Source organism: Mytilus trossulus, chromosome 5 (genome assembly GCF_036588685.1).
Source record: "Mytilus trossulus isolate FHL-02 chromosome 5, PNRI_Mtr1.1.1.hap1, whole genome shotgun sequence".
NCBI classification, from domain to species: domain Eukaryota; kingdom Metazoa; phylum Mollusca; class Bivalvia; order Mytilida; family Mytilidae; genus Mytilus; species Mytilus trossulus.
In genome coordinates, this window is record NC_086377.1 from 33340231 (window position 1) to 33484409 (window position 144179).

General features: G+C 33.4%; 6 protein-coding genes and 1 long non-coding RNA gene across 12 annotated transcripts; 5 read left to right on the plus strand and 2 right to left on the minus strand.

Moving 5' to 3' along the window:
• Window positions 1–507: 507 nt before the first annotated feature.
• Window positions 508–2916, plus strand: LOC134717878 (uncharacterized protein DKFZp434B061-like). Its single transcript, XM_063580376.1, has one exon. It carries the CDS (start codon window positions 508–510, stop codon window positions 2914–2916), a length of 2409 nt encoding a protein of 802 aa, XP_063436446.1.
• A 25448-nt stretch (window positions 2917–28364) lies between these two features.
• On the minus strand, window positions 28365–47428 carry LOC134718776 (sulfotransferase 1C4-like). Of its 2 annotated transcripts, none has more exons than XM_063581498.1 (6): window positions 47292–47428; window positions 33066–33226; window positions 30965–31288; window positions 30216–30319; window positions 29407–29575; window positions 28365–28639 (listed from the first exon to the last, which is right to left on the minus strand). In XM_063581498.1, the coding sequence occupies exons 1-6, from the start codon at window positions 47333–47335 to the stop codon at window positions 28515–28517; spliced, it is 927 nt and encodes a 308-aa protein (XP_063437568.1). In that variant the 5' UTR covers window positions 47336–47428; the 3' UTR covers window positions 28365–28514. The 2 variants fall into 2 exon arrangements, with proteins under 2 accessions (XP_063437568.1, XP_063437569.1); XM_063581499.1 differs by lacking the exon at window positions 47292–47428 and adding an exon at window positions 35180–35412.
• Window positions 44091–46354, plus strand: LOC134718777 (uncharacterized). Its single transcript, XR_010107436.1, has 2 exons — window positions 44091–44832; window positions 45788–46354. It is a non-coding gene; the product is annotated as an uncharacterized LOC134718777 (long non-coding RNA).
• LOC134718775 (chitobiase-like) lies at window positions 47230–61680 on the plus strand. The gene is made up of 11 exons (XM_063581497.1): window positions 47230–47366; window positions 49469–49635; window positions 50715–50743; window positions 51758–52453; window positions 52885–53327; window positions 53915–54522; window positions 55259–55328; window positions 55995–56169; window positions 58037–58277; window positions 59118–59261; window positions 59927–61680. The coding sequence occupies exons 2-11, from the start codon at window positions 49505–49507 to the stop codon at window positions 59973–59975; spliced, it is 2586 nt and encodes an 861-aa protein (XP_063437567.1). The 5' UTR covers window positions 47230–47366; window positions 49469–49504; the 3' UTR covers window positions 59976–61680.
• Window positions 61681–64073: 2393 nt separating this feature from the next.
• On the plus strand, window positions 64074–94460 carry LOC134718774 (beta-hexosaminidase-like). 5 transcript variants are annotated; one of them, XM_063581493.1, is made up of 13 exons: window positions 64074–65378; window positions 66186–66408; window positions 68300–68449; window positions 69445–69474; window positions 72281–72357; window positions 73206–73868; window positions 76097–76539; window positions 80906–81525; window positions 81948–82017; window positions 87828–88002; window positions 90426–90666; window positions 91162–91305; window positions 92939–94460. In XM_063581493.1, exons 3-13 carry the CDS (start codon window positions 68346–68348, stop codon window positions 92994–92996), a joined length of 2625 nt encoding a protein of 874 aa, XP_063437563.1. In that variant the 5' UTR covers window positions 64074–65378; window positions 66186–66408; window positions 68300–68345; the 3' UTR covers window positions 92997–94460. The 5 variants fall into 5 exon arrangements, with proteins under 5 accessions (XP_063437563.1, XP_063437564.1, XP_063437562.1 ...); XM_063581494.1 differs by having other exon boundaries at window positions 66296–66408; XM_063581492.1 differs by having other exon boundaries at window positions 64074–65221; window positions 65935–66408.
• A 4069-nt stretch (window positions 94461–98529) lies between these two features.
• LOC134718778 (uncharacterized) lies at window positions 98530–119855 on the minus strand. The gene is made up of 3 exons (XM_063581500.1): window positions 119566–119855; window positions 102655–103123; window positions 98530–100065 (listed from the first exon to the last, which is right to left on the minus strand). Exons 2-3 carry the CDS (start codon window positions 103112–103114, stop codon window positions 99341–99343), a joined length of 1185 nt encoding a protein of 394 aa, XP_063437570.1. The 5' UTR covers window positions 103115–103123; window positions 119566–119855; the 3' UTR covers window positions 98530–99340.
• An 11506-nt stretch (window positions 119856–131361) lies between these two features.
• Window positions 131362–134042, plus strand: LOC134719595 (uncharacterized). Its single transcript, XM_063582586.1, has 3 exons — window positions 131362–131647; window positions 132038–132154; window positions 133481–134042. The coding sequence occupies exons 1-3, from the start codon at window positions 131440–131442 to the stop codon at window positions 133864–133866; spliced, it is 711 nt and encodes a 236-aa protein (XP_063438656.1). The 5' UTR covers window positions 131362–131439; the 3' UTR covers window positions 133867–134042.
• Window positions 134043–144179: the final 10137 nt, after the last annotated feature.

Consider the following 144179-nt stretch of genomic DNA (forward strand, 5'->3'; position numbering starts at 1 on the left):
CCAATACGATTACAAGAACAACAATAACCAATACGATTACAAGAACAGAAATAACCAATATGATTACAAGAACAACAATGACCAAAACGATTACAAGAACAACAATGAGCAATACGATTACAAGAACAGCAATGCCCAATACGATTACAAGAACAGCAATGACCAATACGATTACAAGAACAGGAATGACCAAAACGATTACAAGAACACCAATGACCAATACGATTACAAGAACTTCAATGACCAATACGATTACAAGAACAGCAATGACCAATACGATAACAAGAACAGCAATGACCAATACGATTACAAGAACACCAATGACTAATACGATTACAAGAACAGCAATAACCAATACGATTACAAGAACAGCAATGACCGATACGAGTACAAGAACAGCAATGACCGATACGATTACAAGAACAGCAATAACCAATACGATTAAAAACAGCAAGGCCCAATACGATTACAAGAACAGCAATAACCAATACGATTACAAGAACAACAATGACCAATACGATTACAATATCAGCACTGACCAATACGATTACAAGAACAGCAATAACCAATACGATTACAAGAACACCAATGCCCAATACGATTACAAGAACAGCAATGAACACTACGATTACAAGAACAGCAATGACCAATACGATTACAAGAACAGCAATAACCAATACGATTACAAGAACAGCAATGACCAATACGATTACAATAACAGCAATAACCAATACGATTACAAGAATAGCAATGACCAATACGATTACAAGAACAGCAATGACCAATACGATTACAAGAACAGCAATGACCAATACGATTACAAGAACAGCAATGACCAATACGATTACAATAACAGCAATAACCAATACGATTACAAGAATAGCAATGACCAATACGATTACAAGAACAGCAATGACCAATACGATTACAAGAACAGCAATGACCAATACGATTACAAGAACAGCAATGACCAATACGATTACAAGAACAGCAATGACCAATACGATTACAAGAACAGCAATAACCAATACGATTACAAGAACAGCAATAACCAATACGATTACAAGAACAGCAATAACCAATACGATTACAAGAATAGCAATGACCAATACGATTACAAGAACAGCAATGACCAATACGATTACAAGAACAGCAATGACCAATACGATTACAAGAACAGCAATGACTAATACGATTACAAGAACAGCAATGACCGATACGATTACAAGAACAGCAATGACCAATACGATGAAAAGAACAACAATGACCAATACGATTACAAGAACAGCAATGACTAATACGATTACAAGAACAACAATGACTAATACGATTACAAGAACAGCAATGACCAATACGATTACAAGAACAGCAATAACCAATACGATTACAAGAACAGCAATGACTAATACGATTACAAGAACAGCAATGACCAATACGATTACAAGAACAGAAATAACCAATATGATTACAAGAACAACAATGACTAATACGATTACAAGAACAGCAATGACTAATACGATTACAAGAACAGCAATGACCAATACGATTACAAGAACAACAATTCCCGATACGATTACAAGAACAGCAATGACCAATACGATTACAAGAACAGCAATGACCAAAACGATTTCAAGAACACCAATGTCCAATACGATTACAAGAACAGAAATAACCAATATGATTACAAGAACAACAATGACCAAAACGATTACAAGAACAACAATGACCAATACGATTACAAGAACAACAATGAGCAATACGATTACAAGAACAGCAATGCCCAATACGATTACAAGAACAGCAATGACCAATACGATTACAAGAACAGGAATGACCAAAACGATTACAAGATCACCAATTACCAATACGATTACAAGAACTTCAATGACCAATACGATTACAAGAACAGCAATGACCAATACGATAACAAGAACAGCAATGACCAATACGATTACAAGAACAGCAATGACTAATACGATTACAAGAACAGCAATAACCAATACGATTACAAGAACAGCAATGACCGATACGAGTACAAGAACAGCAATGACCGATACGATTACAAGAACAGCAATAACCAATACGATTAAAAACAGCAAGGCCCAATACGATTACAAGAACAGCAATAACCAATACGATTACAAGAACAACAATGACCAATACGATTACAATATCAGCAATGACCAATACGATTACAAGAACAGCAATAACCAATACGATTACAAGAACACCAATGCCCAATACGATTACAAGAACAGCAATGAACACTACGATTACAAGAACAGCAATGACCAATACGATTACAAGAACAGCAATAACCAATACGATTACAAGAACAGCAATGACCAATACGATTACAATAACAGCAATGACCAATACGATTACAAGAATAGCAATGACCAATACGATTACAAGAACAGCAATGACCAATACGATTACAAGAACAGCAATGACCAATACGATTACAAGAACAGCAATGACCAATACGATTACAAGAACAGCAATGACCAATACGATTACAAGAACAGCAATGACCAATACGATTACAAGAACAGCAATAACCAATACGATTACAAGAACAGCAATAACCAATACGATTACAAGAACAGCAATAACCAATACGATTACAAGAATAGCAATGACCAATACGATTACAAGAACAGCAATGACCAATACGATTACAAGAACAGCAATGACCAATACGATTACAAGAACAACAATGACCAATACGATTACAAGAACAACAATGAGCAATACGATTTCAAGAACAGCAATGCCCAATACGATTACAAGAACAGCAATGACCAATACGATTACAAGAACAGGAATGACCAAAACGATTACAAGAACACCAATGACCAATACGATTACAAGAACAGGAATGACCAAAACGATTACAAGAACAGCAATGACTAATACGATTACAAGAACAGCAATAACCAATACGATTACAAGAACAGCAATAACCAATACGATTACAAGAATAGCAATGACCAATACGATTACAAGAACACCAATGTCCAATACGATAACAAGAACAGCAATAACCAATACGATTACAAGAACAGCAATGACCAATACGATTACAAGAACAGCAATGACCAATACGATTACAAGAACAGCAATGACCAATACGATTACAAGAACAGCAATGACCATTACGATTACAAGAACAGCAATGACCAATACGATTACAAGAACAGCAATGACCAATACGATTACAAGAACAGCAATATTTCCTCTACTAACCAATTGCTTGTATTTCCTATCATGTTTTTCTTGATAGAGGGTTGCTGCTCACAAGGAAGGTATTAAACCAAGAGTTTCAAATGGTGAAGTTGAAATCATCACTTCGTAAATTTTACGGACCCCATCACGAGTTGGTTGACCGTTATGGAATAACCGTTTCACAAATGATATCGGATATGTTCCTTACGTCGTAACTACAATCCCCTTCCCTTTCATGAATGTGACCTACCGAATTAGACTATTTACCGGATTTTATATCACATAAGCAACACGACGGATGTCACATGTGGAGTAGGATCTGCTTACCCTTCCGGATCACCTGAGATCACCCCTAGTTTTTTGTGGGGTTCGTATAGTTTATTCTTTGGTTTTCTATGTTGTGTCATGTGTACTATTGTTTGTCTGTTTGTCTTTTTCATTTTTAGCCATGGCGATGTCAGTTTGTTTTAGATTTATGAGTTTGACTGTGCCTTTGGTATCTTTCGTCCCTCTTTTACTAAAGAAATATGCTGTACACCACACTCCCATACAGATAGTCGAGTCTCCACTAGGGTAATATATGCTGTACACCAAACTCCAATACAGATAGTTGAGTCTCCACTAGGGTAATATATGCTGTACACCAAACTCAAATACAAATAGTTGAGTCCCCACTAGGGTAAAGATTCACATGTCATCGATCACTGGACACCTCAACACTATTAGATATACTCACTATCAAGAGTATGTCGGACTATGCATGCAAACAGCTCAAACTAGACGATGACTTTTTACATTTTATCTCCAATAAGGGGATTTTCTAACCAATTGGTGGACTTGATCAGGTTAGTGTCCTTTGGTTGGGTTGTTATCCCCTTATACATTCTCAATTTTATTGTTGAAGACAGCTGTCAAGAAAATACATATTGCATATAACAAAGACTTGGATTATTAGTGCAAATAACATTCTTTTCATTGATTACAATCTTGAGGGTTGAACCTAATTTAGTTTTTTTTCCACTCAGTGCAAAATGGAATTCATTAATGTATCATTTACATTTTAATCCTGCTTGTGCATTATAATAACGCATTAATTATATGTCCTGTAAAATTATAATAAATGTTTCAGTATTTAGTTTCTAATGTTGTGTTTGTATGCTCATTGCTGTTGCTTGTCTTTTGGTTATTCTTTTTTGTCATTGCAGTTTTCTTTCAATCCTTTATGGATGTATTTTACATAGATAAATTGAAATTGTATTATAAAAAAAGCAATGAATGAGGTCGTTGAATTTGATGCATGCGTTTCTGTGCTTCTTTGTTATATTAAATTTTGTTCTGTTTTATAGTGGCTAAGATTATAACACAATGTTGACAGTTGTACCCCTATGTTTGACATTTTTACCTATTGTTTCTGTTGTTTTTATCATGCATCATTGTCAATTTATAGAAATTTGATGCGACTTTCAAACAAGTGAGCAGTTTAGCAAGCTATAAAATCAGGTTCAATCCACCAACCTCTACATAAGAAAATGCATGTACCAAGTCAGGAAAATGACAGTTTTTATTCATTCGTTTGATGCATTTAAGCTTTTGATTTTGCCATTTGATTAGGGACTTTACTTGAATATTTCTAGGGAGTTCAGTATTTTTTGTGATTTCTCTTTTTACCTTGTGTATATTTTCATTGCATCATGTAAATAGTTCAAATGCTTATTGAGTACTGTAAATTCAGAAATTATTGCGTGCACTTATTATTGCGATTTTGTCATTTTAGACTCAAATGCGATTTAAATCTTTGCGATATTGAGAAAAATCCTTTCTTATTCATATAAAATATTTCAAAAGGCGAGTTAAAATTATTGCGATTATAACCGTCGCATTTATCGCAATAATAAAAACATCGCAATAATTTCTGAATTTACAGTATACAATTATGAGGCACATAAACATAAAGACAATTCAAAACAAATCTTCTTCAATATATTTTGTATACACATGATAAATGCTGTGACAATATGAATGAGACTAAATAACATCTTTATACCGAATGATACATGCATCATCATAACATTGTCAAGTATACAAGATGCACACAGATATTTTTGTTATGTTTCCCACTAGACATTCAGTCATAACATGAGGTGACAATATTTTGGTTCTCACATCAACATAAAAATCATCCAAAGTTAGAATGTGTGCACTTGCATTAATATAGAAATGAGAGGGGAATTATATGGTGAATAACTCTATTTCTTGTCCCAGTTTGGTGTGGGTTCAACATTTCTTATTAAACATCTAACTCTTCTTGTTCATCTAATTCTTGTTATTCTTAGATATCAACTCAGCCTGGAAACCAATCTAAATTGAGGAACACAAGTTATAAATTTAATGTCAATAAAAAAGTAATCTATGTTTCAGAGCAAAAATTGCGAATAACAACTCAACTGACACTTGGACAGTGAAGTATAGTTGTAACAAGCAATCTTAAGAATGAAGAATATATTGGCTGTTAAAAAAAAATCTAATTGGCAATCAAGCCGTATGCACTTATTTTATAATACTACATTATATATATGCCTTCAGATGTTCTTTTGTATTCCAAATAAAACGATTTTATAAAAAAAAGAAGTCTTAGGATGGAGAGTTGTCTCATTGGCACTCACACCACATCTTCCTATATCTAATTAGCATTGTAATTTTAAATGATTTTAATGCTGTAGGAATGTAATGTTAAAGAATAGAGAATATATACCGTTGTCTGAACAGGTTCATATATTTCTGACTGAGTGAAAGTCCTTCATTTAAGTATATATATGTGTATTATTTAAATTGACTTTAATGTTGACAATATCCACAAAGGACAAAGTCCAAGTAGTCACCTCCTCAAAAGTCCATTTATAATTGATAAGTATTTCATCATGTTCATCTAACTTTTAAACAATCAAGGTTAAATTACATTAGTTATAAGATCCAGCTTACATGTTTAACCTTTGCCACATTCTGAATGTATGTGCCTGTCGCAAGTCAGGAGCCTGTAATGCAGTGGTTGTCGTTTAGTTAAGCCGTTAGTTTTCTTGTTTGAATTGTTTTACATTTGTTATTTCAGGGCCTTTTATAGCTGACTATGCCGTATGAGCTTTGCTCAATATTGAACACTGTACAGTGACCTATAGTTGTTAATTTGTGTGTCATTTTGGTCTCTTGTGGAGAGTTGTCTCATTGGCAATCTTACCACATCTTCTTTTTTATATATACAATATCATGATTTATCTTACCTATGTTTCTATTCATAAGACTAAGCTTAAACAATGTCTCAAGTAATATATCCCTATCTTCCTTGACCATTAGATCTAATGGTTTCCCGTAATAAATTGTTGCTTTGTCTTCATCTGGCACAAGATCCCAACAATTCTTAAGTCTATTACCACGATCTTGTGTTATATGAAGTAGCGTCATAACAACCTACAAAATATCAGGAAATAAGATCAAATTAGTAACACAATAGTTATGCACCAAACAATAAAGACACAAGCATGTGTCAATGAGACAACTCTCCACAACTCCCCACCTGCACTATCATTTTCAATGTTCCCTGGACCCATGAAAATTTGGTTCTTAACTCTAATTTGGCATTAAAATTAAAAAGATCATATTAAAGGAATCATGTGTACTCAGTTTCAAGTTGATGGACTTTTAACTTCATCGAACTACCACATGTACCATGACCAAAAACTTTAACCTGAAAGACGAAAGAACAGACAAACAAATGAACAAAACATATACTGTATAGCAAAATACAAATTCTGAACATAAGGTGGTACCTAACACTACAGGCATGACAGGGAGATAACTCTGAAAAATCATCTAAACTTTTTAAATATGTTGTGTTGTTAAGGGAATATTAAGCTTCTCAATGATCAAAATTAGTGTTTGTCAAACTACAATATAACCAGTGTAATTTTTTTGATAAGTTGTTTTTTTTCAATTTTTTTCAAATTTTTATACTAGCTGTCAAATTTATGGTCATCAATTTGACTCAAAATTTCATATTTTATTTATTACAATATAAAACATTCATCCAAACAATCAAAAGTGTGAAATAAACAGTTTACAGAGCATCTATAGGGTCAATTATAAGTAGTCTAGACTCCATCTAATTAAATATCGAGTTGACCTCAGATGACCATATAAGCAATGTAAACATAAATATACTAATGATAAGATATAAATAGATTAAACCAAAACATGCATTTGAATTTTTATAGGTCTGTTTAATTTTATTTTAAGATTAAAAATATATGTTTCTCTTCAGATTTACATGTAGAAGAAAGATTTTTGAAGGATTGAATCAGTCATCAAATGACTTTGTTTCACTTTCAGTGTTGACATTCCTTTCCTTTGAATAAACAGTACATCTACAAAGCATGCGTTGTCCATCTCTAGTTAAGGGGTTAAATTGAAGTTCACATGAATACTGATTTAAGGAGGTCGACTTATTCACTTGCAAGTGAATTAGTCACAATCAATAATATTTAGCTTAAATTAACAAAATTGAACCATTTTGGCTGCTATAAGCGAATTATTATTTCATTATTTCACTTTTATTATTGATTGAACAAAAACAAATCATACTTTAAAATTTTATGCATCTCGTAGCTAGTGCCACATTTAAAGGGTCAAAGAAAATACTTGATCAAAATTTTATGAAAAATAAACACGCCAAATTAATTTTAGTGAAGGTGATGGGTACATATATCTTTCTAGTCAATTAATGTCAAATAACAAAAAATGGGATTTAAAATGGTACATATAGTTATAAGGTGATGTGGTTTGAGTGTCAACTCTCCATCCAAATCACAATTTGTAAAAGTAAACCATTATCACGATTATAGGTCAAAGTAGTACCGAAATTATTTCTGGAAAAAAATAAAATTTGTCCAAATCCAAATCTGTCTTTTACATTTTTAGAACATATTGATATCAGATTTGGTCATGTCTGGCTAATTAGACCATTTCAGACCCTTGTAAAGTACAGTCTTCAACACCGAGCCTGGTGTAAAGGGCCCCAAAAATGACTCGTGTAAAACCATTTAAATGAAAAAAAAAACCCAGTCTAATCTATATAAAAAACAACAAACGAGAAACACTTATGAACCACATCAACAAACAACACAAATTACCATGATGAATATTAACAATGATTAAGTGAACCATGAAATCAAACCAGAATCATAGCTAGGCCTCTATTTTAAAAGATAGACTTACGATTCATGGGTGTACTTAGTTTTAAGTTGATGTGACAACAAGTGCATGGTTTAAACTCACTTGAGGAAAAAAATTTAACTTGATAATGTACTGGTGAATATATTTTTTTGTATTTATTTATTTTTCATGTTTTAAGCACTGCTGTTAGGCTATTTCTGGGCCGCCTGTTTTTATTGGTGGAGGAAGACGGAGTGTCCAGAGAAAACCACAGAACTTCAATAGGAAAAATGACAATCATAGTCAATAAGAATTTGAGTGGAGTGCACCGGCACGAGCAGGGTTCACAACCACAACCTCAGTGTTGACTGGCTAGTGATTGCAGAAGTACCTACATAGACAACTTGTCCACCAAGGCCCTATCTATCACATTTAAATGTTCAATGAATCAAGATATATAATTATTATGATGTGAAAGAAAGAATCATAATCTTACTTTTGTTCCAGAGACAATCATCCCTGGCATGTATGGGTTAAAACAGGAATCTTGCCACTCTAAAAGTAGTTCCCCTGCATGCTGTCCTAAGGCTGCGAAATCTAGGAAGGACAGTTGATGAATGGCAACATCTTCATTTGTATCTGAGCATACAATATCAGATATTGTCTTATGTTTATATACTGGTTCCTTACTGTCAGAATTGTGTTTAAGCTGAAAGATTTGAAAAGTATGTCTGTCATGTTTGCATATATGTAAATGTCTTCCTACTTAGGTACCATGCGCGTAGCTACGTTTACGTCAAAACGCACGGGCGTACACTTGAATTGGGTAAACAAAATATTTTCATCTAAATAAAAATGAAAGAATTGGGTAACAGTAAATCAATCTTCTGAGTCTTTCTTCCATGGCTGTGATTGCAAATAACAGTGACGAAAATTAGTATCATATTATATATTTGTTTATTTCATTATGTGCTAAGATTCGATATGTGGTTTGCATTATTTGTCAAGCTATTGACATTTGTGTTGCGAAAGCGAGACATTTCGGTCCTAAATTTTGGCGGCAGTGTCAATAATATAACTGTATGTACATGTAGGTTCATTACGTGGTTAAAGTTTGAAGATACCAATAACTTTGTCAAACCTTCGTAAAATTTTACGGTAGTTTTAATCCAGACAAAAACTGTTTATGGTCAAACGAGTATTGAGAGCAAAATGACGAAATCATATATGATGAGTTCTGTATTTTATGAATAAAAAGAATTTCTTTTTGCATCAGTTTACAATCTTGGGTGAAAATTTGTTACATATCAATTATTTTTTTTAAACCTTCGTCGAATATAATTTACCTTTCTAGAAGTGTTTTTTTTTCATGGTTAATTTCTGTATCAAATTTGTTTTCGTTCATTTTTTCAGTTTTATACTGACAGGCGGTCTTATCTCTGTGCAATTTAAATCAGACTGTCCTGTTCACCGTTTAATAACACATTGCACAGGGAGGCAAGCTTTCAAATACTTTCGTTCATTGAAATGAGATTACAACTTCGGCTGAGAGGGCATGGTATATATTGTCCATTACATAAATTAACAAAATTTTGTATACAAATAACATATTCTTTTTGAAGACAAAACCAGTTAAATATATTTGCAAATGTCACAGTGAAATGGAGGGTCTGGATTGGGGACAACAGGGAGTTTGGGGGGGGGGGGCATCATTTCTATATTTCTTTGTTCTGTCATTCTTTTGGTCATTCTTATCTTATTCAGTAAGAAATATACTTATTATTTCAGTTATGTGTCCCTTTTGAATTTGCCATTGTACTACACAAATGAAACCATTTATCAATTTTGATCAATATCTGATTGAAACAAAACACGGAAAAATATATATATTTGGTATAATGGTATAATGGATAACAACCAAATAGATCAGCTGAAATTAGTTATGTCGTCCTGACGGATGTCGGATGACATATTGTTATTGTACGATTCTTTCTTCATTCAGGCCCCTCATCGAGGTTCGGGCGTACAACTAAAAATGACCTAGCTACGCCTCTGGGTACAAAATGATACTGGCGTGTTGAAGATGTTAAAAAGTCTATACATATAGAATAATAGGTAGTTTCGTTTTTGATACTGACTATATCATGTGGAATATCTAGACGAGCCGTAACTACCTATTATTCTGTTTATTTGTAATTATGACGTCACACAATGTATTGCCTAATATTTTCAGTGATACAACCAGTACGTTGATACTCAAAAATATTAGGCAGTAAATTCAAAGGGAAAATATACGAACAAGTGAAACTGCCAGCTACTGCTCACTGATGATTCCCCCGCCGCAAGTGGATAATATTAATAGTGTAAAAAAATGCAAGTGTTCGGTAAACAGGAAGTTGTTGAGTGATGAATCTGAAAACGCATCACACGGTATAGCTGACTTATATAAATCCTGAAACCAAATTTCAGAAATCCTTGTATTGTAGTTTCTGAGAAAAATGTAACAATTTTTTCAACTTGGCTATCATGTGTAAACTCATACAAGTGTTCGGTAAACAGGAAGTTGTCAAGTGATCAATCTGATAACACATCATACTGTATAGCTGACTTAAATAAACCCTGAAACCAAATTTCAGAAATCCTTGAATTGGAGTTCCTGAGAAAAATGCGACAAAAATATTCATGGGACGGACGGACTGACTGATGGACTGACGGAAGGACAGACAGAGGTAAAAGAGTATACCCCCCCTTTTTTAAAGCCGGGGTATAATTACCCATAAAAGAGTATATTGTTAGATAGCCTAAATATAAAAATGAAGATGTAGTATGATTGCCAATGAGACAGCTATCCACAAAAGACCAAAATGACACAAACATTAACAACTATATGTCACTGTACGTCTTCAACAATGAGCAAAGCCCATACCGCATGGTCAGCTATAAAAGGCCCCGATAAGACAATGTAAAACAATTCAAATAACCACTACTTTATTTTTTATTACTTCTAAATGGCTATTCATACTGTGGGTTCATTTTTACTTGTTGGATACTAATTTTTCACGGAAACAGGTGAACCACTAAATTAAATGTTTAACACGTTCATAAAATAACAAAGGAGAAGGTTCACAAAGGGTTAAAATGGGCCCTAATTTTTTTTATTTTTTTTAAATTGGGCAAAATGATAACACATTTCAAATATAAAAAATTTATGACAGGTATGATAAGACTAAAATATACTTTTTCTGCACCTTCCTTTAAAATTTATTAAGCTATGAATATACATTTATGAATATATATTATTTGTATTTTGGGTCATTTTTGGTCAATTTTGTCAAAATGTTTAACTGTTTTTGCTTAATTTATTGTCTATTCTTCATAGTCAGTGCATGTGATGTCTAATTGACAGTCAAAGGAATTACAGAATTGGTGACCAATACTTTTTAAATTTTTTAAAAACCATAACAAGCATATTATTTAAAAAATCTATGCATTTGAAATTAAACCCCCTACTACCTAAATCAATAAATTTTTGGAAGACTGTTTGTTAATTTTGTTTAGTGACAAGAAGGCTATCTAATAGAAGGTATAGAGTGGACATGATCTTTTCAATAGGGGTTGTCAACTGAGTTTTTTTAACATGACTGTTAACCTAAGAAGTTGTACATACATAATGTCCCACCGTCTGGTGATGCTTAATATGCATGTCAAGTATAAACTTTGAAATCATAGTGGCTTTCTAGATATAGTGGTGAAACAGTTTGTTATGGGTAGACTGTTGGGTGAGCTCAGGGGCCCTAATTATCTTCCTTGTATAAGCCAATCAAAATATGGCATTTTAACATGAAGTATAAGAAATATAGTTATTTACCTCAATAACAGATACGACTAAATGGGATATCTGTTGTGATAAATCCTCTTCGTCAGTATTAAGTAATGTTCCTTTTAGTCATAGGTCTGGACTTGATATTACATCAACATTATTAATGCGCATCTCACTTACATAAACACTTCCTAACCTTAAAAAAATAATCATCATGATCAAACATCGTAATAATATGAAGTCATCTTAAACATGTTAAAAAAAAATCAATATACAGAAATTCATAAAAAAAATATATTCAAAATAATAAAAAGTATGATGTTTAATCTAGATTTACATGTACATTATTTTATCGTATGTTTTTATATGTTGTGATGTTATGCTATTGTTTCAGAAAAAGGGAGAAGGTTTGGGCCCATTAAAACGTTTAATCCCGCTGCAAATGTTTGCACCTGTCCTAAGTCAGGAATCTGATGTACAGTAGTTGTCGTTTGTTTATGTAATATATACGTGTTTCTCGTTTCTCGTTTTGTTTATATAGATTAGACCGTTGGTTTTCCCGTTTGAATGGTTTTACACTAGTAATTTTGGGGCCCTTTATAGCTTGTTGTTCGGTGTGAGCCAAGGCTCCGTGTTGAAGGCCGTACTTTAACCTATAATGGTTTAATTTTTAAATTGTTATTTGGATGGAGAGTTGTCTCATTGGCACTCACACCACATCTTCCTATATATATATACAGTATGTACAATCATGTACATTGCTATACCACATCTACTTATTTTATATCTAATTTTGTGAAAAGTAATATAAATGCATGACATGAATGAACCAGAATAAAACACAATTGTATATAGACTTATGTAACCAAAATCAGCTCTAGATCTATAGGCATTAAATGAATTGAGGCAGGACAAGAGAAAAGTTTCATGAAATTGTCATGTCAAGGGGCCAAGGTTCTGCCATAATTCTGTTTACCAGAGCATATCACAAACTGAGATTTGTACAAGTCATATTCTGTTGAGTGCAAGAAGGGAGACAATACATGCATCAAATTATATCTGATCTATGGAAGTCATTTTATTCTGACTTGTTTATTTCAGAGCTCTAACTGTTTACTCAAGCATATCACAAACTGATATCTGTAAGTCACTATTGTACACTCAAGCAGTAAAAAAAACATGTATGCAACTATATCATTGTATATCACTACAATGATTGATTTAAAACACTACATTTTTATATTTTATGGTCTTATGTTAGATATGTAAATAAATTTTGTGTGGTGTGAGCCATGGCTCCTGGTTGAAGGCCATATAATGGTTTTTACTTTTACAAATTGTGATTTGGATGGAAAGTTGTCTCATTGGCACTCATACCACATCATGACTTTTTATTTATTTTTAAAATTGATAAAGGAAATGGGGAATGTGTTAAAGAGACAACAACCCGACCATAGAAAAAACAACAGCAGAAAGTCACCAACAGGTCTTCAATGTAACGAGAAACTCTCGCACCCGGAGGCGTCCCTCAGCTGGCCCCTAAACAAATATATACTAGTCCAGTGACAATGAATTCTTTATATGTTATGGTCTTTTGTTAAACATGTAAATAAGTTTTGTTTGGTGTGAGCCATGGCTCCTTGTTGAAGGCCATATAATGGTTTTTACTTTTACAAATTGTGACTTGGATGGAAAGTTGTCTCATTGGCACTCATACCACATAATGACTTTTTATTTATTTTAACATGTATATATAGTATGAACAAAGCTTATAACAGATAGTCAGACAACACTAGAATAATTTTCTCCTAGTCTGGTTTTAAATTTACTAACTATATATGTAGCGGAAGCTATCTGGGACCCTGTTTAAACAATGCACCATGCATGATTCTTTTTCAATGAGACTTGTTTAAACCATAGTAAATCATGTAAATACTTCTAATAGTGTTTTTTTACTATAATTAGAGTTTCAAAAAAGTGGATCATAATCTATAAAACATTTTAAGTGCTTTCTTTCTAATTTTTGTCTCCCCTCAGCTTGTTACTGATGACCTTTGCTTTTTTGCCCGTTGACCCAAACAGAAGGTTGTCTAAACATGCTAATGACTGTCTATTTAAGGAATGACTGTTATATTTTTTCTGTCTACTCGAAATAACATAAAAAATTTGGTGCACACTTAATAACGAGCGTAGCAGGTTATGTAACAGTGTGCACCTTATTTTTTATGTTTATATTTCGAATAGACAGAAAAAATATTACAGTCATTTCTTATAATTTAATTCTAAATTCCATTTTAAACCCTAGAAAATCCTGAAAAAACGTTGATGACGTCACGGTCACATTTCTAAATTATGTCTATGGGCTCATAACAAAATAACGTCAGCCAATCAAAAAAGGTATTACATCCAAAATTAAATTATTCCCTTTTGGACAAAATAGCGATAAGGTGTATTGTACATGTGCTACTTACTCGTCCTGTAAATAACACATTCTTGCCAATGCTCCAATCATCCCAGTATATAAGTGCTTTGATGTTGGTTTCTTTCTGTACAGTCTTTCTAACATAAACGCCACACGCTGAGTGAAATCAACTGCATAACTCAAAGATATATTCCTGAAATTGGATAAATACAAATTTTGAAAATCTTTCAAATAAAAGATAAGAGATCTAGATTAATTGACATTTCAGTCGTACTGATTTATGTGTATGTCTTACTTTCATGACTTTGCTGAATGTTTTTGTCATGTTTCTATAAAAATAGGGAAATTAGATATGATTGCCAACGAGACAACTCATGAGTCCAAATGACACAAAAAAATTACAACGATAGGGCGTCTACAATCTTCACCAAAGCCAAAACTGCATCCAAATTAAAAACCATTAGAAACTAGCAAGTGAGAAAAGTCATACAGAACAAATGTATTCCCAATTCATTATATTTTTATTCTTTTAATGTACATTTAATTTCTATTTTTCTATCATGTTTTCTTTTACAGGGACTGTACAGTTTTTTATATAGTGTACACATCTAATTTGCAATTTTGATTACTGGTATGTCATGTATGTATTTTTAAACTAATAAATTAAATACAAATTTAAAAAGTATCATATTTGCCATATACAGATATATATTCTATTTGTAATTCTAATATGTCGTGCTTCTTTCGCTTTGTGAATAAACCCATGCTCTGAATTCAAAAAAATTGTTAGTACATGTGTTTATTGACTACAGTCTACATGGTCTACAGCAGAATAATAAATTTTATCAAATTGGTATGCATTCACATTATTTTATTAACTTAAAAAACACTTCCATACTCTCAAATGATGCACATGTTGTTACTAATTCATTTATTAAGTCTGTCATGTGCAGTAATTCAAAATTGATATATTTTGACCTAGAAACGACAACAGTTCATGCTGGCTGTTCAAAACTCATCCCTCTCAGTCTGAAAAATCACATTGCCAGTTGTTTGTTTTTTGTTTTTTTTCAAACAAAAAAGGGAGGTTCATGGAAGAGCCTTACACAATTGCTCTATACTTATACATGTTATACATGTACATATCTGACATAGAAATTACCTTAAGTGTCCTAATCAGAAGAGAAATAATTGATGCAAGCTATACTTTATTGTAGTTTTATCATGGGTAGGCATTTTATTCCTGGTTTTATAACTAGCCCTCACTATGGCTTGGGCAAAAATAATCACGAATAAAATGCCTACCTACATGTATCATGCCTATGTTAAAACTTTGATAAAGTATAGCTTGTATCAATTATTTCTTAATTCACCAATAATTTTCGTGTATATTTCATGTTTCATTTCCTATCCTTTGACAGTTTATTATAAAATCAGATGCAGGTACAAAATGTACGCATAGCCTACATTTTTTTGTACATAGGTCATTTTTGCTATGCATTACTTCATTCAATAATGCACAGACAATGCCTATTCTATGACATCTAATTATCAAACGCAAAGCAGGTACTTTGTACATGTAGTGCACAAAAACACATTTGCTAACTTTTCCACACATACTGACTTCCGCAATACACCTTATCGCTAATCCCGGCTGACCCGGTCGCTTGAACTTTTAACGCATATATAACAATCACTTTTCCATTGTGGCGTCAGATATTTTGTTTTTTGACGTCAAAATTTCACCAGAACCTGTGTGATATCCAGTAATGGCAGACAAATAGCGATAAGATGTATTAGTTTCAGTTGACAGAAGTACATAATTTTATTTCTTCTTGTGGTAATAGTTGTGGATTGTCACCAATGCTTTTTGAGAGGGGATAGGAGGGGTCCTGATCCCGAAATCCTGGACTTAAAAAACGAAATCACGAGGTCCTGAGTTTATATATAAAGTATATCCCAAAATCCAAAAAAAAAAGGATTCCCAGATCACGAAAGGGTCATTCCTGAAATCCCCATCTCAAAAACAGCCGATTCCGGAGTCCCGATAAAGGTCCTATCCCCCCTCTTTTTTATAAATACTTACAACATATTGTCAGTTGTTGACACTGACTGTCTCAACAAATCCATGTTCTTGTATAACTTGTTGATGAGAGAGGTAGCGTAACTCATTGACTACCTTGAAAGTTCACTTAAAGCAATAAAGGAGGAAAATCAAAAGTCAGTTTGCTTTTTAATTCATCTAGAGTTTGCTGCACCAGTGGGTTTGCTTCAAAAGGCAGTTCACTTTTGGCTAAAACGTCAAACATACAAGACGTGTCATCTACACATGTTTTGTTGTAGTGTATGCCTAAAGGATCCAAATCAGAAATTTGCCACCTACTACTCTCGTGGGGAATTCCCTCATCTCCAGAGGAGAAGTCTGAATCATAGTCCAAATGCTTCCTCTTCCTACTACCCATAGATGTTGTGTTTATCTCGCTATTCGACCTTTTCTCTGAGCTAGAAAAGCCACCTGAGCTCTGGGGAACAGCAGTCATTGAAATGTTGTCACTTTATCTTCTTTCTGTGTATTTCACAGGACACTATATAGTTTAATGGGGGTTGGACTTTATGGCGAAAATGGATTAGATCCACAAACTTCAATGTCAATAATGAATACTTATATTATACCGATAATGTTTTATGGATTGGAAATAGTAATCCCTAGAGGAAGATGTTTAGAAACTTTAAATATCCAATTTAAGAAGTTCTTGAAACAATTGTTATCTTTACCAAAAACAGTAGCAGATCCTGCTATATATATGATTTCTGGGATGTTACCTGTAGAAGCTCAAATAGATGTAAAAATTTTAACTTTTTATGAAAATATTACTAGACAAGGAAAAAATTCTATTGAATGGCAACTAGCGGAAAGGCAATTAAATGTTAAATCTATTAATAGTAATAGTTGGTTTAGTTTACTGAGGAAAATATTTTTGAAATATGAACTTAATGATCCTGCACAATACTTAGTTAATCCAATTAGTAAATACCATTGGAAAAGGGAAATAACTTCCAAAGTTCAAAAATTCTGGATTGAGAAGATACTGAATCAAGCAAAACTTTATACCAGTTTAAGATACTTATCGTTGATATATAAACCAGGACAATGTCATCCTATTGCAAATACAAATACTATGAATTCAAGGGAAATTATTAGAATTCCTACAAAATTGAAAATAGCTACTGGGAGTTACATTCTGCAAACAGTTAGAGCCAAGTTTAAAAGTAATACAGAACTGTCTATATGCAAACTGTGTAATGAAACAGAAGAAACTTTACCACATTTTTTATTAACGTGTAAAAGTTTAGAAGATATCAGAAAACCAATTTTGGAAGATTTAATTAATTCCTGTAGTGAAGAACTAGCTGCTTTTAATATGAAAGGTGAACATTTTGACATTTTACAACTGATCATAGATCCCTTTAATTACATGACAATGTTAAGAAATGAAAAAGTTTTTAAAGTGATACAGAACATTATAGATCCAAAATGTAGGCGATTATGTTACAATCTCCATTGTGAAAGATATAGACTGTTGCAATTAGATGATATAAAGAAAAAGAAAAGAAAGTAACATTTTATGAATCCTAAGTGTCAATTGGTTGTCTACTCTTAAACAGTGATATCTTTAGATAAATATTTTAGATTTTAAAATATTTAAATATTTGATGATATTGACATTAAGTCCAATTTTATTGTCAAGAATATGATGAACAATGTAAATAGTGTATAGTGATATTGGTGGAAGATATTTTTATTCATGATGTGAAAAACCAATACTCGGAAGAGGTGTGCCTACATTGGCAGAATATATATTACAGATTACAGATTACTCCAGTAGGTAGGAGCACCAATACACGGAGTTTTACTAAAAACATATAAAACTAGGGGGAATGTACTTGGCATGGTGTATGAATTTGAAAGAAATAATCTGTTTGCACTTATATCTTATATAACAAAAAATATTAAAATGGAATGGGTATAAATGTTTTTAAAATAGGAAATAAAAAAGGGGGAGTGTCTTTTCAACTAAATCTATATATACTCCACCCCAAACTTGTTGTAATTACCCACGCGATTTAGTAAGGATGATAATGGCCCAAAAACCTGTAATTTGTAATTAATTTATTCTTTTGAAAATAAATCGATGAGGCGCCCTTAAATGAGTCTTTGAAAAGACTTTTAAATACTTTGAATCTCGAAGTTTTTTCAATTTGCAACAAACAAATAACATCTTTGAAATATTACAGTGATCATATGCAGTGAAGTTTAGCATTTGATAGTTCATTGATAACATTCTGGCGTATCGTAAACAAACAACTTATAACGTCTCATTTCATTGGCCGAAAGATTTAAGGTGGTATGGGAGTCTAAAATAAAAATGATAGAATTTGTTCATACTTTGTCAAAATGTAGTATCTATTGATACATGATCAAAAATATTATAAAAATGATAGGTCACCGTGCATTTTCTCATGCTACAGGTTGTGACAAAATGACAAATTTTGTATGGATTATACAGGAAAAAAACACCATTTTGTGAATAAAAACTAAACAAAATGATAGAATTGTAAAATAAATTAGGAAAAGATTGCTTTCAGACAATGCTTTGAGAATATCAAAAGAAAAGATAGGGTCACCGTACGTTTTTTCCATCTAAAAGACAAAATAGGAAAATTTCATGTAGAGTCCTTCAAAAAATGCACTGTTATAGAGTTACCTCCCCTGAAAATGCCAATTTGAAAAATATTCAAAAACAACCAAAATTAATCTACACTTGTAAAATTATTAATATTTCTAAGTTATATTCTTATAAAGTGGTTCTTTTAGATGAAAATTCACATTAAATTCTGCATTCCTGCATCAAATTTTGCTAACTTGATAGAAAATATTGACCTTAGATTCTCGTTTTTTTACAATCCAAGATGGCGAAAGACACCCATACCACCTTAAATACAACAGCAATGTAGTCAGTGTGCACGTGAATTAACACAGGTGACCGACAATGGAATTTACTATGTTACTACGAACGTAAAAACAATGATTTGTATAGTTTACAAACCTTTGGCCAAAAGATTTAAATAAATGTTTTGTTAACTTCAAATAGTGGGGTCGAAATAGTATGCTGATATTCTAAGTTCTTTATGCATGCAGCATCTCAATTATCTTGTACCCGGCATGATAAGAAATATAAGGATAAAATAAAATACATGTGCGCTTTTATACGGATGAATAACTGAACCACTTTTAATTTCTTTCATACCTACGATAGGTTATAATCCTTCAAGTTACAATGCCGTATTCACTTATTAAGTATTTCATAATACTGATCCCGCTTTACAATAATTAATGATGAGTTGGCACAATATATAATTTACGTTCGTTTTTCAACCGAGAATAGCAAAGCCTCATGAATTCGTTTGTATAAACTTCATTTAATTATCCGCTGTGCCATGATTGGCCATCTCCATTGTTTCTTAACAAAGCGTGTTACATGTTATGAATTTACTTACAATTTCGGGATTTATTTTTTCTTCTTCAAGTTAATGGAATCAGAAAAAAAATCACTATTCTATGAAGAATACCTAAAACTTGGCAAATAATATGAAAAGTGTTTGTAGTAAAGTATACAGTTAACATTTTTCAAGTACAACGTTAATTCATCGAGTCCATTGAGTAAAATACAAGGCAAGATAAGCAACTTGGGTGTGTCAATGAAAAAAAATATGTGAATTGAGTTTTTTTTTAACCTACATTAAACTTTTGATGTCGTCCCTTGATTTAGAGGAGATATTTTAATTGAATATTTTAACTGTTAAGATTTTAAAGTTTAAACTTTACTGCCAATTAATTGCAGAAAATTATAACACAAATGAATTTCACATGCACATTTATAAAGCTAGAATTGTGATTAGAATCATGTATGCGAATACGACGATAGAAGCTTTAGACGACCTTGACCAACTACGTGAATATTAATCAGTCCATTCAACGTTAAAGTACGTGTGTTCTATTTTAGCAGGTGTGAGGTCGAAGGTTTGAATTGACCAATGAAAACGATCGTTCCTCAGAGAAATAATCTAATAAAGTTTGTTTGTCTGATTATGTCGCACGACCTTTTGCGAAGCTTGGCCGCAGTTGGGTATAATGTATGGAGTTGACTGTCAGATATATGCATTTGAATGTATATTTCACTCAGTGAAATTAAACAAAATAAAAAAGTTTCTTCGTGGTCTCATTTAATTTTAATAATTTAAGGAATACTATTAATTAACAACCCGTATATCTTTATCTGGATCATGGAGATTTTTTCTATATACAGTTTAATAAAATCAGAAACATATCTCAGATGAGGCAGGAAAAAGAGAAAAAAAAGTTCAGATACATGTATACAAACGGAGTTATTCCTCTTTCTACAGAATTTCTCTCTCAGGCTTTAATCCTTCTTCTTTAAAATCCATGCATCATGTATTTGTTCTTAATCATTTTTATTATATTTTATGTTAGAGTGCATGTGTTGTGCATATGAGTATTGTATGATTTTCGTGATTTGTGTTGACATAAATGCGATATTTATAGATTATCGTTGATCATCTCAACGAGATTGATTTTCTCGCTTGAGCTGGTACAGCGGAAGTGAGAAAAGTAATCGAGTTGAGATGACCAATGATAATCTGTTTATCGCTATTTTACCTATGACGACGTTGTCAATTTCATGTCAATTTCGTTAGCAACGCCACGTGGCCTCCTTAGTTTCTTAGCGATAATTTTTCCATCTCAAGAGAGACGCAAGTTATGAAAATTATCACAAAAAAAGATCAAAGAAAATGCACAAAATAGCGATAAATCCTTTTATTAAGGAAAAAACCATTTTGAGTTTATTTGATTTAATGACAGCTGCATAATTATGACCTACATAAAAAAACAAAACGAGACAGTGTCAATAATGGAGCCGCTCCGATTTGTGACCGGACAGCGCTAAAATGAAAAGAGAAAAAAAGAGGATAATTAGTATCCTCTCCCTGGTATCAAGACAACTAATATCTGGAATGTCCTGTCAATATGGAACGCCATGACTGCCTTATGTTAATGATCAGCATTATATGCAGTGCTCACACCATTATATTAAGTGCTCACAACATTATATTAAGTGCTCACAACATTATATTAAGTGCTCACACCATTATATGCAGTGCTCACACCATTATATTAAGTGCTCACAACATTATATTAAGTGCTAACAACATTATATGCAGTGCTCACACCATTATATTAAGTGATCACAACATTATATTAAGGGCTCACAACCTTATATTAAGTGCTCACACCTTTATATGCAGTGCTCACATCATTATATTAAGTGCTCACAACATTATATTAAGTGCTCACAACATTATATTATGTGCTCACAACATTATATTAAGTGCTCCCAACATTATATGCAGTGGTCAAAGCATTATATGAAGTGGTCAAAACATTATATGCAGTGGTCACAACATTATATGAAGTGATCACAACATTATATGAAGTGATCACAACATTATATGAAGTGCTCACAACATTATATGAAGTGCTCACAACATTATACGTTTTTTGTTGTATGATAAGATTGTTGTATGATGAGATTGATGTATGATGAGATCATTCGGTAAACATCGTTTTTTTAGCGGAAATTACCGAATCCATAATTTGTAAATTACGGTAATGCCCAGCAAACAAATTTAAACAGTTATTAAAGTCATGTGATCATAAGGCAGTATACAATATTTAAAACTGATTAAATTAAGTAAGGAAAAGATGAAACTAAGAAGTGAATGATTAAAGTAGTTCTGTTCGTCGTAAGAAATACATATGGCAAAATGTAAGTGAAATAATAAAAAGTTTATTTAATGAAATATCGAAGGGAAATTTGTATGACATATTCCTCGAGTTCATTTCCTACTGAAGAACTTAAGCAAGGTGCCACTTTATAGTCCGTACTCAGTTTAAAAAAAAGCTTAATTACCTTTTGAATAAAACAGTCAGCTTTCTATAACACATAAGCGTCATATTACGCTAGCTTATATATGACATGATTGAGTCATTTTTGGCATCCATTTTCAGAATTTGTCATTTCACATGAATAAGTATCTAACAGATATGGAAAATGCAGTTTAAAGCATTTCATTGTAGGTGTTTAACATAACTTTAGGCAGCAAACATTTAATCTTATTTTTTTTTGGGGGGGGGGGGGGCTATTGATTTTGATTTTTTTCGCGATAAGTCGAAAATAATTTTTTTAATTCAATTTTAGCATTACATATATTGGCAGCTAGGGTGTGAATCAACCAAATTTTTTTTCTCAGAATCAAAAACAAATTATTTTTTTCTCCAAAAACTGGAAACACAAAAAAATCTATAAATTTTACCCTTTCAAGACCCAGTTTAACATTATTTTCGTTTAAAGTTATCATCTCTTATGAAAACTGAGTTTGTGGGGATGTAAAACGTTTACTACGTTTGTTCGTCATTTTGCACGGTTAATATATATAAAAAAGTGGTATGCTTGATAATGAAACAACTTTCCACAAGAGACAAAACGACATCACAGAAATTAACAACTAAACGGCCACAGTACGGCCTTCAACAATGAGCAAAGCCCATACTGCATAGACATGCAGCTAAAGAAGGCCCCGAAATGATAAACGTAAAACATTCCTAATTTATGTACAAACAAACGATCGAAAAACTAACATGTATATAACACATTAACAAACGACAACCACTGAAATAAAGGAACCTCCTGACTTGGGACAGCCACATATACAGAATGTGCGGCGGGTTTTAACATGTTAGCGGGATACCAACCCTCCCTCTAACCTGGGACAGTGGCGTAACAGAACAACATAAGAACGAACTATGAAAATCAGTTGTAAAAGACTTAACTCATCAGATGGGTACAAATATAAATCCATCGACCAGAAAATAGAGTAGACGTGGGCGGGTACTTCTATATCCCAACAACAAAAAGACACTATAAGTACTGATCTGAGAGTATTCGCAATTACTGACAGCTAGTTCAAAGCCACTAACAACTAATAAAAAAAACATGCATCTAAGTTTTGCATTTAGGTAAAGATTGAAACAAACTGTGATTAAAATAGAATGATTTACTATTATTGGATAGTAACGATTGTCCATGAAAAAGGAGTCATTTTCAATGCTCTTCAACTTTGTACTTGTTTGGATGTATAAATATTTTGAAATGAGCGTCACTGATGAGTCTTATGTAGACGAAACAAGCATTTGGCGTACTAAATTAAAATCCTGGTACCTTTGATAACTACTTGACCTAAATTAATTCTGGTTAAGGTACATTAAGATACAAAATATAATCAACTACAAGTCATAGAAGAATAATATCTTTTAGATCGCACTTCTTTGATTACAATGGACTTCGAAAAAAGATTCAAATTTGTGTTAAGTCATTGACAAGATGATAGAAACAACACATAAAAGAGGAATGCTATTTGTTGCTGAGCACTTCTTTGATTTTATTTAAAGTCCACACAATTTATTTTGTAACGGAAGCACAAAAAAAAAGATACTCATTATTATGTCAATATATAATTGTAATATAATTATATTAATGGAGAACTTCTAGTATTGTTTTACTGTGAATTCTTCTCGTTGTTGTGATTGGCGTTCTAGTTCTTCTCACATACAAGCTTGTCTATAGTCTGAGGATTTCTGTTATTTTTGCTACCAATTGTTTTCCATATCCCATGTTAGGATCAATCTAAAAGGTTGAAAATTTCATATCTGAACATTTTTTTCGTTATCTGGAAAGTTACTTTTGACGGCGGATCTTGATTGTTTCTGTGGGGCTTCTTTCTCATGGATAGGGATCACTCACGGAGAAAAATGGAAAATTTTCGAAACTAATTTGACTTTTATGTATAGCATAAAATCGAGAATGGAAATGGGGAATGTATCAAAGAGACAACAAACCGACTCCATAGAAAAAACAACGGCAGAAGGTCACCAACAGTTCTTCAATGTAACGAGAAATTCCCGAACCCGGAGGCGTCCTTCAACTGGCCCATAAACGAATATATATTAGTTCAGTGATAATGAACGCCATACTAATTTCCAAATTGTACACAAGAAACTAAAATTAAAATACTATAAGAAAAACAAAGACCAGAGGCTCCTGACTTGGGACAGGAGCAAAAATGCGGCGTAGTCCGAATTATATTCTTAAAAGAATTTAAATTCACAAACTAGTTATTTTGCACCAAACATTAATAACTGTTTAAATTTGTTTGCTGGGCATTACCGTAATTTACAAATTATGGATTCGGTAATTTCCGCTAAAAACGATGTTTACCGAATGATCTCATCATACATCAATCTCATCATACAACAATCTCATCATACAACAAAAAACGTATAATGTTGTGAGCACTTCATATAATGGTGTGAGCACTTAATATAATGTTGTGAGCCCTTAATATAATGGCGTGAGCACTGCATATAATGTTGTGAGCACTTAATATAATGTTGTGAGCACTTAATATAATGGTGTGAGCACTGCATATAATGGTGTGAGCACTTAATATAATGTTGTGAGCACTTAATATACTGTTGTGAGCATTAAATATAATGTTGTGAGCACTGCATATAATGCTGATCATTAACATAAGGCAGTCATGGCGTTCCATAGGTCAATGTCAGAACGCAGTCGTACACCTTCGTAATAGATTCCTAAGGAATGGGAATAGTCAGGAGAGGTCGGTCAATACCCCGACAGCTAGATATATGGTGACAATTTTCTTACGGATATTTTCCGAAATCGTCAGTTCTTGTCTAGTCACAGAGTGATCTCTGTCGGCTCAGATTTGGTAGTTTCATGACGCTGTCGGAACATATACGTTTTTTTCATGCAAAAAAAAGAAGATCGGAATAGAATCGGATTGGGAATGGGATAAATTCGGCCGGAAACGGCTGAATTTGGAGCTTCGTGAACAATATCTGATTGTTGTCGTTATCAAATAGATGTTTCTACAGTTTCTAAAAGTTTGGGTTTTTCGCCATGATTTGTAGGTTCTTGATCAGACTATTGCGTTGTTATTATCGCCAATGGTACTGTCTATGATGACAGTAAACAACTGTGAATGTGTGATCCAGACTTTGCACATTTTAGTTAGTTTAGTTTAAACATAGTTTATTTGTGTAAATGTGCAAAAGGGATGAGACACAAGTTAATCAAACTTATAAAGTCTTCTCCCATAACAATTTATAACAATAGAATATTTACAAAGCATGCATACAAACAATACATTATGCATATATATATATATATTAATTATTTGAACTCTGAAAAGGTGGTGTGTGATGATGTGAGTGGTAATACACAATACTAGTATATATTTGTTTAGGGAACAGCTAAACGACGCCTCCGGTTGAGGGAATTTTTTTTATTTGGTCGGGTTGTTGTCTCTTTGATACATTCCCCATTTCCATTCTCAATGTTACAATATGCATGTATTACACTTTATAATGTGCTCTGTAACTTCAATCCTCTTACCATTGAAAGTGAAATTCATTTCTGGAGTTTCAATGTATGAAAACAACATTATATCTGTTTTTGCTGGGTTAAAGGACATCAGCCAATTTAGTTACTACGATATGCGTCTAATTACACCTCACAACAACGCATGTACGATCTCTATACGCTTCTACAATGATCGAAACAGTGTTTTCACTACGTTGCCATAGCGATCTAGAAAATAGTTTCATCAAATGAGTTCTCAATCCAAATGCGTTGTCATCCAAAATAAGTATGGAATGTAAAGGTTGTCATTAGCTAAATGCTCTGACTTTGGAAATACAAACGTATATTCCTTTTTTTCTTATTGATATATCATTTTCTACTGAGGAAGGATTAAAGAAACTGCAGATATAACTTCTTCTGCCTAATTTGTGGACATTTTACTCGGATTTGACTACAGCAGAAATATCAGTACCAGAATTTATGTCAAACGAGATGGTTTCAATTTTAAAATAACTTATTTAAACTTTCCTCACTTACAGCAGCAATGTTTCAATGTCAACCGCGTTTTGCTTGTTAATCGTTAACTCACACGGCATTGAAGATCCAATACATGTAGCTGCTGTTTCCATGACTGTTAATGCTTTCTGTTAAAAAGAAAAAAATGTTTGACCTAAGGATATACTAAAGAACGTCTCATCATTTATCGACGTTCTTAAAATGTACCAAAACCTAAAAAGATAAGTATTCCATGTCTACCTCACAAATTTACAAGGTGGTCTAGAATTATAGAATCTAGATCATAAGTTTCCTACGAAGGGGGAGGGAGATATAAGAAATACAGTCAAACTCATAAATCAAAAATAAAATGACAACGCCATGGTTAAACATTAAAAAAAGACAAACAGACAGGAAATTATAGTACGCATGACACAACATACAAAACTAAAGAATAAGCAACACAAAACCCACCAAAACCTAGGGTTGATCTCAGGTGCTCCGGAAGGGTAAGCAAATCCTGCTTTACATGTGGCACCCGTCGTATTGCTCATGTTATAACAAATTCGGTAAATAGTCTAATTCGGTAGGTCACATTCATTAAAAGGGAAGGGGATTGTAGGTACGACGTAAGGAATATATCCGATATCATCTTTGACACGGTTATTCCATGACGGTCAACCAACTCCTGATGGCATTATTCCTAACTGTTTATTTAGTAAATGAGTTACAGTTTTCCCTAAATTTGTCAGTTTGCAATTGTGTTACTTTTGGTTGTAAAGAAGACTTTTTTGTTAATAGACTGTGACATTTTCCTTCGTAATACTGGTTATTTCAAGTATTCCTGTCAAGCTTTGTCATGATCAGTACAATAGTTTAGGAAATATAGCATTATAAGACGACATCCACAGCGATTTGAGTAAAATTTCTTCGAAAAAACCCAACCAAGCCGCATCATGGAGGAACACAGTGTGGACCAATTAATGATCCAATTAATGATCCAATATTTATCTCATCTGCCTACAAACATTTGAATAAGATACACAAGATTACTTCATGAGGGATAAACACCACTTATGGACCTCTTTGTATTCATTATAAAGTCACTTTTGTTTCGAAAATATTCTATAGAAACCCCAAATAAAAATGATAATTGTGCTTTGAAATACCATAGATATATGTTTATGACCCAGAAATGTTGTACTGCATAACATGTAGTATTAATTAAATTCAAGGGAATATATTTTTCGACCTATTCTCGTATGCATCAGGATGTGACGTACCATGATTTGGTGGTAAAAAATATATTACACCTAAATGGCTCTTGAAGTAAATCGGTATTTTTGCATCCAGTTATCGGTTGTTTTGCTTCGCGCAATTGTGTAATCAGTATCAACTACATGTCTTTTATGCTGGCGCCATTTGAATTTACGCTTCAAAACAGAACACACACTAACTAAAATAAGTTTTAACAATGAAGTTTCAATGTTACTTCAGTGCTCTTTGATCGGGTTTCCGTCTCTTTGACATGCCTATTTAATGGTTCAATTCTCAATTTTATTTTCTATGTACAACTTAAATATTCAAATCAAGAAAAAAAAACAGTATTGCTATACCTATAAGATTTATTATAACGACACGGATTCTTGGGATAAACTTCCCGCAGTATACATATGATGTTACTATTTAAGGAATGACTGTAGTATTTTTTCTGTCTATGAAGAAATAACATAAAAAATGTGGTGCACACTGAATAACACGCGTATCAAATTTGACCAGATGGTTCAAAAACAAAGTTAACATCGACGTTCTTCATTTCTTTTCTGTATAATGCATCAAACTGTTCATTCTGCGAGACCGTAAACCAGTTTTTCCAATCTCCGAGTTTTCCTGAAAAAAGATGTAATAACACTGACAATAAACCATGAAAATAAGGCCAAGGTCAGATGATAACGACCAGACAAATATAAATCCTTTACAATCATTCCACTATTAAACAAATATAGTTCACTTATTCCGTATAATATCTAAAAAAAAACCCCAGACCAAACACTAATCAAATAACATGGTCAATTGACTAGGAATATCAAATAAAGGCCAGATTAATATAAACTCAGGTAAACTATATTGGCATCAGTAATGCTACCGGTAGAAGTCTACAAAGCTTCAAATACAATACAATTATCTTGTAATTCATCTCATTCGAAACGACTCAATTCAATTATAATAAGTTGGTTGAACATACCGCAAAAATGGAGTAAACGAATTATGATAAACTTCAATGACATATGGACACATATACAATGATAATGCGAACAATTGGTCTGTATTTTGATCCGATTGTAATTAAGCTAAGACATGTCAAATGTCTGGATTTAAAAAAGAAAATTTCTTACTTATACAAAATGTTTTTACTTGATAGAACACACAGTTTTAAAAACACCGCAGCATTGTAGAAAGTAAAATCACAAATAAACTGAACTTCAAGGAAAATTCAGAACGGTAATTTCTTATCAAATGGCAAATTCAAAAACGCATACAAATTAAGCGAATGGACAACTGTCTCATTCTTGACTTGGTACAGACATTTAGTTCAGTCGATAAAGGTGGTTTAAACCTAGTTTTATAGCTAGCTTTACATTCTACTTTAATTTAACCTTTTCGAAACAATGTAGACTTCCCCTCTGGATGTATGGTAACTGTTATGTCGATTTTCTTGTTCTTCAATTCATGAAATGAACATTTCTTTACCACTTCTTTTATAAACTTATCGTCATATGGAACCTCTAGAAAATCTGCCAGTCTAGTGGTATGTTTTATTGGATCCTGGAATACATACAATGTACATTACAAATTACGTTATATATTTAAGCCTCGAAGAATCGTAGGGGTATTACCCAGCAGTGTTCGCAATTGATCATGAACGTCCCACTATCTCTACGGTCACTTAATGATAATTGCGCATAGTTAAGATTTACTTCAAGTGTTTTGTTACACATTTTCTCTATTTCGTTTAAGTTTTGACAGAAGGAAAAAGGATGAGTATCGACAGGTCATTGCCAATACGAAACGAATAAATACTCTAAAGGTTCTGTGTTGCTTATTTTGATCTTTGTTAATAATAAAAAATAACCACTCACGAATATTCTAAACAAACATGTTATTTGTGACCTTATATATAGCTTTAACAGTTTCTATCCATCTATCTGTCCGAGAAGACGTTACTAATATAAGTTGAAAACTTGTGTCTAGTCCATTTGTCAGGTTTGAACAATAACATATTTCTTTAAGCAATCATGCTACAATGCCATGAATGTACTTAATGATAACCCAATTTCTGTACAATATAATATTTTGTAAGTATTGTGTTAAAGCAAAACACACTAGTGTACTAAATAAGCACGCGTGTTTACTTGTATTGTGTATATCAAGCTAAGATCTTCCACAGAATAAAAGAAATACGTACCAGCCACATATCCTCATAAAGAACTTGACATATGTTTGCTTTTTTATGTTCAATTGCATCTATATATTGCTTAGCATGGTTAAACCAACCTCCATATATATCATCTGGAAAACAAGATTAAATAAAGGCAACAGTAGTATACCGCTGTTCAAAACTCATAAATCCATGGACAAAAAACAAAATCGTGGTAACAAACTAAAACCGAGGAAACGCATTAAATATAAGAGGAGAACAACGACATAACACCGAAACAGACCAAGCATCAGACAAAACACCACGAGAATAACAAATATAACAAGAAAACCAAATACATGATTTCGGATAGACAAGTACCGTGCCACGTCTTATCTCAATATCTCAAAAATAAACATACTGCAATGAACAGTACAACATGGGCTACTAGTTTAGCTAGAAACGTTTGAAAGAAGGAATTTATACAATGTAGTTACTTTTCTAAAGTTCTTCGATTTAGGACATTTCTAACATTGTGACCTTTATTCCAGTTATTTTATTTGACTGTTTTCATATATCCAAAGTAATGAAAACGGATGGATATGTGTTTTATCTTATTGTTTTCATCTTGCATGACAGTTTTATATATTACCGTCGACATATGCAAACTGATATTTTTTTCCCATTGAATCTCTTACTTGTTATAGTTTGGCTGCTAGACAACAATCAGTGATATCAAAACAGACATATAATGTGTGTTTAAAATTTTAAAGAATTAGAAATTTTAAAACATATACCATTTAAAACAAATTTCTCGAAGTATTCATTCCATGTCATGTCAGGCCATCCTATTTTTCCATGTAGAAAATTGTACATGGACACATCTCTGTCTTTTGGGTTTCGACTCACGTAAATAATTTTGGCGCCTTTTTTAATATGTGCTGTTGGCAGACATTCAAATGGTAGATGAGACTGTAAAAGTCTTTGTTCCGACATAGCTTCGGTGAATTTGTAATCTTCTGGCCATTCTAACTGTAGATGGAGAGATGTCCAGTGCTTTGTGTTGTACTCTGTGGTCTGATTTAAAAGCATCGAAGTTATTTCATGTACCCAATGTGTTCCTGCAAACAAATGTGTTACACTTATGAATACTACAATAATTATAACCCTTGTTTTGATAACTATTTACACCACTGGGTCGATGCCACTGCTGGTGGACGTTGCGTCCCTGAGGGTATCACCAGCCTAGTAGTCAACATTTCGGTGTTGACATGAATATCAATATTGTGGTAATTTTTATAAATTTCCTGTTTACAAAACATTGAATTTTACGAAAAACGAAGGATTTTCTTATCCCAGGTATAGATTACATTAGTCGTATTTGGCACAACTGTTTGGAATTTTGGATCCTCAATGCTCTTTAACTTCGTACTTTATTTGGCCCTTTAAATATTTTTCGATTCGAGTGTCACTGATGAGTCGTTTTGAGACGAAACGCGCGTCTGGCTTTATTATAAAATTTTAATCCTGGTATCTATGATGAGTTTATTTACACTTATAAATACTACAATAACCCATGTTAACAGTTTTCAAATCACAGGGTTAATAACTTCTAAGCATCATTCCACAATTTTATAATTTTGTTTCATAGCAGCATTTCATAATATCAAAATTGTGGTCATTTTTATAATTTTTCCTGTTTATTAAACCTTGAATATTTAGAAAAACTAAGGATTGTTTTGTCTCGGGAATAGGCACAACTATTTGAAATTTCGGATTATCAATGCTCTTCAACTTTGTACGTGTTTAGCTTTAGAACTATTTTGATATGAGCGTCATTGGTGAGTATGTAGACGAAACGCGCGTCTGGCGTACTAAATTATAATCCTAGTACTTTTGATCACAAAGTTCGTGCGACAAAAAGTTAGAAAAAAATCATTTCAATAATTGTCTGACCAATATTTGGTATGCAAATACGAACTGTCATACAGAAAACAGCCTATATTACAGACATTTCATAATCTTGATGTTCATTTAAACCCGATGTGTATTTTAATCCTCAGCTATCCAAAAATGAATTTTATTGCACACTAGCTCTCATATGTGAAAAACCACAAGGGCCAAAATGCGAAAATACACACCTAACTGTGGAGTGCTACCAAAAGTTGACGTATCCATTGACAGGATTCAATACTCGGTTCAGGCACAGGGTAAGGTTAAGCTATTACGTTAGACTGAATACCCATTGGTGGACTTCGGCTGTTGTCTGCTCTATGGTCGGGTTGTTTTCGCTTTGACAAATTTCCCATTTCCATTCTCAAATTGACAGACGTACAGGTGTTATGATATTGTAATGCATGACTCATGTAAACTCATAAATCGGAAATAAATTGACAACGCCATGGCTTAAAATGAAAAAGAAAAACAGACAAACAAACGTACACATGGCACAACATAGAAAACTTAAGAATAAACCCCACGAACCCGACCCAAAAAACTAGGTAATGACATGTACACGTCTCCACAATAAAATGCATAGGTATTTTAAAGAAAAACTTGATAGTAATCGTGTTTCATGATCATAGCGAAAAAAGGTAATGCTAAGCATTGAATGCCTCTTTTGTAATTTCATAGGGTTGTAAAAGCGTTGACTGTGCGTAAATTTAAGGAATGAAGCGTTTTGCGCTTCTGGACTTCTGCGCTTATACAAAATGTACTTCGATCAACGCTTTTACACCCCAATGAATTCACGAAAAGAAGCGTTCAATTCTTGAATAAAAAAATATTACGTGAATACAATATCGGATGGAGGTTTGTTTTCTTTCTGTTAAAAAACACATTTGATTGTGTCATACATTGGTTTGTTAAGTCTGTTTTTACAACTTAAACATTTCTGACCTGATTTATAAGAGGAAGCGAGAATGACATCATCATCTCTAGAATTGAAATCTTTCATCTGCTGTAACCTTTTACCAACATCTCCAACCATACTTGGAAGAGGAAAATATCTCCATCCATTGTACTCTATAAGTGGCCATATACCAAATTTATCATTCAAACTAAAAGTGAAAACAATAACATGATATCATGTCAGTCTGTCCTAAAATCACATTATTAACGGTTACATACTTATAATTGTGTACGCCAGACGTGTTTTTCGTCTAACAAGACTCATGAGAGATGCTCAAATATAAAAAAAAGTTCAAAGGCCATATACAGTTCTAAATAGAAGTTTTATAATGTAACGTGACTTTAGCATGAGTTAAATATTTGTTTTGATTCGCTAATATTTATTTTTTAAAGGCTATCATTGCTAACATACAGCACCATTAAGTTTCATCACTTCTCATCATATATCCATAGAAGATGTGTTTCAAATGCAAACTTATGTCTCATTCATGTTACATTGAAGACATGTTGGTGACCTTCTGCTGTTGTTTTGTCTATGGTCGGGTTGTTGTCTCTTTGATACATTCCCCATTTCCATTCTCAATTTTATTATGTCTCAAACTTGCTGCATTATTTTGTGTATTCGACCACATACCAACCAAATTGCATCACACACAGAAACACATACTCCTTCCAATTGAAATAATTTGTTCGGAAATGTATTTGTTTTTAGATAAATGAGCTTTGTGGTATTGTATTTAGTTTCTCAGTAATATGCATGAACAGACTAGCTGTTTGCAATGTTATGTATCCATACAACTGATACATAATTAGATAACAGCACGTTTTACTTACATACTTTGAACATATCAAAGAAAAGAGTATCTTCAGAATAATAGTGGTTAGACACCGCACATTTAACTTTTCTACATTATAAATTCGGATTTGCTATTTTACTTATTTTAAATGACTTTTATCATCTCAGGTCTGTTGCATATTTGTGTTTTCTTTGATAAAATGTTGCTTTTGATTTAGTGGATATAAAGCCGATCTATAAAACTGTTTTTTGAATAGTTTAATGTGTATACTGCAATCAGTTTTGTATTTGTGTGAGCTTTATGAATATACAACGAAGTGGTATAAAATATAGAATTATGATCACGAATAAGACACCATAATAACGTATATGTCAATAGCTCGGCATCATGCTTTCAGTGATGTACAAAATAGTCACCACATTGCAAACTCTAAAATGTCCCGACATAACAATATATAAAACAATTCAAATGGAAAGAAAATGAACGGTCTGATGTATTTAGAAAATAGCAATCAAAAAACGAATATGATGTAAATTGACAACCGAGAAACACTGAATTACGGGCAAAACAGTTTAGGTTAGGCAGAACAAAACAGGAGTACCAGGGTTAAGCAGTTCTTCGAAAATCTCAGTTTCCAGAAAAAGTGGTGTATTACCATATTATAACATGTATCAAAACAGGTTAGATATTAAACACAGCTGAAAAGGGATAGACAATTCAGATTGATAAAATCCAAAAATACCATAGCATTGGTGTATGCAGTTCACCTTATAACGCAAACAGGTCTACCCTATAAACGATTCTGATAGTCTTGCTGTAAAACAAACCGATTTTGATAGTTCTACCCTTTGTTACTGGTCCTGAAAGTTCTGCTGTTATATGACATGTGGAACAGGATCTTTCTATATTGTGTCAGGTGTATTATTGTTTGTCTGTTTGTCTTTTTCATTTTTAGTCAAGGCGTTGTCAGTTTATTTTCGATGTATGAGTTTGACTGACCCTTTGGTATCTCTCGTCCCTTTTTTCTCACCGTACGCATTCTACTGTAAAACTAATTGTGATAGTTCTACCCTAAAACAGGTTCGGACAATGCATTTGAATGAGGACATGTAGTTGGAACCCTCCTTTTGTCCTGAGTTGAGACACCCCCTCCTGCTAAAATGACTGAATCCGTCCCTGCAGGGTTGTGTTTTAAAACAAGATAACTCTGAATAATGCTGCCATTCGATGCAAACGAAACATTTTGTGTTACAAATAATGTATACTATACGTACCGTACCCCATTTAAAATACTAAATGACTTACCTTGTCATTATACTACGAAATATTTAATGCAAATCAATTATGAACTTTAAAATGAACACTCTCTGCGGAATATTATTAAAATATAAACATTTGAATAATATCACTTCCTCAATGTGAATGGATTAATATTTCTTATTTGTCAAATCCAGTATTGTTTTTTGTTTTTATCGGGAATACGTTTGCGTATAACGTGAATATTTTGCGAATGAAATATTAAGTTCAAGGCAAGTTCATTAAATCGGATAAAAGTGAACCAGATATGTGTCATTCTATTAAAAGAAGCAGGTTGGTTGACCACAGGGTTTGTCTTTTTACAATATGAGTCTTTGTTGCCGCAATACTTTTTTCAAACAAACCCTCGCTATATAATGCATAAATTTGAACTTCGATTTATCAAATATGAACAGATGTCTTAACATAGACGATTGTATTAAAGAATGTCAAGGCTGGGGACTTACGTAATAAATCTATATTTAAAAACTACAGGTGAAACAAAATAATATGCTTTGTAGTAGAAGGAAATAAATTTAAATTCAAAAGTTTTTAATTACGTATAAATTCATCGCTTAAAAATGAACAAGAGATACTTCCATGAAAACGTTTTGAACAAGTGAGACAATAGGATTTGGTGTTATAAGTAATTCTATATGCTTTGCTAATTTATACAGATTTGTTAGAATATAACACGATCATTTATATTTACATTATACTTTATTTTTTGTAGAATATTAATCTTATAGAAAAAATAAAACAATATATTAAACTATTAAATTGTAAAAAAACAAGATAAATACAGTGTTCAAAACAACGAAAGTAGATCACTCTTATTATGCTTGATTTGACGGTCGGAAAGCTAGGTCTGTTTTACTGACTCCGCTACGCGTCGCCAGTAAACCTAACTACATTTGCGACCGTCAAATCTACAACTGACGGTGACAACTCTTCAACTACAGTACGGTTATTCCTTAATTGCTTTTAGCTGCTAACCCGCATCTTACACTCTCTTACTATTACCATTTAAAAGCGGTATCTTACTGTTGCCTTTAATATACGTAGTAGTATCAATTTCCCGCTTTGCATATCATTGTCGGTCTCATTTGAAGAACCTACCTATTGTATTATTTGTTAACAATTGTTAGTTGTCCAAATTATGCTTTAAATAAATTTTAAAAGACGTTAATAAAGCAACCGCATATATCAATCAATTTTGGCTTTGTTATAATAGCTATCTTATAATTGCCAGCTATTAATATTGTATGTTGTGCCATTTAGGTACTACCGTATAGCGGGTTATTTTCGCGGGATGTAAATTTTCGCTTATTTTCGCGGATAGTAGAAAATCGCCAAAATAAATTCCGCCAAATTAAAGGTGTACAGGCAAAGGTATTAATAAAAGTTTTCATCCGCCAAAATAATAACCGCTAAAATATTTCGTATACCTTGTTCAATGAAAATCGCGAAATTTTACACCCGCGAAAATAACCCGCTATACAGTATATGGATAACCTGAAGTATTAAGCGTTGACGTGTTTGGTGTGTTTTATCATTTGATTGTGCCGTTTGACTTTCCGTTTTGAATTTTCCTCGGAGTTCAGTAATTTTGGGACTTATCTATTTTCCTAATTAATAAGAAGGTTTTTTTAATAGGCACTACTAAATAATATTCAGATACAATGTGTCATAACGTTGTAGTCCCTCATAGGTGTTATCTACTGTCTTATAACTAGTGCCAGATGGACAGCTGTTAGTTCATGAACTCCAAAACAATACACAATCAAAAGTTGGTTGAACTTCTAATCATTATATGACACTAAGATAGGTTTTTAGCTCAATGTTTAGTTTTGTATCCTAGGATAACACTAAACTGTTCCCATTCGATCTTCTCTGCTACTAATTACTCGTCAATCTTAAAGATAAATTTGTAAGTGCTATTTCCGTAATCTACATTGAACCTTAAAAACGATTTAATTGTTAACCAACATGATTACGTCATGCTCTTAATGTACAATGTAATAAGAAAAATTACAAAAATAGCAGATACCAGAGAGACAGGCAAACTCATAGATAGACAAAAACTGATAACGCATTGGCTAAAATAACAAGGAGACAGACAAACAAATAATAATACACAAGACACAAACAGACAAATGATAATACACAAGACACAACATAGAAAACTAAATACTAAGGAACACGAACCCCACTAAAAACTGGGATGATTTTAGGTGCTCAAGAGAGAAAGCAGATCCTGTTCCACATATTGAACCTGTCATGTTGCTAATGTTTTCACAAACCAGGTAAATAGTCTCACTCTGTAGGTCATATTCGTGATGAAAAGGTAAGTGGATTGTAGTTACGACATAAGGAACATATCCGATATCATCTGTGAAACGGTTATTCCATAACGGTCAACCAACTCATCAAAACTGTCTTTACATATTTTGTTTGATTAATTTATGTTTAGTTAACATAATTGTGTTAAATAAGGAAGCCAATTCACAGGATACATTTATAAATATTCAAACTTAATTGAAACCGGACTTTTATAAGTTTTTGTTTCACAGCGAGGACCTCCCATTGAAAAAAACTATTTACCCTAATGGTTTATGTAATACCCTTAGCTATGTAGGAACGATATGTCTAGTAGTTATTTCTTTAGATGGTGACACTGACTTTCATGTACAAATGGACATACGAACATGACGAATGAATGAAATGGTGTTTTATAGAATGGTTGACTTCCAAACAATATTATGTATGTAAAATCATTTTTTCCCGAATGCTAGATAATTTGAAATTTAAAGTAATTGGTATTTGTTAGCTTGTCATTTGGAGAAAAAAATCCGAGGTTCACAGTTGAGGTTTTATTCTTATGAAACTGATATTTGATAATTTTATCTATATATTGCAGCTAATACCTCTTTAAATTTTACATGAATATACAACACTTCTTTATATTTACTGTCTTACATTTAACTATAGTACGGACGGCAGTCAGTTATAGTATTAGATTTGTTCTAATAATAATCATAATACCCCTTATAAAAATCTATGCAGGTAAGTTAATAAACCAAAACCTATTTTGATTCATGGGTTAGGGTAGTCGAGACGAAGATAGATAATAACAAATAATCATTTATACCTGGATTAAAAGTGTCGTCATGTTGTGTGATCAAATTATTTGTATTTGAATGAACTGAAGAAGATGTACATAATATAACTATTAACGCCTACGCTTAAACAATTTGATTTTCTTAACAAAACGTTTAATAAGTGTGTGAACTGTGGTATTTACATACATGTATGAGAGACTATTTATGATAATATAAATATACTGCAGTGTGTCGTTTGTGACAACGATACATGTAGTATTTCATGTACAACAAATGATTAAAAGAGATATGACAAGCGCTATAATATGAATATGTCTTGCCTAAATTCAGTATCGATATTACCATGACAACGTAGAAATGATGACAGTTAATTGTATTGTTTGCCTACAGTACCTTTTCACCACACAAATTTCGGCAAAACTAGAGACAAATCCAAAAAGCTGTTTCCTTTCTTATCCAACACTACATCTTTCAACAATACATATAGTAAGGCCATCACTTTTATCTAATATTAACGAAACTATACAAAAGTGAGACTGGTATGCTTTCCATGGTATACATGATAGAGACATGCATATTTACTCAATCGAAATGAAGCAATAGTAGTGAATACAATACATACGTATATTACTTTCAATATGAGTTAGGAGTTTATCCAAATGGGATACACTTATATTTATCAGGAAATGAATTGGATACAGAACATCTACAAAATAACACGTACTATTCTTTTTGAATTAGGATTTTTGTACAATAATCGAATTGACAATGAAGATGGGAACATTATTTTCGTTAGTTAAGATTATAAACAAAATACATCAACATACAATATAGGTTTTAGAAATGGATCAAGTGTTATTTACGAAAACGCTGAAGGCGGTGTATCTTCGATTATGATAAGAGTACTTTTGCATTTTGACATACTGAAAAGTGAATTTAATATAGTATTCATCGGTAGTAGTGTATTAAACGGAATGCATGTGTCTTTTAAGATAAAGTTTTGAGCACATAACCACAATTTTTCATTCGAAAACAGTGTACATTCTGCACGCCTGATATACGTGAAGATATGAAACGATTGACATTGTATGATTTGGACGTTCTTCGCCGAACTTTTAAATAAAAATGATACTTGACTTTTTGATTGATAACATATTTGTTACGTGAGGAAACGTGTTTTTCAACAGACTGTCAGAATTCCAATGGGAACCAATTGTGTCCCTAATCTTGTCGACTTATTTCTGTATTATTATGAATCTGACTTCATACAGATATTTCTTAAGATGTTAGCAAACAACTGTATAATCAAAACATCGATCAAAGTCTAGTTTCCAAAAATGAGAAAAAGCATAAGAACATTTCCTAGATTTCGATTCTTCATTATTAAGGTCGACAGCTGAATGGGATTAAACTGCAATTGGGTTAGTTTAGAACGTTCGTTAGGACAGTCAGAATAATACGTAGTAGGTCAAGTCCTAATATGTTTACCCTATGATTTGTAGAAGAAGATAGGTAGGTACCATCGGTATGTTCAAACTCATAATTCGATGGCGAAGCAACAAATCCATTTGTAAAAGAGGGGAAAAAGATACCAGAGGGACATTAGACTCATTAATCGAAAATAAACTGACAACGCCATGGCTAAAATAGACAAACAAAAAAATGAAACAAATTCCACTCTGAAATTTAGAATACAAAATAAAAACTTAGCTCACCATAAAATTTCGGGTGAGATCCCTGCTGCCGCAGACGAATTATCCAATCTTGCTCAAAATATTATTAGTTACCTAGTGTGCTAGTGATTTAATACAGTATAAATGGGGTCAGTAAACTCCATATGGGGTCAGAGCGAAGCTCGAATCCCAATATGGAATTTACTGACCCCATATATACCGTATTACGTCACTAGCACACTAGGTAACGAATTTATCTTACCGACTAACTGTAAAATTTAGACTGTATTGGATACCTAAACTACATAAGTGTCCTTACAAACAACGGTATATTGCTGGGTCTTCCAAGTGCTCCACGAAACCTCTTTCTAATTTATTAACATCTATTTTATCAGCAATCAAAGACGGGCTTCAAAGTTATTGTGAAACTGCCTTTTCTAGAGGTGGAGTGAATCAGATGTGGATACTTCAAAATTTCAAAGATCTTTTAGAGTACATACAATCTAACTCTTTTTCATCTTGTAACAGTATTAAAACATTTGACTTTTCTACTCTTTACACAAGTATTCCACATTCCAAACTAAAAGACGAATTGAAAGAGTTGGTATTGCTTTGCTTCATTAAAAAGAATGGCCAACGCAGATACAAGTATCTTGTCTTAGGAAGGAATAAATCCTACTTTGTAAAGGATCACTCTGATTCAATCAAAATATTCTCTGAAACTGATATTATCTCTAATTGTCGACTTATTTCTTTATTATTATGGGGCTGATAAGAAGTTAGCAATATCCTTTAACTCTTCTTTCCGCTATATAGATGATGTTCTTTTACGAAATAATTCAAAATTGTGTGACTATGTGGAACGCATCTATCGTAATGAACCAGAGATAAAGGATACTACAGATACAGTTTAGTCGGCTTCATATCTTGACTTACATCTTGAAATTGACAATGAGGGTCGGTTGAAAACAAAACTCTACGACAAAAGAGATGATTTCAGCTTTCCAATTGTGAACTTTCCATTTCTAAGTAGCATCATTCCAGCAGCACCTGCATACGGGGTATGTATCTACCAATTGATACGTTATTCCCGTACTTGCATTTCCTATCATGATTTTCTTGATAGAGGGTTACTGCTCACAAGGAAGCTATTAAACCAAGAGTTTCAAATGGTAAATTTGAAATCATCCCTTCGTAAATTTTATGGACGCACTCACGAGTTGGTTGACTGTTATGGAATAACCGTTTCGCAAATGATATCGGATATGTTCCTTACGTCGTAACTACAATCCCCTTCCCTTTCATGAATGTGACCTACCGGCTATTTACCGGATTTGATATCACAAACGCAAAACGACGGGTGCCACATGAGGAGCAGGATCTGCTTACCCTTCCGGAGCACCTGAGATCACCCCTAGTTTTTGGTGGGGTTCATGTTGTTTATTCTTTGGTTTTCTATGTTGTGTCATGTGTACTATTGTTTGTATGTTTGTCTTTTTCATTTTTAGCCACGGTGTTTTGTTTTAGAGGGTCGGTAGTTAACCGTATAACGAATTGATTGCACGCTAGACTTTTTCTGCTGCTTTTTGTTCTAAAATAAACAATAAACACAACAACATTGACAGATAACGTCACCATTAACGCGTCATGAACCCCCTATGCAATTTACTAACCCCCTACGGTCTCATAGGGGGTAACCACGTGACGGCGTTATGATGCGATAAATATACATATACAACACTCGTCTTCTGCCATATGTTAAAATTAACAGCTTGATTCTCATATGTACCCAACCCTATAACGCATCTCAAAATTGATTAGCAAATGATGAAAAATAAATAGATCTTCATCAACTGTTATAATGTAGTGTTGTCATGGTCAGTTCTAGAAAAAAAGTAAAATGAAAAAAATACTGAATTCCGAGGAAAATTTAATCGTAAAGTCCCTAATCAAATGGCAAAATCAAATGACAAAACATGTCAAACGAACGGACAACAACTGCCACATGCCTGATTCGGTACAGGCATTTTCAGATATAGAAGTTGGTGGATTGAACCTGGTTTTATAGCGCTAAACCTCTCACTTATATGACAGTCGCATCGAAGTCCGTTATATTTACAACGATGAGTGAACAAAATTGGTGAGGACTGTCGTTAGGTAAGTTAAAGCAGTGAGGAAGTGTGAAATTTGCATCTGACTGAGTCACCACTTCACGTTTGTGAATGGACTTTTGTTTAAATATTTCATCAATGCTTATTTTTGGCTTTTAATACATATTAATTAGGGGCTTAAAATGCCATATATAAATGTGCATTGTATCTGTCATATTTTCTTCAAAAGCAAATGAATGCATTTTACCCATATGTTCCATTTAAGCTATAGTGTCTATGGTTTTATTTCTTGACGTACAAGGAAATTAAATATAAAAGTTAAAGTGAGATTCATTTGAGAAGATTTTCAAAATTAAAAAACATAAACAACTTGTGTGAAATTGTCCTTAAAGGGCAATAACCATTAAGGAGTCAATTGACAATTTTGGTCATACAAACTTTTTTGTAGTTCTTAATTTTGCTGAAAATTTTTCATGTTGCCTTTATCTTCAATATAATTCAAGATGATAACCAAAAACTGCAAATTTCCTTAAAATAACCAATTTAGTGGCAGCAACCCAACAAAGGGTTGTTCGGTATGTCTTAAAATTTCAGGGCTGATAGATAATGACCTTTTATTTTTTTACCCTTGTCAGATTTGCTCTAAATGCTTTAGTTTCTTAGATATAAGCCAAAAACTGCATTTGGCCCCTATTTTCTATTTTTTGCCATGCATGGCGGTTAGGTTTGTTAATGGATCAATTATAGAATTCATAAACTAGATTCCTAATGAGTGAGCTTTTTCATCGACTTTTCTCTGCTACCGCTTTCATAGTAAGTACCCTTCTTACACTCCCCTTTTTATAGCTTATGTTAACAATTTTACATTCTTAATTACTTTCATCTTAGTTTTACAGTATCAACTATATACATGTGATTGTTAATAATTTCCATGATTACCATCAAGTCCCATCCATATATATATATATATATTCATGTATTTCCTGATTCAGTGGATAAGGGAATAGTCCTTATTTATCAGCTGAGGGGGTCGGTGCTTTTAAAGGGGTTATTACCAAAAGTATCACACCGCTTTTATTTTACGGGGGGGGGGGGGGGGGGGGGTCACACAATGAAAGTTTTTGTGTCTGTCAAGTATATAAATTGTTGACGATATTGTAAGTAAGTGTGCAATCTCTTTGATAATTTCTGTCATTTTAAAATCTTTGATAGCACCAGTAGGATGCCCAATCTCTCATTTGTAGTGTATCTAATCACTCATTTGTTATGGTTCATTATCCGTAGGATGTGAAAAATTACAACCTCACTTATCTTAAAATCTGTATAAAACATGAAAAGTTTCTGAACATGCAGTGGAACATGTTTATTTCAACTTTTTAAAGTGTTAAAATCATGTTGATGATATTTCGTAGAATAGATGTAGGACTGTTAAAGGTGTGTACATTCTAAAATCATTTGTTTATAATAGATGTTATTAATTTATTAAATTATTACAAAGTTATATTTTTAAAATGATTCAAGTAACAAGGGGCCTTTAATTTTGTTGGGTAGCATGGCATTCACAGTCTTCACACACACACAAACAGTACACTTGGGGATTTTGTAAAACATTTCCACGTTGAAATGAAATTGAATGTTCTTATAATTATAAACCTATATATATGTATATATGATATAAGATATATACGATAAAATAAATTTTATTTTCCAAATTAACTCCCCAGGGGGGTGGCATATACACATAACATACATAATTGATACAACATACAGTATCTCAGATAACATTGTAAAAACAACTATTGAAATAAAGTCATACAGGACTGAGGTATTAATTGTTAAATTAAAATGTATTTGAGAGTTGCTACTCCAGATATGTTGCAAACTTTATTTATTCACTTATTTTTTTCTCACTTGATTTTCAATTTTTTTTGGGGTAGGGGTGAGCAGCTGACCCACTAAACACATAACGTTCAAAGAACGTTGTGGATTGGTTCCTGTATGGTTATTTCGGACCTTAACGTTACACGAACGTTGTGAGAACGTTAAAATGAAACGTTACAATTCAACGTTCTAGGAACGTTTTGTTTTAACGTTGTGTGGAAGTTTCAGTTTGGTTATGTTACAAATAATACGTTGTAGAAACGTTTAATATTAGTTACTTTTTAACGTTACTTTACTAACATTCTTAAAACGTTCGAATAATGTTCCTCATTTTTTTTTTTTAAATAATCTTTCCAAAAAAAATTAAAAAAAATAGCAAATTAATAGCAAAAAATGCAAGTAAGATGTTTGCCGTCTTGCTTGTTAATCAAACCTTTATTTTGTTTCAGAATGTGAATGCTGATAGTTTTTAAAACTAAAAAACCGACACTGTATTAAGAACAAAATAACTTTTTATTCCTTAAACATATAGATTGCTCGATTAAAAGTTAAAATTCATTATTCTCATTATTTATTATAACTTTTTTCATTCAACTTTAATTTGTTAAACATAATTAGCAATTATATACATAATGATATTTGATACAGCCATTATGTTAATCAAGCATATTCTGATAAGGTTGACCTATAGAATGATGTTGACCAGATGTTAGACAAATTTCAAAGATAGTTGCTATGGTAATTAAGGTTATAGGAAATCTAAGTGTAATGGGATAGTCACTTTTGAGACTATTTCCTGTCGTGTATTTGTAAGAAAGCAGTGATAACAAAGAAAACAAAAGAGAAAATCGCATCATCTAAAGAGAAAGAAACATGTAAGTTGATTGTTACTTTAAAAATTTTGATATACGTATATGATTATGAATGACAAATAATACATGTTTTTAACCACAAATAAAACTTATTTTATTTCTGAAATCTTTGTTAAATGTAAAGATTGCATTTATAACACTTATCAATGGAAAAGTGTATTTTCGAATTTTCCTTGTTACATACTATTTCCGAATGTTGTTTAATTATTTTAAGGTCATACAAATTTAAAAGAATAGCAAAGATCGGCTGTACTAAAAATAGATTTCTTATCTTGATCTCTAATCAGGTCAATCAGTAAATGCCCGGATGTCATACAAACATTGTAAACATGGCGTATGTATGATGTTGATATTTTCACGTACATTAACTGATAAATCTAATTAAATGGAAGTTGCTCCGGTGAAACATAAGTCTGAAGGTGTGAAACATTGTTGTTACGGGACATGTAATAGTGACACAAGATATAGACATCGTGATGACATGAAGGATGTGAATATTCATTACCCAGCTATGACGTATCGACCGATGTTTGCTATTGGACAAAATGCACAATAAATTACTTTAAGTTAGTAACATAATAGCAATCCTTAATGCCACATCGGATTCGAAATTTGCAAATATATATGCATAATTAAAATGTTAAATATTATAATATCGATAATGCTGTTGTATTTAGATTTGACTTTGTATTTTTTCACTAGAATTTTTCATTTAGATAGAACATTTTTTTATATGGTTCTGTTTCCTGTATCCATATATACCCTCAATTTTCCGGCTTAAGTTAGCTAGCACAGTGAAGTCTTACATTCTAAATAGATGTTGGAAGATGTGGTATGAGTGCCTTATCCCTTATGGCATCGCCTTGTATAGTCTAGTTTTAAACAAGAGTCTTTTAGGATTTTTTATATTCATAAGAAGTATACATTGGGTACTCATTTGTTTATTTCTTTATTATAGGGGCAGTGAAATAATTTTTATGAAGATTTGCTACACTGGATAAGAATTAAACAAAAGACGGATTCAGAAAAGTGCCAAATGAAAGTGTAGCAGAAAACAAAAGGAACACTCTTGTGAATAGATTGCAAAACAAGGACATAACTGTATAAACCTAATGAAGTGAAATTACAGAACCAGGAAGTAAGTGTATGAAAATGATGAAGTGAATTACAAAACTAGGAAATAATTGTATGAACCGAATGAAGTGAAATTACAGAACTAGGAAATAACTGTATGAACCTAATGAAGTGAAATTACAGAACTAGGAAATAATTGTATGAACCTGATGAAGTGAATTACCGAACTAGGAAGTAATTGTATGAACCTGATGTCAGAAGTGAATTACAGAACTAGGAAATAACTGTATGAACCTGATGAAGTGAATTACATTTATAGGAATGAAACATCATGAATATACTTTATAATTTTCATTCTAGATCTGATGTTGCAACGTGTAGTTACATAAAATTAAACTTTTAAGAATTTGCTCCTTGTCTAGCTAAAATAAATTATGTATTGGTATTCATATCTTTGTATTCATTATTTAAGAAAAATAGGTAACATGGATGTGTTGATTTAATTCATTCAAATATGGGTACAATTCCTGGAGAGAAAGATTAATTGATTGTTGTTTGCTAATAAGTCCAGTGGCAAAATGTTCATGCATGTTCAGGAAGATGGAGAGAAAAACAACGTTGAGCCAATGAATGTAGATACGTTGGGCCATTGTTGTGCCAACATACAAATGTTGTCTGGGACTAGGCTAAATTTGGGTTCCAGATTGGTAACAAATGATTATATTTAGGTTCCAGATTGGTTACACAAGGTTCTATTAAGGTTCCAGATTGGTTACACAAGGTTATATTAGGGTTCCAGATTGGTTATACAAGGTTCTATCAAGGTTCCAGTTTGGTTACACAAGGTTCTATTTAGGTTCCAGGTTGGTTTTCCATAACGTTATATCATAACGTTCTTACAACGTAACTGGTAGTCCACACTTTTACGTTCCTACAATGTTAAATCACAACGTTCTCACAACGAAACAGAAACGTTCCTGGAACATTTCCTGAACGTTTTTGTGTTTTGTGGGGAGACATCAAGTACCCCATTTTATCTATATATAAATATAAGCTCCAAAATAATGCATGTTCATATTAGAAGCAGGACGGACTAGAACCACAAGTTGCACTTCCTAGAACTATATGATTAGAAAATTAAAATACACCAAACATTTATAAAACTTTAAAATTTTAATAAAGGCATTACATGTATTGATATATTTTCCTTCATTCTGTACACGAAAATTCGAGGTTATTAATAAAATTTGTAATGTAAAATAAAAGTTTACTTTCTAAAAATCTTATACCCGCGAGCCTCCTTAAATCTATTTTTAACAAACAAAGAAAGATAACCTTTACTGGATTATTACAGATAAGTTAAACATAAACAAATTCAACATTTCTACCTGTTCAACTGTTCAACTGTTGTCCTGAATTGACGTGTCGACATGTTGTGTAATCAATATATATGTAATTCAAAGGTAAGTTTTATTTCTATTTATCTGAGGTCTAAACTGTATTTACACTTTTAAGTTGATACGAGCACCATATATGTCCGTATAAAAATGTCGAAACATAGATAAACTCCATCTACGGAAGTTTTGAGGCTCAAGTAGGGTATTTTACAAATTGAATGATTAAACATTTAAAATTGATGTTTTCATGAATCAATTAAAGAGATACATTGATATTAACTGTGTATGTCACAGTATCTAAACGAGACAGGAAGTACATGTATGTTTACATTATTGTAGTACGTTGCTGATTGTACATGTAACATTTATGGGAATACCTGTGTATTACATGTATTACATTTATTTTTAATGTGAAAAGTTATAATGTGCTATAAAATCATACTGCAAAGTGTTTGTGTGTGAAAGACATGCTGACCAACTCGCTCAAACTATAGTAATTTGAACATATTCCAATTGTACATCGCCAGTCCTACATATAAAGTAACATACTACATGTAGCCGGTGTCTTGGTCCGTTTTTCTAGTTTAGTTTATACATGTCAACATGTGTTATAAATTTGTTATCAATATGTTGACAATATAACCGTGATAACAAAGAAGAAATATTTATTTTATATAATCTATATGACAAAACTAGTATATTCATATGTACATGTATATCAATACTATTCAATATTTATAAAACTGTGTATAGTTTGATAGTCAATACATATATATAACGATATTTGAAGTCGTGATATTTTATGGGGCATGATTTGAAAATCTTACATAATTCACAATGAAAAAAGAAAAATCGTCATTCAAAGTCGCGCGGTATTTGCCAATGTGCTAGCATTCAAACTTTTCATTGAACCAGGCATTCACCATGTTCACAAAGTTATATTTTATTTCTGTTTCACGATGCAGCGTCTATGCTTAGTAACATAATAATGTACATTGTACATGTGCATTGTAGCTTATAATTGTAAGTGCATGATTGTAAAGGCGTTGAAAGTGTTTCAGTCAAAGCGTTTAATCCCAAATAAAATTATAGAAAGATACATTTATTTCAATATTGCTTGTGTGGTAGGGGTGGGTAAAAAAAATGGGGGTCATGCAATTCGCAACAGCATAATTTATTGCACAAAGGCAAAAAAATAAATATAATTCAAATCACATAACCAATTCAAGTTCTTGGACTACAGTTATTCTGTGTCAGAAACATATGTGTGAAATATTTAATAACCATCAAAATTCAGACCTGTATCAAGTGCGAATATTGTGCACATTTTTGTCCAAACTGTTCATGGTTAGATATCTGTGGTGGCGTACCCAGCTGCGCTTAGCGAAACAATTTATACAAGTACCCGGCCACGTCCATTCTGATCAGTATTTTTATTTGTATTCATCTGATTAGTCTATCGAATCGAGCTTCATGGGGAAAAGATAATAAATATCAAAAGCAACCAAAATTAATAATTCTTCAATTTTCAACAAATTTAATAAATTTTTAGTTGCTATTTCAATACTTGTAGACGATTATAGAGGAATATTACCTTGAACACAAGGCGTTTTGACCATGCATAGCAAATTACAAATAAGGAATTAGGGCATGCAGTAACAAAATACATTTACCATTGAATTAAAAAAGAAAGTACATGTTATACAGCTGTCACGATGCATTATACATAAATCGTTGCCTATATTTTGAATGAGTGATTAATATTGCTATACAGAAAATTAAAAGAAGAAAAAACATCTTAAAAATTCACATTTTTTTTTATTTTGCAGACCGAAAAATAAATACAAGTTAATTAAGTTCCCAAGATACCGTCACGTTTAGAGGTCTATATATGATTTCAAATAAACTCATCAAAGAAACCAGAATTGAAATTTTATATTTACGCCGGACTCGCGTTTCGTCTACAAAAGACTCATCAGTGACGCTCGAAAAAAAAAAATGTTAAAAAGACCAAAATAAAGAACGAAGTTGAAGAGCACTGAGGACCACAAATTCCTAAAAGTTTTGCCAAAGACAGCTGTAAGGTAATCTAAATGTATTTTTAATGAGAAGCAGGATACAGTCGTGTTTAATTAATAGTTTATCATTGATTGTATATACATTTGTAGGAAGTATGATTAGATGTACATGTATCCCATAAGACCATGTTTTCCTTGAGAATGAAGAGAACCATTAACTGGACCAGCATGGGTTTTCTCCGGAAGTTGTTGATAACTGTTCCTCTGGTAGTAGTGTGTATACTTATCTTCAGAACACAGTATTTCAAAATGAAAAGGTAACAAATTATTCTGTATTTTGCCACGCCTAGACGGAATCAAAAAGCGCAACTAACATGACTAAATAAATAATAAATATAAAAAAGAAGATGTGGTATGATTGCCAATGAGACAACTATCCACAAAAGACCAAAATGAAACGAACATTAACAACTATAGGTCACCGTACGGCCTTCAACAATGAGCAAAGCCCATACCGCATAGTCAGCTATAAAAGGCCCCGATAAGACAATGTAAAACAATTCAAACGAGAAAACTAACGGCCTTATTTATGTAAAAAATAAATGAACGAAAAAATATGTAACACATAAATAAACGACAACCACTGAATTACAGGCTCCTGACTTGGGACAGGCACATACATAAATAATGTGGCGGGGTTAAACATGTTAACGGGATCCCAATTCTCTCCCTAACCTGGGACAATGGTATAACAGTACAACACAAGAACGAGTGCTGTTTTCAACGGCGTCGGCGTCAATAACGTGTTGGTTTATTGACATAGAAATATTTCCTTCTTACTTAACCCGTATGAGTTTATATTCTTTTCACTCTAAAAGTTTTATAGTTTACAAGTAACCAGTATTTTGTTAAGTCAATTGAAAGGGGACCTCAGACTCTTGACAAGTCATTATATAGTACCTGGTAAGCAGTTTTTTAAGAATTTGCGTTTCTTGTTCCCTGGGAGATTAGTTTGTTCTAGTTTCTATATATATTTATAAACAACAACTAGGTTACAGGCATACTCGGAACATTCATACATTAAATGTCACGAGGTTACTAATTTTTGTTAGCATTTATTTCTCCATATTACATTTGAGAGTGGATTTAGCTAATATAAATCATATTCATTTACAATCCCGTTGCGGATCCAGAAAGTTGTGGTTTCGGGGGTCAGAACCGCTCCTTTAATGACGATCAATGATTTTGAATGCGGACATATGGTAGGAACCCCCTTTTTAAATTGATAGATCTGCACCTGCAATCTGATAAAAAAAAATATATAACTAGAGAACACTATTTCAATTATATTGATACATAATAATAAACATTCATTTTATATATTTTATTATTTTAGCACTGTAGACAGAATTGGTGATGATATAGGTAATAGTTTTATTATATACTCCTTTGAACGATTTAGTATAGTCATACTGTCAACGTACATATATATTTGTTCCACCTAACAGAAGTGCCAGTGGAAACTTTATTATAAACAATGTCATAATACCTGTACCTGTCGGAACAAATATTCTATACTATTTATTCCGTTAGGAATATCGTGCTGTAAAATTTATTCCTGTGGAAATAATATTCCAAAATGGTTTTTCCATTTGGAATTTATATTATGAAGGAACTTCTATTCCGTGGCAATACATCTGTATGTACATTTAAAGCTACATGTATGTCAATAATCAATACAGCATATTCTGCACCTTTGCGCATGCCTCCAGTGATGTTTCAGACATCTATATAGTGATGTCGATGTCGGTTTGTTTGTTCGTCCGTTTTGTTTTAACATCACAATCAATTCTACAATACATATATTTAACCAGCAAAATTATAATGTTTTCTTTGAAAATTGAAGGCTAAATCTTTTAAAACAATTAAACAGATAATAAAGACGGACATTTTGGTGTATTAATGGAAATGACTGTATAGAATTTTTCTCCGATATGAGTAGATGTTTGAAACCTCAGTTTTTAAAAATCGAACCTAGCGGAACGGTGTACAACTTTGATATTTAACTAATTGTCATAAAAAAAAATATCAATCTTATTTTTTTTATTTAAAATTCAGACTTGCGGAACAGTGTAGCATTTTATAAATAAACTTATTATATTAGAAATATATAGTCGAGAGTTTATAAATACTAAAAGGGATTAAAAACAATATTGAGTGCAATACTCTGCATGAAAATATATGGTTGTACATTATACATAGTTAACATTGTGTAATCTTTTTAGTTTAGTATGGTTAAGCGTTGATTCTTGAAAAAGAAACCGTGAGCCCCGGATGTCGAATGGTTTGTATATATATATAGAAAGGAAACAGAACCACTAGTAACATAAATTCTTACGACAATGTACACATAAATAATGATATAATATTTTTTTGCAGATTATGAAACACCACAAGGGAAAATAGACTATATTGCTCAATATCTAGATGTCCGATGGACTGTGAAACAAAACTTACATACGTATGCAAAACATGTGCTAGTTTTCAAAAATACTGGAACACACACTATTGAAGATAAATTATGGAAAATATATTTTCATCACATTCGGATTGTAGAACCGAAAAATGACATGATTGACGATCGATATCAACATAATATTCTTCTTGGACAATCAGGCTTGAGAGTTTCGCATGTTTCCGGTCTGTTGTATTACATATTTCCAGATAAATACCTATACAAACCCTTGAAACCTTCCGAAGAGTTATCGGTTCCGATAATGTCTTCCCATTTCCAACTATCTAAAACTGACTCATTTCCAAACTGGTACGTTACCGGGCCTAATCTAGCACCCCAAATTATAAAAAGTACCGAGGGAGAAGAATTGGAATTTGTTTCCTCATTTAATCACCCAGATCAGTGGAAGAGAAGTAAAGAAGATGAACACAATCCGTATACTGCGAAAGATCGATACAATATGAGTAAACACAGTTTTAAGGATTTAGCTAAAACGAGGAAAACTATCATACCAACTCCAGAGGAAGTCCGTGTGTCGGAAAAGTCCGTTGTATTTGATGCTTCCGAATGGGTTATATTGAGTTCTGTTGATTTTCCATCCGAAGTTCAGTTTCTAGCTGGTAAGCAAACTAATAATAAAGTAATAAAAAAAAATCTTCGTTCTCATCATCTTGCATTCAGATCAAAATTCAAAGCAATAAATTTATAGGTTTTGCTTTGTCTTCATATTGACCTCAGATCATGGCCTCTGTAAATATGTTGCATTATTATGCCAACCACGTTTTAAGTAGTAGAATATAATTGAGCTTAAACGAAGGAGTTGAACAGATACAATTAAGTTTATAAGGGTATATAAATGTACAGATATATCTGGTCTGGCTTTATAACAGGACTATCAATATATGTGGGAGATGCCTTTTTATTATAACTTTTCTTTGGTATTTCGTTATGCACAGTGTACATAGTGCTTGGGGTATTGCATTTTCAAGTTATTTAGTACGGCTTTAAATATTTAAATTCGTTGAATAATATATAAATAGAATTTCTTTAGATAAACTTGCGATGAAAATTGTACAGAAAACAGATAAAGACAAATTTATTCAGTTTTCAAAAGGATCGCCAACATTCCATAAACATATCCAAGAACAAAATAATGAAGCTTACGAACTGCGAGTCGATGCAGAGTTACAGAAAATATCCATCATATCACCTACAAGCCATGGAGCCTTTAATGGTTTACAGTCATTACTTAGCTTGGTTGACGAATCAGTCCATTCCAAAGAGAAGTCTTTACAGGATGTACATATAAAGGACCGACCAAGGTTTACATATAGAGGTCATATGGTTGACTTGTCCAGAAATTTTCATGGGAAAGAAACAATAATGGAATTGCTGGATATAATGGCTATGTACAAACTAAATAAATTACATCTTCATTTGTCAGACGACGACGGGTGGAGATTACAAATTCCTCAGATACCAGAACTGACAAAAGTGAGTCCTGCACTATTATTTGTGTATATATTCCAAGTAAGAAGGTTATAACCCAAATGTTGTCGTCACAAAACATTAACCCATCCCTCTTCCAAGTCAGAAAAGCAAAATTTTAATCCGTCCTTCATCATTCTTTGTGTACCAATCCCATTTGAAGTCTAAAAGGTTGTCGTTGCAAAAGTTTAACCGTCCTGCAACACTATGTATGTTCCTATCCCAAGTCAGAAGGCTGTAATCCAAAGGTTGTCGTCGCATGCACTTGTCTCAGAAAAATAAATCCTATATATACCTTAATTAAGGTATAAAGGAAATTTTTAATGTATATAGGATTTCTTTTTTGAGACAAGCAGAGTCAAAAGTGTAACCCGTCCTGAAAAATTCTTTGTGTACTTATCCCAGTCAGAAGCCTGTAACCGAAAGTTTATCGTTGATGGCCGTCTTTCATAAGAAAAGTATACTTCTGAAAAGCACATTATTTTAATACCAGAGAAACACATAAACCATGCTTTAAACCTTTAACACTTACATAAACTTAAATTTTGCATCTATCAATTTGAACATATTTCATGTATTTTTTTATGTTGTAGCTTGGTTCAAATAGATGTCACGACGAAAAAGAGACTATATGTCTGATGCCGTCACTTGGTTCTGGACCTCATAAAACTAGTCTCGGTTCTGGTTATTATACTGTCAAAGACTATCAAGAAATCCTAAAATATGCCAATCGACGCCATATTCAAATTATACCGGAAATTGATATGCCAAGTCACATGCGCGCTGCACTTAAATCGATTACACTGCGTCAACAAAATCGCAAAGATGAAGGAGACTTGTATAAAATGACAGACAGTGAAGATGGTAATAACTATCGGACTGCTCAAGGATTCAACGACAACTCTGCGAACCCATGTCGTCAGGGTCTGTATAACTTTATTGATGTAGTCCTGGGAACACTCGTATCCATACACAAGGATATACAACCTTTGACCTTGTTTCACATTGGAGGAGACGAAGTACCCGCGCGTGCGATGAGAGATATGAAATGTTCTGTAAATCGAAATGATATAAAGCAATACTTCATAGAGAAGATTGTTGGCAATACAAAATTTAACGAATTATCGTATGCTGTTTGGGAGGATGGACTTCTGAAAAATAATACACCATATTCTTTAAAAAGTTTGGGTGTAAAAGAAAGGTAATATTTAAATAAATGACTTATTTTACTATGATTAATTCTTGTTCAAATACAGTAAACAGTAAAATCACAAAAAATACTAAACTCCAAGGAAAATTTAAAACAGAAAGTCCATAGTAATCAAATGGCAAAATCAAAAAATTAAAAAACATCAAACGAATGTACAACAGCTGTCATATTGCAAGTGATCACCACCTCTGTGGTCTCGGGATGCACGTAGTTGCTCACCTCTGGTCGGCAAGGAGTCCGAAAAATGTGTTTAAAGGATCGAGAGTCTGAAAAATTTGTCTAAGGGGTCGGAATCTGACCAATGTGTCTGAGAACGTTCATACGTATTCCTGCGGACTATTACTTTGTGAACTGGAGGGCGGTTAAGACAAAATTTTACAGGGGGTCCAGTAGCCAATGGTACTGAAATTTTTTGGGGCACCTAGCTTTTCAAAAGAATGTTCTTATATGGCCAATGCAAATTTCCATATTTTCCCTGGAGTGAAATTTTAAAGCTTATGTCCTTTATAAAATATAACAATTTGAATTAATTCGGCGAAACGAACGTGGTATTGAAAACAAAACTGAATTTATATAGATATAGAAAGATTATATGTATATAATTATGTAACTGAATACTCTCCTGTCTTTCTTGTACTTTCTATCACTCTTTTACAGTCATAGCAAAACATAATTATATTAAGCAGTGAGTTTACATTTATAATTTTATATTTATATTTTCTTTTAGAGATCTGTATGCCTTTGTATGGACAGAACATAATAAAGCGTTGTTTAAAGTAGCAAATGCAGGTTACAAGGTGAGATTGTTAATGAGAGTGTGGATGGGGTTGTAAATTAGGGAATAATGCACAAAAAAAATAAAAAATACAGAAAAATAGACCAGTGGCGGATCCAGAACTTTTCCTAAGGGGGGAGGGGGCGCTGACTGGCCTAAGGGGGCCCGCTGACTGACCTAAGGGGATCCTGCTCCAATCATGCTTCAATGATTCCCTATATAATCAACCAAATCCCCCCTTGATCCGCATATGTAGACTAAACTAAAAAAAGGAAAGGTAATTTTGAACTTTCTTTATGAATGTTTCACCAGCCACTGAAGTAATGACAAGTAAAATATCGTAGATTGTGCCTTGACGTATAATTTTAAAATAGTTATATACATGTATGTGTAGCTTTTAATAGTATAAACTATGTTGGTCTGTGTAGCATTTCATAATGTTTTATAGACAACCCGAAGGTTACCGTTTCTTCGATTTTGATACAGGTTGTTTTAGGAATGTTTAATGAAAAACGACATGGTCATTTTATTTCAGGTAGTTAATTGCCGCGGAACCTAACTATATTTTGATCATTTTATTTCAGGTAGTTAATTGCCGAGGACGCTATCTATATTTTAATCATCATGTTATTTCAGGTTGTCAATTGCCGAGGAGCCCATTTATATTTTGATGGTCATTTAATTTCAGGTAGTCAATTGCCGAGGAGCCTATTTATATTTTGATCATCCGTATGAACCAGATCCAGAGGAAAGAGGCTTATACTGGGCTACTAGATACATCAATACTAAAATGGTTTTTGGGTTTGACCCATTGAAAGGAAAAGAAGGTTATGGGTCCCTGGACAAACCAGAAAATATTGTAGGTAAGTAGTAGGTATTAAGAATAAAATCATATTAATAATACCCAGCTTTAAAAAAAAACATAGCTTTACCTCTGTCCGTCCCTCTGTAATGTTAATATTTCTCGTTGCATCTTTCATAGGAACCAAGGACTTATATACATCCCTGTAGGAACTAAATTACAAGGATTTTCTAAAATTTATTTTCAGTGTTTACATGCCTTAGCTATAGTGATGTATTTTAAGATTCATCACTCAAGAATTCAGTTTACCTTATTTTTTTAGCTGGCGGGGCAAAACATTTGTTTTTTATCAATATATATATAAAAAAATGCATAGAAAATAAATTGTAAATGCTATAGAAGCTTCTTCTTTCACAAGCAAGTAGCGTATTTAAACGACATTTCTTTTTTGATGGTTATCGAAGATTTTGATGAACAGCTCTAGTTGTGTTCCACTAACAGTTAAAATGCAATGATAATTTATTTTTACAAACAACGGTCTTTTGTACTTGCATGTGAATTAATGTTTTATATTCTGGAGTTTAGTATGAAGTTTGTTATTACTGCACTAGTACACAATTTTATTTAAGGGTAAACTAAAACACTTTTGCGGGTGCGGAATTGTTCGCTGTGTTGAAGACCTATTGGTGGCTTCGGCTGTTTGGTTGGGTTGTTGTCTCTTTGACAAATCTCCCATTTCCATCGTCGGTTTTAGTTATGTTTTTCAGTACCTCTTGGTGTGTTTCAGTCACTTCACGTATTAGATATTTATCACAAAAGGATATGAACGCTTTAAATGAATATTAAACTTGAGAATGGAAAAAGGGAATGTTTCAAAGAGACAACAACCCGACTATATTGCAGACAACAACCGATTGCCAACAATGGGTCTTCAATGTAGCGAAAAACTCCCGCACCCAGAGGCGTCCTTCAGCTGGCGCCTCATCAACTATGTATACTAATTCAGTGACAATGGACGTCATAATAAACTCCAAATTATACACAAGAAACTAAATTAAAAACCATACAAGACTAATTAACAAAGACCAGAGGCTCCTGACTTGGGACAAGCGCAAAATTGCGGCGGGGTTAAACTTGTTTTTTGAGATGTTCATATACAAAAATGTGGTATGGAATTTCACCAAGGGAAGCTACACCCACTACTAAAAATCAAATGTCAATCAGCTAGAGACATAGGAAGAATTCCTCCAAAGGTTAAAATGCTAACCGGCACATACATTCTGCAGTCGCACAGAATCAAAATGTATGAAAATGTGTCTTATGTGCCACCAAGGGGACGAAACGCTGGAACATTTTTCTTGAATGCGAAGGGCTATCCGGTATCAGGAATGCAATCATGGATAAAGTTAGTGCCAGCCATTCTGAAGGGTTCAATAAATGTAGACTTTCATGAGCACACATCAAAAGTAAAGATGCAAATTCTTCTGGTCATTACAATGCTACGGGAAAATTTGAAACTAGACACAAAATTAATGGCCAAAATAGAAAACTGTAGCCGCCGACTTCTCTTTTTGTTACACACCACCATATATAGTTTCCTGTCAAAAAGGATGGAAAAAAGGAAAAGGAAAACGTAAAGGTGTAATAACCCAATAACTGTGATACGGAAAATGAACACTGTGTAAATAACTTGTATATAAAACGGAAATTTAATGGTATTGGACTGTTACTGCACTATATATAAAGCACGCAGGTGGAGAATATTTCAGTTTAGACATACTTGTGCCTTTATGAAGACACTGGTATGGTTCTCCGATATAGGAGGTTAAAAATACAGAGGTAAGGTAAGGATTGCCAATTATACAACTCTGCACAAGAGACAAGATGACACAGAAATTAACAGCTATCTTTATATTTGTTTATATTAGGCATGCAATCTCAGCTGTGGACTGAATTAATCAGGACAAAGGAACAATTTGACTATATGACATACCCACGTCTACAAGCAATGGCTGAGCGGGCATGGCATAGGGCAGAATGGGAAACAACAGCGGATCAGATAGAGTTTGAAAGGGACTGGATAAAGTTTGCCAACAGTCTTTCATATAGGGAACTCCCTAAATTGGACAGAATGCACGTGAATTATCGTCTACCCCCTCCAGGTGCAATGTAAGTATAAAAACAATATAGATTGATAAACACACATCCGTTGAACTCTTTTCAAACAGGGAAACACTGATATCACTGATCAGCAGTGAATCAGCAGTGAATCACTTAACACACACACTCACACATCTTGGTTGTATCCATTACGCAAACTTTGAACATACATGTAGTGTTTCGTTGGCTATTTTTCCCAACATTGTCATTGATTTGATTTGATTTTTGGTGTTTTACGCCACTTTTAAGAACCACATTTAGGCTATTCCGTGGCAGCCAGTATTTATTGGTGGAGGTAGCTGGTTTTCAATATTGACACACTACACAAATATATTGTTTTGTTTAGCTTTTCTCCTATAGTGAAACAATAACACTCGTATTGTTTTGTTTTGGATTAAGCCATATGTCCGATAAGGAATAATTGCAATTTACAAAGATACAATTTATTGTTACTAATAAACGTCTCAATGTGTATGTATTCGTCAAACTTGGTTAACAAACTTGTGGTCTGTTTAATGTGGTACCTAACACTACAGGGAGATAACTCTGTAAAATCAGCTAAACGTTTTAATTACGTTGTGTTGTTAAGGGAATGTTAAGCTTCTCAATGATCAAAATAAGTGTTGTCAAACTGCTATATAACCAGTGTAATTTTTCTGATTAAACGGTTGGTTCTAATTTTTTGAAATTTTTATATTTTTGTCAAAGGTTCAAAGTAAATACTTTGTCAAAATTTTAAGAAAATTAAACAATCCAAATTAATTTTAGTTCAAGTGTTGGGTACCACTTTAAAGTGTAAATCAATTAATCCACTAAAAGCTTCATCATGCTCTGAATCACGTTCTTTAGAATCAAAGACGGAATCTTGCATGTAGCCTCTGTGTTCCCTGGACTTCCCATAGAGTATAGTGTAAATACAGGAAGTCAGCCTCTAGTCTGGAACAGGTTAAAAGGAGGAGAACGAATTACAGAAACAATTAGTTTACGAACGTTGTAAGTATCTTTAACTTAAAAAAAAACATGCATGAGTGAATAAGGTCAACAGTAGTATATTACTAGTATTAAATAGTCATAAATCAATTAAGCGAAAACCAATCTGGGTTACGTAATAAAAACGACGAAAAGCAATCAACTATTAGTAAGAGGAAAACAACGGAACAACGCAAACACTTAACTGAAACAAAGACGAACGCCAACATTCATAAACAGACTATTTGATTACATCTACCATCTTCCATACTTGGTACAGAACATGTCAAGAATAAATGGGCGGTTTATTAAACCTGGTTATAAAGCTAGACAAACCTCCAGCTTATACAGAAATGTTAAAAGTACCACAAAAATACAACATCACGTTGCAGGTATACAACTTAAAAATAAACGCAAGAACATTAAGGACAGAGAAATAAATAAAATGTAAAAAAGAAATGAAGGTGATATAATTAACCGAAATGGTCATCTGGTCGTTTTCAAGCTAGTCTTTGAGACAACTGACTGTAGCAGGAAACATCATTGAGCACGTGCCATACAATAAGACAAGCAGACTTTTCTTATGAGTAAGATTGTGATGCCTTCCAGCAGTTTCAGAGAAGTTTTGTTTAATGTGTTTTCAAATATTCGTGATCACTTTCTTATATCAGTTATTTTTCTTTACTTAGGTCACCTGATGGAAAACGTCACAGCAGAGAGGTCTATGTTCGTCCATAAGTTCTTGTGAATGACAGGCGTTGGGTTACAATACTATATAGGAACAAGAAAACAAATAGTCTGGACATAGGAAGAATGGTTCAGGGAGCGTCTTCAGAGGAAATGCTACTGAAATTAAGGTGGTACCTAACACTACAGGGAGATAACTCTGTAAAATCAGCTAAACGTTTCAATTACGTTGTGTTGTTAAGGGAATAATAAGCTTCTCAATGATCAAAATTAGTGTTTATCAAACCTCTATATAACCAGTGTAATTTTTCTGATAAATTGGTTGGTTCAAATGTTTTTATTTTTTTATATTTTTATTGTAGGGTTAGACTAAATATTTTGGTAAAATTTTATGAAAATTAAACGAGCCAATTAAGTTTTAGTCAAGGTGTTGGGTACCACCTTAATCATGTTCTTCAACAACGAAAAATGCTTTCAGGTGCAATCAAACATTAAACATAGCCGTATGCACATTGTTATGATCATGAATGTGAAACTATTATAGTGCTTTTACATTTTCTACAAATGATAGTGAGGGTAAATATTGGATGCTAATATGTATGCTATTTATGTAATGTATGATAATATGTATGTTAGCGTGAATGTATGTTGAATATGTATGTATGTTATGCATGTAATGTATGTTACAATGTATGTGTGCTATGCATGTAATGTATGCTAAAATGTATGTTATGCATGTAATAAATGTTAATATGTATGCTATGCAAAAAGACATGTTATGTGTGTTATCCTTTATGTATGTTGATATATATATATATTTTATGCATGAAATGCTTTTGATATGTACAAATATATATGCATATAATGCATGTTATATCGGTTATTGGCAAGTTACTATTTTGTTTCTAGAGTAATAAGCACATGTATGTTTATCATGTATATTTATGTGATGCTAAAAAAAATATTTTCTTCAAAATATAATGTGGATAATATCTAGTGTATTTTTTATGCCCCACCTACGATAGTAGAGGAGCATTATGTTTTCTGGTCTGTATGTCCGTCTGTCTGTTCGTTCGTCGCACCGTACGTTCATTCGTCCCGCTTCAGGTTAAAGTTTTTGGTCAAGGTAGTTTTTGATGAAATTGAAGTCCAATAAACTTGAAACTTAGTACACATGTGCCTTATGATAATTATTATGATGTTTCTAATTTTAATGCCATATAAGAGTTTCATATCCAACTAAGTTAGACATCACGTGACTTTTGTGACGTATAATAGCCGCCATTTTGTATTATATTTCCCCATATAAAATAATAAAGTTGAATTTTCTCATAAACCTGATCCGTTTTCTTACTTTTGCAAATCAATCCTTGACATTCAAACATATTTCTATCAAACACTGTTGGTCCTTACAGTTTAATTTTTGATTAAATTCGGTCAAATCGGAATCGTAAAACATGCACTTTTTCTCGTCATTTCTCCGTTGACTCAATGCTAAATTACCGATACCCATGTCTACTTTTACAACAAATAAAGAAATTCTGTAAATAAAACACAAACTTTGCAAATCGATTTAGTATATTCAAACATATAGCTGGCGATGAATACTACTTAAAACAGTTTAATTTCAGGGCAAAATCGGTCAAACATCGATTTAAAAAGGGAATTTTCCGAGATTTTTCAAAACGGCGGCTGGTGTATCACATGGAAATGTTGCATCAAATTAATTATTTCTGTAGTAAAACTTTCCTAGATTATATTTAATTTTTCATAAAGAATCTCTGATTTTTCTGTTATTTTCCTTTACTGATATTTCAATATCATTGATTTCAAAATTTCTTAATAAAAAAAAATTATTTTAAAATGTGACACGGGAACATTTATATATTGTCAGGTAGACGTGCAAACCAAAAGCAACCAGGTGACATTCAACATCCTGTCAGTGTGTATACATGTATTACCAGAGTTTGAATTTTGTGATATACAAAAGCTTTCATAAATGTACACATAAGTATCTTCTCCTTCCCGTGTCAAATCAGAAGAAGTATGTTTCATAATAAACTTTAGGAAAATATGAATTTTATGAAAATTTCTTTAAAAAAATATTTTTTGCTTAAGAGGTATTCAAATATTTATATGTTTCTATAATTATTTCAAAGAAATATTCTGATTCAAATTTCATTTTAAACGAATTTCGGTCATTGTTTATGATTTTATTGTTATTTATTTTTTGATTCAATATTTAAAGCTAAATCCAGGCAATGAATCGATATAAAGTTTAAATTGTGTAAAAAAAAAAAGAAGAGTTATTGCATACATTCCAACAGAGACGTATAATACGATTGATCTGGTTTTAACAATATTGTATACCCGATAATATCGTAGACTATTGACAGAGTTATCGGTCCTGAATAGGACTGATATAGTTGGGTATGTGATCCCAATTTCACTGTCCACTGAACATAGATAGTGCAAGTGGGGCATCCGTGTACTGGGGACACATTCTTGTTTTTAAATATTTTTCCACATTTCAATTTTTACTCAAATTTTTATCCTAGTCATTTTAACACTAATTTGACACTTCAGTGTATTTGATAGCATTTTTATTTGACATGTTTGTACACGCTTGAAGGACAAGGGTAACTATGTTAGGGTTGTTATTGCATAAGTCAGTGTATAAATGTATTATACTTGTATATTTTATATTCTCTATGAAAAAAAAAATGGGGATGATTGAAACGTTTACTATCAATAAATGTGCTAGGTTTTAAAATACATTCCAATTTATTGTGCTATAAAATGTTATGTTTAATATACATGCATTCCAATTTATTCAGCTATAAATTATATTATGAAAAATACATTTTTAAAGGTTGTTTTTTTTGTGCTGTTTTTGTGGAATAAGTATGTTGGTAATTTGGTCGTCTTGTCATTCTTTTGACCAATTTGTTTCTGTATTTTTCACTCAAGATTGTTCAGAGTTGCTAGGTCTGATTTGTCAACGTTGGAGCTTCGATTTTTTTCTGCATGAACAGCTTCATCAACACTTGTAACTAGGTTGCCAAAATTATATCCGGGATAGACGAAAAAGACACAAACAGTCTCCGATTCCGATTGACCAACTTATCTCTCTCTCTCTTCTGTTTTTTTTTTTTTTGTGAAAACGACGTGGATGCACGTGCTGTCGTGCCTCCGGGTAGCTACGCCCCTGTTTGTCTTTGGTCAGAGTTGTCGTGTATTCTTTCATACTAAGTTCTTTAGATAGCTACAAACTATTATAGCTTACAAATTACATAGCTTTGTATACAAGTTATAGCTACAAATAGACTGATAACGCAATGACCAAAATTGAAAAAGACAAACAAATTATTGTTTGTCTTTTTCAATTTTGGTCATTGCGTTGTCTCAAAACTATTTAATGATTTATTTCAAACATTCGGCGAAAAACTATCGAGAGCTAAATTTATGTTGACTGCTTTTAGTACACAAAACACAATTTGTAAAACTAACGACAGAACAAACGCGAACACCACCAAAGACCGGGGTTGATCACATGTGCTCCGGAAGGGTTAGCAGATCCCTGCTCCATATTCAACATCCACAAAGGGGGTTCAAGACAATTTAGATTTGATTATAGTAAACAACACAAATAATAGAAAGAAGAGAATTTTAATCAAATTCTACATATAATAATGGGGAGTGATCACTGTTAAAGATCTACATAATATGCAGTTTGTGAGCCTTTAGCAAGGTCAGCTATCGGCAGACAAGATGTCACCATCCTTTGCTCTGAAGAGCGAAATTACGAAAGTGGGCAAAAAACTACAAAAGGCCGTATGGTGACCTACTGTATAGTTAATAATGTCTTTGTCATTTGGTCTCTTGTGGAGAGTTCACTTGTCTCTCATAAGTAATCATTCCAAACGTTCTTTTTTATACATAAGAAAACATAAAAATATATATGCTACAATAAAAGAAAAACATTACGGACAAAAATTCAAACATAAGACAGACTTGGTATTAATTAAAATATATGGTAATTTATGATATTAATCCACAGTTCATTGCTTTGTGCATTGTAAATGAAGCAACAACTAAATAACACTAATTAAAAATAATCTAAATAAATGGAGTCCTTTTAAACATTCTTTTAAGTGGTTTAAATAGTTTTAATTGTTGATATTTATTTAATATGAAGATGTTACATCATTGCACAACAAAAAAACCTCAACTAGAAACGATAGTAGTGGGGCATTATGTTTTCTGGTCCGTTCGTCCGTCCGTTCGTTCGTCCGACTGTCCCGCTTCAGGTTAAAGTTTTTGGTCAAGGTAGTTTTTGATTAAGATGTAGTACAATCAAATTCAAACTTAGTACACATGTTCATTATGATATGATCTTTTTATTTTAAAGTCAAATTAGACTTTTGACCGCAATTTCACAGTCCACTGATCATAGAAAATAAAAGTGTGAGTTTCAGGTTTGAAGTTTTTGGTCAAGGTAGTTTTTAATGAAGTTGAAGTCCAATCAATTTGAAACTTAGTACACATGTTCCCTATGGTATAATGCAGAATTAGTTTTTTTTCCAATTTCACGGTCCATTGAACATGGAAAATGATAGTGCGAGTGGGGCATCCGTGTACTTTGGACACATTCTTGTTTATATATATACTTTGAGAACTAAAAATACCCAACCTAATGAAAGTATCATGCAATGGAAATGACCCCAAAATGAACTGTTACCCCTTCCCCTCCAAAAAAAAAAGAGAAGAAGAAATATCAACATTTCCACTTGATCAACATGGAAGTGAGGTGCATATGTAAACAGGAGACAATATTTGTGAAAGTACAAAAAAACATAAATGTTAATGTGTACCTGTTATTTGTACGAGAGAAGGATGATCTGTTTATTTTTATCATTCTCGGTCCTTTACAATGTACGAAGGTGTGTTATGTCCACGCAATTCTTTTTTTGTATTTCTTCCTATGAAAAAATAGTCTGAAGGAATAGATAAAATTCATTTTTAAATATGCCAATATTTATTGAACAACAATATTTCCAATTTCCACATAGTACAACGAAATAACAATTGTAAATATTAAAAAAGTGACTGCACACATAAAACCAATAAGGATATTATTGGTTCGACTTTACGAAGTATGTGCCTCGCTTTGAAAGACTTTTACAGAAAACGATATCGTTTACAGAGTTTCAAATAGCACATAGTACATGAACCCCCTAAATGGCCTTGAAAAGGGTGTGCATGATTGATTACGAGAAAGATTTACATTATATAAGGTAGGTAATCGTTCAAGCAATAACTTAATTTCTGCTATGTTATTTAGTTTATTGAACGTGCTCACCACCCGTAACTACAATATCACTTTTAAAAATGTATTTATTATCCATTCATTTTCATCATGTGTTTGATGCATGTATGTCATAAACTATGCAGGTAAGAGTTAAGTCTATATTAATAGCTGGCCGGCTATTTTCTGTTGACTTTATAATTACAAATTTTAACTACTGTGAAGTTTTGTGGGTACCAATGTTCGTGGATTGAAAAAAAGTTGCATTTTCGTAGATATTTGAATTCGTAGTTTTGCCAACGTCTTCATATACTCTTATTGAAGAAAAATATAATTCGCTGGACATTGGATTTCGTGGTTCTTGTGTAACCACGAAATCCAGGAAGTTTGGTATTCAACGAGTATTATCAATAATAGTCCACAGCAGTGAAAGAAAATGCGTGTGTGGACATTCATGCATCTTTTCAACTGTACCTAAGTCTCGTGTACATGTAACACTTTGATATATCACCCGAGTCGTGTGAATAGCAAATTATTTTTTAAAAAGTTTAATTTGAAATTAATAAGTTTGCATTTAAATGTAGTTATTTTTAAATGTATGACTAGACGATTGTTATTTAAATAACTATATAATGGTTTACTACCTAGCGTGCATAATCAACCTTGGCTACACATAATAGCATTTAAATAAATGTGTTACAGTACACGGAAGTTAATTCGAGCTGAATAGCGAGCAATAGTTCAACTCGTGGCAGCACACACCAAATTTACAACACGACAGGTTTCTTTATGAATGAAATTCAATACGAATGACAAAATTTTGGAGACAATAGAGAAACTGCACAGGTATTATTATCTTGGATTAATTAAAAACACAAAATTAATGTGAGATGACTAGCATATTTAACATGGTTTCCTTCTAGTTATTATCGACGATTGTTATATTTGTCCAGTATAAATGTGATAGAAAATAGTTTAGCCAAAGTCCAGTGGCAAATATAACAAACACTTTTCCAGAACATGGTTTAACAAATATTCAAATATATAAGTAATATTAAAACAGTGAATGGAGCAGGATGGAGTGTGCAAAGTTTGAATAGTTACGTGAGGCGGAGAGCATTAGTATCAGGCTACAAAAAAAGCACAGACAATTCAAAGAGTTTGTACAATGTTCTGGTAAGTCCTTTTTTAAACGTTAAACACACATTGTAACTCATAACTTAATCAAAATGATATCACAATTTTGTTTGTAAAATTACGTTGACTTTTGGGAATCTATAAGGCAGCAACCATTTGATTTTCTGGGGTGGGAGGGTTATGTTTTTTTTTCTGGACAATTTTTTTTTTCGCCTGCGGCGCAAACCAATCTTTATTTTTCGCGACAAGTTGAAAACATTTTTTTTCTTTCAATTTTAGCATTACATATAGTGGCAGCTGAGGGTGAAACAAACAATTTTTTTTCTCAGAATTAAAAACAAATTATTTTTTTCTCCAAAAACTGGAAACTAACTTTTTTTCCAAAAAAAAAAAATATCGTTTACCCCGATTATATTATGCAAACTACTGTAACAGTAACATTTGACATAATCAATGTTGTCGGTGGGAGGCTTTCTACAAAATATTCCATATTGAGGGTAAATATACTTATAGTAAAATGTATTGTCGTATAATATACAGTGATACAGGAATAATAAATAATTTACAAGCTATAAACTTAAATATCGATATATGCATCTAACAATTTCATCGTGAATTTTTAGAAAAATAATTGATTTGTCGTTGAATGATACTGCTTATATCTCACTATACAACTTCAAATAGAATGTTGTGGTTAACGTTTTACTATTAGATTCAAATTGTGTATAGACATTTTCTTTGTTTTAAAAGCAAATCTTGGAATATACAAAAATAATGATGTGCGTTTGACGGTTTATACAAAAAGGTTTTTTGTAGTAACTATATAATGTTAACGATACAAAATGTCATGGTCACTTACTTTCAATTCATAGGAAAAACAACGAAAAACGACATACAATTCTTTAATATAGCACAATATGCATTATACATGTACATGACTTGTTCAAAATGTAACACCATGGATATACAATGTACAATCACAGGCTCAATAGATATACATGTAAGAAGATTTGGTATGAGTGCCAATGAGACAACTCACCATCCAAGTCACAATTTTTAAAAGTAAACCATTTTAACTCAAAGAACGGTCTGCAGAATTGAGCCTTGGCTCACACTGAACAGCAAGCTATAAGGGGCCCAAAAACAAATAGTGTACAACCATTCAAACATGAAAACCAACTGTCTAAACTATATATAAAAAATACGAGAAGCACTTATAAACCACATCAACAAACGACAACTACCGAACGCCTTTTTACACCATGTATACTGAACCACAATCACGATGCAGAAAGGTACCGTTCGATGACAAAATCCGAGTCATTACATATTTAAGTTGTGGTTCTGCCATCAATTTGAAGATATAGGGTGTCACTTTTGCAACATGCACAGGGGCGGATCCAGTCATTTAAAAGGGGGGGGTCCCAACCAAGTTCAAAAGGGGGTTCCAACTATATGTCCCCATTCAAATGCATTGATCGGCCAAACAAAATGGGGTTACAACCCCTACCCCCCTGGATCCGCCAATGATGCACACTTAATATGAAAATCATTACAATAGAAATATGATAATATTGTCGAAGGAAACACATTCACTCATGATAAAAATGCTCCTAATCGACATTTTACATGTTCTACTTATAATGCATATGTATAAACGCAATGATCACAGCATGCTACTGTCTTTATCCTTATATACATGTATGAAGTGGCTCATTTCTGAGATTTCAGGATACAACATACAGTGGCGGATCAAGAAATGTTCATAAGTGGGGACCACTGACTGACCTAAGAGTGGGCCCGCTTCAATCACGCTTCAGTGATTCCCTATATACGCAACCAAATTTTTCCCCAAAAAAGGGGGGCCCGGGCTCCCTGCCCCCCCCCTAAATCCGCCTCTGACATATCTTCTTCCATCCATATATTACAGATGATGAAATACAGACTCTGTGTAGCTGTCGTTGGGGAGGATAATAATGGTTCTACAACTGAGACAGTTTCGTAATCTAGTGATAGGAGTGTTTGTCATAGCTATCTGTTTACATTTCATTAGCATTAGTGATATCTTTCACTACCACTGGTAAGTTCAATTTGTTAGCATTAGTGATATCTTTCACTACCACTGGTAAGTTCAATTTGTTAGCATTAGTGATATCTTTCACTACCACTGGTAAGTTCAATTTGTTAGCATTAGTGATATCTTTCACTACCACTGGTAAGTTCAATTTGTTAGCATTAGTGATATCTTTCACTACCACTGGTAAGTTCAATTTGTTAGCATTAGTGATATCTTTCACTACCACTGGTAAGTTCAATTTGTTAGCTTTAGTGATATCTTTCACTACCACTGGTAAGTTCAATTTGTTAGCATTAGTGATATCTTTCACTACCACTGGTAAGTTCAATTTATTAGCATTAGTGATATCTTTCACTACCACTGGTAAGTTCAATTTGTGCGAGAATAAATAAATTTGGTGTTTTTACTGTCTTCTGATTGGTTAAAATTATTAGTTTTATTTTCAATGTTGTCAATTTCGATGGCGATCGATCGACACGCCCACTCTGACGTTGTGTATTCATACGCCAACATGTGTGTATGTTGTTATTGTTAATATAAATAATATAAAAAAAGGTTCTTTGAGCCTTATTCAAAATAGATAATAGCCATTCATTAAGTATGCACGGGATTTACTGAAAAAAAAATGAGAATGGAAATTGGGATTGTGTCAAAGAGATAACAACCCGACCAAAGAGTAGAAAACAGCCGAAGGTCGCAAATGGGTCTTTAATAGTCCTTAATACAGCGGGATGAAACGCAGCTGTCCTCTAAACAAATCACTTGTTCAATGAACATGCATGGACTTCAAACTAAACCCAAAATATATAAATGAACTAAAATTAAAAATCATACAAGACTAACAAAGGCCTCAGGCTCTTGACTTTGGAGAGGCGAAACAAAAGGTTTGAGGTTTTACCTTTCAAGTTTCCAAATTGAACAGTAAAAGATGAGTATTATAATTATGATAACAATGAATTTTCGATGGGTCATAGTAAAAACACTTGTCATATTTTTAGGACCACCCAACCAAGGTCTGCGGAAACAAGGTAAGTGGGGTGTTGTTTGAAATAATTAAACACATAAACACATACACACACATAACCAAAAGTCAAACAAAACGCAGAAATAGAAAATCTTACAACTATTAAACTAAAAAAAAAATATGTATGAACAAACTAAACAAGATTTGGATAGAAGAAAAGAGATTCAATTTATGGAAATAAAAACTTTCTTGAAAGACTGTTCGTCGGATTTTGCAGTCCGTATATTTCTGTTGCTGGTCATTTTGTTGTCCTCTACTATACGTCGTTGTCGTCGTTTTCGTCTTTCGTACACTATATATATATATACATTTCGGGTACTTCAGTTATCAAATTGTTTCGAATACACAGATAACCATATTAATTATTTTCCTTTTTAGCTCACCTGGCCCGAAGGGCCAAGTTAGCTTTTCTCATCACTTGGCGTCCGTCGTCCGTCGTCCGTCGTCCGTCGTCGTCGTCGTCGTTAACTTTTACAAAAATCTTCTCCTCAAAAACTACTGGGCCAAATTAAATCAAACTTGGACACAATCATCATTGGGGTATCTAGTTTAAAAAAATGTGTGGCGTGACCCGTCAAACCAACCAAGATGGCCGCCATGGCTAAAAATAGAACATAGGGGTAAAATGCAGTTTTTGGCTTATAACTCAAAAACCAAAGCATTTAGAGCAAATCTGACATGGTGTTTAAATTGTTAATCAGGTCAAGATCTATCTGCCCTGAAATTTTCAGATGAATCGGACAACTCGTTGTTGGGTTGTTGCCCCTGAATTGGTAATTTTAGGGAAATTTTGTCCGTTTTTGGCTTATTATCTTGAATTCTATTGTAGATAGAGATAAACTGTAAACAGCAATAATGTTCAGCAAAGTAAGATCTACAAATAAGTTAACATAACCAAAATGGTCAGTTGACTCCTTTAGGAGTTATTGCCCTTTATAGTCAATTTTTAACCATTTTTCGTTAATCTTAGTAATCTTTTACAAAAATCTTCTCCTCTACAACTACCAGGCCAAATTAAACCAAACTTGGCCACAATCATCATTGGGGTATCTAGTTTAAAAAATGTGTGGCGTGACCCGTCAAACCAAACAAGATGGACGCCATGGCTAAAAATAGAACATAAGGGTAAAATGCAGTTTTTGGCTTATAACTCATAAACCAAACTTTTTATAGCATATCTGATGGAGTCAAATTGTTTATCAGGTCAAGATCTATTTGCCCTGAAATTTTCAGATGAATCGGACTACCCGTTGTTTGGTTGCTGCCCCTCAATTGGTAATTTTAGGGAAATTTTGCTGTTTTTTGTTATTATCTTGAATATTATTATAGATAGAGATGAACTGTAAACAGCAATAATGTTTAGCAAAGTAAGATCTACAAATAAGTCAACATAACCAAAATGGTCAGTTTACTCCTTTAGGAGTTATTGCCCTTTATAGTCAATTTTTAACCATTTTTCGTTAATCTTAGTAATCTTTTACAAAAATCTTCTCCTCTACAACTACCAGGCCAAATTAAACCAAACTTGGCCACAATCATCATTGGGGTATCTAGTTTAAAAAATGTGTGGCGTGACCCGTCAAACCAAACAAGATGGACGCCATGGCTAAAAATAGAACATAAGGGTAAAATGCAGTTTTTGGCTTATAACTCATAAACCAAACTTTTTAGAGCATATCTGATGTAGTCAATTGTTTATCAGGTCAAGATCTTTTAGCCCTGAAATTTTCAGATGAATCGGACTACCCGTTGTTTGGTTGCTGCCCCTCAATTGGTAATTTTAGGGAAATTTTGCTGTTTTTGGTTATTATCTTGAATATTATTATAGATAGAGATGAACTGTAAACAGCAATTATGTTTAGCAAAGTAAGATCTACAAATAAGTCAACATAACCAAAATGGTCAGTTGACTCCTTTAGGAGTTATTGCCCTTTATATTGATATTTTTACCATTTTTCGTTACTCTTAGTAATCTTTTACAAAAATCTTCTCCTCTGAAACTACCAGGCCAAATTTATCCAAACTTGACCACAATTATCTTTGGGGTATCTAGTTTAAAAATGTGTGGCATGACCCGGTCAACAAACCAAGATGGCTGCCATGGCTTAAAATAGAACATAGGGGTAAAATGCAGTTTTTGGCTTATAACTCAAAAACCAAAGCATTTTGAGCAAATCACACAAGGTTTAACTGTTTATCAGATCAAGATCTATCTTCCCTGAAATTTTCAGATGAATCAGATAACCCGTTGTTGGGTTGCTGCCCATGAATTGGTAATTTTAGGGAAATTTTGATGTTTTTGGTTATTATCTTGAATATTATTATAGATAGAGATAAACTGTAAACAGCAATAATGTTCAGTAAAGTAAGATCTACAAATAAGTCAGCATGACCAAAATGGTCAGTTGACCCCTTTAGGAGTTATTGCCCTTTATAGTCAACTTTTAACAATTTTCATGAAATTTGTAAATTTTAACTAACATTTTCCACTGAAACTACTGGGCCAAGTTCAATATAGATAGAAATAATTGTAAGCAGCAATAATGTTCAGTAAAATAAGATGAACAAACACTTCACCATCACAAAAACACAATTTTGTCATGAATCCATCTGCGTCCTTTGTTTAATATTCACATAGACCAAGGTGAGCGACACAGACTCTTTAGAGCCTCTAGTTTATTCTACAACAGAATATTTCACAGAATTTAAAGTTGAATTATACTGAAATGTGTTGTGATTTGCTAAATATAGCTCTATATTCTACCAAACACTATAATATATATACAGTTATAATCTATTATTGTTTGTAGTCAAATTCCACAAAGAAATGACATCACAAAAAGAGACATTAAACAGGAATCGCAAGTAAAACCACAGAATGGTACATGTAAGTTGGTAACATAAGAAACATACATGCAAACACAAAAGGTAGCAAGCCATACATTAATAAACAGCAGTTAATCTTTAAGGTGGTACCCAACACTTCCATTAAAATTAATTGGACTCGTTTAATTTTCATGAAATTTTGTCAAAGTATTTACTTTGACCCGTGAACAACAATATAAAAATTCCAAAAATTTTGAACCAACCGTTTTGTCAGAAAAAATACACTGGTTATATAGCAGTTTGACAAACACTAGTTTTGATCGTTGAGAAGCTTTAAAATATTCCCTGAACAACACAACGTAATTAAAACGTTTAGCTTATTTGACAGAGTTATCTCTCTGTAGTGTTAAATGTAGGTACCACCTTAAAATGTAGTGAACGCATAAAAGCAATTTGTGAGAAAGAAAAAAAGAAAGAAGGAAAGATAGAAAGAAAGAAAGAAAAAAAAAGATATAAAGAAAAAGAGAGATGCGAATTTCGACTTGGGCTCCTTTAATCTGGTCCCCCATCAGTGCACAATGTTAATTAAATGTGTTTTGGAGTAAAAGCAATAATGGAACTATCTGTAATCAAACATACCGGATAACAGGTTCACGGAAGGCATGCGTTGTTATTAGTCAATTATGGTCGACAATTCCAAAGGCGGACTCAGTACCTTGTGCCAAACCAAGGAACGCACCAAGATCGTTAGATTTTCAACAATGTCAGAGCAAAAACACATAAATATAATAAGCTCTTACAGGTAGATGTTATTTTCTTAGTTGTATTTTTATGGTGTCAATTTTTATTATCTTTTATATATAAGTCAACTGTATATTTTAATTTTTTAATTATTCTATTTTTTTCAAGTGAACGTTAGTACTGAACAAGAGTTAATAAACTACTTAGCCAAATACCTAGATGTGATATGGACGGTCAAAGATGATCCAAACTACAATACTGAGCACATATTATTCTTAAAAAATACAGGACCAAAAAGGATTTCACATACAGATTGGAAAATCTACTTCTCTCAGACGAGCGTTCTGAATCCAAACCTGAAAAATATAAATGATTCATATCCTAAAAATGTTGTAATTGGAGAGAATCAGAATTTCATCTTGACGCACCTTTCCGGTTCACTTTATTGCATTTATCCACGCAACGCATTTTTCATATTCTTCGAAGCAGGAAGTAAAATAAAATTTCCACTCAGAGCAACCAAACTACAAAGATCTAGGACAAATTCATTTCCTAATTGGTACGTTGTCGGTTCAAAATCAAAACCAAAAATTATTGAAAGCACCAAAGGAGAAAATTTAAATTTTGTAAAACAATTTGGAAGTCAGCTGACATCAAAAGAACTGTTTACAATACATACTAATCACACTGACTTAAAGGGGACTCACAAATATGTCGTCCCTTCACCGGAGGAGATAGTTGTAATGTCTATTGATACCATACTGTTTAAACCAGAAGAGTGGACGATACAGACATCTGACGAATTTCCAGACGAAGTGAAGTACTTAGCAGGTACGAATTATATAACCACTGATCATTCTGTACACCCCTTTCTTATTAGTTCAAATTGCCGCTTGTGTATCCAATTATTGCAATTGGCAGTTTTCGGGTGAAACTCTTCTAGATGAAGGTACGCAATCGTAAATCCGCTACTCTTCGAGATGGAGGTACGGACTCGTAAATTCGCTACTCTTCTAGATGGAGGTACGGAATCATGAATCCGCTACTCACCCAGATGGAGGTACGGAATCATAAATCCGCTACTCTTCTAGATGGAGGTACGGAATCGAGAATCTGCTACTCTTCTAGATGGAGGTACGGAACCGTGAATCCGCTACTCTTCGAGATGGAGGTACGGAATCGAGAATCCGCTACTCTTCTAGATGAAGGTACGGAATCGTGAATCCGCTACTCTTCTAGATGGAGGTACGGAATCGTGAATCCGCTACTCTTCTAGATGGAGGTACGGAATCGTGAATCCGCTACTCTTCTAGATGGAGGTACGGAATCGTGAATCGGCTACTCTTCCAGATGGAGGTTCGGAATCGTAAATCCGCTACACTTCGAGATGTAGGAACGGACTCGTAAATTCGCTACTCTTCTAGATGGAGGTACGGAATCATAAATCCGCTACTCTTCGAGATGGAGGTACGGAATCGTGACTCCGCTACTCTTCTAGATGGAAGTACGGAATCGAGAATCCGCTACTCTTCTAGATGGAGGTACGGAATCGTGAATCCTCTACTCTTCTAGATGGAGGTACGGAATCGTGAATCCGCCACTCTTCTAGATGGAGGTACGGAATCGTAAATCCACTACTCTTCTAGATGGAGGTACGGAATCATGAATCCACTACTCACCCAGATGGAGGTACGGAATCGTAAATCCGCTACTCTTCTAGATGGAGGTACGGAATCATGCATTCGTTACTCTTTCTAGATGGAGGTACGGAATCATGAATCCGCTACTCACCCAGATGGAGGTACGGAATCATAAATCTGCTACTCTTCTAGATGGAGGTACGGAATCGTGAATCCGCTACTCTTCTAGATGAAGGTACGGAATCATGCATCCGTTACTCTTTCTAGATGGAGGTACGGAATCATGAATCCGCTACTCACCCAGATGGAGGTACGGAATCATAAATCCGCTACTCTTCTAGATGGAGGTACGGAATCGTGAATCCGCTACTCTTCTAGATGGAGGTTCGGAATCGTAAATCCGCTACTCTTCTAGATGGAGGTACGGAATCGAGAATCCGCTACTCTTCTAGATGGAAGTACGGAATCGAGAATCCGCTACTCATCTAGATGGAGGTACGGAATCGTGAATCCGCTACTCTTCTAGATGGAGGTACGGAATCGTGAATCCGCCACTCTTCTAGATGGAGGTACGGAATCGTAAATCCACTACTCTTCTAGATGGAGGTACGGAATCATGAATCCACTACTCACCCAGATGGAGGTACGGAATCGTAAATCCGCTACTCTTCTAGATGGAGGTACGGAATCATAAATCCGCTACTCTTCTAGATGGAGGTACGGAATCGAGAATCCGCTACATTTCTAGATGGAGGTACGGACTCGAGAATCCGCTACACTTCTAGATGGAGGTACGGAATCGTGAATTATGCATGCCTGTCTATACAAACATGTAAGACCGAGCAGGTTGCATTGTGCTAAACCTGATAATTATTTGATCTTATAATTGTATTCTATATCTTAAGTGAATATTGAGATTCGATTGAAAAATAAGGGATTACATCATAAATGCTTAATCGCTTACAATGGTAACATGTACATACATTAAAACACTGCTCTTTCCCTACAGTTTGTAAACACAGGAATAACATAGGTGTTGCATCCCTTAAACAAATGAAAACATTTGTAAAGGAGTAAAAGGGTAAACTGTACTCAAGAGAGGTAAAGGACAGCACAAATAAAAAGTAAGATATACCATAACCAAAAGGACTCGAAGGAGTTAAATAAAAAATGACTATCCACAAATTACTACACAGAAAACTAAATATTGTCAAATCAAAATCCATCGATTAAATCACTTTTCGACAATCTTTACTACGGCAACATTGTTAAGGAAAATTCTTGATTATCGGTTAAAATTTGATTAAAAAAAGAACTAGCTCACCAATAACTTATTATTAAATTGAAAATACGCTTATATATCGGTTGTCAGGACATAAAATTAAATACGTAGTAAAATTGACTTTGCTTCTATTATAGATGCCCTTAAAGTAAAAGTTGCTACAACCCCATCTCAAAATAAAGTGATAAAGTTTGTAAAAGGAAAGCCGATCTTTAAGAACACTAAATCAGCAGAAAGTGACGAATCATACGAGCTACAGATTGACGGGAAGTCGATACAAATTCAGATAACAGCTACTTCCGGTCACGGTGTATTCAATGGTGTCCAAACATTACTCAGCATGGCAGACACAACAAAAGTGTCTGGTTCTATTGTATTAAAAAGTGTGACTATAAAAGATAGACCAAGATTTAGATATCGTGGTGTAATGTTGGACGTTGCTAGAAACTTTCATCCGAAGGAAACAATCTTTAAACTTCTTGATCTGATGGCTATTTATAAATTAAACAAGTTCCATTTTCATCTGAGTGATGATGAAGGCTGGAGGCTAGACATACCTGATATACCGGAACTGACACAGGTACGGTGTATTTTATTTCAGAAGCGTTGGTATGTTTCAGAACGGTGTCATTGAATTAACATCTTTTATATGAATTGGAAGAAAATTTAGTTAAGTTATAGACTACAAAATCTTCAGAGGCTTCATCTTTTATTTTATCTTAAATATAAAATGTGAAAGAAAAAAAACACAGAAAAAAAAACCAAACTCAAAAACATAACACACATGATACTTCAAAGAGGGACGAAAGATACCAAAGGGACAGTCAACCGAATAATCATCTTTAAGGTAGTCTTTGAAAATGATTCCTCAATGTTATACTTTAATACCATTTTGCTTGAAAAGTTTTGCCTGTGTCAGTAAGATAAATTAATGTTTTCCCCCTTTTAAGTTAATGAATACCTATGCGATAACCTGTTATTGTATGCATGTTGCCTGTTGAACTAAATGGATTGTTTCAGAGGTAACCATATCAAATCTCCATGTTTTTTATATTGCCTACAACTTTGATTTATTTTGACAAAAGATTCCCTTTTTAGCTCACCTGGCCCGAAGGAAGTGAGCTTTTCTCATCACTTGGCGTCCGTCGTCGTCCGTCGTCGTTAACTTTTACAAAAAATCTTCCCCTCTGAAACTACTGAGCCAAATTTAACCAAACTTGGCCACAATCATCACTAGGGTATCTTGTTTTAAATATGTGTCCGGTGACCCGGCCAACTATCCAAGATGGTCGCCATGGCTAAAAATAGAACAAAGGGGTAAAATGCAGGTTTTGGCTTATAACTCAAAAACCAAAGCCTTTAGAGCAAATCTGAAAAGGTGTTAAATTGTTTATTAGGTCAAGATCTATCTGCCCTGAAATTTTCAGATGAATCAGACAACCTGTTGTTAGGTTGCTGCCCCTGAATTGGTAATTTTAAGGAAATTTTGCTGTTTTGGTTATCTTGAATATCATTATAGATAGAGATAAACTGTAAATAACATTAATGTTCAGCCAAGTAAGATCCACAAATAAATCAACATGACCAAAATACTCAGTTGGCCCCTTTAGGAGTTATTGCCCTTTATAGTAAATTTTTAACCATTTTTCGTAAATCTTAGTAATCTGTTAAAAAAATCTTCTCCTCTGAAACTACGGAGCCAAATTTAACCAAACTTGGCCACAATCATCATTGGGGTAGCTAGTTTGAAAAATGTGTCCGGTGACTCGGCAAACTTACCAAGATGGCTGCCATGGCTGAAGTAAAACAAAGGGGTAAAATGCAGTTTTTAAGGTATAACTCAAAAACCAAAGCATTTAGAGCAAATCTAACAAGAGGTAAAATTGTTTATCAGATCAAGATCTATCTGCCCTGGATTTTCAGATGAATCGGATAACCGGTTGTTAGGTTGCTGCCCCTGAATTGGTAATTTTAAGGAAATTTTGCCGTTTTTTGTTATTATCTTGAATATTATTATAGATAGAGATAAACTGTAAATAATATTAATGTTCAGCCAAGTAAGATCCACAAATAAATCAACATGACCAAAATACTCAGTTGGCCCCTTTAGGAGTTATTGCCCTTTATAGTAAATTTTAAACCATTTTTGTAAATCTTAGTAATCTGTTAAAAAAATCTTCTCCTTTGAAACTACGGAGCCAAATTTAACCAAACTTGGCCACAATCATCATTGGGGTAGCTAGTTTGAAAAATGTGTCCGGTGACTCGGCAAACTAACCAAGATGGCTGCCATGGCTGAAATAAAACAAAGGGGTAAAATGCAGTTTTTAAGGTATAACTCAAAAACCAAAGCATTTAGAGCAAATCAGACAAGAATGAAATTGTTTATCAGATCAATATCTATCTGCCCTGGAATTTTCAGATGAATCGGATAATCGGTTGTTAGGTTGCTGCCCCTGAATTGGTAATTTTAAGGAAATTTTGCCGTTTTTTGTTATTATCTTGAATATTATTATAGATAGAGATAAACTGGAAACAGCAATAATGTACAGCAAAGTAAGACCTAAAAATAAGTCAGCACGACCAAAATGCTCAATTGACCCCCTAAGGAGTTATTGCCCTTTATAGTCAATTTTTAACAATTTTCATAAAATTTGTAATTTTTCACTTACATTTTCCCCTGAAACTAACTGTGCCAAGTTCATTATAGATAGAGATAATTGTAAGCAGCAATAATCTTTAGTTAAGTAAGATCTACAAACACATCACTATCACCAAAACATAATTTTGTCATGAATCAATCTTTGTCCTTTGTTAAATATTCACATAGACCAAGGTGAGCGACACCGGCTCTTTAGAGCCTCTAGATCTTGTTTTTATAGGTCAGGAGCCTGCTGTTCAGTGATTTTCACTTATTGGTCTGGTTCATACATGTAGGTGTTTCCCCTTTCCTTTTTTGGTTTGAATTAGATCGTTTGTATATAAGTTTGTATTGGTTTACACTTGTCATTTTGTGGGCTTTTATAGCTTGCTGTTCTTTGTGAGCCAAAGCTTCGTGTTTAAGGCCGCATTTCTACCTATACTTGTTCACTTATTTTATACATTGTGACTTAGATAGAGAGATGTCTCATTGGCACTCATTCCACATCTTTTTATTCATTTACATTATATTTATTTTTTTATTAAACGTAAAGGTTCGATTACAATTAATTTTTATACGACCGCAAAAATTGAAAAATTTTCCGTCGTATATTGCTAGTATCACGTTGGCGTCGTCGTCTGCGTCGTCATCGTCGTCCGAATACTTTTAGTTTTCGCACTCAAACTTTAGTAAAAATGAATAGAAATCTATGAAATTTTAACACAAGGTTTATGACCACAAAAGGAAGGTTGGGATTGATTTTGGAAGTTTTGATCCCAACATTTTAGGAATTAGGGGCCAACAAGGGCCCCAAATAAGCATTTTCTTGGTTTTCGCACAATAACTTTAGTTTAAGTAAATAGAAATCTATGAAATTTTGACTCAAGGTTTATGACCACAATAGGGAGGTTGGTATTGATTTTGGAAGTTGAGGTTCCAACGGTTTAGGAATAAGGGCCCAAATAAGCACCATAACTTGAGTATATTAAGTGTATAGATATCTATGAAATTTAAACACAAGATTTATGACCATAAAAGAAAGGTTGGTATTGATTTTGGGAGTTTTGGTCTAAACAGTTTAGGAATAAGGGGCCCAAATTGACCAAAATTAAAATTTGTTTGATTTCATCTAGAATTGAATAATTGGGGTTTTTTTATATGCCGAATCTAACTGTGTATGTAGATTCTTAATTTTTGGTCCCGTTTTTAAATTGGTCTAAATTAAGGTCCAAAGGGTCTAAAATTAAACTTTGTTTGATTTTAACAAAAATTGAATTATTGGGGTTCTTTGATATGCCGAATCCAAACATGTACTTAATTTTTTTATTATGGGCCCAGTTTTCAAGTTGGTCCAAATCAGGATCAAAATTATTATATAAGTATTGTGCAATAGCAAGAAATTTTCAATTGCACAGTACTCAGCAATAGCAAGAAATCTTAAATTGCACAGTATTGTGCAATAGCAAGAAATTTTCAATTGCACAGTATTGCGCAATAGCAAGAAATCTTTAATTGCACAGTATTGTGCAATAGCAAGTATTTTCAATTGCACAGTATTGCGTAATAGCAAGAAATATCTAATTGCACAATATTGTGCAATAGCAAGAAATTTCAATTGGAGTTATCTTTCTTTGTCCAGAATAGTAGTTGAAACATTGTTTTATACAATGTACAATGTATATTCACTTTTACTACCAACTGATAAATTAAAACAATCTTTACCATTCAGTGATAAAAAGCACTTTTTTTTACATTTTAATATTTTATGATGTATTTAAATGAGTAATTATTGTTGCAAACTCCATTAGAAATTTGAATTGAGATCGGTTTTGGAATAAAGGAAAGGGGGATGTGAAAAAAAATTGGGGGGGGGGGGGGGGGGGGTTCAATTTTTCTCATTTGAAATTTCTTAAATAAAAAGAAAATTTCTTCAAACATTTTTTGAGAGGATTAATATTCAACAGCATAGTGAATTTCTTAAAGGCAAAACAAAAAATTTTAAGTTCATTAGACCACATTTATTCTGTGTCAGAAACCTATGCTGTGTCAACTATTTAATCACAATCCAAATTTAGAGCTAGATCCAGCTTGAATGTTGTGTCCATAATTGCCCCAACCGTTCAGGGTTCAACCTCTGCGGTCGTATAAAGCTGCGCCCTCCGCAGCATCTGGTTAACACTTGACGCCATGTTATTTTACAATTCTTTTGTCAACTCTCATGCAGCAAACTACTTTTAACTTGCTTGACTTTCATATTTAGATTATAGAACCAGACTGTTGTACATTATGCAATGTTAATTTGTAGTTAGGATCTAAAAGATGTCACGACGAATCAGAAACGGTATGTCTCATGCCTTCTTTCGGATCCAGGCCGAACATTGACGATCAAGGTCCGGCATTTTACAACATAAGTGACTACAGGGACATTCTCAAGTATGCAAATGAACGCCATATTCAAGTTATACCGGAAATAGATATGCCAAGTCACATGCGCGCTGCATTAAAATCCATTTCACTGCGTGCAAGCCACAAAGGAACACCACGTGACCAGTACAAAATGACTGACAAGACTGATGGTAACAACTACAGGTCGGCCCAAGGATATAATGATAATATTTCTAATCCATGTCGTGACGGCCTATACGCTTTTGTAAATATGGTTATAGGAACTATTGTCGAAGCACACAAAGACATACAGCCATTAACATTGATTCATTTTGGAGGAGATACAATACCTAAACCCGCACTACAGGCTATGAAATGCAAAGACAACACAACTGATTTATCGCTATTATTTATACAGCGTCTTTTTCAAAAGAAACAATTTACCAATATGTCTTTCGGAGCATGGGAGGACAGTTTTCTAAAACCAGACAAAACACCGTATACTGTAGAGAGCTTGGGTAGTATTACACAACAAAACAGGTAATGAGTATGAGTATGTTTTTTCGACAAACTTGTTTTTTTTTAATTTTACCGAATTTCAGATAAAAGAATATCGCCTATTATGATTACAAATGTGTGCTAAATTGTAATCATGAAATGTCTTTAACATCTTTTTAATCATTACATTTCATATAGTCTGCCTAGGCGTAACCGCGTTGCCCAAGCGCCAGGCACAGTCAGAGGTCGACCTAACTGTGTTGAAAGCGCTCTTAGGAACGATATACTAGTACATTGTAAATGCAACCATAAAACAAAACTTTTAAGGAACAGCTCTATCTTTTATTCACGTGTGCATTAACCCTTTTAGGGAAATATATATGTGAGCATACGAGAATTGTCTCATTGGGAATCATACCACATCTTCTTATTTCTAAGTATAGGTGTCATCTTTTATTTTTCAGAAGTGTGTATGCCTTTGTATATCAGGAAGAAAATAATGCAGTGTTTAAACTGGCCAATTTAGGATACAAGGTATATGCTTGGGTTTACCCATGAAAATAAAATTCCCATTTAAATGCAAAGAGAAATAAGCTCTTTTTCAGAGAACGTACATTTGAGAGCGTCTTTTCGTTAATTTCAAATAATGTTGGTGAACAAGTATGAAGTATAAAGCTATATATGTGTAATTGCGTGTACTAATGATGGCTCATTTCGTGACCTGATTAATAGCTTAAAATGTAATTTGGTAGATTTTTTGAAAGTTTGCGTAATTTTCGAAAAGTGAGAAAGAAGCGTATTATTTATCAAAATCAAAATTATACTAGACATGCTAGACAGATACAACTATAAACTTTAAGGTCATTATACGGATAATAATACTAGTGCATGAATTATACCTCTGCGGTATTATAATATTAAAATAGAGAAAGGAAATGGTAAATATGTCAAAGCGACAACAACTCGACCATAGAGCAGACAACATCCGAAGGCCACCAAGGGGTCTTCAATGTAGCGAAAATTCCCGCACCCGTAGTTGTCCTTCAGCTAGCCCCTAAAAAATATTACGGTTTATCGCTTTTATAAGATAAACCAATTTAATTAAAGAGAAATGATTATTGCCTCATTCGGATCCGGTTCTTGTTTCCCGCCAATCAACGTCACATGACTCGTCAGCATTACATTGCACTAGCCAATCTTGTAGATATGTAAAAGTTTCAAAAAATGCAATCGTAAAAAATCTTTGACATCCGCTTATCATATTCTTATATTTTGAAATGAAACTATCGTAGAGACAAGACAATTCTCCAAGAATGGATTTTCATTTGCAAGGGTCAGCAAACGACGATATTAAAAGGTAAACCGAACTGTCACCACACGATCCGATGCCATCAACCGAGCCATCAACACGAGGAACACATCCAGCTTCTTTCCGACATGTTTATGTTTGTGAGATTATTAGAACAATTTAATAATATATCTTCGCCATAAAAGTTATACAATGCTCGAATGACAGGGACAGCATCCAATTTGTCAGTGGCTCATTGACCGGTGATGATCGGTGATCAATTTAATGGCAGAACAAAATCTTCACACCAGGAGCCCCCGTTTAGAATTCCACACAGCACAAGATGCACTTGTAAGGAAAACACGATTTAAAAGAAGGAGAACCACTGATCCAAAGAATTCACTACCTCAGTGGTTCCAGCGGTTTGCAGATTTCGTCAAGCTTTAACCTCGGTATGTTGAATTTATATATATAAGAAAAAAGTTGATGTTTTGTGGTGTATAATTATTCTAATTGATATTTATCTCATTAGGATTAAGATAATCTGATGGTGATAAGATAAGATTACTGAAAGGATTATTTATTATTATAATTTGATGTCATATATTTAATTCGTGGCCTTTTTTACATGTCTGCTTTAATGTACATAAATTATATAACCATGCAGTCGTTTTGAAGACGCACCTAGCGCTATTATACACAAGATACACACGAGGGCAATAAGTGCAAATTCCTCATCTTTATTTACTTTATAGATTCTACCACTATTATACACAATTGTACACTATGTGTTAGATGGCTCAGCTGACGTGTAATAGATGAAATACACTATATGAGAGTTAGAAGACAAATTTTGTGGCGGATGGCGCGATAGCTTTAGATTAAATCCATCAGAGTCGATGGCTTAGATTAAAATATTTATAAGTGGAAATCCTTTGAACATGTACAGTCTTAAATATTTCCTAAACTGTTTGATACACTTAAATCGGCATTACTATATAAAAAAAAAAAAAAATAAAAAAAAAAAAAAATAAAAAAAAAAAAAAAATGTACATAAATTATGCCTATTGTTTTCTCGTTTGACTTGTTTTACATTTCTCTTTTTGGTTTTTAATTACTCTTTAATGCAGTATCATGGGCTCTGCTCATTGTTGAATGCAGTACAATGACTTCGTTTAATGCAGTATGGGCACTGCTCATTGTTGTAGGCAGAAACGTGACTAAATGTTATTAATGCGACTTGGGCTCTGCTCATTGTTGACGGCAGTACACTGACTTATTGATACTAATGCAGTATGGGCCCTGCTCATAAATGAAGGCAGAAAAGTGACTAATTATAGTTAATGTGGCATGGGCTCTGCTCATTGTTGAAGGCAGTAAAATGACTTTTTGTTATTATTTTATTTGCCGTTTGTTCTACTGTGAAGAGTTGTCTAATTGAATCATACCAATTCTATTTACACGAGTGAGCTTCTCAGTTACATGTATATATTTATACTTTTCAATTTGCGTTTATTTTTTTTGTTAGCTTGCTTGTTTTAATTTTTGCATGTTTGCCTAGCTATTTACATTATGCATGTGTTCCTGTTGTAAACTATGCTTATATTAAATTTGATATTTGTTTTTGATATGAAATATCACGTCAGTTGAACTTGTGAGAGATTTGCAGAGCTCATGTTTACGTTGTTGAATCCTACTACATACCAAGCCCGACCCTAAATTTTCTGACATAGTTCATATAGTGATACAAGCAAATATAGTTTATAATATACAAGCAATAGTCTGTAAAGGTTTCAAATAGCTTACTTATGCTCATGGACAGGACAATTAGTTTACCAACAAGTCAACTTAGAGCAAATAGGAGAATTATGTGCACTATTCACACAATTAAATTACTTTACAACTCACGAAGCAGCAGACAGAGCATGGTACACAACATCCTCTATACTTTGAAGTGCGATAATGTTATTGTATATATACACATGATACATGTACATGTATTGTTTAGATTATTTTTGATTGTCTTATCTAACTCAGATATGTGAACATTGATGTTTTAATACGTTTGTATTTTACTATCATATTTATTTTACATGTCGGCACGAACTATGGGCTTCCCCACATCTATTTTTAGAAACAAAACAAATATGCGGTATATAAGTTACTGTTAAGGACTTTTACAAACGAACACGCATATTATCCAGATGGGAAACTCGATGAATTTTTAAATTTATTTCAAATACTCTTGATCTATTTCCTTCTATCAAAAGGAACATTTAGCATTCTTTTCTATTTACAAAGCTGATGGACACAATCTTTTTAATTCTAGTCGGAATAAATCAACTATCCATTACTTAAAGTAATACCATGGAATTTTACTCTAGCACCTCGTTCTTTTAGGTCACAAAAAATATTCGACGCAAAACTATTCAAGATAGAACTTTCCAAAACATGTATTCGAATTTTTAAGTACTACTAGGAATGCATGGGGTAGCCAGTTTAGTACAGGAAACGCCTAGATCTTTTAGGTCACAAAATATATTCGACGTAAAACTATTCAAGTTTGAACTTTCCAAAAAAGCGGCACATACTGCTTAGCCGTATCCGAATTCTAAGTACTACTAGGAATGCAATCACATGCAATCGTCATGTTAGTACTGGATATGTGGTACTTTCAATGTATTGATTGATATGAATTTTATTTTGTGTACGTTCTACTCCCTTGGTTTCTAAAATATTGGTCACGTTACTTGTTTAAAATTAATAAATAGATTAGCCTATACAAATGTACACGACTTTGAAGGAGTGCCTAGGATAGCACTTATTATATATACAGGTAATGTATTTTCGTAAACTTTGTAGAGGATAATAAAATTGAAAATGGAAAACTAATATTAGTGCATATTACAGATTAACAAAGCAATTGAGTAGATTCATGGCATACCACCATCTTGCATCGTACTTTTGCAGTGACCAATCAGTCTAGTTATTACCCAAATCTCCGAATGTGTACACAGATGTTCAGTTTTATTGATTATACTGTTTATTTTTATGAAGAAACTTCCTGATTTATCGCATTATATCTCTTAGAAATATTTAACAAGTTCCAAATATATATGCTTTAGAATACATTTTGTTCAACTAAGCCGGTTAAGGCGAGATAACTCTTTTAGTAAACCCATGGATAATTCATGATCGGTTTACCAGTGGATGTATTACTGCTAAAATAATGCGTTTTATGATGATACATATATATTATATATAACATGGATAATACAACGAAAGAAGTGAAATCTTCAAAACAGCACCTTTATAACAAAGCTATAATTACAAAAGGAAAAATATGAGTGTCTAAGATTCAAACATATTAACAAAGAATAATGCCTTCTTAGCTAGTTCACCTAAATGGACCTTTAGGTTGTAGGAAAAGGGGGGGGGGGAATTCTGGTGAGTGTGTATAGACACACTCAAGTGGCAAGATTAAGGGGTTATGATCGTTTCCCGTAATTGTACGTCGGATCATATTAGGTTTTTACTTTCCTGCGGTACCGCAGGAAGTTCTGTTGAGACCATCTCATGTCTACCCTGAGTGGCCGGTTCTGAATTGGTACCAGTTCGAGCTTGACTGTTAATGATACATAGTATGGCCTATGTATTCAGTGTTTTATAATATAAAAAATGTTAATCTTTACTCCCCTGAAACCAGGGGGTGATGCGAATAAGACCCGACGTATTTGGGGATCATAACCCTCGTTCTCTTTAGAATTTAACCTGGAGGAACTTGAGCATCCATTGCTACCAATGGTGCACAGATTTGTCAGTTAAAACTAGCATGTCGGCATTCTGTAATCATGTCAGACCTCGTCATTCTAAGTGAACTGTGGCCGTTATTTCCACAATAGTTATTTGTTTGTTATGTTTTTGCCTAAAAATGGATTCTGTGATTAATACGGTTTATCGCTTTTATAAGATAAACCAATTTAATTAAAGAGAAATGATTATTGCCTCATTCGGATCCGGTTCTTGTTTCCCGCCAATCAACGTCACATGACTCGTCAGCATTACATTGCACTAGCCAATCTTGTAGATATGTAAAAGTTTCAAAAACCCACCCACCTCCCCTTGCAATCTGCCATCTAATAACAATTCTTGTGTCTGCTGCTGTTTTATTTATCTTTTCAGAATGACCAGAACATGCCGGATCCATAACTTATTGGACAAAAAAGAGGAGACAATCAATCCGATGGATTTGCTAGCTGAATCATACGTTCGAGAACTATAATTATTATGTCAATGCTAATTTTCATGAATGGCTACCACCTTTATCTAATATTTAGACACATTCAGTGTGAAAATGGAATTACCAATACCTGGTATTAGATCTTCGCCTAGATGCATTTAACTTTTGACTTTATTTCAAATGGATAAAAATCATGCAGCATTTATTTTAATAACTCGATTCTAATTGTTCATTGTTTTGTAATAAAATCATTCGTCACAGTCAAAAAGGGTGTCGGGATCTGGCAAGATTAAGGGGTTATGATCGTTTCCCGTAATTGTACGTCGGATCATATTAGGTTTTTACTTTCCTGCGGTACCGCAGGAAGTTCTGTTGAGACCATCTCATGTCTACCCTGAGTGGCCGGTTCTGAATTGGTACCAGTTCGAGCTTGACTGTTAATGATACATAGTATGGCCTATGTATTCAGTGTTTTATAATATAAAAAATGTTAATCTTTACTCCCCTGAAACCAGGGGGTGATGCGAATAAGACCCGACGTATTTGGGGATCATAACCCTCGTTCTCTTTAGAATTTAACCTGGAGGAACTTGAGCATCCATTGCTACCAATGGTGCACAGATTTGTCAGTTAAAACTAGCATGTCGGCATTCTGTAATCATGTCAGACCTCGTCATTCTAAGTGAACTGTGGCCGTTATTTCCACAATAGTTATTTGTTTGTTATGTTTTTGCCTAAAAATGGATTCTGTGATTAAGTATATGTATATGTAAAAATATTGAATACTTCATGTTTATTGTATTCCACACGTGACAGGTTATAAATAGCCCAGCTTCCTTATACCATTTTGACCACCCTTACAATAAAGATACAGACGAAAGGGGATTGAAATGGGCAACTGAATTCATCAACACAAAACTGGTTTTTGCATTTGATCCATTGAAAGGGAAGGATGGCTATGGTGAATTAAAGAAACCTGAAAATATTGTTGGTAAGTAAACGTAGTAATTTTGGGGCCCTTTATAGCTTGTTGTTCGGTGTGAGCCAAGGCTCCGTGTTTAAGGCCGTACATTGACCTATAATGGTTTACTTTTTTAAATTGTTATTTGGATGGAGAGTTGTCTCATTGGCACGCACACCACATCTTCCTATATCTACATATGGAAACGTTTTTAACCCGCTGCATTTGTTTGTTCCTGTCCTACGTCATAATTTCAGTGGTTGTTTGTCGATGTGTTTCATAAATGTTTCTCGTTTTCGTTTTCTTTTATGCCCTACCTACGATAGTAGAGGGCCAGTATTTTTTCTGGTCTGTGCGTCCATTTGTCCGTCCGTCCTTCCGTCCGTCTGTCCCGCTTCATGGTTGTTTGTCGATGTGTTTCATAAATGTTTCTCGTTTTCGTTTTCTTTTATGCCCTACCTACGATAGTAGAGGGGCATGCGCTTAGCTACGTTTACGTCAAAACGCCCGGGTGTACACTTGAATTTTGAAAATAAAACAAATAATCGACATAGAATAATAAAAAACAGCCTTGTGCTTCTTTTTTCAATGGATTGTAATTTTGAATAAAAAGGGACCAAATTTACCCAAATAGATCATGTTATATATTTGTTCGAATCGTTTGTAAAAGTCTGAATCTACTATGAATTCTTGGTACTTTTCTTATATTTAAAGCAATTCACTATCTGCTCAGATTCGATATGCTGCTTGTTTTTTTGTCGAGCCTGTGAATTATGTCCCAAAAGCGAGACAAAGCGGCGTCAATATTTAGGTTCCGAATGTGTATAAAGTCTTTTGAATGACTCTCCGAGAAATTTATTACGAAAGTTGGACAGCAGAAACTGTGTATGATCAAAAGAGTATTCATAGCAATATAATAATGCAATTATATCTTTAATTTTCCCGCATTTTAATGACAAAATGTATTTCTTTCAGCAATTAATAAATGGTCGCAGTTTGGGTTTGTTATTTCTCAATTACAATACATGAACAACTTGTCGCACCTTCATCGAATTTTATGAAAATGCCGAAGAAGCTTTTCTATGACTAATGTCTAAAGCTTAAATTTTGAAAGCATTTGTTTTCGTTCATTTTTATTTTCTTTTCTGATAGACAGATAGCCGGACTCTTCTTTACGCAATTAATATGCTCAATTTATAAACCTTCATAGATTGTCGTGAAATATTCCAGATCAAGAAAAAAATATCAAAAGAAAATTTTATAGATTTTTTTAAAACCCTTTCAAGGAGTGATTTTTTTTTATATTGCACCTCTTAGAAATATTTTTTCCCCGTGTTCATTAAAAGGTGCTTTTGTCGATTGTATATGCTCACTCACGGCACCCTTTAAACTCATTTTTTTTTTTTAAATAATATTGGTTTGGACGTTTTCTCTAAAACCAATGACCATAAGACTAGCTTCCAGTTTAACACGATGAATAAGATAACATATTACAAAATTTAACCAAAACAAATAAACCATTTAGATTCAAAAGTATGTTGCTTGCTATCAATGATTTTTTACTGACATGAACCATTACGGTATGTCATTCTCGATAGCTTCCGGGGGCTTCGTCCCTATCGAACCCACTACCAGCAGGTGCTTTAACATTGAGCGGTAGGCACCCCTCATATCCCTCGCCAATTTTCAGGCGTACACGTAAAAATGACCCAGCTACGACACTGAGGGGCGTTATGTTTTCTGGACCGATGCAGGAGACCTCATTAATTATATGTTCCTTTTTTACATTGTGTGCAGCGAAGACTTTTTCCTAAACCTTTTATAACGCAAATTTCGTAAGAAGTCGAATCACTCTATCAAGACACATTTCCCGGACTCCTCACCGTCAAATCTATATGTGGGCCGGGATAATGTCCTGCATTTCTTTATTCTTTAATCCTGTTTTATTTATATTCTAGCACTCTTTTATGATTCTTTTTTGCCTACCCTTTTTTCCTAAATGTTCTCTCTAAAAAGAATTATTTTGCAATTTATTACACACATGTACATTTCCTCTGGGCATTATTGATTTCTCTGTTCTGTAAAGTTTAAACCCCAGCAGATCTTCCTATATTGTACAATAATTACATTAGATGTATGTTTCATTATAATACGTTATTCTAATTGGCTAACTGCACATCACGTGTCATTCCTTAAGCTATTGCATTACTCAATAAAACTTATCATTCATGATAACACGAGGTCCCACAATAAAGTGCACAGGTGAGTTATTAAATAAAAAAAATAAAAAAATCGTGTTTTCATGATCCTTGCTAAAAAAAATGTAATTATAAGTATTGAATGTTTCTTTTTGTAACTTCATAGGGTTGAAAAGCGTTGACCGTTCGCACATTTTATGAAGTTACAAAATAAAAGCATTCAATTCTTAAATGAAATCGTTTTATCACCTTCAGGAATACAGGCACATATGTGGACAGGACTGGTACAATCAACAGACCAGCTTGAATATATGATGTTTCCTAGGTTGATTGCATTTGCAGAAAGGGCGTGGCATCATGCTTCATGGCATGATACAAACAACGTGACAGATATGGAACGTGATTGGATAGAATTTATAAATCACCTAGTCTATAAAGAATTTTCAAAGTTAGATAAGCTAAATGTACATTACAGAATACCGCCACCTGGTGCAATGTAAGTTTGTTTAAATGTGAATCAATATTAAAGCCAAAATATGCAATCTTTAACGACCTGACAACAATATCGTAACTATATCCCTTCTTAATAAGTATTTTTAAAGGTTTTGGGGAATACTGACATTGTTGTGCTTTGTAAAGAATATTACCATAAAAGATTGGATTTGAAATATCTGAACGTACATGTATAAGATGTATGCATGTTGAGTTATATTTACGAATTATTTCCATATACCGATGATAAAAAGTAAATGTTTTGACTAGTTTGTGATATCGAAAACCCTGGTGTAATAATTTTTCAGTAATACATAAATTTCTCTCGCTAAAGTCTTATACTTTGTTACATACTCGAGCGAATCGTACAAGTTAAAATATATAAACACCATAAGATGGTGACAAGGGAAAGTCACCATCTAAAAATGGTTAATTAACGATCATAGGAAATAAAGCCTTTATAATTGTTATGTTTTATTGAGTTTGTCTTTTTATTCAGAATACAGAACGGAAAATTACATGTAAATACCTATTACCCCGGGATGACTGTTGAATATAGTGTAAATAATCCAGGTCAAGCTAAACAGTGGTATAAAGTTACAGGCGACGAAACATTATCGGAACCGATTATACTTAGAACAATGTAAGTTTATCTCATATCGATATTTTTATTCGTGATTGACCGTTTCAGAATCTAAAGCACTATACGTAATTTCATTATTTGTACCCCAAATAAAAATAAGGTCACGTCATAGGTTGAATTTCCAATGAAAGGACGTTGTTATCAACTACGAGTTTTGGTGTACACCTATGGGAATATAAGCCAAAATGCATTAGATTCTGAAACGGCTAATGGCATTTATATTTTTTCAATTGGAACATGTTTAAAACTTTCGATAAGACATTTATTCTTTCGTAAAATTTGGTAGGTATTTTTATCTATCGTCAGGTCTCATATAAGCATCACCTACAATCGGAGGAGTATTGCCACATTTTTCTGATCTTGAAAAGTATCGCTTACACAATTGACTTGTTTTACGGTAAATAAATCATGAATGCAATTGCGAGACGTTTGAAATGTCGTCAGATAGTTAGCAGATACAATATATATCTACCCAACAATCGGAAAAAATATATTGACACCTAGAAAAGACAATCGGTTATCCTCGGATTCATCCAATACTCGAAGGTATGGAATCGTCCGAGTTGTGACTAGGCTGGTCCTCTCCCTTGCAACATACGGGTATCAAAGCCAAAGAGATAAAAGACAGAGAACCAGTCTAAAGTTGTGACGAATACAAGAGAACAATGGTAACTCTGTTTCCCTGAAGTTGACAATCTCTATAATGAACTGATCCCAACTAGAGTTCAAATATGACCGTACCTTGACCTATAATGGTTTACATATAAATTGTGACTTGGATGTGGAGTCGTCTCATTGGCACTCACACCACATCTGTCTATATCTTAAAACCATCTTTTTTGCTTATGTGCCTGTAGATTATGAAATTGAATGTCACTGAGGTTAAATCTTTCTCCTCTCTTTTAGACTTTAAAATCTTCTCTGCTGATGTTGACATGTTCTTTGTTAAGAAAACATGATGTAAATGACAACATTTTCCTTTCATTTCAATCAAACAAAACATGGATTACCAGAGGCAACTGCTGGTATTCATTTTGATGTGCAATATCTTTTCATTTTGTCTCTTTTTAATTTACAAAGGAAAATGATTTTAAAAACATAGAAATAATGAATGTAGGATTTTTCAAACACTTATTCTCATTTCGTACTACTTGGTAAAGCAGACCTTGCGACAGTAAAACAATAGTGTTCTTATTAACCCTGTGGAAATCAAATTTTCTTATTACATAGATTGCTGCTTGAATCGACACAGCAGATAAGATGTGGTATGATTGCCAATGAGACAACTATCCACAAAACACCAAAATGATACAGACATTAACAACTACAAAATGTATAGGTCACCGTACGATCTTCAACAATGAGTAAAGCCCATACCGCATAGTCAGCGATAAAAGATAAGCTTGAATGGGAAGAAATCAAAGTTTAACACAAATATTTCAATGCATCCAAAACCATATTATTCAAATTTCTAGATCGCTGTATAGTGTTTGAATTGTATCTTACACAACTCGTCTTAAACAGATTGTATATTTTAATTTGTTTTCAAATCTGTTTTCCTCCCGTTAGTACATATTGTATCTTATTGAGTTAAAAAAAAAACATTCTTTTTTCTATTATTGTTTTCTTTTAGGTCAACAGATGGTAAACGTCATAGCAAAGAAATAGAGTTAGATAGATCAATTTGGTAATTAACTCGAAAAATTCTGCGCCCTCTACTGGCGAATATCATCGAGGAGTTATATTTATGTAGCAATCGGAGATTAGTCGGAGATCTGCGTAATATAACGACTTACATTATGCGGGTTTATTATACTGTAAATTCAGAATTTTTTGCGAGATTTTCATTATTGCGAAAAATGCGACAGAGTTGTCACAGTAGCAACAGTTTAAACTCGCATTTTGAAATATTTTATATGATTTAAACGGGATTTTTCTCAGAATCGTAAAAATTAAAATCGCATTTAAGTCTTAAATGAAGAACTGCAATAATAAATACACGCTATAATATCTGAATTTACAGTATATTCGGTTGTCATCGAAACGAAGGGTAATAATTGATTCAGCAGATAAATTGTCGAAACGCCTTATATATTAAAGTCTAGAGAGGGAATACATCATAAAGAATAATTGACCAAAAACAAGTAATAGAGTTCTCAACTTAAAAGAATAGAGTTTTGAAAAATATAAAAAAAGCCTTATACAATTACAAAATACATAATTAAAGGACCTCCTAATCCAGCTACTCTTATATTGGAATCACGTGCTTGCCAAATAAAATTATACAATTGAATTGTGACCCTCCTCATAGTATGATCTCAGGTTTGATGAATCAAATTAGAAAGACTGATTAGAATAGTATACGACTTGTAGTGTGCAACAAAGGCTTATACGACTTGTATTATGCAACAAAGGCTGATACGACTTGTAGTGTGCAACAAAGGCTTATACGACTTGTAGTGTGCAACAAAGGCTTATACGACTTGTAGTGTAAAACAAAGGCTTATACGACTTGTAGTGTGCAACAAAGGCATATACGACTTGTAGTGTGCAACAAAGGCTTTTACGACTTGTAGTGTGCAACAAAGGCGTATACGACTTGTAGTGTACAACAAAGGCTTTTACGACTTGTAGTGTGCAACAAAGGCTTATACGACTTGTAGTGTGTAACAAAGGCTTATACGACTTGTAATGTGTACCAAAGACTTATACGATTTGTAGTGTGCAACAAAGGCTTATACGACTTGTAGTGTGCAACAAAGGCTTATACGACTTGTAGTGTGTAACAAAGGCTTATACGACTTGTAGTGTGCAACGAAGGCTTATACGACTTGTAGTGTACAACAAAGGCTCATACGACTTGTAGTGTGCAACAAAGGCTTATACGACTTGTAGTGTGCAACAAAGGCTTATACGACTTGTAGTGTGCAACAAAGGCTTATACGACTTGTAGTGTGCAACAAAGGCTTATACGACTTGTAGTGTGTAACAAAGGCTTATACGACTTGTAGTGTGCAACAAACAACAAAGGCGTATACGACTTGTAGTGTGTAACAAAGGCTTATACGACTTGTAGTGTGCAACAAAGACTTATGTATGGGACATTGCTGCTACATGTAACAGTGTATAGATACATGCATTTGATATATTGATATATGTGCGGTCCGTGTAACACTTATCAATTCAAAGTTTTAAAAAGTTTTGAAATTTTAGATTTTTGGAATTTTGATCAAAGTTTTAAAATATCAAAATTTCAAATTGTGTTAAAGTTTTGAAATTTTGAAATTTTAACCAAATTATTAAAATATCAAAATTCTAAATATCGTTTATAAATTTGATAGTTTAGAAATTTGATCAAACTTTTGAAATACTAAACCTAACGCGCAATTTTGATTATTTCACTTTTTGAAAGTTTGATTTTTTAAATGTTTGCTTAAAATATCAAAATAGAAAAGGGGCAATAAGAGGGATACCTGTAAAAAGCGAAACGAAATAAAAGCGGAACAAAACGAAACAATATGAATTAAAAACATACTGATACTTAAAAACTTATGTATGAAATAAAACGGACATTTGTAAGCGGTGCAAAATTGGATGACAAAATTAATATTTCTTAAAAGAAGATAATCTATTTAAAAAACAGACGTACGGCTCTGATATTGACCATTTTACCTGCTGGTTTTATGATACTGAATGATGGTGTCCTAATTAAGGTTGTGCTAGTCCACAATGTGGAAGGTTTTTAATATAATCTTATTTACGCTGAAATTAAGACGGTACTAAGATCCAATATCAGCAAATTGGAACCAAGATACTGTTACAATGTATCTACAAAAACTCATCATAGATGGATACCAGAATATAAATTTTGCCGGTTTTTGCGCCAGACGCGCGTTTCGTCTTTAAAAGACTTATCATTGACACTCGAACCAAATGAAGTTAAAAAGGCAAATAAAGTCAAATAAAATTGAAAAGGCCAAATAAAGTAAACTTTTAAATCCAAAGTATAGCTCTGGTTTTGTAAAAGTTGAAACCTTTCATATCATATATAAACGTATACCATAAACATTATTTTCACGAGCATTCATATTTATGTAATAGTTACCGCTGTACTGCATTAAGCACCCAACTTGCATTCATGTGTATGTAATAGTTGCCGCTGTACTACATTAAGCACCCATCTATCCAGTTGTAGGTGCCGTCATTTTGAAAGTTGAAAATTGTGTTCAAAAGTTTCTATCAGCGATAAATGGTAATCTTCTGGGGAACCAATATTTAGATAGTCCCTGGTTTTTTTTACTTGATATTACCACTAGGGGCTTCGATAATGGTACATTAAAATATTCTGATCCCTAATTTGATGATATAATATTCTGTGCCAGCAGAGGACAAAAGAAAAATTATCCATGACTTTTAGTGTTAAATTTTGAACCAGACAAGTTGATTAATAGCGATGAAAAACTTAATAAAATTGTTAGTGCTTCGACAAAACAACCACACCCCACTTTAAAAGTTAAATGGTTGCTCCCTTAAAGACAACGTTTGGACTGGTTATCATACACGTAGCTCCATTATAGGTTCTAAATCAACCACTGTTTTATAATAGTAAACAAAAGGAATAGATGTTTTTGTATTAAAGGATATTGTTGTTCCGTATTTGCATTTTGTTATTTGGGTATTTTTAAGTTATCGTACGACAATCGATTTTGAACAAACTAAAAGTACACATGTACATCCAGTCAGAATGGGGCGTGCAAAGAGAAGCATGATGTATTTTTTCCATTTTTGGCCGTACACTTATGTTGCTCTCGAAAAACCAGTACAATGCAAAACGCTGAATTTTAAGTAAAGAATTCACCTACGGAACGCTGAAACTGAAATTTGAAATTCAAGAAAAATAAGAACGGAACAATTTAAGAGGTGTTTGACCAATGTGAAGTTAATACATATTTAAATCCATCTATAAGGGAAACTTTGTCCTCGGAAGTTGAATCTTACGTTTCTTCGTAATTTGTATGTAAACAACCTATTTTAAATTATCGATTTTTTTTGTTGCCAGTATGAAATATTTCATGAATGTTCCGGAACAAATTAGCAATAAATGCAACAGGGAGAGAGTGTGCATAATGAAGACATATAAAACCTTTCAATTAGTTTATAAGTTGAGGTCTGAAGCTGGCGTATGATAGTAACTGCTAGCCGAATATATAGTAGTCCTTTGTTATTTTATTATCATTGTCATGTTGATTAGTTTCTTAGTTTGTTTCCTATTTTGACATAGGACTTGTATTTCCTATTAAAGTGCGTTTTACTGTTCGTATTACTGTGTGTTTTTCATTCTTTATTGGCTAGAGGTATAGGGGGAGGGTTGTGATCTCACGAAGCATGTTAAACCCCGCCGCATTTGTGCGCCTGTCCCAATCCAGGAGCCTCTGTCCTTCTAAGTCTTGTATGATTTTGATTTTAGTTCATTGTTATATTTCGGAGTTTAGTATTACGTCTATAATCACTGAACCAGTACATTTTTTTGTCTAGGGGCCAGCTGAAACACACCTAGCACAACTTTAATTGCAACGCTATATATTAAGTATTCCTTCCGTATCATTTCTTGGAACTGAATTAAATCATAAAAGGCAATATATTATCATCATGGCTTTTGCAATCGATAAACAAGAAAGGAACACGTTTTAAGTTGTATGCGACCGAAGCGCTTTTTCTGGATCTACCTTCATCAGGAACGTCAAAAAGGCGAATAATACTATATGGTTTACTTCGAGTTTGTCATTTTTCACTGATACTTCTAAATGTTGGGCACTGGGAACACAAAATACCTTTGAATGATTTATCTCAAACGCTAAACCTTATATAAGAGATTTAAATCAACGAAGTTGATTCCGGTTTAAATAGGTTTAATTATATTTTTTTTTGATAGATGCACAACCTTAAAATTTCAGGATACTGTTATCCCATGTGATGTCTAATATGTTTCATAAAAAAACCGACTTCTTCTTTTCATTATTTATTTTGTTATTAAGAATGATTTGATATATTTCATGCTATTTATTTATAACTAAGAATAGTTCTTATCAGAGCCATATGTTTACATCAGTGATTACAGGTATCCCTCTTGTCGCCCCTCTATATTTTTGATATTTTAAGCAAACATTTAAAAAATTAAACTTTCAAAAAGTGAAATAATCAAAATTGCACGTTAGGTTTAGTATTTTAAAAGTTTGATCAAGTTTCTAAAATATCAAATTTATAAACGATATTTAGAGTTTTGATATTTTAATAATTTGGTTAAAATTTCAAAATTTCAAAACTTTAACACAATTTGAAATTTTGATATTTTAAAACTTTGATCAAAATTCCAAAAATCTAAAATTTCAAAACTTTTTAAAACTTTGAATGATAAGTGTTACACGGACCATGTGCAACAAATGATATTTCGAACACATGTAGTGATATGTTTCTGTAAGTATGTATGTGTAAAACACGTATGCATTTTTTGAATTATACATATGTGTATTTTGTGGCCTTTTATAGCTTGCTGTACAGTGTCAATCGAGGCTACGTGTTGATTGCCATACTTTGACCTTTTTTTAATGATTTGATATTTTACAAGTTGTGACTTGGACGGAGATTTGTCTTATTGGCATTCATGCATCTTCTTATATCCATATTTGCTACTACTTTACTTTAATTTTGTGTTTCCTATATAATGTACCACATGTCCCATTGATATAGCTTCAGAAATTCGATGTCAGGATTTAACGTGCTATATCATGTTTAGAGTTTTCATATTCTTTACTCCTGAACTTCATGCTTTAATACTGAATATTTATATATTCAAATACATAAAAACAGTAATTTTCATTGAATTTTCATGGAAATGGAGTTGCATTCTAAATCTTCTTGAAATTTTTTATAATATTTTATGTGTTTATGTTACTTTTTATGTGGTTTCAAACTCATTACTGGTTCCTCAAATACCTGTTTACAAAATATATAGTTCTACATGTTTTGTCAGTGATACTTTTTAACGCCTTCTCTTTTTACTGCATGTACTTAATACGGAATACTGCTCGGAATTGCCAATGCATCTAAATCTATATATTGTAATATATATAGGGGGTTGAATCTGCGTTTCCGGAAATACTGTTCAGTCCGTATACGATTTTGTTATATACATGTATGAAATCACAGGTACTGTCTTTTTTTTCGTTTTGCAAGCGCCATTAAAGGATGTAATTTTATGAGCTCCTAATATTTTTCCTCTCGTATCCCCACATAGGTACTGTCTCTTTTTCGTTTTGCAAGCGCCATTAAAGGATGTAATTTTATGAGCTCCTAATATTTTGTCTCTCGTATCCCCACACAGGATTATTACAATATATTGGAATAGATAAAGAATAACATATTAAGTTCTTTGCAAAATATTTAGTTTCAATAATAAAACAACAATATAACAAATCTTAGAGACAAACATTTAAATTACAACAAAACAACTCTAATTTCGTGTATGCAAACCAACTATCAGTGTAGGATATGTTATAAAGATGAATAAATACAAAGAAATCAGAATGCAATACTTTGAGATTATATCCTGTATTGTATATGGTTTAACAGCAACTGGGGCATGTTCGGTTAAAAGTCTTGGTTATATACCTCAAAAAGTATAGTACAGCGATAAAAATGGTTTTGTTTTGTTTACGTATTAAGGTGGAACCCAACACCTTCACGAAAATTTATGTGGCTCGTTTAATTTTCATAAAATTTTGACAAAGTATTTACTTTGACCCTTTGACAAAAATGTAAAAATTTCAAAAAAATTTGAACCAACCGATTTATCAGAAAAATTACACTGGTCATATAGCAGTTTAACAAACACTAATTTTGATCATTGAGAATCTTAATATTCACATAACAACACAACATTATTAAAACGTTTAGCTGATTTTACAGAGTTATCTCCCTGTAGTGTTAGGTACCACCTTAAGAAGTTATACTACAAAAATGATAAAAATAGAACCGATTACAGTAATCTCTGCATTGTTCGTGATAAAGCATCATCGCTATTGCTGTAAATACTTGATTCTGTCAGAGTTCGTTTCACTTGAGAATTCTTACTCGTGTTTTTGTTAATAATACTTGGAAACGACAATTGATTTTCTGAGATACATTTCCGAATGTTTTGAATATTCTCGGTCGTTTTCCTAGGCGAACGATCAGTATTTATAAAAGTGTCATCATCGTCGTCGTAAACGTCAGGTCCATTTGTTAAATCTAACATAGAAGGAGTATTCTCCCCTGACTGGACAAGAGGTGAATCGCGCAAGTCCGGAAGTGAAACTGAATTTCGTCTTGCCTTTCTTCTTGTTAGAGGAGATTCAATATTCCATGTTCGACTTTTATCAGTTTTTTCGGATATTGAGGGTAAGATGAGATCTGGTGACAAAATAGTATTTGCACCCTTTTTGCTACGGTTTAGTTTTACAGACGATAATGTTAAAGCGTGGTCAGAGTTATCGTTCTTAGATGACGTTTCCAATTGAAGAGCAAGAGACGAATCAACTGGTCCTCGTTTTAGTAAAAGTTTCCTCTCTGTTCTGGGTGAATAAATCGAAGGAACCGGGTCATGTCCTAGTTTCATTTGTTTTTCTTTCACTTTTGCTTTTGGTATATTTGCTTCAAACTGCTCTATTATTTTGATTATTTTTTTATTCCCACACTTTATTGCCATATGTAATGGTTTTTGTCCTGAAAAAAAAAAAAGCAAGCTTGAAAATGAGTACTAGTAATTCATGGAATAACTATTATTTAACTTGACAAAGTGGAAATATATTTGTTCATTTTGTTTTAAGTTCAACCTATCTGTCGCTACACACACATGACTTATTGAACTGATGAGTTAAAAAAAAACCAGCAAGTTTCAGTCAAGTATTCAAAGGAGATGGACATTATATTTCCGAATCACTCGGGATGTCGCAGTGGCCAATTGATACTAGAATCATATTCAAAACAGTGTGGTCCTGGCCATTGATTGACGACCTAAATTATCCCATTGACTGGGACAGATTATGTGAACGTTTGTCTGTAACGACCATTGCTCACTTCTAACTTATTATAGAATTTAAACTGTGGGGTCACCAAAGGTTCTTAACGCCTTTAATAATAAAATAATTTTAAAAATTATTCAGGAATAACCTTTATATTTTGATTTAATATTATTGATATTAATCAACGCATCGTATTATTCCGGATTCGTTTTTCGAAATGCTTTTTTCAGGTGTTGAGAACCTTTGGTGACCCCACAGATTCGGTGTCTTCAACAAGTACATAATGAGCAGTGGTTGTTACCGACACACGTTCACCTAATCTGTCCCAGTCAATGGGATAATTTAGGTCGTCAATCAATGGCCAGGACCACACTGTTTTGAATATGATTCTAGTAGTTCATCCACAGCGCCCCTAGTTTGTCAACTCCAAGGATGTGAGATTGTAACACGCACTTTGCAGGTGCATTCAATTCAAATCCTAATTTTGATAGGAATTTTCAATTACCCTGTACAAAATTCAGTGTTTCTCTATGAGCATTCAGGCTTCCGCAACTTATATAAAATAACAGCCATGATAAAGTTAACAGTGTTAAAATAAAGTTCAATACCAGCAACCAATCAGCATTCAGTTTTAAATTAGTCAAGAGTGCTGAGAATGACGTTCAATACGTACAACCAATCAGCATTCAGTTTAGTCAAGAATGCTGCAAATGCCGTTCAATACCAACAATCAATCATCATTTATTTTAGTCAAGAGTGCTGAAAATTACGTTCAATATCATTCATTTTAGTCTCGAGTGCTGAATATGACTTTCAATACCAACAACAAATAATCATTCATTTAAGTCAAGAGTGCTGAAAATAACGTTCAATACGAACAACCAATCATCACTCATTTAAGTCAAGAGTGCTGAAAATATTCAATACGAACAACCAATCATCATTTATTTTAGTTAAGAGTGCTGCAAATGACGTTCAGTACCAACAACCAATCATCAATCATTTAAGTCTCGATTGTTGAATATGACTTTCAATACGAACAACCAATCATCATTCATTCAAGTCAAGAGTGCAGAAAAAAACGTTCAATACTAACAACCAATGAACATTCTTTTAATCATTGATTGAGCCGTCAGTTTATTACATTTGTTTTTGTACCATACGATAAGGTTATGAGCTTACATTCAAGAAATCATAATAATGAAATCATAATAATTTCTCTTTATTTCCGAAGGATAATTCTGATTTCTCTGATCGATAATTTTTGTGTGTTTCCTTTAATGATGCAAAAAAGTGTGTGTTTTGTCTACTATCATCAATGACGTCACGGCTTTGGCTACGTTTGAGACAAACTGCCGCTACGACACAAAAAGTTAAAACGTTGGAGAACAGTCCTCATTGTCTGAAAAATGTTGTATACATTCAGAATCATATGAGTTACATAAATTTGATAGCAGTTGAGTTAAAGAAATTCGTGTTGTTTTTTGTTTGTTTGTGTGTAAAATGTTATTCGTAATTTTGATTGAAATGTATGAAACTTGATACAACTTTTTTTAAAGAACAATGAGCGTATCCTCAAAGGAAATATATTGGACAGCTATGTGTTTTTAAAGGTACCGTTAGTAACCTGTTGTTTCGTGTTCTTGTACTTTTATAATTGTTTTTCCAACATACTGTGCACATGCTTTTATCGAAACTTATGAAGATGGAAAATATTTTCAGTGAATATACCGAGTGGTTACGAATATTATTAACCATGTTTAGGGGCCAGCAGAAACACTCCTTCGGGTGGGGGATTTTCTTGCTGTGTTGAAGATCCATAATGATTGGTGTCCTTCGGCTGTTTTCTGTTCTTTGGTTGGGTTGTTGTCTCTTTGACTCTTTCCCTATTTTCAGTCCAGGCCCGTCGCCAGGAATTTCCAAGGGGGGAGGTTCGCAATTCGAACAGAGCATTGACTTTAACAGTGCTTATTTGTTTTCAAAGGGGGGGGTCGTCCGAACCCCCCTGGCTACGGGTATGCAGTCTCAATTTTAATACAAGAGGAATAAATCTATGAACACTACCCTGATTTGGCCGTTTCAGAATCTAAAGCATCATGGATAATTTCATTGTTAGTACCCCAAAAAAAAAATAACGTCACGTCATAGGTTAAATTTCCATTGTTTAGGACATATTTAACCATTCAGGACGCTTTATTTTACACTTTTGTTAATATTACCCAGGATGCATTAAATTCTTAAACTCGCGCATTAACCTTTTTTTTTTCTACCCAAGATAACGTCGACTTACCATTACTATTATATATTTCTAGTAAACTAATACCAGCTGGATGTTCTAATATCCGTTTAGTTATAATATAGTCAATGCTTTTAACAGCATGCGACAAAACGGAATTTCCATCAAAGTCAAACATTTCCAGCCTCGAAGTGGGATCACTAATGATATAGTCTGCTATTGTCGTTCTCCGTGCCAAGCATGCGTGCATCATCACAGTTTTCCCGGAAGAATCCTGTAGATTAAGGTCTGCATAGCGTTCCAAGAGTAAATCCATAATAGCCATTAAACTTGAGTCCGGTATTTCACTATAGCACAATTTCATCATTGGCGTCTGTAAATCCTGCGTGACGTCACGTACATTAACCTCAAATTTCGGGTTATTGATTAAAGTTTTTATTTTTTCAGTGTCTCGTCTTTTTATAAGTGTCTTTAAATTCTTTATGAATTTCTCATTTTCTGATTCCCCCATCATTCACATTATCTGAAATATAAATTGAATGGTTTAAATATAGAAATAACAGAAGGGATGTGATAATTAAGAAATAATTCATGGGGGCTTGAATATATCGTGATTTTACCACGGGTTGGCCCTTTATGACAAATATTTTACCCTGAGCGATAGCGAGGGGTAAAATATCGGCATAAAGGGACAACCCGTGGTAAAATCTAGATATACTCAAGCCCCCATGAATTATTTCGATTCTAATAGGTCAAATACGGCAATTCTTTTGGATCGAAGCGCTCTAGGTGGAGGCAAATATTTGCCATTCCCATAAATAAACGCACTATAAGATTGGCGTCAAAGAACGGAGCAAACTGAATTAATGACATGCTTAAACTATTTAAAATAACGCATATAGATAGTTTTGAATTATTTTAAATGATAATTTACTTATATGTCTTAAATATTTAAACAAATATGGCTTATAACACATTTTAGCATTGTTTGTTTACGTTGCCATGTTGTGATGATTTTCGGTTTTTCAAGCGTGTATTTTCCCGTAAAATGCTCATATTCTAACGTCATCGTATTATGACGTCGCGAAACTCATTCATAAAAAAACATTTGACGTGGGAGTACGATCGGAACAGCCCATGCAATATATTCAAATTTTACCACGGGTGTGTACTCAAAGCGTTTGAAGGACGTCATATTAGAATCTGTGTTAATTTATAGGGCAATTGAACAGCAATCCAAAAATAAAAGATTTAGAAATCAAACAACATCTAGAAGTAAACACCTTCATTTTTTTACATAAATAAGGCCGTTAGTTTTCTCGTTTGAATTGTTTTACATTGTTTTATCGGGGCCTTTTATAACTGACTATGCGGTATGGGCTTTGCTCATTGTTGAAGGCCGTACGGTTACCTATAGTTGTTAATGTTTGTGTCATTTTGGTCTTTTGTGGATAGTTGTCTCATTGGCAATAATACCACATCTTCTTTTTTATATGTACATGTTCTCCAACAAGAGATAATGTTTCTATACGTGTAGCTCTATGAAGAGATGTGTTGACACGCAATTAAGCCACTTTCTCTTTTCTTTATAAATTTTGCCTGTTATTCTCTATTTGTCATATTTTAGCACCCCATTGTTTTCTACTTTTATTTTCCCCCTTTATTTTGCACTTGTTGCCCAATCTTCTCTATTACGTAACCCCATTCAGAGCCTCAAAAGTCTTGACACTACGTCGCAAATTGTTTCTAAATAATGACGTTCCTGCATTTCTGTTTTAAAGATTAAGGACTATTAAGGTTTATACAAGATGACTTAAACTTATACAATGATTTGTATTTCTCTTTCATCTGACAACAATAGTTATTGATATTTAATCGGATTATTAGTATATGTAATATACAATGTACAAAACTTCCAATACACACTTTGTTTAGAACTCGCTATATTTACATGTACATATACAGTTGTTTTTTTTAATTTTTTCATTGCAAAAAAGTAATAGTCTCATGGGTTAAAATGCAAACATAGTATTCACAATCAAACATATAACACAGGAAAAAGAGTTAAACAGGTCGAGTTAATATTTATATTATAAGTATATAGTTACACTAGAAAATTGACCACTGTGATCCTTATGTTTGCATTTCCAAGGATTGCTTTATAAAGCCTACAACACTAGACAATATAATATCTTTACTGGGATTTTAAATAGTTTGAAGTTCAGAATTTGAGTCAATCTGGTTAAAATTATGATCATGGGTTTTAATTGAATGTATACGGGGTTCTCTAATGTTACTGTTGATTATATGCAATATGCGCTGTATTAAACCTCTAGGAAAATCCGATGAGGGCCTAATGAAAGCTATAATATTAAAAAAAAAACGTAGTTGGTCGTGTGGTCAGAACACCTTACAACCGGTCACCGAACAGGCGTTGTTGATAATTCAACATTAACAGGATTTCAAATCCTGCTGAGGTCGAACACGATTGGTGACAGCAAATTTGCTGATCTAAGACTATTCGTCTTAAAAAAAAAATGCTTATTTTTAAATCATTGAAATTTCATGAAATTTAAAAGTGCGTATATAGTTGAAAGGTACATAAACTCATAATAGATACGGACTTATTTTTTTATATACCCCAGACGCGCGTTTCGTCTACAAAGAATTCATCAGTCACGCTCGAAATTATTTGCTTCTGGTTGTAACTAATTCATAACAATCTTTTCAACTATTTTATTCCTCATGGGTATTTGCTAATTAGAAATTGCTCACATTTAGTGCAAAACAAAGGATAGTTTGAGTTAACGTTTTGTAAAGTTAATAAATTATGCATCTTAACGTTATTAATAAACACCACACACATTTTGCTACAATTTAGTCACTAATAACTGATCCAAGCTATGTTCAATTTTACAAAATGTTTGAACAAGAGACAAAGACACAGACGAAAACATTAATCATCTAGTATGCATTACAGTATTAATGACAGAGATTGGATCTATTTGCAGGGAATCTCTTTGGAATAGTATCTACAGTTGTTATGGTTTGTTTGTCCAACCAAGGAAAACATTTGAATCTCTTCGGAATAGAATCTACAGTTATAATGATGTGTATGTCCATTCGGAATAGATCTACAGTTATTATAATTTTCTAATGATCAATTATACCAGTCATAACTCTTGGCGGCCATTTTGAAGATAGTGGCCATTGTGGATTTTTTTTATGGCTCCGTATTCAAAAATGGTTATTAGCATCATAACTAACACTGTGCAAAGTTTCATGCCTTTACCATTAAGTGATCAATTGTCCCAAATATTGGACTATGATTTGTATATCCAACAAAGGAAATACTTTGGTAATTATAAACACAACTCTTCGAAATATAATCTGCAGTTACTATGATAATTTGTCTAACCAAGGGGGGGGGGGGGGAGGGGATAGTATTTGTGAACAGAACGTATGGACTCAATTAACATTAGCATTAACGAGTCAAAAGAATTGGGGATCCATAATTCACGGCCGCGTTGGTTCCTTGCAAAACATATATATATTAAAAATTAAATACACAAAACGAGTTTTAAAAGCAGCATTCTTTTGACCTACCGCTTTCATCCGTATATGTTTATATACCCAACATCATATAATTAGCATTGAAATCATTTCATGGAGAGAAAAAACTAGGCAATAATTAGAAACCTCAGAATACCCTGGTAAATCTCTTGTATATGTCATCCCTGATTGATTTTGTGCAGTACGACAAGCAGTTTGTTTCTTTGATAAATCAAACATCAAACATGTTCAGCGAACCATTCAAGGTCTTGCCACAGTTCTCACTAAAATTGTGTTATAAGATCTAGAACATTAAAAATATTTAAAAATCCGTATTTTAAGCACCTGCTATTCGGCTTAATTCTAATATTGAAAGCCAACAAATTATAATTTTACGATTTGAAGAGAATCTGATAACACAAAGTTAATATGTCCTAAAGCAAAGTTTTATGTGGTTAAAATCTTTAAATATGTCACGAACAAAACTACTAGACAGAACCACAGATGAGATCAAAATCCCCACGCCCCAAAAAGAGACAACATAAAACAACACGTAGCCTGACTTATTTAATGGTCATCATGTAGTGATGTTAACTGAGACCTACGTACATGCGCACTTCCCCTTTGTTGTCTGTCGAGGTCTGTCGAGATGATGTTTGTTACAATTAAATGTTGAAAGGAACCAGGAACCAGGAGTCGGTTTCACAACAAAATTACGATTAAGATTGATCGTAAGTCATGAACAATTCTGTATACATACGATTAATCTTTGGGAGCTACCATTTGATTTTTATGGGGGGGGGGGGGGGGGGGGGGGGGGCTAGGATGATTTTGTCCAGCCTTTTTATTTTTCACTCTAAATTGTCCTGACTTTTTTTTTTGCAAGTGTCTCATCCTGCCTTTTTTTTACTCAAAACTCCTGTCCTGCCTATTTTTTTTCAAATTTCATCCTACCCACCCCCACACCCCCCATAAAAATCAAATGGTAGCTCCCTTAGTCTAAAGTATTTTTGTGAAACCAACTTCTGATGTTCAGTGGTTATCGTTTGTTGATGTGGTTCATCAGTATTTTGATTTTCTCTTTTTTATATAATAGATTATAGAGCGTTGCTTAAATGGTTCCACACTAGCAATTTGTTTGATTCCCTTTATAGCTTGCTGTTCGTGTAAGCCAAGGCTCCGTTTATATAGACAATAATAGTGCATTGACTTGACATATTAACGATATAAGGATGAGGCTTAGAAACGGGGAAAGCAAGGCTATCCCGAGCATTTTCCCCGTTTCGTGCCGAATCCTTATATCGTTGATATGTCAAGACAATGTACTATTATTGTCTTTATACTGCAATCTAAAAAAGCATTTTCAATTGTTGTATAATTTGTAAACTTTACTATTTGATTTAAATATTGGGAAACTTCCCCTTTTATAAAAAGGCCACATATCATGCAGGCGGAGAAATATACAACACAATGAAATGTACATTTCCTGATGAAACCCGAAAATCGATGGCGAAGGAATTGTTTGAGAATGAACTAAAATATCGATAATAAGCATAAAACATAATGATAACAAGTTTGAGTCATTGTATTCATTGGAAACAAGAACAGGTTGATTAGGTCAGTCACATGAATAATTAATTACAAGTTCGGCAATTTCTATTTAAATATTCATGAGGAAAAGTGATATCAGGTCAGTGACTGTATATGACATAGAAATATACAGTCAACGCATTTTGACTGCTCAAATATAACGAGTGCAGTATAAAAAGTCGTACTTTGACCTATAATAATTGTTTACTTTTACGAAATGTGATTTGAATGGAAGGTTATCTGATTGCACTCATACCACATCTGTTATCGATATACAAAATAAAATATGCACAGCACATACTCACCGTGTAGAACGCCACATGAGGGGTGTCGGCTTTGTTTGACATGGGGTGGCAATTTTGAAGCGACGAAAAAGTAACAAGGTAAGTTCAAGCATCAAAATTTCTTATTTTTAGAAATCTCAGTACCATATAATGTATTGTACGGAAGGAACCGCAACATGATCTATTTCCGGAAAGAGGAAGCAGTCGTTTTCAGTGCTCAGTTTTCTCAAACACCTCGCCCTAGTTTTCTGTGTAGTAGATTTTGAGGCTTTATATGCTAATTTCGGTATAAAAACTACTAAAAACAACTACCCTCCGTTTCACTTATATAGAATTGTATTCTTCTCATTGACTTATACCAAATACCACTTTCTTAGTTAAAATTAATTGGTTTAAAAACTGTTATTCAACAAAATATGAAGTGTCGCTCGGGGTGTCAGATTTTGCGTCGCAAGGGGTAGAGGCTTGTAAAAAAAAAAAAAAAAATTTCTTATAAATCGATCTCTATCTGATACTTTTTTATTCAAACACACCTACACTGTTATAATGACAAATTACAAACCTAAGGTATGTCATTTGGTCAATATTTTAGTCTTTTAAGTAATATGCATTTTTATTGATAAACATAGCAAATAAAGCCTCAAAGTACAAAACAAATGGCTATGAATAGAAGTGTAATGTTGTTTGTTTTATATTATACCTTTAAAATACAAACATGACCACTGCCTTTTCCTCGATCTTGATATCTATATCATTAACGGGAAGCTCAATACAAAAATTTACGATGAAAGAGATGATTTTTCATTTCCTATTGTTAATTATCCATTTTTAGATGGTGACGTTCTCTTGTCGCTATCTTATGGTGTTTATATATCTCAACTTGTACGATACGCTCGTGTATGTAACAACGTATTAGATTTTAGCGAGAGAAATTTATGTATTACTGAAAAATTATTACACCAGGGTTTCCGATATCACAAACTGGTCAAAAAATTTACTAAATTTTATCACCGGTATAAGGAAATAATTCGTAAATATAACTCAACATGCAGACAGTCACATCTTATACGTTCAGGTATTTCACATCCAATTTTTTATGGAAATATTCTTTATAAAGCACAAAAATGACAGTATTCTCCTCAGAAACTAAAAATTTCATTCTTTTTGGCTTTAATATTGATTCACTTATAGGGTCTTTGCATCGGAACTAAACACATTTATTTCTAAAAACAGTTGTTGGCATGACACGGGTTATGTTCTTCTCATATATTTTATGATAGTATGATACTTAACCCCTAACGGGAGGGATTGTGCCGGATATTCATATGATGAAGACATAATCTTTCAATCAGTTTAATTGAGGTCTGGAGCTGGCATGTCAGTTGACTGCTAGAAAGCTGTTGTTATTTATGTATTATTGTCATTTTATTTATTATCTTTTGACATCGGAATCGGACTTCACTTGAACTGAATTTTAATATGCGTATTGTTATGCGTTTACTTTTCTACATTGGCTAGAGGTATATAGGGAGGGTTGAGATCTCATTAACATGTTTAACCCAGCCGTAGTTTTGCGCCTGTCCCAAGTCAGGAGTCTCTGGCCTTTGTTAAACTTGTATGATTTAAAATTTTAGTTTCTTGTGTATAATTCGGAGTTTAGTATGACGTCCACTATCACTGTACTAGTATGCATATTTTTAGGGGCCAACTGAAGGACACCTACGGGTGTGTGAATTCTCGCTCCATTGAAGACCCATTGGTTGCCTTCGGCTTTTGTCTGCTCTATGGTCGGGTGGTTGTCGCTTTGACATATTCACCATTTCTTTTCTCAATTTGATATTGACAAATGGACGTAAGAATATGAAAATTACACGTATGAATGATGAAGGGTGTACCCGATTAATTATCAAATCACTAATGATTTATATTGAGTTGAATACGAATACACATAATTAAATGCAAACTGATCGACGCAAAAATAGATTAGATTAATTGTTGATTAGACATTATATAAATGCATAAACGTATATATCTTTGGACAAAATGGAACGAGAAGGATTTGAAATAGACCACGAAGAGGAGGTTGACGAACAGTTTGTGTTTTACCGTGATAGAAACTTAAAAGGAAAAGAAATCGTTTACCAGCTTGAAAACTAAATATTTTAAGCCATTCTTTACTATTTTGTCATGGTAAAGAAGACGTGAATGAAATCAAAAGCATATGTTTTATTAGACCAAAAACAGGCAAAAATGAAAAATCCTTGTTTTGTCATGGTAAAGTAGATGTGTTTGAAATAAAATGCACATATGAAGACTAATAAACATGCAAATATGCATTTTTTTATGACAAGCCTCTACCCCTTACGACGCATAATCTGACACCCCGAGCGACACTTTATATTTTGATGAATAACAGTTTTAAAACCAATTAATTTTAACTAAGAAAGTGGTATTTGGTATAAGTCAATGAGAAGAATACAATTCTAGATATAAATGATACGGAGAGTAGTTGTGTAAAATAGTTTTATACCGAAATTAGCATATAAAGCCTCAAAATCTGCAACGCGGAAAACTAGGGCGAGGTGTTTGAGAAAACTGAGCACTGAAAACGACTGCTTCCTCTTTCAGGAAATAGATTATGTTGAGGTTCTTTCCGTGCAATACATTATATGGTACTGAGAGTTCTAAAAATAAGGAATTTTGATGCTTGAACTTACCTTGTTACTTTTTCGTCGCTTCAAAATTGCCACCCCATGTCAAACAAAGCCGACACCCCGCATGTGGCGTTCTACACGGTGATACTACTAATTTGATAATAGCTTATAACTTGGCACGTCAGACGCGCGTTTCGTCTAAGATGACTTCATCTATAGCTTTTGAATCTAAACAGTAGGAAGGGAAATTCGAACTCGAAGGTAAAGAGCATTGAAAACAAAAAATAACGAACATTCTTAGTCAATTCATGTCTGGGGACTGAAACACATTGGCATTTCGAAATATTTTGTTTTACAAACATTTTAATTTTTACCTAGGATTTAACAGGGTTCACCACCGTATATATATAATTGTTTTTTTTACGTTCATTCAGTACGAACTTTATATACCCTTAAGCTTCAACTTCATGAACTATGTGCAAAAACTGTGTCACAAATCCTAGTAGACTCCAGAAAGTAAATGGCTGAACAATCAAGAAAGAAAACCAGCAGCGTATGATCATAAATTTGTCATATGGCCTTCAAATATTTGCAAAAAAATGTGCTGTGTCACAAAATAAGTCGAAATAGGCTCCGGAAAACAGAAAACGAGCGTTATTTTCAACATTCCATCAGAAACAAAATAATGTCAGAAAACAACAACAGGCTTAATTATGTCTTAACCCAGTTGTATTAAGACTGTATTATCACAGCACAAGACCAAACTATAAAAATCAGATGAATAATCGGATCATCATACTATCATTGACGATATCAGACCAGGTGCGGATCCCGCCTTTCTACAAAGGGGGATCCAAACCACGGAACACCATAAAAATCGAAAAAAATAGGCTTCAACCACCAAAAACTCCCTCTCCCCGCATACCAGATCCGCGAATGCAGGCTGCAGCCATTCAAATAAAACGTTCAAAAATCATTAACACTTTTGAGTGTGTAATTTAGGTTAAAACAAAAATCGATAACAATACCAAAAATCGTAACAGAAAAAGGAGAGACAAATCATACCAGACATACATTGTATTGGATTGCAGTAGTTTTAATAAATATTTAGATGACAAAAGTATCATGGAAAACATAAACTGATCATGAATGTGGCAGAAGTTTAGCATTATCTACTTAAGAGTTATAATTAGTCATATGCCACTAGAAACTATTACAGCAAAATGCATTGACTAGCTTGCTTGCTAGCTGGACCGTGAAGTCATAAGAAGGTTAAGTAGGTTACCCTCCTTTCGGAGTAGTCTAGTTGGCCAAACGATGAAAAGAAAAGCTCCGAGTGATATTACAGTCAACTTGCGAGCGATTGTACAGTCAATAAAAATATCCGACTTGGAGAAAATGAATATATTTGGATTTCTACTGGGACAATGGCTTTGAAACCTCTAGACAGGTAAGACTATATATCAGAAAAGGTACATGTGAAAATTCAGGTAGCAAACATTGATTTTTCTATGTTTATTTGACATTTTTGATCGCTGTTGTGTGACCATTTTGATTGTTTTACACGGAGCTCCACCATTCTAAGGAAAACGTTTCGATGCATATATCTTTCTTATTATTTTATTGGTTCATATTTACATAAAGAATGTTTTAGCTATCAAAACTTGAAGCAGAAACGTTATATAGGAACATAAGAGTTCGTTAAAGTTTCCATCAAGCAACTTGTTATTTTTCGAATGTCGGAGCACCGCTTGACAGTCTCCCGAATTACCAAATTATTAGAAAACCGTACAGTTCCGTTCCCACACTGTGGTACTACTATGACAGCTATGGTTATTTACCAAATTGTTAACCAAATCAGTTCCAATTGTAACTGCACAATGGTGTGATTTATACGATACAGAACGGCCATTTTAAATTTTACATTCTCATCAATTTTCAATTGTTATATTATTTGGTCACATGTTTCGAAATAAGCAATGTAGCCACAAAGTACGCACGTGGAGTATTGGTATGGTGATTTAAAGTAAAGATTGAAAATCCTATCTTAATTGGTACTGGTGTGGCTAAAATTTAAACATTTTATGAAGCTGAAAAGATGTAAAGATTAAGATTTCTTTGCACGATACATCGCTTTAAACATACCCATTCCGACCGCAGGTGCATTAGCGGATCCAGGGGGAGGGGGGTTCCTGGGATTGGAAGCACCCCCTTTTTTTGGCCGATCAATGCTTTTGAATGGGAACATATAGTGTGAACCCCCTTTTGTCCTGGGTTGGGAACCCCTTTTTTTTAAAATGGCTGGATCCGCCCTTGAGGTGGCTTTGTATTTATACGTCCCAAGGGGCAAATCGGACACCTCTCCTCTCTTCAGCAAAGGACTTACAGCCGGATTGGGAAGTCAAAGAAGGACATTTTCTGAACCTTATAATTAGCAAATCATTGAAGTACAAAACATACGAAAGGATAAACATTATGTACGGTAGAATGGAAAATATCATAAAAGAAAGAAACCATAACTGGTTCAAAGTGCCATGTTTACACGCATGATATTTTATGCCTTTGTCCGTGTGACCAATTCTTTTTTACATTCTTTGATTTGTGGTGCTTGACACATTACTGTTTTGTGACTTATATTCTGTTTTATGGCAGATTAATATTTTAAGTTTTACATGTAGATCGATATACAATATCTAAAATTACAATCTAGCTTTAACTTCTAACACTTTGGTGATAAAACCAACAGAGCATCCATGTAAAACCGTGTAAAATATTAAAAACACACGTCTTGCAATAAAAAATATATACCGAATCACATATAAAAAATCTTTTTATAATATGTTAAAGCTTTTAAATTATTCTCCATAAAGCTGAACTTCATGAATGATAATCAATCTTCACAGATCTGCTAGTCTAACACGTTTGTCGCCATTTCGTATTAGAATAAATAGCATTGCAATAAAAATTACACGTTCATATATTAATTTGTATTGTTCATTTTAAATTGTAACGTGTCAGGTAGGGCAACTCACTGAACTAGTATATATTTGTTTAGGGGCCAGCTGAAGGATGCCCCCGGGTGCAGGAATTTCTCGTTAAATTGAAGACCTGTTGGCGACCTTCTGCTGTTGTTTTTTCTATGGTCGGTTTGTTGTCTCTATGATACATTCCCCATTTCCATTCTCAATTTTATGTTTAGAGATATCTACATATAAACATCTTTGTGGACTTAATAACTTTAGCTTTCAGTAAGGGTGATTTGGAAATTATTTAATAGACAGAATATGGTCACGTTTGGTCTGTACCCATCCTCCAGTTAAACTAGCCAAAGTGTCCCTTTTATTGTGCGGTATGAATAAATACGTAGACACGTCCAGTCAAAGAGGGGACACCTAATTCGACGGCTCAAGTAGATAAATTAACATGCTTTATTCACTTTAAAAACCCTTGCAATAACTCTTTGGGAGGTCCATGCAGGTGGCAAAAAGTGTGTCCTTATCCAATGTATCCATATTTCCTGTGACAGCCCAAATCCTCATTCTTTCACAGTCGACACTAATATTTTGACCAAAGCGTCACTGATGAGTTCTATGTAGACGAAACGCGCGTATATCAAATATAATCCTGGTACCTTTGATAACTATTATAACAACAACCATTTATTTCTTATATTTATTTATTAATATTTTCACATCCTAAAAATAAATGAAATATTTGCTACTGAATTAAATTGCTAAAAAAACTCTTGTTTCTTGTATCAATACACAGGCAAAATTTGCTCACGTGAATTTCACACGAATCTCACATGAAATTCACGTGAAAAACTTCATGTGAGATTCACCTCAAACGAGCTTATACATGAAACTCACGTGAAATTCACGTGAAAAGATTCACGTGAGTTTCATGTATAAGCTCGTTTGAGGTGAATCTCACATGATTCTCACGTGAAAAATTTCACATGAATTTCACGTCAACTTATTGGTATTTTTCAAGATTTTACTTGAATATAAAAATTTAGATGTTGTTTGAAATATTTTTTTTTTTTAAAATTCATGTGAATTTCACGTGAACAAATTTCATGTAATTTTCATGTGAAGTTCGCATGAGTTTCACGTATAAGCTCGTTTGAGGTGAAATTCACATGAATTTAATGAATGGACATTGCCTGTGTGTTGCTATTTACTGGATGTTGAATACCATTAGCTGCATGCATTTTATACTTAATTCCACCTTATGTAATAATGCTGTATTTTGATTGGATGAGAAACATGGTATTTTTCACCAATTTCTATATATTGAGATTTTCTTTTCTCTGCCAGGGTATTTGCCATTAGGCAATTCCATGTGCCGGGGTATATACCATGGCAGATGGGGAATACCCTAGCAAATACCATGGCAGATGGGGAATACCATGTCTAAAAATAACTCAATGAACTTTTTCTATTCTTATACGACAAATTCATGGCAATTCTGTTCCCTCATGTCGAATTTGAATAACAAAAAAAATAAAAACCTTAATAGAAAAGTTGATTTTAAGAAAAAAAATTATATTGCATTTTATGAAATGAAAGAAGATGAGGGAAGTACATACAGGTGTAAATACCAAGTAACTATTAACAGACTTACCCTTTTGGAATCACCTTAGAGTTTTAGAAGGGCTCGTATTGTTCGGTCCTTACTTTTCTATGTTTTTATGTTTTAAGGGCTTGGTTGTTTTTTAAGCCGATTTTGACCAAGCATTGTTGGGTTACTTTTCGACTTTTAAATGCCCCTTGGTATTCAATTTGTCTGTACTATTTTGAACGTTACAAGAGAACACTGTACCACAGAACAGAACAAAGTCATTAAGTTCGGTGTCTCGAAATCAAAAATTTATCTGCAATTACATATTCCAGGAAATATACTGTCGTGGTACGGATTACATGTGTAGTTTAGTTGGATTTTTTTCCCCGATGGTTTTAGGTTGGGTATAGGGATTTGCTTTGCTAATTTAAAACGTCATTCTGTTAATTCAACGATTTTTTAAAACAAAAAATATGTCTCCAGCCAATATTATTAAGTTTATTAAATCAAATTGGATGTGATCGACCTATTGCTATTTTGTGCCGCAAACACTAAATCTATCCCGGGCATTTCCCAATTTAACTCGAGCTTCAGGTAATTCACCTGAAACTTACTTATATACTCAGTTCTCACGCGTTGATATTACCTATTACGTACGCCAACATAGCGTGGATTGTCGACTTTAGAATAGAGATTCTTCTATTATGCGTTTGCTAATTACAGACTAGTGAATGTTACATGTAAAGAACTAATTACCTAGTATGTAATGGTATACCAGACATCATTTAATGAACAGTTAATGATGTGGTCATTGATAGTTGTTCTTTGTTAACTGTCTAACAAGATATATATAGATTCCACCACAATAAATCGTGGATTCCGATTTGAATCCTCCGTATTTATATAGATTCTTCCACTGCATCTTATGTGATATGATATATTTCTACTCGAGACAATTAAAGTTAAATATTTAAAACGCGAGGCTTGCCGAGTCTTTTAAATATTCAAATTATTATAACTATTGAGTGTGAATAAATGTCGTATTGCACGAGATTTGGAGACAAAAGCTGTTTTTTAATGACATTTAGCCGATGGTAGACAAGATAAAGCCTTTTTGACGTTAAAATTGAATTTTAACCAATGAAGAGTTAAGATGAAACGAACCACACTTTGACTAAATAAAAATAATCAACTATTCAGGAAAAAGATCAGTCATCGAAGAATTAGATAAAAGTCTCATGATACCCTTATTCTTAATTCATCATATATATAGGAACCGAGCTTTAATTGCGAGGTTTACTGAGTAATGATTATTGAAGCCAACATGATAAAGAAGCAGGAACTATAATTTCTCATATGAACGAAAGTAAGATGCAAAATGCAATGTTGCGGGAAATTCCACGATTTTTTTTTCATGTGTTGTTAATCAATTTGCTCTTATGGTTGTTGACACACATTGCTTACCTGTATAAATATTTGTTCGTATCAAATTAAAAGACAATATGCAGACACGACGGGTGCCGCATGTGGAGCAGAATCTGCTTACCCTTCCGGAGCACCTGAGATCACCCCTAGTTTTTGGTGGGGTTCGTGTTGTTTATTCTTTAGTTTTTTATGTTGTGTCATGTGTGCTATTGTTTTTCTGTTTGTCTTTTTCATTTTTAGCCATGGCGTTGTCAGTTTGTTTTAGATTTATGAGTTTGACTGTCCCTTTGGTATCTTTCGTCCCTCTTGTAATAACTTTATAATAATGATCTGTGAAATAATTTGTTCTTTTGTAGATGAATCATATGCCATGTTATTGTTGGGGGGGGGGGGGGGGACGGCTAGTTTTGGACAGGAGTTTTGAGTAAATAAAAAAGTCAGGATGAGACACTTGCAAAAAAAAAAGTCAGGATGACAATTTATGTAAAAAAAGTCAGGATAAACTAAAAAAAAAAAAGCAGGACCGGATAGAGTGAAAAATAAAAAGGCAGAACAGAGATTACAAGTAAAAAAAAATGCAGGACAAAATTTTTCATCCTAGCCCCTCCATAAAAATCAAATGGTAGCTCCCTTACTCAAAAACACATATTAAGTCTATTTGAATATTGAATAAGGACCAATGGAGAACTGCGATCAATTAAAAAACAATAATAAACTTGCCGATGAAGCTAATAAGAGACTTAGCAGTTTACAATCTTTTTCTTGAAATATTGAAACAATGTGTTGGCATTGGCAATATCAAAAAGTTGACGTATTTAGTAGACCTACAGGGGTTTCTGTTTACACGTGGACAGTAAAATGTGCATTGCGTGCTTGTCTTTATTGTAGGAGTGCGTTGGTTCGATTTTCGTCTAGGTCAAAATAACAAATACATTAAAAATTGATCAGCAACATCACGTATACAGTCCAATGTTTTATAGCATTGTGCATATAGTCAAAGTGAAGAATATTCTTATATATATTGAGATGACAGGAAAAAATATATTTTTCTATAGAGAGTTACCCATCTCGTCAAAAAAACACATCCCAAAGTTCTGCAAGCCCTAAATTCATTGGCAATTTATTGAATATTATCGGCGATATAAATGCACGCCAGTATACCCCCAAATCTTTAAGTTGTACGTGGTAATTGATTCACGTTATGTATATATACACATTCAAAACATCATTTAGTCCGTATCCCAGATATAGAAATTACACAGTATAATTGAATCATTTACACATTTAGTTTAAACATATTTATTTATAGTGAATTGGGAGGCAAACTATTACAACTTGTATTAAACTCCTTCCACTTTACTAATGCGAGTGCTGCCTTGTAGCGGGGTTATGCTGTTCTTTTTCGAAATTTCTAAGGGTGTTTTTTTTACGTGCAAGATGTATTGATCTCTCAACACGGGTCAGTCATTATCGTCCCCTTCTGAAGGCTATCATAGTTCCTCAAGACCATTCTCACAAATGGGGCCAAGGAAGAGCCTGAGACAATTTCGCGGTCGTGCTTGTCTATTTTAACCCTGTTATACATTTTTTATTAATCGATTAACTTTTTCATCAAATACCACTCAGTTAAAAAAAATGCACAAAGGTCAAATTGAAAAATAAAATAAAACAATATTCAGATATATGAACCTAAACATTAAGTAATGTTGAGTAATTTGATATCCACTCAATATTATAGACGAACTCATGTGCTTAACCTTTGATAGGTTAAACATTTGAACATTCACACTTGCATAGGAATATTAACGTTGCTCATGCAACGCGACAAAGTAGCAGTGGATTAACTCATGAGTTCCAATATGGCTAACAACTCTTCTCTCACACATATACATGTACCTAATCATTCAATAACTCGACACTCGTCAAAAACGTAGGTGGTTGGTAAACTCAACTACGATATGCATTTTCTGCTCAAATAATTTGCGTGTATCCACATATTGAGAAATCACAAATCAGGGAGAGGGACCCATATGCTCCGGCATGGTAAGCAGTTCCTGCTTCACAGGCACTATGTCTTTTGTAAGTAAAAATATGATGAAATGGTATCCCAATCAACGAAAAATAGACATGCTTAAGGCTACGTTATAATAACATAGTCATAGGCGTCGGTGATACAAACGTTTTTTTTAATGATCAAACGTCACATAAAAAAATATTTCGAAGGACCGGCTTAGTTTTCATTATATGAAACCCTTTGTTCAGTAGCTCATGTATTACATGTAGCTGAAACCCTTAATGAAAGAATTCTTCATAAGAAAATTAGGTCTAGAAATATAGAATATCCGATATCGTAAAATGTAGAATTATTTAGTGAAAGGACATCTCGTTATTGCAGAATGAAGAGTTGAATATTAATGTCAAATATTTTTAGAAGGTTCTGTATTATATCTGTCTCATAAGTTTAAGGGAACACAAATTCGGCAAAAATAGAATAGACTAAGGTTAAAACTCTGTTACGGTTTATAGTACGTTATACATGTAAATGAGTGCCGGCAAAAATGTAGAAATTAAGGCACAACGTACTGAACATCAAACCCGACTCTTAACAAAAATGAAACATACATTGGAATTTAAAATATCTTATTGAAGCGCTAAAATATTTAGAGTTAATCTACATGTGTTAATTAAGAAAACACTAATTGACAAATATATTGCATATAATTTGAAAGGAAATATTTGAACCGAAATTTAATAAAATATAACAATATAAATTCAATGATGGTACCAGAGACATATGTATTATATGTCTCTGATGGTACAAACAAATTTAAGATTGTCAATTAGTAATTATTATAATTTGAAATATTTTATGAAAAATATTTTTAATTCCGACTTACCTGTTGATATTAACACCTGAAAAACGCAGGTCACATGTTGTAAATTAATTTCACATTAGAAGTAATTCATCTCCATCAGTATATAACTAATTAACATCATTTATTATTGCCTTGTAACTGGTCCCCTTGTTACTGTTTCCCACCTTGCACTGAATATATCAATAATAAATATTTGAGATGTTAGACTTTTCTGGCGATGTAGACATTTAGAAAATTATTAATAACAAATCTCCTCAAATCCAATATACTGCGAACGATCAATATTAGAGTTAAATACATCGTCTGGGTAGTTTGGGGCCCCCGAAAGGGAATTATAAGATCAAATACCTGTTTTAAATAATAGATTTAAATCCATAACAGGATCAAGTGTAATGTGGGTATAATGCCTTCTAACATAGGAAAAATGTTTGAATTAATCTTCTTAATTTCGTTTCATTCATTATGCCAATAGCCATAATTAATAAATTAAAATAACTACATTTTGTATTTTCTTATATATCTATATAACATGTATAATAATCAATACAAAATACCAGGTTTTAAGCTGGATTGGTAGTACATGTAATTTGATTAAAATTTTCACTGCATGATATTTAATTTATAAACCGAATGTAAATGTTTTAGAGTTCAATTTATCTTTAGAATAAATATGCATATTAAGATAAAAGAGACTATACACTAACTAGATGCACATGTTTATTGGGTGCAATCAGATATAGACGTTATCCCTTGCAAATGCAGTGCCATTACTAGAACACTAAAAAACGGCACTCCGACAAATTGAGGAACATTGTGAAGGCTAAGTTCAGTCAACGTAAAATGTATATGTTTATAGATATAAGAAGTTGTGGTACAAATGTATGAGTGCCAATTAGACAACTCTCCATCCGAGTAAAATTGTGTAAAAGTAAACTAGGAAATTATAGGTCAATGTATGGGTCTTCAACACGGAGCCTTGTATATGTCTGTATTTTAAGATAAGATAAGATATTTTATTTCCAATTATGGGCCCCAAAGGGCATAAACATTACAACATTAATAATTTTTTCATAATACAATACAAACAATGAGATAAAAAAAAAGAAAAAAAAGTTAAACGAGAACTATTCAAGTTCTTAAAGAATACGTAGTTAATACAGTCAATTCACAAACGTGATACATTGTACCTGAGACTACTATATGCATAACACAGGAATAGTAGTCACAGATTGTACAGACTGTACATGTATTTTTTTTAATAACGAATTTCAGTAAAACGTCTAGCTGTTTGAGATATTTTGAAATATACCAAATCCTCGATTTGTATATCAATTTTGATGAACTATTCATTCTAAGAATAACATGTTTTTTTGAAGAAAAAAAATATTGTTATTTTTTTTCTTCAATTTTGACTGTCATTAGGCAGCAACCATTTGATTTGCTGGGGGGGGGGCTTTGTTTTTTTTTGTTGAAAAAAAAAATTGTTTCCAGTTTTTGGAGAACAGAAAAAAATGTTTTTGATTCTGTTTCACCCTCAGCTGCCACTATGTAATGCTAAAATTGAAAGAAAAAATTGTTTTCGACTTGTCGCGAAAAAAATAGATTGTTTTTTCGCAGCAGGCAAAAATTTGTCCAGAAAAAAAACCAAAGCCCCCACCCCCCACCCCCCGAAAATCAAATGGTTGCTGTCATTGATTTATAGTCGTCGAGTACAAACTGACTAATGAACCCATGTGCCCTCAATGATATTATTTAACTCCCTGTAGATCACAAACTGACTAATGACTAATATATACGTGTTTCTCGTTTCTCGTTTTGTTTATATAGATTAGACCGTTGGTTTTCCCGTTTGAATGGTTTTACACTAGTAATTTTGGGGCCCTTTATAGCTTGTTGTTCGGTGTGAGCCAAGGCTCCGTGTTGAAGGCCGTACTTTAACCTATAATGGTTTAATTTTTAAATTGTTATTTGGATGGAGAGTTGTCTCATTGGCACTCACACCACATCTTCCTATATCTATCTAATGAACCCATGTGCTCTCAATGGTATTATTTAAGTCCCTGTAGATTATGAAGGATTACGATTTATTCACTTTGGACAATCTCCAAATTGGTTAGGTGATATTTAGAGTTCATTCAATAAAATGTATTGTTATCCAACTTCTTTTCGTAGAACCTCGAGTCTGAACATACGTATCGAGATCCCAACAGTATAGACGCACCACTTTAGTTGACTGCAAGGGTACAGCGGATCCATGTATACTCCCTAAGGATTAATGGATATGTGTCCTTTACAATATTATCCAACCACCATAACAATTCCTACCCAACACCGCCCAAGGAAGCGTGTAGGACACCGGGAAGTCTGTTATTATGGTGGAGGAAGATTAATATCCAGGTCAAGCTGGGAACATCTTTGACCTACAGAGGCCCCCGAGGTATCCAATTTAGTTTTAACTCCGGTCTGGATACCAGCTATATGTGTGGGATGATGAAAATCATCCTACTGATGTACTGAAAATTCGACGTCTCGAGTGAGAATCGAACTCGGGACCTTCAGTACTGAATCAATCGGTCTTAACCACTAGACCACGAACCCACACAAGAGTCTAGAAGATTACCGATGGGAAAACTGTATAAAATGTGACATATGTGTCGCAACACGGCAGATTCCATACGGATAGAAGGAGAGTGGCAGAGTCACCCGGGGATTGCCGATTGAATTGTGATAGAGAATGCTATAAACAGTACCCCTTTTACTGCATACACAATCGAAAAATGTCGGACCAAACCCGATTGGAAGTACCATCGTTGATATTAAATGGCCTGCAGGATGTTTTTTGCAAGCCTTAAGACTAGTGCACTTTTTGCAAGCCTTTACTCTAGTGCTCTTTTTGCAAGCCATAGACTAGTGCACTTTGACTTGCCCGCTGAATCCAATTTAATTTTAAAATTTCGTTGTCTATGCATTGTTCTGCAGACTTATTCATCTATTTATCTTTATTTTATGGTGTTTAGCCAGGTGTTGTCTGCTTTTCGTCTAAGCATTCTCTTATAATGTTATTAATCTTTTGTAGAACTTCAAAATAGTTTAAAAAGACAAAAAGTCGGCAAACTAAACAAAATTACAATAAACAAAAGGAAAGGCAATTTCCAAGACTGAAAACAAATGTCTAAACCAATCAAACTAAAAAAAAATACATTAGAATTAAAATCCATAGTGCCAGATTTTATAATCTATGATCGAGAAACAATTATTATAATTAAATCGATATCAAATGAATTACGGTGATATTAGGGTTTTTAATTATTCATGTCAAGGGTGGTTCTGTATCATTAGTTAACTGATCACTCGAGTGGATCTGACGGATCTGACAGGTAAATTGATTATAAATGATTAAATCCCAAGACACTTATCTTTTGCAGATAGCAGATTTGGCAGTATAGAATACCACATTTTCATTTGTAAAAAGAAATATAATTATTTCATTATCAGTCTCCAGAAATTAGAACGTCAAATTTTGAGATCTGCGAGCATGAGAAAACGACCAATACGTTTTCAGAGCGACCTTCAAAAATAATAAATTAAGAGATCTTCAAAATTGAACAAGAAAATTAAAAAAAAAAGAATGATTTAAAATATGTGCGTCAGTCTATGTATATAGAGAGAAGAAAACTGCGTCCGGCTTATAAACCTAAAAAACAAGCAGAATTTCATAATATTGGATGATATTGGTGTTGTTACAAACAAAGATGATGACTTTGTATTGTGTAATGATCCACAAAGCGGGATAATTTTATCAGGATGCGAGGCTATTTTCTGTACAATGTCAGAGCGATTTTTTTCTGATGGTTCTTAGTCAAGCATTTAGTTGTTATATAAAAATAAATAAAATTGGCGCAATTAGAGGATTATTTTATTGGCGCAAATGATACCTATAGTTTTGAAAATTAGGTGGCGCAAAAGAAGTATTGGCGCAATTAAGTTGTGGCGCAAATGAGTTACTTTTTGGCGCAAATAGATATCGCCCCTTTTGTAAGAGTAAGGACAGAGTCTTAGCCTGGGGTCCTGGCTAATGATTAGCTCCGCTACATGTTCGACGCAGTATGGTTGGGCCAGGTTTTCCAGGCTAAGAAATGTCTGTATTGTTTTCTCGGGAGTTATTCAATTAATGATAACATTTAAAAATGTTAAATTATAGTTATTTCGGTATGGTTATATACCGGGACATGTATTAACTTTGAAATTCCAAGCAGGTTAAGAAATTGGACAACATTTTGACTTTCTGTAGCGGAGTGCTGAAAGGTCAAGACCTACAAATATACATCCCACCAAGTCACCTTAGAAAAAAAGTCTGCTCTACACTTGTAGGGGCGGATGGGATGGGTTATGAATTTTTGTATGTGTCAGAAAATGTTGCTCGCGATTTAGTGTATTTAGTTTTTCACCTTTAGTTATTAATCAAATTATTTTTTCAATATTTAACATTTGTCTGTATTATAAAGTATTGGAGAAAACTGGAGACATAATGTACTTTCTTTTGTCATTTGCTTGACCAAATATTGTTTGTCGTCCAATCTGGAATAACAATATATCTTTTGAAAAAACACACCCCATCCAATCCTATAACATATGACCTCAGGGGCATTATTTACATTTTCTATTTACTGTTCTGATATTTTTTTTACTATCAATGTGCCACCCCCCCAAAAAAATGAAAATATCAGTATAAAAACGTTAAAAATTGAATAAGAATGCAAGGTCATAATAATTATGTTATAGATATAGGAAGATGTTGTGTGAGTGCCAATGAGACAACTCTCCATCCAAATAACAATTTAAAAAGTAAACCATTATAGGTTAAAGTACGGCCTTCAACACGGAGCCTTGGCTCACACCGAACAACAAACTATAAAGGGCCCCAAAATTACTAGTGTAAAACCATTCAAACGGGAAAACCAACGGTCTAATCTATATAAACAAAACGAGAAACGAGAAACACGTATATATTACATAAACAAACGACAACTACTGTACATCAGATTCCTGACTTAGGACAGGTGCAAACATTTGCAGCGGGATGAAACGTTTTAATGGATCCAAACCTTCTCCCTTTTTCTGAAACAATCATAGCATAACATCACAACATAGAAAAACATACGATAAAATATCAATTGGCAGACTTAACTCAATCAAAAAACGTAAGATTACACAATGAACGAATAAATTTGATCTGCGATATCTGAATACAAATGCACAGTTAATTAAATATTAGAGATAAACATTCATGACCAAAAAGCTAACAAACAAATTCAAACACAGGACATCACTGAGAAATATTTAACCAATCAATTTTCACTTTTGAAAAAAACCGTTTTTTTATAATCTTGAAGTTTATACAAATGTTGTAAGAATAAGTGAAAAATTGAAGATATTACAAATAATCAAAGCTGGTGTACAGACAAGATCCATATAAATAAAAAATAACAAAAAAGCATTATAAACAGTATCAACAGGTCGAATTAACAAGGAAAAATTCGATTTGAGAGTACTCGCAGTTACTGACAGCTAGTTAAAAGCCAAAACCAATTAATAGTAAAAAATCATGCATCAGAGACTAAAATCGACTAAAACACATCACAGGGATTTAGTATTTTAACGTCATTAATAGTCAAAGAAGACATGACTTGTGCAATGTCAAAAATAAATGTATCGACAGGTAGCAGTATAGTGAAGAGCGACTTCTATAGAAATAAAAGTTAACGTGTCTGTGTCTCTATAGCTGGACAACACAGAATGATATGAAGAACTTTTTGATGACCGTCGTAATATAAAAAACGGAAACAAATTGCGCACTTACAGATGTTATAAACAATGTGTGAAAACAGAACCTTATGTGCTTTTAAACATTTTTAAACAGGAAAGGCGTGTTATGGCTCTGTTTCGCTCCGGGGCTCTACCGCTAGCACACGAAACTGGCAGATAATCCAGGCCGCCTACACCCGTATAAGATAGACTTTGTTTGTTTTGTGAAAGTTGCAGTGTAGAGACTGAAAAACATTTTCTGATGGAATGTACACTTTATGACGATATTCGGTATAACCTTTTTCATGAATGTTCAAAATTAATTAAAAATTTTTTCAGCCTTGACATAGATAACAAATTTATTGAAATTATGAACTGTTCTGATATACAATATTTCCTATGCAAATTTTTATATAAATTTTTCTGGCGAAGAAAATTGTTTAACTGCTCTTCATGAAATTTTTACTAGCTTCAGAGTTTTATTATTTTAATTTTACCAGGAAAGTCAGATTTCGACAATTTATATATATATATATATTTATTGAACATAGTGATTTTTAATTTCAATGGTGACTTTTTTTGTGACTTGTATGTTTTTATCGAATATATTTGATTTTTTATAGAATTTTAAGCTTTTTAGTGTTTCATAAGTCGTTTTTATGGCTGGATATTGATTGTTTTATGTGTATATATTTATATAATGTTGCTTATATTTATGTCAATCAATATGTGACACTTTAATAAACTATTTACTTACTTTTATACATGAAATTTAGTTATGTTTTAATTTGCTAATGACAAAATCAATATTAGTGCCAATGTGAACTATATTCAGAGATCTAATTACAATATTGGTACGATAACCCTTACTTATAAGTTTGTTTAAAGGTTCGACTAGTTTACAAGGATCACATAGTGATTTCCTCGCTTTAAGTACAATATTACCATAAAATTTAGGATGTGAAATACCATTTTTAATAAGCTTACTACAGGTATAGCCAAATTTACTAATCAAATCTTTGTATCTATGAAAGAGTTTAGTAAAAGTTTTAAGTAATTTATGGTATCGAAATCCCTGACACAACAATTTACCAGTGATGCATTGATTTCGTTCGTTAAAATCTATGACATCAGAACACACACGGGCAAACTGAACGAGTTTCGATATATAAACACCGTATGATGGAGCCAAAGGCACATCGCCGTCTAAAAAAAGGAAAATTAACAATAGGAAATGAAAAATCGTCTCTTTTGTCGTAAATTTTAGTGTGAAGTTTCCCGTTTGAAATTAAAATGTCTAAATCTAGAAAAGGACAACTGCTGCTGTTTATTTTAGATTTAGTTAAAGTAAGTTCGTTTGGGTAAATTTCTGAAGTATATTTAGAGAACTCTGGATTATTCAACGAAAAAATATCATCCAAATAACGGCAGGTATTTTTGAATGTATCAACCAAATGTAACAATGATGGGTCTTTACTGAGTTTGGTCATAAACTGAGATTCATAGCAATATAGAAATAAATCTGCTATTAAAGGGGCACAGTTGGTGCCTATAGGAATACCTACTACCTGACGATACACTTTATCGCCGAAACGTACATAAATGTTATCAAGCAGAAAGTTTAAAGCTTCAATCATATCCTCACATTTCCAGTAAGTGTATCTAGCATACTTTCCTTTTTCGTTACAGAAAAAGGCCTTAAACGAGTTACAGCAAATAAAATTACAATGAGATTTTTCGAAAGACCATTTTATCAAATACAAAAACTTTTTCTTTATAAGATTGTGTGGAAGTGTAGTGTACAGAGTAGAAAAATCATGACTGTCAACAGAATTGTAAGGACCATTGAAAGCATGTATTTTATCTAAAACCTCTAAAGAAATTTTAACACTCCAAAAATAATTAATACCATTATTTTCATAAGCTTTATTACAAAAGTTAATAACCAGTTCTTTGATAGTAGTAAGGGAGGTGGTTAGAAGCACTGATAGATTAGTAGTAGAACACTTACTCGAAGCGGAGATGAAACGGAATTTAAATGTTTTTTTGTGTAATTTCGGTAACCAGTACATGGTAGGGACTTTCAAATGTTCGGAAGATGCTTTAAGCTGGGCAGTGGCAGTGATATGCTTGTTAACGATTTGAATCTCTGTGGTGCGCACTGACCTGAATGTAGAGGAATTGATAATTTCGTTTTGAAGAACTTTCGTGTAGTATATGCGTCACACCACCACTACATTATTTGCTGACTTGTCTGCAGGTACGAACACAAACCGCTCTGCGAGTACCTTGAGTTTGTTTTTTATTCTAGAAATGGGTATATCATGGTTCCTAATATTAATTTCAGAATTGTTTTCTAAATGAGATATTCGAATATCAAAAATAGTCATAATTTTATTCAAATAACTGTCTAAAGATTTTTTATCGGATTATATAGGACTATTCGCATTAAAAAAAAATGAAAATATCAGTCAAGTTAAAAACGTAAAAAATTGAATAAGAATGCGAGGTCATATGTTATAGGACTAACCCCATCCCAGCCTTGAACAAATAGAAGTTTTAATATCTTTCCCCACACTTATCTTTGATGGAATAAAATTGAGAATGGACATGGAGAATGTGTCAAAGAGGCAACAACCCGACCATAGAACAGACTTATTAAGATAAAATTGATCTTAGTTTATTATACATGTATTGAAATTGGATAAAAAAAACCAAGGCTACTCGATCATATTAGAAAGTGCATTAATTTGTGTGATATAGATAAACCTGTTTTCGTTGCTGTATTTTTGCCGAGTACAAATTCAGTATTGCATTTATCAACAAAAGGTTCAAGTTTTGGCAATTAAACACGCAAAAGGCAATATAGTACAATCATTCATACTGGCATATATATAGGTAACACATGACCACTGAAAGCTTTATTTTGAGCCTAGGTGGTCGTGTGGTCTAGCGGGACGGCTGCAGTGCAGGCGATTTGGTGTCACGATATCACAGTAGCATGGGTTCGAATCCCGACGAGGGAAGAACCAAAAATTTGCAAAAGCAAATTTACAGATCTAACATTGTTGGGTTGATGTTTAGACGAGTTGTATATATATATATGTCGTGCGGTCTAGCGGGACGGCTGCAGTGCAGGCGATTTGGTGTCACGATATCACAGTAGCATGGGTTCGAATCCCGGCGAGGGAAGAACCAAAAATTTGCGAAAGCAAATTTACAGATCTAACATTGTTGGGTTGATGTTTAGACGAGTTGTATATATATATATATATATATATAAGTACGTCTGAGTCAGTGACAACCCTACAACAGATGTATCCATCGGATGTTTAGACGAGTTGTATATACATTATGTACACAGCCATGTATCACCATCATTGATGGCGATCCGATGGATACATCTGTTGTAGAGTTGTCACTGACTCAGACGTACTTATAAATATAATTATTTTCTGTGACTGTATATTACAATAATTTGTAGGATCCTTATAGATAATTTAGCTGATCTGTAACAATAACATCTTCATGCCTTATATATCATGTACTGTAGTACGCCGCTAGATTAAAACTGACGAGGAAAGGTAACACACGGCCAGCAAAAGCTCTATTTTTGTAGAGCCTAGGTGGTCGTGTGGTCTAGCGGGACGGCTTCAGTGCAGGCGATTTGGTGTCACGATATCACAGTAGCATGGGTTCGAATATCGGCGAGGGAAGAACCAAAAATTTGCGAAAGCAAATTTACAGATCTAACATTGTTGTGTTGATGTTTAGACGAGTTGTATATATGTAACACTCAGAAACATGTCCTTCCCCCAAACGTGTCTGATTCCTCCAAACATGTCTAGTTGAAAACAGCGCCAAAGCGTGTCATTTGTAGAAACGCCCAAACGTGCCCATTTTTCAACTAACCCCCAAACGTGTCCAATCCCTCAAATGTGTCAATATCAAGTGTTATTTTGGTTATTGCTATTTCATTAACGTATACTTATTTTACCATTTCATTAAAAATATAAATAAGACACGTTAGTACTTTTTCAAACCGGCAGAATTAAACTGGGTTTAAAAGGGGTGTCATTTCGGCTATATCGTATGTAAATTGTAAGCAAGCATGTTTAGTTGAACTGATCAGTTAACAAAGTGTCCCTTTCTCCGTGCATTAAAACTTTAAATGTTCTCTCTAATTATGCATGAATTACTGGCAACTGGACAATTCGCAATCAACCGTTTAAAGTCAATTTATTCATAATATATTATCATAATTATAATATTATTTAGAACTGAGAAAAACATTAAAACTTGTATGTTTTCTCTAAATATGCATGAAATACTTGCAACTGGACAATATGCAAGCAACAGTGTAAAGTTTATCTTAACAATAGAACAGTAAAACATTAAAACATGTATGTTCAAATTTAAAAAAAACAAAACAGGTAGGCTATGTTCTCTCTAAATAAAACTGCAAAAATATTGAAACTTGTATGTTCTCTCTAAATACGCATGAAATACTTGCAACTGGACAAAACGCGATCATCAGTTTAAAGCTTATTTGTACAGTACAACCGTAAAAACATTAAAAAACTATTGTTCGCTCTCAATATACATAAAGTACTTGTAACTGGACACTACGTAATCAACAGTCTAAAGCTTATTCATACACTACAAAATAAATTGGCAATTAAAACCGGCGTTGATCACATAACAATCATATTCATAAAAAAAGAATCTTTAAAACATATGCATGAAATATTTGGCACTGGACGTTATGTCTCTTTATCGTGTGCCTTTAGTGATGCTGGAAACCTAAAATTTGTTAAAAAAACCGGATGAGCTAGCAAACTATTGACAAAAGTGAGAGAAAAAAATGCTGTTAAAAGCCCGCCATGCAATATTCGGATAAATATAAAAGGCATCATCGGAGTTTATAAGTACAAATAATTAACAAAGTTGACGATTATTTCAACTCCAGAATTATGTGCATGCTCGCTCTAAATGAATTTGAAATACTTGCAACTGGGCAATAAGCAATTTCAGTCAAAGTTAATTAATAATAACAGATTAATTTTGCAATTATTATAATCATTAAAAACCTACATTGAACTAACTAAATCTGATAAATGACAACTTTGTCACCAGCTGTGTCTCCATCATAAAATTGCCGTAAACGTTATCAGCGATTTTATTTAGGAGATAGATACATGTATTAACGCTAAAAGACGTGACTCGTTCTGGCGTTAAATATTGGACACGTTTTGACGAATAACATTTATCGGACACGTATGGGGGTTATGAATTCGGACACGTTTGGGGAATATTGTACATTTTGGACACGTTTAGGGAGAACAGACACGTTCGGGGGAATCGGACACGTTTTTGGGGGAAGGACACGTTTGGGAGTGTTATATATACATATAGAAGCATAACCCGGATAACTCAAGCGTTATATTCGCTGATCTACGATGGCCTCGAGTGGTCGAAAATTGGACAAGGAGAGAGATAGAAATATATGAGTGAAACTGTATCAATTGGTTGAAAGATTGCTGGTTTCGAAACGTCCAGTGGCAAATGTTTCATGCATGTTCAACTTTAGCCGAGATGATTATACATACATATATACGTACGGCCTTCAACAATGTGCAAATTCCATTTCGCATAGTCATATATAAAAGGCCCCGATAATACAATGCAAACGAGAAAACCAACGGCCTTATTTATATAAATTGAACGAAAAACAAATATGTAAGACATACATTTGTAAACATGATTTACCTCTTATATAAAAACAAAGTATTATAAACTGCATTTAACAGGACGGAAATATAAAATATAAATACTACATAGTCAAGATATATTGGCGATTAAATTTATCAGTAAAAAATATCGATAACGAGGAAACAAAGAACGTATCCCCGATCTTAGGAGACGGAAAACACTTATTACGTAGCGGTCCTGATATAATCTAATCAACAAAAAACACACCTAAAACACTTTTCACACGAAATTCTTCCTGATTGTTACAGAAGCTGCTTTTTTTTCCATTCAAACATTTGAACATTTAAAAAAAGTGCTAGTATTGGAAAGAACCGTATCATGGCTTCTCTTAAAATACAAATTGAAGACAATTCTAAACAAAACGTTGTTAATCATACAGATGGAAACACACAGATTGAAGGTGCAATCAGTATATCGTGGACGCAGTTGTTTGCCATATGTATCCTGATGCAAGTGATACGTAAATGTATACTCTGCTTGGTGGCGTTTGGGTTCGGCTTCTCTGTAGCTTATCTAACAATTGGTGGTAAGGCACGTTTAATATTACTTTGAATCTTAAATTTTGTGCATATTTCCTTTTTCTTTTTATATTTGATACAGAATTACACGTGTAAATATATTTTCTGATATTAATTTCACGAGTGACGCAGGGAGCTTGACATTATCCGTTTTTTATATTTATTTTCAATTTTAGTTTCGTCTCGGTTCTAGTGATAAATGCCTTATATCTTAAGAAATATTTAAAAACGTCTCAACATTTTTTGTTTTCCGCTTGCAGAAAATTATGTGAAATCAGATAATTGCACTAATGACATGATCTCGTATCCCGCGCTGCTTCATAAAACTCATAATTATTTATACATGATTGTACTACCCTAGGCCTGTGATACATAGATTCTATCGTTTTCTATTCAAGGAGACTTAAGCTGTAAGCCAAACCATTCACAGAACCTACCAGAACTGGACCAACAGATATCAAACATAACAAAGATTCTTGGTGAAATTCAGATGACGTCAGCCGATAGCAAGCGAGGTACATTACTGTTATAAATTAAAATAGAAAACAAACATACAAATTAAAAAAAAAGAAAAAACAGTCAACTCAATAGAAAAGAGGAAAATATTCGAAAGCCACGACTTATCTGTATGTATATGCGAAATCCGGATCACTTACACATCGGTTATAATGAAGATTTTGTGAATGACACTGCTTTTGGAGGTTTTGACTGCGAAGGTATCACCAGGCCTGCAGCCAGCTCCTTTTTGTTGATTTTAAGTAGATATCATTTTCTTTTTTTTTGTACAGGCCTTAGATTTTAACACTATTTGTTGTTAAGGACAAATAGCATGGATTTATTGCCGACCGTGCAAGGGCTATACAAAGCTAGTCAAGGTCGTTTCAAACTTTTTTCTTGTCATGGGTTTATGATCTATTTTTGAAAAGTGTAATAAATTTGTAAGCAAATGAGCATGAGACAGGTGTATACAAAAAACTCGACGCACACGTATTTCTAAGCAGACGGGACAAGACAACGTCGGTAATGTGTACAATTTCATCAGGCGAATACGCGAAATGGAAAAGATGTTGATCTTATGAAACTAAAGATGAAATCGAAAACGTGAAATAACCGCATCTGCTAACCATGATTTCGATCCTAGAAGCCTTCTTTCGCTTAATAAAAGATTAAATCAAAAACACAAAACTGCAAAGTGGCTAACAAACAAGTCTTGAAAAGATCACGATAACCATTAACTCTGGACTGATAGGTCAATCAATATGTGACAATATTTTCCGCATGTCTTTGAAACATTGACGTAAGGGGAAGCAGGAACATTTGTTGTCATTGTAGAATTAACATAAAACGGCTTTCGATATTTGTTGCCTATAGAATGTTCCTTTTTATGCTGTCTTTGTCATATTTGTTTCAGTTCTTTCAAGGCCATGATATTCATTTCCAGAAATCCTTTTATTAAAGGTCGACGTTTGATAAATAATTACGATGACTGTGATTAAAAGCACCACGAAAGACATATCTCAGGGCCCTGCTTAAACAAGAAAATTTTTATAATAAATGATTTTGATTGATTAACTGGTGTTTTACGCCCCTTTTGTAGGGATGAATTATTATTGGATGACATCCCCAGCCACGTCAGAAATTCATAACCCCAGTGTTGACAGGCTAGTGACAAAAGAAGATGAATAACTTGCACCACCGACCACAAAAGCCCGGACCACGAGGCCTCTTATTAAAGGATTATACTATTTCGTTTATTTTCTTTTATTTATGCTTGGTGGACTGGTTCAAACGAATCACATGACCAGACTGCAAAATTTCAAATTGTTTTTATTTTTTTGTAGTTGCAGTTACAATGTGCTTACAAGGATACCACACAGTTTCCGAGAATAAAATTCTCCAGTTTTCAGACGTTCGGGAGCTCTCAGGAATTACCGAAAATGATGGTGTATACGTTTGTAAATACAAAGGAGTGTACCTTATATCAGTTACCGTTGTTTCTGACACGAATGATGCGCAGTTTATGTTGTTTCAAAACTCAGATCCCAAGATGAAAGGGTTAGTGTCTAACGATCCCCAACAACGACCTAACTCAATTTACTTTGAATATGGCGCCACAATCGTTGCTGCACTACAACTAGACAGAGATGATAGTATCAGAATTGTAGCGGAGAGAAAAATGACGATAAGCCCGTATGGTACTTGTTTAACAATTGTAAAGCTGAGATAAATTGTAAAATACGTGGTTATATCCAACCAAAACTGTAAATTTGATTTAATTGTAAAATACGTTGTTCATTCCAAACAAAATTGTTAACTTGATGTAATTGTAAAATACGTTGTTAATTCCAAACAAAATTGTAAATTTGATGTAAATTGTAAAATGCGTTGTTACATGTATATCTAACTAAAATTGTATTCTTTTGATTATTAAATTTACAACCAGAATTTTCTAATATCATTATATCTACAAACAAATACCACAATACGAGAAGTCAATGTAAAAAACATGCTTACCACATCAAAATTACAACCATAAGCAGAACGTACAAAGTTAGTAATGATGTAAAGAAGATCATACCATCTTGTTGCTGCATCATCTGGCATGGTTGATATGGCATACTCATTACAACAGATTGTTTCTATGTTGTGATGTTTTACTATTGTTTCAGAAAAAGGAGAAGGTTTGGTACCACTAAAACGATTAATCCCGCTGCAAATCTGCAAATGTTTGCACCTGTCCTTAGCAAGGAATCTGAAGTACAGTAGTTGTCGTTTATGTACTATGTAATTTATACGTGTTTCTGTTTTCTCGTTTTTTTATATAGATTAGACCGTTGGTTTTCCCGTTTGACTGGTTTTACACTAGTAATGTTGAGGCCCTTTATTGCTTGTTGCCAAGGCTCCGTCAATGGTTTACTTTTAATTAATTGTTATTTGCATTGGCACTCATACCACATCTTCCTATATGTATTAAGAACTAGGAAAAACGATACACTCACATACAGACATATGTATTTGGCAAAATGTTTAGGAATTTTGGTCATCAATGCTCTTCAGCTTCGTATTTTATTTGTCCTTTTTAACCTTTTTGGATTCGAGCGTCATTATAATAATAATAATAAATTTTTTATTGCCATATAAATCAAAAACATGATCTGTGACAAACATAACATATATCCAAAAATACACAATACAATATTAAAATTCAAACTGTATCAGTTCAAATTATTGTTTTGGGTCTCCCGTCCTCAGTTCTAATGACTGTCTTATAAAGGAAACTGAATTTTTAATTTTACTGTGAGATGTGGGGTTTAGTATTATTTTAAGTTTAAGGATGTCATCGTTAACGGTATCTTTCCACTCTGAATTGTTTTTCATTAAGTTAAAATATTTGTTTCTATAAAAGTTATATTTAGGGCATTTGAGAAAGAAATGTTTTTTGTCCTCTATCTCATTACAGAATTTGCAATATCTCTGATCTCTAGGGATCTTGAGAGTGTTTTCGCTAATTCTGAATTTTGTTAATAGTTTTCTGGAGTCAGAATGGTTATGTTTTAGGTAAAATTCTTGTTTCAAGTTAATCTTAATATTTTTGTATAGGAAAATTTTATTATTTTCATTTAAGTCCTCTATCTTTTTTTCCATTAGATTATTGAAAAAGACATTACAATAAGATTTAATTTGCTTTTTTATGTTATTTATTGCTGTACCTGTATTTTTTACAGTTGTTATCATTTCATTGACGAGTCTTTTGTAGAAGAAACGCACGTCTGGCGTTATATACAAAATTCAATTCTGGTTTTTATAATGAGTTTATTATGCATGTACATGTATTTAAGAACTCATACAGATATCCATACTTTCCTTACACATAGTACAATTTAATCAGCTCCCTGTGATATTGACAGGCACCATCCATTGATAGTTTGATGAAACTGCTAGCTTCTGACGTTTCAGTCTCGTTGAAATATCGTTCCGAAATTATTTCCAAAGTATGTGATACAGGTGGAAAATATCAATGAATTTAAAAAAAATATATTATAATCATAATCAAACTTCTCTCTGTGAAAAAAATGTGTATTTCCAATATGTAGTTTTTGAGTAATACATGTATTGTTTTCTTCAAATTTTATTACCAATGAAGTCAGTCTATTTAGACAATATTTTGAGAAAATAGGTGAGGGATACAAAAAATGATTTTACCAGAAATACAAAATGTATTTACATCCAACTTTCCTTTTTCCTTTTCAAATTGCTGAGATATGTATATTTTCAATCATTTATTACAAAGAAGTTGAAAACTTACGTATTTTATACTAAAAACAGAGAAAATCACAAATTTACAAAATTGAGAATAGTTTACGGTAAATTTGACACACAAAAAAGCATCAAAATATGATGATAAAACTTTCTTATATTAACACCGACCTATAATTTTTCATAATTTTTTACTCAGATTGGTCCACTTCATCTTCATTTAAAGTATGATAAAAAGTTTAATTATGGAAGTATAATTTTTATCACTATAATAGCCCAAAAAAATAGGCCAATTTTTTTTTTTTCCAGCCATACATTTGTATAAACCAAAAAATTGGGTTTAGAAAAAAAGTTTATTTCAAGAATTTTTTGGCTCATCAGAGGTGTACATCTTTAAATATAGCTTTTTGTATTTTGGGTTACCTTATACAAATAGTTCACGTATGCGACAACCAGTCATGACCTCTGAGTACACACAGCCGAAAGTACGTGATGGATCAGCTTATGATTAGCCGCCAGGTAAAACATGTAACGCTGCTCAGATGGTTCAACGAAAAACTAGTGAAACCCATTGTGGATGGTTGGTTTTCATATGCTGCCCAAACGTCCGAGGGCTACGTGTTTCGTAATGTTTAGTGTTATTAAATTATTTACAGTCATTTACTACTGAGTTAATGATCCATCTACCAGCAACACATCGTGGAGGTTAGAGAGCTGCATAATTTATCAAACAGGCCCAACCGGTTCTCCGAACGCAGCCGCTGTGAAGTCCATATATACTGAAAAAAACAATCATAATACTAGTATAACACCAAACCAATTCAGCTCAGTTAAACTTAAACAAATAATATGAACGACTACCGAACTGGCGCCTTTCACCTGTTCCTGATCACATGCGCAACGAATATTACAAATATTGAATACTAGGTTTATGACTGAGGACAAGTGTAAACAAATGCAGCGGGTTTAAACGTTTTAATTGGAATACACCTTTACCCTTATCTGAAACAATAGTGTATCATCACAACACAGAAAGACACACTACAAAATATCAATTGAAATGGCTTACCGCAATCAAAAGACATATTAACAGAAGTAAACATACACTAAACGAATAAATTTGATATATAATACAAATTAAATGTAAATACAAATAAACTAGCATGCCTACGTCTAAAATGTAAGATCATACGAGTAAACGATGATAGACTTATATCAAAATTAGCAACATGGGCCTCGCGATGACATAAAAGGTGGCATCATCAAATAGACAAACTTGCCAACGATTTACATGTTGCTGATATTGTCCATAACCCCACAATCAGAGTTAAAACGGCCATGCTCCTCAAAAGTGAAAAACTAACGAACTTTGACCAGGCTGATTTCGAGAAAGATGTATATGACGACAGAAACAATGCTAACGGCAACAAGCTAAGGACTTACCGTATTTACAAGCATAATGTTAAAACAGAACAGTATATTCTCTCGCTTTTACCAAGAACGCGAACTATGGCATTATTCCGCAGTGGATCGCTACCCCCAGCTGTAGAGACAGGGAGATACACCAGACCGCAGATTCCATTGAATAATAGACTATGTCAATTTTGTAAATTAAATGATATAGAACACGAAACTCACTTTTTAATGGTTTGCACTCTGTATGAAGACATTAGATATGAATTGTTTCAAAAGACACGTCAATGTATTGAAAATTTTGAAAGCATAAGTACAGAGCTCAAGTTCAATGCTTTAATAACTTGTAATGCCATCCAAGTAACACTGTCCTTCTCTATTCACAAATTTCATGTCAGGAGAAAAGGTTTTTTATAACATATAATTGTCCATAAAGCCTATTCTTTTTATCAGGGTAAAACAGATAATTTAAAGAAAACATATATTAATTAAGGGATATAACTTTTGGTACATAAAAACATGAAAAAATATGAATTGTAATAGTTTATGTAATATGTCGATAGAACATTTTAAATATTTTTTTTGTTTTTGAAAATTATTGAAAGTGGTTTAAATGTACTGTTGATTCAATTTACTTTGGCTTTTTGCTATCACTTTTATCAATTTTAAATTATAATATAAAGTAATGTTTTATTCTTATCGCAGTTATACACATGATTTTATTTTTTAGTCGTTAGACGTTGATTTTTTTAAACTAGGGTATTTAACATTCCTACATTTCTTTAAAATCTAATTTTTATCAGTCCGTTTAAATTATCAGGTTTGCAAGATAAATACATGAGATTTCTTATCATTTCCTTTTTTTATATGATTATTTTAATGATTTTTTTACATTGTGTGATTGAGTTGTTTTATATGTATATAACAGTGTCTCATAAACCTTTTGAGGCTTGGTGTTGATCTTTTTTATTATGTGATTGTACTTGTATTAATATTTTACTATTGTGTAAGATCAATACGTGACACTTTAATAAAATAAATTTATCTTATCTGTATCATTACAATACAGAAAGACACACTACAAAATATCAATTGAAATGGCTTAACTCAATCAAAAGACATATTAACACAAGTAAACATACACTAAACGAATACATTTGATATATGATACAAATTAAATGTAAATACAAAATCAATAAAAAAAGGGGTGCATTTATAAATGCAACAGTAGTATACCACTGTGAGATATTAAATAATTTAAAAAAAAAAAGAACAATAACCTTGAACAAAAAATTGCATAAACAGTAAATTGCACAGCAAATGAATTTCAAAATAATTTAGTCATAGTACGAAGAAGTGAAATTTATTGTAATACCAAACACTTATCAAAGCTGGTATATCAACGAGATATAACCCTGAATAAGTATACAAACATTAACATAACAAAAAAGCATAGTATCAACAGGTCCAATAAACGATTTGGGAGTACATGGTTACTTTTAAAACCAAAATAGAGGAATATGAATGTACCAAAATGCAGAAAGATTATCACATTTATTACCATATACAGACGGAAAATGTTATTTATTTGAAGTGGAAGCAGTCGATTCACAATTTTATCCTTATCCTTATAGTGTGTTTAGTGTCGATTGACCTTTGATTCACTTTTACTCCTTTCACAATTGGTGGTAAGGAACACGCAAAAGTATTTTTATATTCTTTAAAATCGTTGATGACAGGCTTTTATAGCTGACTTTGCCGTATGAGCTTTGGGTATTGTTGAAGGCGTACAGTGACCTATATATCTTAATGTTTGTATTTATTTTGGTGTGAGTGTGTCCTGCGTTCAAAACTTAGACAGAATCAGCTACGGGACTTTATTAGGAGTAAGCTACGCTAATTAAAACAATTACTATTTGAAGTTACAAAGTGCATTGCATAAACTTACATTTATTATTATGTTACACCTCAGATGAACGTCGGCTCGGAGACAAACCGGGTAACAAATGTTGGTCTGCAATTTTAATAGTAAAGATGGGTTATAGATAGCAACAACAAAAAATCGCGAGCGAGGCTTGAAGACCACTTGAAATGTTTATGGTAATACACAGCTTGGGTTTGTGTTTCTTCAACTGTTTTTATTCACAGGTGCATTATGTTTATACTTTTGCCTACTTGTACTTTATTAGTTCTTCTTCAAAACATTTCTCAGTTTTTCTAGTTTGTAGTATAAATTTATTTTGTAAGATGCAAGTCAAGTTTAGTATCTATGTGGTACAGGTACCCAAAAAACGGAGGAAATAACTAAGAGAAAACAATCAATAACTTTCTCATGATTTAAGGTTTATGACCCCTTCTGTGGCCTGTGAATTATGAACTTTTTAAAGTGCAATAGTATCAAAACAATAAAGAAAATGAATTCTAGAGATGTGACATTTTGTACAAATACCAAGGGGAAACTTCGGACAAAGCGTAATTATTTATAGTTTCATTGCATTTAAGGTTTACGACCCCTTCTGTAGCCACTTCTGTACGAATTTTTCAAACTTCAATTATATCAAAACTACAGATAGTATAAGAGATAGGCCATTTTGAATATATACCAAGGGGAAACTTGACACAAAGCATTAATATTTACTGTTTCATTGCATCTTATAGAAAAGGAGTACTTTATTGCAAATAATCTAAGATTTTTAAAGAAAATCCACAGCCTTGAATACAGAGATTTTTGTTATAAATTTTGAAACAAAGATTAATCAATGCTAGCACTGCATGCATTTATCCTATATCTATCAGTCATCAAATTGCCAAATATGACAGTACAATGATAACGGCTGTGGATGTTTAGCATTGAATTAACACAAGGGTACATAATCCTCAAATTAAGGTTCATGTGGACCATATGCCTAATTTTTTTCAAATTTAGGGCAATAGGGTCCACATGACCCTTAATAGAAAAAGGAAATATGGTGAAAATAAAATCAAGAATTTTGTAAAGATAGATAACGTAGATGTAAGTAAATTAACGCTACACTTTTGACATTTAACAATGAGGAAATCTAAAATAAAATTCTGTAACTCACTTCTCACTCTACCAACACCATATCCACTCCCCTCATCATACTCCCACTGACCTCATCATACTCCAACTGCCCTCACCATGCTCCCTATTTCTCCAACATAATCCCACTTTCCTCACCATACTCCTTCTTCCCTAACTATACTCCAACTTCTTTCAAATGCTTCCCTTTCCTTACCTAAACTCCAATTGCCCCCATATACTCACTCTTCCTTCACCATTTCCCACTTCCAACATCATAGTCCCTCTTCCTCATCAATACTCTATCTTGCCCCTTCCCAATTTAAGTCTTCAAGCTCCATTTTCTACCAATATACTCCAACTTTCCTCACCATACTCCCACTTCCCTTACCATACTCCCACTTCCCTTACCATACTCCCATTTCCCTTTCCATACTCCCACTTCCCTTACCATACTCCCACTTCCCTTACCATACTCTCACTTCCCTTACCATACTCTAACTTCCCTTACCATACTCCCACTTCCCTAACCATACTCCCACTTTCTTTACCATACTATCACTTCTCTTACCTTACTCCCACTTCCCTTACCATACTTCCACTTCCCTTACCATACTCCCACTTCCCTTACCATACTCCCACTTCCCTTACCATACTTCCACTTCCCTCACCATATTCCCACTTCCCTTACCATACTCCCACTTCTCTTACCATACTTCCAATTCTCTTACCATACTCCCACTTCTCTTACCATATTCCCTTTTACATAACAATACAATATCTTACCTAACCATACTCCCACTTCCCTTACCATATTCCCACTTCCCTTATCATACTCCCAAGTCCCTTACCATACTCCCACTTCCCTTACCACACTCCCTCTTACATAACAATTCAATATCTTACTTCATCTCACTTCCTCTTTTCCTTCACCTATATCTGTCTCCCTTCACATGCTCGATCTTTTTCCTACACCATATTCCATCTTTTCTCACTATACTACCACTTCCAACACCATACTACCTATTCCCTTTATTATATTCCCTCTTCCAAAAGCATACTAACTTAACTAATTCCCTCTTTCCTCAGTATACTCCTTCTTCCTTCACTATATTCGCTCTTCCCTCAACATACTCCCTCTTCCTTCATCATACGCCCACTTCCCTCACCATAATCCCACTTCCCAACGAAACATCATCTTCCTTTACTAAACTCCTTCTTACCTTACCATACTCTGTCTTCTTTTATCTTACTCCCCTCCTTCACCATAATCCCTCTTTCTGCACCATACTTTATGTTCCCTCACCATACTCTCATTTCGCACACCATTCTCCCTCTTCCATCACCATACTACCACTGTCCAAACCATACTACCACTCCCACATCACCCTCCATCTTCTCTTACTGTACTACCTCTTCCATTACCTCACTGTATCTTCCCTTGGTTTACTCCCACTTCCTTCACCACACTCCCTCTTCCTACACCGTACTCCCTCATCGTTCACCAGACTCTCACCTACCTTACCATACTCGATCTGTCCTACTATACTCTCTCTGCCTTTCTTTATTCTTTCTTCAATCACAATACTCCAACTTTCCTTACTGTACAACCTCTTTCATCACCATACTCTTACTTCAATTACCATACTTCCACTTCCTTCGACACACTACCAATGCTCTTATCATACTTCCTTTTCCTTTAACATAATCCCTATTACTTCACCATACTCCCTCATCATACTCCTACTTTTATTTAATTTGCCCCTATTTAATCACTATACTCCCTCTTCTATCACTATATTCAATCTTCCTTTACCATACCTCTCTTTCCAACTAGACTCCCTCTGCCCTAACCATACTCCCACTTTCCTTACTATACCCTTTTTTATAACAATTCTCCATCGGCAACCTTCATACGCCAACTTCCGTCACCATACTCTCTATGTCCTCATCTTCCCCTACTATACTCCCTAGTCTCTCATCATACTCCCAATTCCTTCCCTGACTGCCTTCACCATACTTCTTTATCTTCAACCATACTCCCTCTTTCTTCAGCATACTCAATCTTTCCTAACCATAATCTAATTTCTTCACCTTTCTCCCACTGTTTTCACCATACCTAACTTCTCTCACCATACTCCATCTCCATCTCCCCTCACCTTAATCAATATTCCTTTATCACCTTACACCCTTTTCATTCCACATAAATCACTTCCCTTACTATAATCAATCTTCACTAATACACTCAATTTACTTTCACCATACTCCCTCTTTCCATCATCATACTCTCACTTCCCGCACCATACTCCCTCTTCCCTATCCGTACTCAATCTTCTGTTACCATGCTCCTTTTCCCTCGAATTAATCTATCTTACCTCACAATACTCTGTCTTCCCATCACCATACTCCCTCTTCCTTCACCATATTTCCACTTACGCCTTCTTCAACTATTCTCACATTTATCTATCAATACTCTTCTCTTCTTTTCTCACAATATTCCCTGTTACTTCACCATACTCTATCTTTTCTTACCATACTCAAACTGCCCAAATCAAAAGCAAAAAGCAGTCTGAGAACTTTTTCTATAATTTCTCTTTGTTTACCTCTCTTTTCACCAGGTTCTCCACCAATTGACTCATGAATGACCCTGTTGCCCTCCATATTGGCTCAAATGAAAAGTCAAGAAAAAAAAATACTGAATTTCAAGGAAAATTGTCATATTCCAGACTTAATACATGCATTGTCTTATGTAGAAAATTGTGGCTTAAAACTGGTTCTATAGGTAGCTAAGCCTCTCACTTGTATTACAGGTGCATCAACCTCCATTATATTGACAACGATGTGTGAACAAAATAAACACACATAATAGGCAAAAATGTCCAAAATATGGGATACAGCTACCAACATTGTGTTTCATTGATTCTTACATTCCTTTCCGACATTACCATGATCCTTTATCCCTATACATCGCCTCATTCTAATAAACTGACAAAGCAAGTGGCACAGATTTGAAGCAGATGGATTTGGCAAAAAATAATGTTATACAATAGTTAACTTTTGTTTGAGATTTTATTATGATGGTATGTTCTTGTTGTCATGTATTGATCAGCAAACAATAAAATATAACTACAAATCAGAGTAGACATGTGAATACATCTTCATAACATTCACATTGATCTGTTTCTTTACTGAGTGCTAGTTTTGTTCTTTCTTTCACTCCTGCCTCAGATAAATAGGGAAGTCACATACAATATGATAAAAGATTATAACAAAAAAATTCAATTCCACTGTTCATGCTTGAGGTAGCATAACTTCGTTACATAGTGTGCTAGTGACCTACTACGGTATATATATGGGTCAGTAAATTCCATATGTTGTGAGAGCGAAGCTCGAATCCCCAAATGTAATTTACTGACCCCATATATCCGGTATTACGTCACTAGCACACTATGTAACGAATTTATTTTACCGACTATCTTAACGTGTAGAATTTAGACTAGTGACCTATCAAAATGAGCAAGTCTTCAATACAGTTAGCACTAACATGATGCCAACAATGACAACTTGTTATATTTAATTGTGTTTTCTAAATTTATTTCACTTTATCATCACTTTCTTCGTCTGTTGAAACCTTTAAGATATTTTCTCAGTACTGTTTTGTTTTCTAAAGGGACGTAACACCACTACTAACCGTGTATGAAATAAGCCCCGCCTCCTTATTACCTTATATGGAATATAAAGGGACGTAACACCACTACTAACCGTGTATGAAATAAGCCCCGCCTCCTTATTACCTTATATGGAATATAAAGGGACGTAACTCCACTACT

Excerpts from the sequence above, each read along its gene's own strand:
- LOC134717878 (XM_063580376.1), top strand. The coding sequence starts at position 508 with ATGACCAATACGATTACAATATCAGCACTGACCAATACGATTACAAGA.
- LOC134718776 (XM_063581498.1), bottom strand. The coding sequence starts at position 47,335 with ATGTCGACACGTCAATTCAGGACAACAGTTGAACAGTTGAACAG. Across the intron at positions 33,227-47,291 it reads ACAGTTGAACAGTTGAACAG|TTTGAATGATAAATTTGGTA; the intron begins GTAGAAATGTTG and ends TTTCACTTTTAG. Across the intron at positions 28,640-29,406 it reads GTCTACATTGTTTCGAAAAG|GAAAACTCGGAGATTGGAAA; the intron begins GTTAAATTAAAG and ends ATCTTTTTTCAG.
- LOC134718775 (XM_063581497.1), top strand. The coding sequence starts at position 49,505 with ATGTTTTCCTTGAGAATGAAGAGAACCATTAACTGGACCAGCATGGGT. Across the intron at positions 54,523-55,258 it reads AGTTTGGGTGTAAAAGAAAG|AGATCTGTATGCCTTTGTAT; the intron begins GTAATATTTAAA and ends ATTTTCTTTTAG. Across the intron at positions 59,262-59,926 it reads ACAATTAGTTTACGAACGTT|GTCACCTGATGGAAAACGTC; the intron begins GTAAGTATCTTT and ends TTCTTTACTTAG.
- LOC134718774 (XM_063581493.1), top strand. The coding sequence starts at position 68,346 with ATGGTTCTACAACTGAGACAGTTTCGTAATCTAGTGATAGGAGTGTTT. Across the intron at positions 69,475-72,280 it reads CCAAGGTCTGCGGAAACAAG|TCAAATTCCACAAAGAAATG; the intron begins GTAAGTGGGGTG and ends TATTGTTTGTAG. Across the intron at positions 88,003-90,425 it reads GAAACCTGAAAATATTGTTG|GAATACAGGCACATATGTGG; the intron begins GTAAGTAAACGT and ends TATCACCTTCAG.
- LOC134718778 (XM_063581500.1), bottom strand. The coding sequence starts at position 103,114 with ATGATGGGGGAATCAGAAAATGAGAAATTCATAAAGAATTTAAAGACA. Across the intron at positions 100,066-102,654 it reads AGAAATATATAATAGTAATG|GACAAAAACCATTACATATG; the intron begins GTAAGTCGACGT and ends TTTTTTTTTCAG.
- LOC134719595 (XM_063582586.1), top strand. The coding sequence starts at position 131,440 with ATGGCTTCTCTTAAAATACAAATTGAAGACAATTCTAAACAAAACGTT. Across the intron at positions 131,648-132,037 it reads AGCTTATCTAACAATTGGTG|GAGACTTAAGCTGTAAGCCA; the intron begins GTAAGGCACGTT and ends TTTCTATTCAAG. Across the intron at positions 132,155-133,480 it reads GTCAGCCGATAGCAAGCGAG|TTGCAGTTACAATGTGCTTA; the intron begins GTACATTACTGT and ends ATTTTTTTGTAG.